The 117330-nt window shown below is 50.5% G+C and overlaps 7 protein-coding genes, 1 long non-coding RNA gene and 1 gene segment (V, D, J or C); 5 read left to right on the plus strand and 4 right to left on the minus strand.

Annotated features, from left to right (window-relative positions):
• The first annotated feature begins 6856 nt into the window (after positions 1-6856).
• LOC112870509 (immunoglobulin lambda constant 1-like) lies at positions 6857-10717 on the plus strand. The segment is given in 3 exon segments: positions 6857-7052; positions 8815-8933; positions 10258-10717. Coding segments are annotated over 3 exon segments (588 nt in total).
• A 7623-nt stretch (positions 10718-18340) lies between these two features.
• LOC147575465 (uncharacterized) lies at positions 18341-19525 on the plus strand. Its single transcript, XR_015242716.1, has 2 exons — positions 18341-18551; positions 19112-19525. It is a non-coding gene; the product is annotated as an uncharacterized LOC147575465 (long non-coding RNA).
• Positions 19526-34375: 14850 nt separating this feature from the next.
• Positions 34376-42590, minus strand: ZNF70 (zinc finger protein 70). Of its 2 annotated transcripts, none has more exons than XM_086682373.1 (2): positions 42442-42590; positions 34376-39090 (listed from the first exon to the last, which is right to left on the minus strand). In XM_086682373.1, exon 2 carries the CDS (start codon positions 39009-39011, stop codon positions 37665-37667), a length of 1347 nt encoding a protein of 448 aa, XP_086538499.1. In that variant the 5' UTR covers positions 39012-39090; positions 42442-42590; the 3' UTR covers positions 34376-37664. The 2 variants fall into 2 exon arrangements, with proteins under 2 accessions (XP_086538499.1, XP_086538500.1); XM_086682374.1 differs by lacking the exon at positions 42442-42590 and adding an exon at positions 42186-42423.
• A 1229-nt stretch (positions 42591-43819) lies between these two features.
• On the minus strand, positions 43820-45120 carry VPREB3 (V-set pre-B cell surrogate light chain 3). Of its 2 annotated transcripts, none has more exons than XM_025933264.2 (2): positions 44989-45120; positions 43820-44260 (listed from the first exon to the last, which is right to left on the minus strand). In XM_025933264.2, exons 1-2 carry the CDS (start codon positions 45035-45037, stop codon positions 43956-43958), a joined length of 354 nt encoding a protein of 117 aa, XP_025789049.1. In that variant the 5' UTR covers positions 45038-45120; the 3' UTR covers positions 43820-43955. The 2 variants fall into 2 exon arrangements, with proteins under 2 accessions (XP_025789049.1, XP_086538502.1); XM_086682376.1 differs by having other exon boundaries at positions 43820-44224; positions 44989-45118.
• Positions 45121-48669: 3549 nt separating this feature from the next.
• Positions 48670-50797, plus strand: CD3H22orf15 (chromosome D3 C22orf15 homolog). The gene is given in 5 exon segments (XM_086682849.1): positions 48670-48694; positions 49340-49426; positions 49521-49688; positions 49877-49951; positions 50032-50797. Coding segments are annotated over 5 exon segments (495 nt in total). The 3' UTR covers positions 50172-50797.
• Positions 50798-51042: 245 nt separating this feature from the next.
• On the minus strand, positions 51043-53005 carry CHCHD10 (coiled-coil-helix-coiled-coil-helix domain containing 10). Its single transcript, XM_025933262.2, has 4 exons — positions 52846-53005; positions 52363-52582; positions 51348-51495; positions 51043-51251 (listed from the first exon to the last, which is right to left on the minus strand). Exons 1-4 carry the CDS (start codon positions 52884-52886, stop codon positions 51232-51234), a joined length of 429 nt encoding a protein of 142 aa, XP_025789047.1. The 5' UTR covers positions 52887-53005; the 3' UTR covers positions 51043-51231.
• Positions 53006-55079: 2074 nt separating this feature from the next.
• On the plus strand, positions 55080-65435 carry MMP11 (matrix metallopeptidase 11). 2 transcript variants are annotated; one of them, XM_025933449.2, is made up of 8 exons: positions 55080-55224; positions 60371-60597; positions 61523-61666; positions 61745-61878; positions 62018-62259; positions 62346-62562; positions 63345-63602; positions 64565-65435. In XM_025933449.2, the coding sequence occupies exons 1-8, from the start codon at positions 55114-55116 to the stop codon at positions 64696-64698; spliced, it is 1467 nt and encodes a 488-aa protein (XP_025789234.1). In that variant the 5' UTR covers positions 55080-55113; the 3' UTR covers positions 64699-65435. The 2 variants fall into 2 exon arrangements, with proteins under 2 accessions (XP_025789234.1, XP_086538503.1); XM_086682377.1 differs by lacking the exon at positions 61523-61666.
• A 1168-nt stretch (positions 65436-66603) lies between these two features.
• SMARCB1 (SWI/SNF related BAF chromatin remodeling complex subunit B1) lies at positions 66604-100698 on the plus strand. 2 transcript variants are annotated; one of them, XM_025933670.2, is made up of 9 exons: positions 66604-66884; positions 70148-70286; positions 71975-72104; positions 76238-76375; positions 78478-78605; positions 85519-85685; positions 92518-92708; positions 99798-99929; positions 100365-100698. In XM_025933670.2, the coding sequence occupies exons 1-9, from the start codon at positions 66792-66794 to the stop codon at positions 100402-100404; spliced, it is 1158 nt and encodes a 385-aa protein (XP_025789455.1). In that variant the 5' UTR covers positions 66604-66791; the 3' UTR covers positions 100405-100698. The 2 variants fall into 2 exon arrangements, with proteins under 2 accessions (XP_025789455.1, XP_025789456.1); XM_025933671.2 differs by having other exon boundaries at positions 70148-70259.
• On the minus strand, positions 97027-105269 carry DERL3 (derlin 3). Of its 5 annotated transcripts, XM_086682379.1 has the most exons (9): positions 105117-105269; positions 104938-105003; positions 104781-104854; positions 104538-104631; positions 103852-104047; positions 103212-103302; positions 100348-103105; positions 99812-100081; positions 98718-98915 (listed from the first exon to the last, which is right to left on the minus strand). In XM_086682379.1, the coding sequence occupies exons 1-7, from the start codon at positions 105207-105209 to the stop codon at positions 103024-103026; spliced, it is 696 nt and encodes a 231-aa protein (XP_086538505.1). In that variant the 5' UTR covers positions 105210-105269; the 3' UTR covers positions 98718-98915; positions 99812-100081; positions 100348-103023. The 5 variants fall into 5 exon arrangements, with proteins under 5 accessions (XP_086538504.1, XP_086538507.1, XP_086538505.1 ...); XM_086682378.1 differs by lacking the exons at positions 99812-100081; positions 100348-103105 and adding an exon at positions 97027-97237 and having other exon boundaries at positions 98781-98915; XM_086682380.1 differs by lacking the exon at positions 99812-100081.
• Between the last annotated feature and the right edge of the window lie 12061 nt (positions 105270-117330).

Below are 117330 nucleotides of genomic sequence, written 5' to 3' on the forward strand. Positions count from 1 at the left end.
ACAGGCTCCAGGCTCTGAGCCATCAGCCCAGAGCCTGACGCGGGGCTCGAACTCCCGGACCGCGAGATCGTGACCTGGCTGAAGTCGGACGCTTAACCGACTGCGCCACCCAGGCGCCCCTAAATTTTAATAAAATCATAGAATCATGTAACTATCAACACAATCAAGATAGAGAACATTTCCACCCTCACTGAAACTTCCCTGTGTCCCTTCTGTCCTCAGTCTCTTTCTCCGCCCAACCATGGCAACCACTGATCTCTCTGTGATCCTATAGTTTTGCCTTTTCCAGAATATCTTACAAATGGAATTTTGGAGTATGTAACCTTTTTGTAAATTAAACTTTTAATTTCAAGATCATTTTAGATTCACATACAGTTATAAGAAACAATACAGAGGGGTCCCATGTTCCTTTCACCCAGTTTCCCCTAGTGGTAATGTCTTGTAAAACCATAGTAAAATACAACCAGGATATTGACATCGATACAGTTAAGGTACAGAACATTTCCCTCTCCACGGATTCCTCACCTTGCTCTTCTATTGCCACTCCCACTTCCCTCCCTTCCAAGCTCCTTCCTTTCCTCCTGGAAACTACTAATTTGGCCTTCATTTCCAATTTTGTCATTTCAAGATTGTTGTATAAATGGAATCATATACTGTGTAACATTTGGCGATTAGCTTTTTCACCCAGCATAATTTTCTGGATGTCCATTCAGATTTTGGGGTGGATCATAGTTCGATGCTTTTCATAACTGAATAATAATATTCCAAATACAGAACCTTTTGAGTCTGGCTTCTTTAATTCAGTATAGTGCCTTTGCAGTTGACTCAGGTTATCCCATTTATCAATAGCCTGTTCCTTTCTATTGCTGAGAAGGATTCCACTTTAAGTGTATTACATTTTGTTTGGCCATTCACCAGTACAGTGATGAATGAAAGGAGCAAAAATAAGCATCTTTGTCTGGTTCCTAAACTTGAGGGGAAAGCATTCAGTCTAGCACCAGTGAATATGATGTTCAATGTGGATTTTTCATAGATGGTCTTTATAAAGTTGAGGAAGTTCCCTTCCATTCCAAGTTTTTAAAGTGTTTTGGCATGAAATTTTGTTGAATTTGTCAAATATATTTCTGCATCATTTGAGATGATCATGTGGCTATCATCCTTAATTCCATCATTATGATATGTTCTATTGATTGATTTTCTTAAGCTGAACCACTCTTGCATTCCTGGGATAAACCCCAGTTGCTGTATGATTCTTTTTAATATGCTATTGGATTCACTTTTCTAGTACTTTGTTGAGCATTTTTGCATTGTATTCATCAGAGATATTAGTTTGCAGGTTTTTTGTGATGTCTTCATTCAGCTTTGGTATCAGGGTAATTCTGGCCTCATAGAATGAGTTAGGAAGTTTTCGTTTCTGTTTTATTTTTCAGAAGAGTTTGTGAAGGATTGGTGCCACCTTCTTTAAATATTTGTACACAAAAATTAAAAATTAAAATAAATTTTAAATAAAGTAGGACTTTCTGGTAAAACCATCTGGTCCTGGGCTTTTCTTTGTGGGAATGTTATTTTGATTACCATTTTAATCTCTTCAGTTGTTATAGGCCTGTTCAGGTTTTCTATTTCTTCTTGAGTCAGTTTTGGAAGTTTGTGTCTTTCTAGGAATTTGTTCATTTCATCTAGGTTATCTGATTTGTTGGTATTCAGTTGTTCATATTATTTCCTTATAATCCTTTTCACTTTTTCATGGTGTGTAGTGATGTCCCAACTTTCAGTTCTGACTTTGATAATTGGAACCTTCTCTCTTTTGTATTTGTCAGTCTAGTAAATGTTTCTCAAAGCTGTTAAACTTTGAAGAAGCAGCTTTTGGTTTTACTGATTCTCCCTATTGTTTTATATTCTCTAATTCATTTATTCTACTCTACTCATTATTATTTCCTCCCTTCTGTCAGCTTTGGAATTAACTTGCTCTTCTTTTTCTATTTCCTTAAGGTAAAGTTAAGTTATTGGTTTGAAATATTACTTCTTTTTTTAAAAATGTTTACTTATTTTGAGAGAGAGAGAAAGAGAGAGACAGAGAGAGAGAAAGAGAGAGAGAATCCCAAGCAGGATCTGTGCTGTCAGGGCAGAGCCCCATGTTGGGCTCCATGCTGTGGGGAGCTTGCTTGAGATTCTCTCTCTCTCTCTCTCTCTCTCTCTTTCCTGCTCATGGTCTCTGTCTCTCAAAATAAGTACATAAGCTTAAAAAATAAAATAGATATAGGTGAGCTTTAAATGTTTGTGTCTTTTAAGGAATTGGTCCATTTCATTTAAGTGGTGAGATTTATTAGCATAAGGTTTTTTCTAGTATTCCCTTCCTAGCACTTTAGTGACTACAGGATCTGTAGTAATACCCCTCTTTTATTTCTGATATGGACAATTTGTCTTATCTCATTTACTTGCTCAGTATGGTTAGAGATTTATCAATTGTATTGATTTTTCAAAAATCAGATTTTTATCTTATTAGTTTTCTCTATGTTTCTCTGTTTCAGTTTCATTGATTTCTGCTCTTCACTGTTTCTTCTACTTGGGGTTGATTTTCTTGATTTTCTAAATTATTTTTTTATGTAAGGACTTAAGATTTATTGAAACTATATATCACAATAGAATCTTTAACCAGGAAAGCAAATTTACAGTGACAAAGTATGGAAGTAGATTCACAACCACAGGCTCTACTTACAGCCGTATTAAGATCATACTCCCCAGAAACTGCCAGCCTGATAGAAAGAGTTGAATTAACAAGATACAAACTCAGTGGATCCAGATGACCTGCTTTATCTTGCTTGGGAGAGAATCAGAGTGTGTAAATGTTTGTTTTAGGCAGCATCTGCCTTGTATGTTAGGAAGCAATCTGATCATACATATGGTGAATTCCCCTTAATTTCTATTTTAAAATGTTCTTTTTTTTAGCCCCCCAAAATTTTAAACAAAGTTAACAAACAGTGTATTATAGGTTTCAGGAGTAGAATTTAGTGATTCATCACTTACATATAACACCTGGTGCTCATCTCAACAAGTGCCCCCTTAATGCCCATCACCCATTTTGCCCATCCTCCTACCCACCTCCCCTCCAGCAACCCTCAATTTGTTCTCTGTATTTAAGAGTCTCTTATGTTTTGTCTCCCTCTCTGTTTTTATCTTATTTTTCTAAATTCTTAAGGGTGTAAGTTTAGAGAACTGAAGTGGATGAAAAAGAAAATACAAAATATCAATATTTATGGGACATAGATGAAGCAGTGCTTAGAGGGGAAAGCTTATATAAGAAAATAAGGGGGAGCACTCAAATATGTAAATTAATTAATCACAAGCATAAAGAAACTCATTGATAATAATACCATAACAGTAGGGGACTTCAACGCCCCACTTACAACAATGGACAGATCATCTAAACAGAAAATCAACAAGGAAACAATGGCTTTGAATGACACACTGGACTGGATGGACTTATCAGATATATTCAGAACATTTCATCCTGAAGCAGCAGAATACACATTCTCCTCCAGTGTACATGGAACATTCTCCAGAATAGATCACACACTGGGACACAAATCAACCCCCAATAAGCACAAAAAAATTGAAATCAGACTGTGCATATTTTCAGACCACAACGCTATGAAACTTGAAATCAACCACAAGAAAAAATGTGGAAAGATAACAATATTTGGAGACTAAAGAAAAGAAGAAAAGTATCACGTAAATTTTGTTTTAAAATATGAATAATACACTTATTTATTTTAAGTAAACCCTACCCTCAATGTGGGACTCAAACTCACAACCCCAAGATCAAGAGTTCCATGTTCTACCAACTGAGCCAGCCAGGTGCCCCAATAATATACTTTTTTAAAAGCCTAGAAGAAAATATACTAAAACTATTAATAATGTTTATCCATAGTGGACTTACAAATAATTTTAACTTTAAGTTTCTTCTTTGATTTTCTTTATTTCCCAATATTTCCTTAAGATCATGTGTGTCTTATTTTGTCTTTATTATTTTTTTGTTTTATTTTATATTAGAGAGAGACAGAGACAGAGCACGAGCAAGGGAGGGGCAGAAGGGTGAAAACAGAATCTGAAGCAGGCTCCAAGCTCTGAGCTGTCAGCACAAAGCCTGATGCGGGGCTTGAACTCACGAGCCGTGAGCTCATGACTTGAGCTGAAGTCGGACACCCAACCGACTGAGCCACCCGGGTATCCCTTATTTTGTCTTTAAATATAATTTTTTATCGTGTTAAAACACACATAACATAAAGTATATCAGCCTAATTACTTTTAAGTGTAGAGTTTGGTGGTATTAAATACATTCACTTTGGTGTGCAGCCATCACCACTGCGCATTGCCAGAACTCTTTGCATCTTGTGAATCTGAAACTCTATACTTTTTTAAAAAATTATTTATTTTGAGAGAGAGAATGGGGGAAGGGTAGGGATAGAAGAAGAGAGAGAATCCCAAGCAGACTCTGCACTCTCAGTGCAGAGCCTGATGAGGGGCTCAAACCCATGAACCATGAGATCATGACCTAAGACAAAATCAAGAGTCAGACACTTAACTGACTGAGCCACTCAGGTGCCCTGAAACTCTATACCTTTTAAACTCTATATCTTTTAACCCCCTGGAAACCATCATTCTACTTCCTGCTTTTATGATCTTGACTACTCTGAATACCTCACATAAGTGGAATCATGCAGTATTTGAGCACTAACAGTGCAGAAATGTTCCAATTTCTCTACATCCTTACCAACACTTGTTTTCTAGTTTGTAATTTTAACAGTAGCCATCCCAATGAGTGTGAAGTTGTATCTCATTGTAGTTTTAATTTGCATTTACTAATTATTGGTAATATTGAGCATCTCTCATGTGTTTATTGGCCATTTGTGTATCTTCTTTGGAAAAATGTCTGTTCAAGTCTGTTGCCCATTTTTGAATGGGTTGTTTGGTTTTTTCCCTTGAGTTTCAGGAGTTCCTTATATATTATGATATTAATCTTTTATTACATATATGATTTGCAAATATTTTCTCCCATTCTGTGGGTTGCCTTTTCACCCTGTGGATAGTGTCTTCTGTTGTACAAAAATTTGAAATTTTCATTTCAAAAGTCAAAGTTGTCTAGTTTTTCTTTTGTTGTCTGTGATTTCAGTGTCATATCTAAGAAATCATTGTCAATCTGATGTTATAAAGCTTTTGTCCTCTAGCTTTTTTCCTAAGAGTTTTATTGTTTTAGCTCTTATATTTATTCCTTTCATCCATTTTTAGTTAATTTTGTATATGGTGTTAGGTAAGAGTCCAACTTCATTCTTCTGCCTGTGAATATCCATGTTTCCCAGCACCATTTGTTGAAAAGACTGCCCTTTCCCCATTGAATGGCCTTGACATCCTTGTCAAAAATCATTTGGTTGTATGTGTGAGAGTTTATTTCTGGGCTCTCTGTTCTATTCCACTGGTCTGTATTTATGTCAATACTACACTGTCTTGATTACTGTAGTTTTATAGTGATTCTCAAAACCTTATAATGTCTGCCATCCTTCCAAGTTTGTTCTTTCCCTTCACTATTGTATTAGCTATTCTGAGTCCTTTGCCCCTCTATATAAACCTTAGAATCAGTTTGCCAATATCCACAAAATCTTTCTGGGAAAGCAATATTGCTGTGAATTTGATTGGGGATTGCATTTAATCTATAGATCAAGTTGAAAATAACTGACATCTTGATAATATGGAGTCTTTCTATCCATGAACATGGAATATTCTTCCATTTACTTAGGTTTTCTTTGATTTCTTTCATTAGAATTTGTAGTTCTCCTCATATAGATTTTGTATATATTCTGTTAGATTTATACCTAAGTAGTTCCTTTTGAAGGGGATGATAATGTAAATGGTACTGTTTTTAATTTCAAATTCTACTTGTCATTGTCAGTATATAGAAAAGTAATTGACTTGTATATTAATCTTGTATCTGTAACCTTGTTATAATTGCTTACTAGTTCCAGAAGTTTTTTGGTCAATTCTTTTGATTTTCTTCATAATCACATACTTACAGAGACAGTTTTATTTCTTCTCTCCCAATCTGTATACCTTTTGTTTCCTTTTCTTGTCTTATTGCATTAGCTAGGACTTCCAATATGATATTGAAAAGTGGTGGTGAGAAGGGACATCCTTACCATGTTCTGACCTTATTAGGAAAGCTTCAAGTTTTTCACCATTAAATATGATGTTAGCTGTAGGGGTTTTTGTGGATATTTTTTAGCAACTTGAGGAAATTCCCTTCTAGCCCTAGTTTACTGAGTTTTGTTTTTTTTTTTTTTTTTTGTCATAAATGGTGTTGGGTTACGTCAGATGCTTTTTCTGCATCTATTGATATGATCATGTGATTTTGTTCTTCTTTAGCTTGTTGACATGATAGATTACATTAACTGACTTTTAACAATTTTTTTTAACGTTTATTTATTTTTGGGACAGGGAGAGACAGAGCATGAACGGGGGAGGGGCAGAGAGAGAGGGAGACACAGAATCGGAAACAGGCTCCAGGCTCTGAGCCATCCCAGAGCCTGACGCGGGGCTCGAACTCACGGACCGCGAGATCGCGACCTGGCTGAAGTCGGACGCTTAACCGACTGCGCCACCCAGGCGCCCCCATTAACTGACTTTTAAATGCTGAACCAGCCTTGTATGCCTGGGATAAATCCCACTTGGTTGTGGTGTATAATTCTTTTAATACATTCTTGTATTCAATTGGCAAATATTTTGTTGAAGATTTTTGCATCTATATTAATAAGAGATATTGTTCTGTAGTTTTCTTTTCTTATAATGTCATTGTCTGGTGTTGGTATTAGGGTAATGCTAGCCTCATAGAATGACTGAGATTGGTAAAATTTTATGCTATGTATGTTTTACCACACATACACAGAAAGAAAGAAAGAAAGAAAGAAAGAAAGAAAGAAAGAAAGAAAGAAAAAGAAAAAAAGAGGAAAATGGCACTACACACAACAGGACAGATGGAGAGATAAATATTACACTTTAAAAAGGTATTTAAATGTATTTTATTGCTTAATTGTGTTATATATGTAATATTATCATAATTTTAAAACAAAAATCATATTGCAGCACAAAACCAACAACATCTGACTGGACTAGCTTCTAAGGTGGAAATGCACTGGTCCAATCCTCTGGCGGAGATGTTTGCATGCAATAAGCCCCAACTTAATGTCACATCCTTGTATCAGTTAGGAGTTAACATCAGCAAAGGCAAAACCTGGGGCTTCTTGTGGTTTTGGAGTATCAGAGGGTGATTCTATTGCTTCTCAATTATTCTGAGTCTTGTTTTAATTTTATTTATTTATTTATTAAAAAAATTTTTTTAAATGTTTTATTATTTATTTTTGAGACAGAGACAGAGCATGAATGGGGGAGGGTCAGAGAGAGAGGGAGACACAGAATCTGAAGCAGGCTTCAGGCTCCAAGCTGTCAGCACAGAGCCCGACACGGGGCTCGAACTCACAGACCATGAGATCATGACCTGAGCTGAAGTCGGACGCTCAACCAACTGAGCCACCCAGGTGCCCCTTGTTTTAACTTTAAAAGGGAATATTTAGATGCACGATCTAAGAAGACAGGTTTTGGGTCTGAGAGTTGGGTAGTGAGAGCACTCGTGGTCACGTGTGACAAGGTGAAGACAGACAAAGGGCTGGGTTAGGGGGAAAGGGTGGTCAGTCTCATTTGGACACGGAGAGTTTGAGATTCTTATTGGACATCCAGCTGGAGATGGTCAGTAGGTAATTTAAGGAGAGCCAAGGAGAGGGTTTGGGGCTGGAATAGACTCGAGCATTACAAAATGGGCAGTAGTGGGAATCCACAATGTAGGAAGATGGCAAAGAAGGAGGAGGACCCAGGGTGCCAGTCTGGGAGTCAGCTGCCATGCATTGACTGGGGTGAAAGAGAAGTCAGGGGAGAAGAATGTGGGATCTCAGGTGCCAACAAGAAGAGAGTCACTGAAAAAAGAGGCTGACTCTCTGTTGAATCCTGTAGAGCCATAATGTACAATAGGAACTAGGGAATTGACCAGGAAGAGGACATTGTTGGTTCTGACCTGAGAGCTTTCAGGGAGAGATGGAGATGAAAGCCAGGGGAGCCTGCCATGTCCAAGCATGTGAAACAGTGCCTGGAGCTACTGTTGGATGGATGGGTGGGTGGATGGATGAATGGATGGATATGTGGATGATGGGTGGATGGATGGACACATGGATAGATGGACAGACAGGTGTCTCAGAAAGACAGTGGTCTGAGAGATCAGAGAAAGCTTCATAAAAGAGGTGGAATTGAATTGTGTCTTTGATGTGTAGAGAAAAAGTGTGTGTGTGGGTCTTCACATGGGAGCACCATGAGTCAGGAATGACCCAGTCCCAGACCAGTAGGCTCAGGGAGGAAGCCACCTGGCTAGACCATGAGAAATTGTAGGAGAGGAACCCTCAGAAGCCCTAAATGAGGCCAGAGAGGTCAGACAGGTCTGAGCCAGTTTAGGACTCACTCTGCCACACCATGTGAAAGAACGAGGCACTCAAGGATTTATTGAACACCTACTGTATGCAGTGTCACTGTCAGCACTGAGGATCAGGAGATGACCAAGACAGCCTTGGAAAGGGGTAATACACAAGACCATGGGTGGAGTTGGCCTCAAACAGAGGGCTAGGCACAGGGACACCTCAGGGCTGTGGGCTCATCCAGGTATGCCACAGCTTCTGGGAGGCTGGCTGCCCAGCCCCACCTGCTACAGCCCTGTGCCCATCACAGGTTCCTGTTCTGGCCTGGCCCCCACGGGGCAGGCCCCAGGTGCTGGCCCGGTGGGTTTTGGTCCGAAACTCAATCACCCTGGCTTGTTTTCAGTGAAGGAACCCAGCTCACCGTCCTAGGTAAGTGGCTTTCACCATATTTCCCAACATGTCCCAGCCCTCTGTTGTCTGAGGAAAGTTACTTTTCTCTGGAGGCCGTTTCCTATCTGCTTCCCAGCCTTAAGGGAAGATTTGCCCTTAGCAAATCTGTGGGATCTGGGGGAGGTGGGTTGGTCTCAGGGAAACCAGAAGGAAGAACTTCAATGGTACAAGCATTTACCTTTAGAGTCTGACAATTGAATGTGGTCAGGTCCTAGGGCCTGGGTTAGGGGCGTTGGTCCAAAACTGGGGACTCCTTCCCTTCTTCCAGAGCAGACACCTGTGTGGGGTCCAGAGACTGGTTCTGACTAGGGGCACTGGGGCAGCCTTGGAGAGAGTCGTTTGGGGTCTTGGCTAAGGGCTTGATGCCCATCCACGAGGTTGGGGACATGGCTGGGGCTGTGACCTCAGCCTTCAGGAACATAGAGGAGCAACCCGAGAGGAGGTCCATGGGAGGAGGACAGAGCAGTCTGGTTTGGTCCAGGCTGAAGCGCTCGGGGCCTCTATGAGGCTATGAGGATGCAGGGACACAGAGACATGAGTGATGCAGGACAAGGTGACCAGAAGCACGGCCCTCCCAGGACATTGATCAGAAAGGAGTGGGTCCTGGGGCACCTGGGTGGCTCAGTCGGTTACGCGTCCAACTTTGGCTCAGGTCATGATCTCACAGTTAGTGGGTTCTAGCCCCATGTTGGGCTCTGTGCGGACAACTCAGAGCCTGGAGCCTGCTTCAGATTCTGTGTCTCCCTCTCCCTCTGTCCCTCCCCCATTCTCTCTCTCTCTCAAAAATAAGTAAACACTTTTTAAAAAAGGAAAAGAAAGGAGCAGGTCCCATGGGAAGAGTTTTTTTCTGTCCCTGGAGCCCCATGATCCCAGGGCCCCAGGTGTCTCACCTGTCTAAGGTGAGAGTGACCAAGGGGAGAGTGAGTGGAGGCTCAGAGCTACACAGCTGCCCCTTAAAGTCAGCAGTCATCAGGATTGTGTTGGCAGGCTAGGTGGTAGACTGCAGTTCACAGGGGAAGTACCCGGATCCAGAAGAATGAAGTGATATGGGGGCCAGATGCTGGGCTGAGGGGGAAACCGAGGCTGCAGATGCACCTTTCATCTACCTGGGAGAGGTGACATGGAAGGGCTATTGGGAGCATGGGGAACTGCCTGCTGTCCAGGGCTGAAGTGGAAAGGAGGATCCCCTGGGTGAACCAGCATGGCCACCATGGGAAAAGTCACAGAGGCTATAGATGGGGAAAGGGCTGCCCAAAGCCTGGACTCTCCCTGTGTTTCTCCCCCCTCTCCTCTGTCCACACAGGTCAGCCCAAGTCCGCACCCTTGGTCATGCTCTTCCTGCCCTTCTCTGAGGAGCTCAGAGCCAACAAGGCCATCCTGGTGTGCCTCATCAGTGACTTCTACCCTGGCAACTTGACGGTGACCTGGAAGGCAGAAGGGACCCCTGTCACCCAGGGCGTGGAGACCACCAAGCCTTTCAAACAGAGCAACAACAAGTATGTGGCCAGCAGCTACCTGAGTCTGTCACCTGACAAGTGGAAATCTTATAGCAATTTTACCTGCCAGGTCACACACGAGGGGAGCACCGTGGAGAAGAGGGTGGTGCCCTCAGAGTGCTCTTAGGTGCCTGAGACCCCCACTCACCCAAGAGGATGTGCAGCCAATGGACCTCCAGGAAGGTCTCTCCTCCCACCAGGATCATCCCAGCCCTTCTCCCTGCACCCAATCAATGCTCAATAAAAAGTCCTTCATTCAATCAGAAATCGTGTTCTCATTGGGGTTCATCACTTTGTGCCCTAAACTCAACCATCTTCAAACATGAACACCATTCTTTTCATCCTGTGGGAAAGGAGTTGGCAGAAGGCATCCTCATGTTTTTTGAGGGGTAGTTTTACTCTCATCCAGAATTGCCAGAGAATATTCCAGAATAGGAGATACAAATCGAACCAAGATAGACTATCCTCCACCATGTCTGTATGCTTGCTTTTCTTGCATGGACCACATCAGTCACCAGCAGTACTGAAGCCCATGGACTCCTGGATAATGTCTGAGCTCCTCCCTGGACCTGGGGCCTCACTGTCTGCTATTAGACCCCCTCCTGAGATGTCCACTTTCCTTCCTTGAATGCCCCCACTGATGCCACCATGCAGAGAAGGGACGTGCTGAGGATGCTGGGAGGCAGGCCAGGGCAGGGTCCCAGGGGCAAGAGTTCTCGAGGGTGGAGGAGTGCTCAGTGCCACAGGCAGGGGATAGGCAGGACAAGGGCATGAACGCACATGCTGAGCCCTGCTAGTTGACTGGAATGTCCAGAGCCCAGGAGAGGGACAGGGATGGGGCTCAGAGGAAGCAAGCCCAGGGGTAGAGCTCCTGAAGGCCTTGGCCCTGACCAGATCTGTGGTTCCAAAAGGCAACTGTACCCTAAGATATTATAGAGTGGCCTTATTGTGCCCATACTATTTATAAAACATGGGGACACATGTTATTCAGCTGAGCCATTCAAAGATTCTGTGAGGTTGACAGCCAGGATTATGGCCCCATTTCACAGGTAGGAAAACTGAGGCCCAAAATTATTAACAAGACAGACTCAACTCCTACATGTCCCAACTCCTAGTCTGGGGCCTCCCATCTGATAGACAGGGAAACTGAGTCCAGCAGAGGATGGGGCCTACCTGAGCTCACATAGAACTGCTCCTGTATGGAGAGCTGCCCTCTGCCAAGCACCAGGCATGCTCACATGGGGTGACCTCCCTCTGTCATTCTGTGGCCCCAACTCCCTTTCAGAAGCGCAGAAAGGAAGCCCAAGAGTGGATGGCAGGCTGAGCCGGGGCTGCAGACCCCAGTGACGGTCCCTCTACCCATGGGTGACTAGAGGGAGGGCCAGCAGGCAAAGGTCCTGGGGGAAACTCTGTGGTAGGAGCCCATACCCCAGATTTGGGCAGGCTGGGATCCTCACTCACATGCAGCCTTTCTCAGCCCTTGACCTTGGGTGACATGCAAACCCTCTGTGGGCCTCAGTTTCCTCAGCTGTACAAGGGGGAGATAACTAGTCTCTACCCCACAGGGTAAGTGTGGGGGTTCAAGACAATGTCTGTGATGTACCTGATCCACAATGACCCTCACTAACCCCCCCCCCCCCCCCAGCTATTGCTGTCATCTCCTGGGCTCTTGCCCAGGGGATGCCTCTGACATGCTATGTGACTGTGAGCAAGTTGCTTCCCCTTTCTGGGCTCCAACGTTTCCCTCTGCCCAAGGACTGCTGGGTGAGAGGCTTCAAGGGCCAGCCTGCCAGGAAATAGGAGGATAACTACATAAAGGAATTTGGCATGGAGGCCCTGGGCCTGCAGGGGCAGTGAGGCATAAAGCTAAAGGGGGTTAGAGTAAGTTGCCTCCCCCAATTCTAGTGGCCTTGCTGGCCACCCATGGGAACCCCCAAGCTAAAGTTAATCTTAACTTTGATCTAAACCAGAACTCAGGATGATAAAAGGGGAGAAATAAGGGGAAGAGAAACTGACCCTATGGTCAGTGGGGCGTGGGACAGGTGACAAACAGAGCCAGGTGTGGCCCAGGAAAGGGACAAGCAGATTCAAGGCTATAGCTGGAGGTTTGTGTAGCTCACAAGAGAGGGTAGCAGAGTCCTCACCCTACACTCAGCCCTCTCCCCACCCCAGCCTGGGTCTGGTGCTGGCCCCTGGCTGCCTCCCTGAGCTCTGCTCAGAATCCTGGAATCCTAGAGGGCATACCTCTGGGTCTCTCACCTCCTTCTTCCAGGACCTTCACTGAGTGCAGTCTCTTCCTAGGACTGCAGACTCTTTATCTCATCTTCCATTCAGTACCTGGTAACTGCAAGGCTACCAAGAAAGTTTGAAGGAAGGAAGGAAGGGAAGGAAGGAAGGAAGGAAGGAAGGAAGGAAGGAAGGAAGGAGTGAATAGATAGATATGTGCATGGGTGAATGATTGATGGATGTGTGGGTGGATGGATGGATGGATGGATGGGTAGTTGGGTGGGTGGGTGGGTGCATGAACAGAGATAGGTGGACGATTGATAGATGTGTGGGTAGATGGGTGGACGTGTAGATAGATGGATGGATGATTGATGGATAGGTGATGAGTAAATGTATTGATGAGTTCATGGGTAGGTTAGTAATTGGATGGGTAAATGGGTGGATAGATAGTTGGGTGGGTGGATAGATCCTAACCATGAGAAACACAGAAACCTTGGTGCCTGGCAGTTCTGTGCAAAGTGACTGAACCCGACACTTGGGTTCTGATGCTGATGCTGACTTGAGTGTGACCTTGGGGCCATCACCACCTGAATGCACTAGCAATGAGCAATCCCAAAAAGGAAATTAAGACAATCCCACTGACAATAACATCAGAAAGAATACAGTTCCTAGGAACACATTTAACCAAGCTGGTGTGAGGTTTGTGCACTGAAAGATGGAAATGCAAGCACCCTAAAGAGCCAAAAATATCTTGAGGGGCGCCTGCATGGCTCAGTCAGTTGAATGTCCAACTCTTAATTTCGGGTCAGGTCATGCTCCCAGGGTCATGGGATAGAGCCCCATGTTGGGCTCCATGCTGAACCCATGGGGCCTGCATGGGATTCTCTCTCTCCCTCTGCCTCTCTTCCCCACTCACGCTCTCTCTCTCTCTCTCGTTCTCTCTCCTTCTCAAATAAAATTTTAAAAAGTATCTTGAAAATGAAGAACAAAGTTGGAGAACTCACACTTTCCAATTTCAATGCTTAGTAAAAGCGACAGTAACCAAAATGCAGTCCTGGCATAAGAATAAGGATCGATGCAATGGAATTGAGAGTCCAGAAACGAAACTATACACCTGAGCCAACTGATTTTTTTAAACAATTTTTTTAGAGAAGTTTTAAGCTCACAGCAAAATTAAGAGGAAGGTGCGGGAATTTTCTGTTTACTGCCTGCCGCCACACATGCACAGCCTCCCTATTATCAATCTGCCCCTCCAGAGGGTGCTTGTGTCACAACTGACGGACCTACATTGACCAGTCATTATTGTCCAAAGCCTAGAGTTTACATTATGGTTCACTTTTGGTATTGTGCCTTCAAAGGTTTGGAGTCAGCCAAAGGACCTGGAGGGGCTAATCTTGGGAGGAAAGATCCAGGTCTGGGAGATATTTCTCTCCTATCTTGGGACCATCCTGATGGAAAGTAGTCTCTGGGGCCCCTAAACTTCAGGCTCAGGTGGAAGCAATAGAGTGTGGACGAGCTCAGCTCAACATAAGGGAAAATCGCCTTATTTGTATTCTGAGTTCTTGTTAAAATACAATTCATTCATCTTGGTCTTTAGTTTAAAAATAACAACGGCTCACTCCAAATAATGTAGAAAGTACAGAAACGCGAACAGGAGAGAAAATCCCCCCCTCATACTTTGCCCAGAAGAGCCACTGCTGATATTTTGATGTACTTCCTCTACTTTAACCGTAAACTAGAACAACCATAAAAAGTATACATAAAATGTATTTGTAAAGTTTAAAAAGTAATAATAAAATAGGTCATGTACCACCTTAGAATCTGAACGTGACCAGGACCTCAGGAGCCCTTGCGTTAACCATCTCTATACTTTTTCCCATAGTTTTATGTCCTCTGGGTGCCATTGAAACAACTGTTTTTCAGCTTCATCTGTTTTTGAACTTCATATAGATTCAGTGAGACTGCATGTGTTTTCTCTCTCTCAAGACTGTGTCTTTCATATCCATCCATGATGAGGCTCCTCTTCACTGCTGGTGGAGGAGCCACCACCTGGCTGTGTGCCCAGTCCTCGGTGACACTAGGCAGGTCTGCCTGAGGAGCCGGCCCGCCACCACCTCTGGAGCCCCAAGTGAGGGTTTCTTCGGGGCTCTATCATCATGCAACCCATTGTTTTGATTTGTTTTGTCTTTAAAAATGGAGACAGCTTAGTTTTTTTCCTGTTACAAAGAGGAATACAAAGATTTTTTTAAAATAAAACAGAAGAAAAGTATAAAGAAATTGCTAGCACAGCCTGGAGACTGTGCTGGTTGTATCTGGTGTATGTCCTTCCAGACTTGACCTTGCATTTCACATAGACAACAAATAGATGATAGATGATAGGTAGATAGATAGACGATAGATAGATAGAGAGCTTTCTTTTGTCACTGAACAGCACACCCACCCAGGGGCAGGTAAACCTGGGCGTGCATCACACTTGTGAACCTGAGGTTCTAACAACACTCAGGCAGCCTGTTCTGGGTCCCACTAGCGCCACCATTCCATACAAGATGCAGCCAACACCCCTAGCCTCCATCCCTATGCACTTGTCCCACCACTGACTTTGAGTTGACCATTGCCACACTGATCAAAGGTCATGCCTGTCTAAGGCTCTGGAAGCATGTTACAGACTGACTTCCAGAAAGGCAGCACCCCACTCCTCAGAGCCCAGAAGGCCCCCCTGGAACCTAAGGAAGGGACAGCACGGACATGGATAGACAGGCACCCAAGGACATTGCCGTTCTATCTGTCCCACCCTGACTCTTGCTCTGCTCTGAGGCAGGAGGCAGAGAGGGGCTCTGAGGTTTCTTCCCAGTTCCTGGGGGCATCCACCACAGAGTGGTCCCTCCTCAGGAGGTCTCAGAGGAGGCAACCTCTCCCCAATGGTTGCCTCTCCCCAATGGTGTTTCCTTGGCAGCACCGAGCCCCAGGTGGAAGGAGAAGGCTTGGGACTGTGAGCTCTGGGGGGTGCTGGGAGGGTGTGAGGGCTGCGAGTGGGGGGCTGTGGACCGGGGTCTGTGGGGTCTGCACATGTTGGGCTGTGGGAAGGCGCAAGAGGCCTGCTGCTGGTCCCCACAGTCAGGGCCCCAGGAGGTATTTGGTCTTCTCTGCCCAAGATAACACATGGCTGCTCAGTTTCTGAGGCCAGAGGCCCAAGTCTGGCCTTCCTGGGGCACCTGCCCTTGATGTGGAGGTTGGAGGGAGGAGCTCCAGCCCCAGCACCTCCAGCAGCAGGGCCTGGGGCTCCCACTCTGGGAATGGGTCTGAAAGCCTTGGCTGTCAGGCCCAGCAGGGGCCCCAGTTGCCCCAGGAGACAGAGGGGAGCTTGAAGGGGGTGGGGTCACTGGGACCTTAGAGACTGGGCTCCACCCACTCAGCTTTCACAGCAGAAACTGAGGCCCACAGGGGGCAAAGGACTTGCCTAGATTACACTGTGAGCCTGGCTACCAGCTTCTAGGCCCAGTGCTCTCCATCACATGGCACTCACATGTCCTTGGCCCTGAGGGGCCCCCTCTCTGCTGGGCCTCAGCCCTGTAACCTGCACCCTGAGACACAGCATCGCTTCTGGGCTGTGGAGCTGAAGCACATTCAAGCACATCCTGACTCAGTTGGCACTTGTCACTGTGCAAATCAATAAAGGGAAACCACACTAAAGTGGACCCTGGAGGATAGAAGGCGAGGCCAGAAAAGAGAGCTGTACCACTCAATGTCAATTATAGAGAGAACAGTCAGTTACAGACCTCAAATGAAGAATCATCAACAGAAAAGAATGACCACAATTACAGGCCCAAAGGGACAAGACGTACCTTGAAACTTCTGTAATAAACCCACCCCGTCTGCAACTCAGCCAATGAGAAACTATCCTCACCCTCCCCTCCAGCCACCTCTCCTTCAAGGCCTGGGGGAGCCGAGTGAGCCCACTACCCCACACCCACATTCCAGGTTCCCTCTGATGGGCCAGGCCCACCCTCCTAGCACTGCCCTAGCCCAAACACCTCAGGTCCACGCCTGAGGAGAGGAGCTTGGGTCTGTCAGGAGCTGATGGCCAAGTGGTCAGGAGCCCAGCCAGGAAGTCACCATGCATGGTGCAGAGGTATCACCCACACAAGGATGTCACCATCTTATCCAGCTGTCCTCCATGGGCCACATGGTGTCCTGGCTACATTCCTGGCCAAGACATCCCTGTACAATGCTCTGTCTCTCTCTGTCTCTGTCTCTGTCTCTCTCTCTCTCTCTCTCTCACACACACACACACACACACATTCGGGTTCCCAGGATCCTCCCAGAGCCCCAATGCTGGGCCTTCTCCCAGGGGAGGGGTGGGACAGAGGAGCTTAGGGTCTTGAACCTCCAGGTCCCCCCAACACAGGGTGCACAGACTGCCCCCCCGCCATGAGGGAAGAAAGCATCATGGGGAAAAGGAATTTCCAGACCAGAGGGTCCCTGAGAGGGGTCTCCTCCATGCTAGATGCGGGGGAAACACAAAAATACCAAGAACACTGACATGGTTGTGGCACACTCACCACACATAAGCAACAAATCCTAACCTGTGGTCAACCAGCTCCCAGCTTTCCGTAAGAGAAGAAAAACAGCTGGCCAAGCTGGACTCCCTTGTTCCGCTCTTGTCTCCTAGTTCTATGTACTCCCTATTCTTGGAAAGAAACCCAGCGTCATTCATTACACACGTAGCTACTGATCTGCTCTGAAGCCTGGCATTGCTTTAGGCCCTGGGGACATGACTGTGCTGAGACCAAGTCCTGAAGCAAAGTTCCAGTGGGTGGCAGAGGTCAGAACAAAGACATGTTATGTTGTAGTATGTGGTGTGATGAGTTCTTTAGGAAAAGGGAGAGGTTAAGGGAAGAGTGTGGCAACTGTTAGCTTAGATGAATGGTCAGGAGAGGCTACTCCTGAAGGAAGTGAGAGGATCAGCCAGGGAAGGTGCTTGGGGAAGAGTGCTCCCTTGCAGAAGGAACAGCAAGTGCAAAGGTCCTGGGGAGGGATGTGCCTGACAAATTGCAGGAACAGCAAGGAGGCCAGTGTGGCATGATTACAAGGAAGGCTGGGAGGCGGCAGAGGGAGCCAGAGTGTCCTTGGGGCCTTGCAATTTGTGCAGAGCATCTTGAATTTTGTTCCAAGTTTTCAAATGTACCCGAACATCATGTCGACATATCTTGTTCCTTCTAACTTTCTACGTATAATCAACCAGGCTCTAACCACTGAGCTCATGGCTCCGTGTGTGAATAGACAGCATGGTACTGGCCATCCGGGTAGATGGATGAACATTTGGGCAGGTCCCATTCCTCCTTCACAAACACTGGCCCAGGGAACCCCTGCGCATCTCTGGTGCACACAGCAGACCTAGAACTGCAGGGACACAGGGAGTCTCTATTCCTGCAACCGCGGGGACATGGGATGTCTATGTTCACTTTTGCTATGAGCTGCAGCCAGCTCTTAGGAGCAGCCGGACTAATTTACTGCCTGGAGACAGGTCATGGCCCCACTCTCCACGTTCGTGCGCTTCCTTGGATTTTTTACGTTCCCAGGTTGCTGCCCCCGCGGTGTGCATCACCCCCTCCCCCTCCTCGGGCCCCGCCGCAGCACTGGGAACCCGGGTAAAGCCCACTGGCGTCAATCGGCAGTCACTAAGTCCCGCCGTCCTTGTCCTCATTCTACCCTGCCTAATATGACCCTGGATTCTGGAACTTCAGTTTCCCGTGGCCTCACTCGGAATTCCCTGAGCCCTCCCCGCGATCCTGGTCTCCGCTCCTTCGTGTCCGCGCCCTGGAGCCCCCACCTGAGCATCTAGCGAGGGGACAGAGACCCCTGGCGACCGAAAAGGGTAAGGTGGGTCCAGGAGCCCGGGTGGGGCTGCCAGGGGCTAGAGAGGGATGGCGTGGGGCGACCCTCGGAGAGCACAGAGAACCCCGGACCACCTCCCTGGGACTCACGCTGTGGACAGAAGCTGGGCTAGCGGTGTGCCCAGAGGGGGGCCCTCTCCGGATCGCCCCCCAGTGTGGGCAGGGCAGCCCGGCTTCTGGGGTTGAAGGCAGGAGGGTCCTGGAGCTCAAGGAACACCTCTTCCTCTCAAGCTGCAGACCGTCGCCGGCCCCGCCCACTCTCCCACCAGGTTCCCATCCTGCCTGGGGTTCTCTTTCTTAGCCCGAGGTTCTTCCGTGTATAGTAAGGGTCCTCCCTTGGCTCCAGCGGACCAGTGAATGAGAGTGAAACAGTGTGAGGCTTGGACAGGAGGGTGAGGAGTCAAGAAAGTGCTTGTGTGAGGGATTGTGTGTGGGGTGAGTGTTTGTAGGCGTCTGGGTGTAAGCAAGTGTGAATGTATGTAGGTGATGTTCATTCCTCTCCCAGCTGATTCACATATACCTCTTTCTCTTCCCCTCAAAGAAAAACCAGAGCCGCAGAGAAGTTTGTGAAAATTAATAAAGGCAAACTTTCCTGAAATGGAGTGGCAGCAGCTCTCAAGACTTACCACTAGACTCAAGGGTTGTCAGTTACTGATCCTCAACAGAAGCATCAACAGGAAAGAATCATCAATTATAGGCCTCAACAGAGAAAGCTGGGCATTGTATCTCCTACAAGAAACTGACCACCCAGCTACTCCGACAATGAGAAGCCTTCATCACCCTGAACACTTGTCTTTCTCCAATGATCTCCTTCAAAACAACCCCTCCCAACTTCCTCCTTCTCCATATGATAATGTTTCTCTCCTTTGTTGGACTAGCCTATGGTTGTTTCCCCAGCTTGAATTGCAGTATTCTGGTATTCCCTAATAAACCCATTTTTGCTGGGAACATGAAATGCTTTTTTAAGGTCAACATTACTTGGAGATCAGAAGTAGGATCCAGAGAAGACCCCCCCCCCCCCACCAACAATTCCGAGGCTGGTGAGCAAACAGGTGATGGTACCCGCAGAGCTCACTGCTTTCTTGTTGAGTTTGAGGATAAGTCTCTCCTGGATTTGGAGCTCCACTTTCTGCATTTTGAGCTTTCTAGGATTCATTTGGGATTGATTTTAGAGCTTTCTTTGTTCTTTCTGAGAGTACTCATTTGGACTTTGGTCCAATTTCCTATTTATGTTATTTTATTATTATTATTTTAAACGTTTATTTATTTTTGAGACAGAGAGAGACAGAGCATGAACAGGGGAGGGGCAGAGAGAGAGGGAGACACAGAATCTGAAACAGGCTCCAGGCTCTGAGCTGTCAGCACAGAGCCTGATGCGGGGCTCCAACTCACGGACTGTGAGATCATGACCTGAGCTGAAGTCGGACGCTTAACCGACCAAGCCACCCAGGTGCCCCTATTTATTTATTTTAGAGAGAGAGGGCAAGTGAGGGAGAAGGGCAGAGAGAGAGAAAATCCTTTTTTTTTAAATTTTAAATTTATTTTGGGAAAGAGAGAGTGCGCATATGTACACAACCAGGGGGAGGGGCAGAGAGAGAAGAGAAAGAATATCCTAAGCAGGCTCTGGGGCTTGAACTCACCAACGGTAAGATAATGACCTGAACTGAAATCAAGAGTTGGATACTTAACTAAGTCACCAGGTGCCCTGAGAGGGGGGTGGGGGAGAAAGAAGGAGGAAAAGAGAATCTTAAGCAGACTACACCCTCAGTGCGGAGCCTGATGTGGGGCTGAATCCCAAGGCCCTGGGATCACAACTTGAGCCAAAATCAAGAGTTGTAGGCTCAACCGCCTTAGCCACCCAGGTGCCCCTGTCCAGCTCCTTTTTAGAACCAGCTATTTCTATTGAAACTGTCCTAGCCCTTGGTCTGATTTCTTTTGGAACCAGACTGTGCCTATTAAAACTGTGTTGTTTATGAATTTTTCTGCTCTAGATAAAAACCTCTAAGAAATGGGGTCCCAGCCCTCAAAATGCTTTAAGAGGGCCCTCCCCTTCTGGGACCCTGGCCAGTTTTATCTTTAAAAACTGTGCACATTTCTCATGCACATTTCTAACTAAATGGACTGACTTGATCAAAAGTAATTTAAGGACACCCATGGCCATTATGGAGAATTTGAGGCCACTCTGGCCATCATGGGGATTTTTCAGTCTCTCCATACGTCCTTTTCTCAAAACTGAATTGGGCAGCCATGCTTCTAAAATTGTCAAAACTGAATGGGATGGTGTTCAGTTCTATTTGGATTGGTTTTTAAGCTTTCAAATATTATCAGGAATCTAAAATTATCTCTGCAAAATACAGTTTCTAGGCTGCGACAAAGACAAAAAGGCATCTGAGGCCTGTTTTCCCCTCCCTGTTTTCTTTGTCTCCAAATACACAGCAGCCATTTCATCAGGCCCCACTTCGGGTGCTATCTTCTTCCCCTCTGCACCACCTCCATCTCCTCTATTTCCTCAGTTTCCCCATCCAATTATCCTGCCCAAATGTCCTGAACCTCTCCTTGCTCCATCCTACTTTGAACCTATCAGAACCTGCCCCTTTATTTTATTTTTTTAGTGTTTTACTTACTTTTGAGAGAAAGAAAGAGAGAGAGGCCAAGCACAAGCTGGAGATGGGCAGAGAGAAAGGGAGACACCGAATCAGAAGCAGGCTCTAGGCTCCAAGCCGTCAGCACAGAGCCCAATGTGGGGCTTGAACTCATGAACCGTGAGATCATGATCTGAGCTGAAGTCGGACGCTTAACCTACTGAGCTACCCAGGCACCCCAGAACCTGTCCCTTTAAAGTCAAACCTTCTGAGGATCCAAATTAATGCCAAATATCTTCCGTTCCCGGGACTAAGGCCAAATTTGGAGCCATAATCAACGTGTTTCCTAAAGTGACTGAGGATCCCCATAAGTTTGCTGAGGATTTTAATAGAGTTGTTAAAACTTACCAACCTCATCTCTCAGATTTGGACCAGTTAATCCAGTGTTTGTTGGTGAGGGGCAGGCCAAACATTGGGGGATGAAACTTGCCCAATGGGAACATCCTGAAAGAGAAAAGCAAAACCTAACTTTTGACAAAAATGTTAGAACACTAGCTGAAAACCTCCACTGAGCTTGTACAATAGCTTTGCGTAAGCTTGTTGATTGGAATGAAATTCAGACTTGCTCACAAAAATTTGATGGATCTGTTTGTGACTATTGTAATCAACATTTGTTTGTTTTCAAAGAATATTCTGGTCTTCCTTTAGATGTTGAAAACACTCGGGTCACCTTAATGCCATGTTTATTAAGGGGCTGAACTGGGATCTTTCTCTTTTAGTTAAAACAACCAGGATGCAATGGAAGACTATGTCCTCTCCAGATATAATCAGTTTGACAAACCAGCTTTCACACCCCAGATGAGACACCTAGAAGAAACACTTCTAAAATTCTTAATTTTCACCTCTCACCAGTGGAGGCCCCCGGACAAAACCAAAGGCCTCATGGTCTGTGCTGTTACTGCAGAGACCCAGGACATGGGGGAAAAGATTGTTACAAAGTGAAGTGTTCCAGATGCCTTCAGCCCTCTAGTCAGCTTCTCCAATGTCCTAATTCCCAAGGATAGGGCTCTGCCCAATCCTCCTTCTTAATTGTCTCAGAGAAACAATGCTCCAGATTGGCAATAAATCTCTCTGTTGTTATTTTAATTTAAGGTTATTTATTTTGAGAGAGAGAGGCAGAGAGGGGCAGAGAGAGAGGATCCCAAGCATGCTCCGCACTGTCAGCACAGAGCCCGATGCAGGGCTCGATCTCATGAACCATAAGGTCATGACCTGAGCCAAAACCAAGAGTTGGACGCTTAACCGACTGGGCCACCCAAGTGCCCCTCTCTGTCATTGTTGACCCTGGAGCTACACTCTTGGTACTCAACCCCACTGCTGTAAAGCAGCCTCTCCCTCAGAGTACTAAAGCAGCTCAAATACTAGGGGGCTCTAATAAATCTCTAAAGGTTCCTGTCTCAAAACCTATCCCCTTTTGCTAAGGTGCTTTGAGAGATACCCATTCTTTTCTTCTTAGTTCCTCTGCTCGTAATCATTTTGGGGGCTGAGATTTCTTTTTTAGGGAATGGGGGGGGGGGACAAGATTTATTAGGAAATATCAAAGGGGAGAACTAGTTCTAGAATTTGACAATGGTAATAAAAAAAGCCAACCAGGGGCGCCTGGGTGGCGCAGTCGGTTGAGCGTCCGACTTCAGCCAGGTCACGATCTCGCGGTCCGTGAGTTCGAGCCCCGCGTCGGGCTCTGGGCTGACGGCTCAGAGCCTGGAGCCTGTTTCCGATTCTGTGTCTCCCTCTCTCTCTGCCCCTCCCCCGTTCATGCTCTGTCTCTCTCTGTCCCAAAAAGAAATAAACGTTGAAAAAAAAAAATTAAAAAAAAAAAAAAAAAAAAAAAAAGCCAACCAGGTCAATTAAATGACACTTTGACATCCTTCATTTTCTCTATCTTGGATGGGAGGATAGCAGAGTCTGGGGACACTGAAAATGTGTCCCTATTGAATCACTTACCATCCCCTTTAAGGGCAAAATCTCCACAGTGAACTTCTTTCAACATTCAAATAGATCCCTGAAACCTCTCCCCCAAATTAGTCAATACCCTATAAATAAAGAACCCTTCAAGGCATCAAGCCCATAACAGAAGATTGTAAGGCTCAGGACCTCATTATCCCCTGTTCTAGTCCCTGAAATACACTTATTTTACCTGTGAGGAAGCCCGTTGGTGGAGACAGAGGTTTGTCCAGGGCATCTGAGCAATGAATAACATTGTTATCCCTTAGCACCCTGTCTTCCTAACCCCCACCTGCTAACTGGCATCTGTTCGCCCCGAAAGCCAATTTTTTCACTGTAATTGATCTGTGTAGTGTGTTTTCAGTAATCCAGTTGATAGAAATAGCCAATATCTTTTTGCTTTCACTTGGGAAGAACGGTAATACACCCAGACAGTGATGCCCCAGGGTTTCACAGAGAATCCTTACTTTTCACAAATCTCAAAAGCTGATTTGGATGACAGAATGTTTTCTGCAGGTTCTACTTTGTTGTAACACACAGATGATTTGCTTCTCTGCTCCCTTTCCCAAACCTCTTCACAGGAAAACAATATCTACCTGTTAAAACTTTTGGTCCTAGAGGGCCATAAAGTCCTCAAAGAAAAATTGCAGTTCACTCCAACTCAGATTTGATACCTAGAGCACCTGATCTTGGAACAAGGACTACATTTGGATCTAGGTAGGCTTTGTGGCAGCCTGAAATCTGAAATTCCCCAAACCTAACACTAAGTGCCAGTTATGAGGTTTTCTTGGACTGCCTGTCTACTGTTGAAATTGGACTCGAAACTTCTCTTTTCTGGCTCAACCTCTAAATGCTTTACTAAGAAATGACAAACCTGGCCTTCTTATTTAGAAAAATTGGGACAACATAGTTTGGGAGACAAAAACCCCCATTCTTGGGCACCCTAATTATTGCCTTCCCTTTTTTTCCTTTTATGTGAGAGGGAAGGGAATACCTTTGGAGTACTTGCCTAAAAACATGGAGACAATCATTAGCCCATAAGGTACCCTAGCCAACAACTGGACCCTGTGGCATGGGGATATCCCCCATTGCCCCAGAGCCGTTCCTGCCACTGCCCTTTCGGCTAAGACTACTGAAGAGGTAATTGTGAGGTCCCCTTTAATCATTCCTGTGCCCCATGCAGTAGAAGCCCTCCTAAATTCTCATCAGTCAATACTCTTCAGCCAGCTGCCTCACTTTCTAGGGGATCCTCTTGCAGCCTGCTCCCCCTAGAACTCCTTCTTGCTGCAGTAACCTTAACCTGGCTATTGTTCCTCCTTCATGGACAAGACCCCTTGTAACAGCTTAACACTGACAGATCACCTTTTGACTCCCCATGACAGTTTTTAGCAATTCCTTTAAATTTTTGTTTACGTTTTTATTTATTTTTGAGACAGAGAGAGACATAGCATGAACAGGGGAGGGTCAGAGAGAGGGAGACACAGAATCCGAAACAGGCTCCAGGCTCTGAGCTGTCAGCACAGAGCCGGAAGTGGGGCTCGAACTCACGGACTGTGAGATCATGACCTGAGCCGAAGTCGGACGCCCAACCGACTGAGCCACCCAGGCGCCCCTGTATGCAATTCCTTTAACCACTGCGTATTTTCCAGGGTTTACCGATGGGTTTCATAGAAGTATGAAAGTATTAATTAATTAATTAATTAATATAAATAAATAAAATAAAGTATGAAAATAGTAAATATTGTGCTGGGTATGCTATTGCAACTCCTTCTGAACTTGAGACCACACCTTTACCTTTAGCTACTTCCTCAACAGGCTGAGATTTACCCCCTTACTCAAGCTTGTATCTTACCAATGGTGAACTGCAAATGTTTATACCCATATTTCGTATGCCTTTTGGGTCACTCATGACTTTGGAATGTTATGGAAACAGCAACGTTATGTAAGGTTTCCTTACCTCTAATGGGGATAAAATCTAAAGTGGCTCCTGTGTCAAAAATTTATTAGATGCCATACACATGGCTGGTAGTTCTCGTTATTGTTAACGTACCTGGGCATTCCAGACTGGACTCCCTGGAAGCCAAAGGAAATCACCTTGCTGATATTTCTGGCAAAAATGATGCTGTTAAAAAAACAATGACTAAACCTTTCTCATGGTCCAAAGAGATGTTCTCCCAAATGATCATTTGGAAAAATTGACACCCAACAATTGGCCCCAGAAAAGGAAAACCAATATTGGAAATCTAATAGTTGTTGGTTTGGGGGGCCTGGGTGGCTCAATTGGTTAAGTGTCCAGCTCTTGATTTTGGCTCAGGTCATGTTACCAGGGTAGTGGGACTGAGCCCTGCAACAGGCTCCACGCTGAGCATGGAGGTTACTTAAGATTCTCTCTCTCTGGGCCCCTGGGTGGCTCAGTCAGTTAAGCGTCTGACTTTGGCTCAGGTCATGATCTTATGGTTCAGGAGTTTGAGCCCCACATCAGGGTCTCTGCTAGCAGCATAGAGCCTGCCTCAGATCTTCTGTCTCCCACTCTCTCTGCCCCTCCTGCATGCACATGCACGGTCTCTCTCTCTCAAAAATATATAAACATTAAAAAAAAAAGATTCTCTCCCTTTGCCCCTCTACCCCACTCATGTATTCTCTCCCTCTCTCTAAAATAATTAATTAATTAATTAATTGTTGTTGGTTTGATAAAAAGAGAGAACTCTGATTTATCAGGATGATAAATAACAATTTGGCCTGTTCAGAAATTCTAGATTTCCCACTACCTACCACTGCACATGCATTAAAACATTGGTGCACTGACAAAATTATGGCATTCGTGAACCAATATTGGTGGGGAAATATTAATAAGGCTGCAAAAAATGTCTACCTCACTTGTCCCAACTGTCCAAAGTACAGTCCAGGGAACCTTGTTTAAACTGTTCCCAGACACTTTAAACTGCCCACTGGATCATTTGAAGTTTGGCACATAGATTTCATACAGCTTCTCTGGTCTCATGGATATAAATGTGTTTTAGTCATGGTTTGTAGGATTTCTCACCAGGCCAAAGTTTCCCATTGTAGACAGACCATTGCTGCTTCTACAGCTAGAATTCTGTTAGAAAATATTATCCCTACCTGTGGAACCCCTTTAGAATTTCATAATAATCAGGGAACCCGTTTTGCTGATTGATTTGCTTCAGCAAGTGTATTTGGCCAATTATACAACACTTCCATTGTACATATCAACCTCAATCCTCAGGATAGTTGAACATACTAATGGCACTATTAAGACACGACTGGCAAAAGTTGTAGAGACCCTACAAATATATGGCTGAAAGCATTGCAATCAGTCCTTCTACATCTCAGATCTATCCTCTTTGGAATTTGGAGACTCTCACCCTTTGAGAGGGTCACAAGACCTCAAATGCACTTGGCCCCTCCCTCCTTTGACCCACAATTGAAGGAGATATATTTCAATATTGTAAAGGTTTAGTTGCTTCTATTAAAAATAACCACGCTTCAGTAGAGCAGTCTTTTCACCGTGTACTCCCAGGAGATTAAGACCTTAAGCATCATGCCTTGCAATCTGGAGATATTGTCTATTGGAAAAGATACCTTCAGAAAGACTCCCTTCAACCTTGCTGGAAAGGTCCTTAAAAGGGGCTGCTAACCAACCCTTGTGCTGCCAAACTCCAGGGAACAGACTCTTGGATTCACGTAACACGTGTAAAGAAAGTACCAAAATCTCACTGGACCTGTACAGCATCTGGTGACCTGGAACTGAAGCAGACGACATCTGACACTTTCCCTTTCCCAAGATGTCCAGACAAGGCCTGTTAGAAGGCTCAAGATTAACAGAAGATTGTGCTTTTCATCTGGACCATTGAATAACTCTGGATTCTTACCCAAGTTCATGGTTTCTGAATTTATTAGACTGTATCATGGATAATACATTCAGTTCCATTTTGAGATAACAGTGCTGTTTTAAAATGTCTTTAAGGTTTTGCTGTTTTGCAAAAAGTTCATCAGCTATTGCTTCATGTTTAGACCTGCACTACATTGTCCCCAATGCACTTGGTTAATTCTGTAAGTGTGCTTTTGCAGTATTCATTATTCTGTTTTCATGACTGCTTTAAAGTGGGGAATTCCAGGAGGCATACATGACTCCGGGTTTGCCTCCACAAGGAGAACTTTTCTCCCCTAAGTTAGAATAAGTGCCAAGAAATATTTTCAGTTGGCTGTCTTCATACCTAGGGTTCTGAAACCCTAGGATCATCATGCAATTTGGAATTATCATGGAATTTATTTTACCATGGAATTATCACATTATCATATGATGTTTCATTTTGTACTTGTTGGCTGTCCAACCTTTATAAAAAGGATGTGTCCAAGAAGGAGATGATCTCCAGTGTTTACGATCTTGATAAATACAGACTATAGTTGGGAAGTGCCTGAGAGTTTTCCTGCTCCACCTCCTTGTTACTTGAACATGACCTCAGTAGATTTCCAATTTGTACAACTTCTCTACATTGTGACACATGACACCCAGGAAAGGTCCTGGCACTGAGGAACAAAAGACCACTGAAAACCTGACTCTCAGGGCACCTGGGTGGCTCAGTCAGTTGAGCATCTGACTTCAGCTCAGGTCACTATCTCAGGGCTCTTGGGTTCGAGCCTCATGTTGGGCTTTGCTCTGATGGCATGTAGACTGCTTCAGATTCTCTGTCTCCATCTCTCTCTGCCCCTTCCCTGCTCATGCTCTATCAAAAATAAACATTTTTTAAAAATTAAAAGAAGACATGGCTCTTGATCAGCAATGCTTTCAGAGAAAGATCTTCATCAAAAAGACAAAATGTGAAAATTAATAAAGGGCAAACCTCACTGAGTTGGAGTCGGGAAGCCAGAAGAGGGAAGCTCTCATGCCATACCAAGACTCAAAAGTTATCGATTACTTTTGAGTAATTCTTCTACAAAAGAAGAATCCTCAATAGGAAAGAATCAATTACAGGCTCACAGGAAAAGAGGAACATTGCATCTCCTACAAAAAATTGACTACCCCAGCAACTCAGGCAGTGAGAAATGGCCATCACCCAGAACTCTTGCCTTTCTCCAATGGACTTTCATTTATCTTTTTTTAATAGAAGTTCTATTTCTTTAAAAGTTTATTTATTTTGAGAGGGAGAGACCGGGGAGGGTCAGAGAGATAAGGAGAGAGAGAATCCCAAGCAGGCTCTGCACCATCAGCACAGAGCCCAACACGGGGCTCGAACTCATGAACCGTGAGATCATGACCTGAGCCAAAGTCAAGAGTCAGACACTCAACTGACAGAGCCACCAGGTGCCCCTCCAATGGACTTTCATTTAAAATAGTCCCTCCCAACTTCCTCTCTTTCTTTTCAATAATATAATGTTCCTCTGCTTTGTTTGCTGGACCAGCCAACGATTTTTGCCGTAGCTTACTTGTCACAGATTGCAATTCCCTGCTATGAGTAATCCTATCTTTTGCTGGTAAAATAACGGTGGCTGCCTCTTTTTAAGGTCAACAAATTAAAGTAGTAAAAACAGGTTTTATTCAGGGACTATTGGAATAGGAGGAAAGAGACCTCAGTATAGAACCAGGCTCATTTCAAATACAGCATGGGCAGGTGGGGATTTGTTGCCAAGGCAAAAGGCAAGGGGGCAGTGGATAGAAGATTACTAAGAGGGGACACCATGGTAAGGGGGATTCTGGCTAACCCGACCTAACAGGATTCTTTACTGAAGACAGGCCACGGTGATCAGACCTTACCTGGGGGATGGCAGAGGAAGAGGAACCCAATCAGAATTGAGTGTGGGGGGATTCTGGTTAGATGGACTTCAGAGAGTTCTTGCTAAAATCAGATAATAGAAGGAAGTGCACAGATGAGCCTAGGAGAAGGTTCAGGAGCCTGACTGCAGTTCCATCCAGCAAAGAGTCTTTGTCAAGATTCACACACCCATTTGATATCCTATAACTTAGATACTGAAATAGAAGATTACCCACTATTAATACATCTAGTGTTAGATTGTATGGAAATGGGGGGGCTGTTATTATAAATGCATGTAGATGTAGGGGTGCCTGTCTGGCTCAGTTGGTGGAGCATGTGACTCCTGATCTCAGGGTTGTGGGTTTAAGCCCCATATTGGGTGTAGAGAGAACTTAAAAATAAAATTCTAGGGGTATCTGGGTGGCTCAGTTGGTTAAGTGTCTTGATTTCGGCTCAGGTCATGATCTCACAGTTGGGAGATTGAGCCCTGAGTCGGGTTCTGCACTGAACAATGAGTCTGTTTAAGATTATCTCTCTCCCTCTCCTTCATCCCCGTCCCCACTTGCACCCGTGTTGGGTTCTGTGCTAACAGTGTGAAGCCTGCTTGGGATACTTTCACTCCCTCTCTCTCTGCCCCTCCCTTGCTCGTGCTCTCTTAATTTCAAATTAAATATTAAAAAAATTGTTTTTAATCTTAAAATAGATATTCATATAGAAACAAGAAAGACATGCCAGTAAGTACTAACCTACTTACTTGGTTAGAGCTGGTGTTTATTGTTCCCACTGCCCATTCTGTATTCCCTTTGCCCTCAGCAAGCACCTCAGCTGGTCAGGGTTACTTGTCCAGTGGGGTAACCCAAATCTCCATTCTTGAGGGTCTAGGACACGAGCACTCCTGCTTGAAGGAGTCGGGAGTAGTTGGCATTAACTGTCATCATGGGATGAAGGTACCCTGAGGTCCTCAGAGTTCCAGACACATTCCTTCCAGCCCCCAATACCTGACAGTCAGACCAATCACCCGTGCCCAATTGTTCACTGGTATGAGATGCCCACAGTGGCCAAGGGGGTGGCCTCTTGTGTGCTTGGAAGAAGCCTGCTTCTCTTGGGAACGAAAACTGCTAAACTAGTAGAGCCCAAAGTTGGGCTGACATTCTTGCTGGTGGTGTCCCAGGCTGGTGAACCTTGGTGAGGGGGGGTAAGCAGCACCTCAAACTGGTTTTCTGGTTACATGTTTCTGGTTACTAGCATCATTGTGTTGTATTCCAAGAACATAATTTACACTTCAGCCCTTTGACATCTGCCGATTCTGTTCTTTATAGCCCAGCATGTATGCACTTTTTGTTTTGTGTGCCTTGGAAAGAATGTGTGTTCTGCACTCAGCATGTGCTGCTCCATGGATGACTAGGAGGTTAACTGTCTTGTTCAAGTCTTCTCTAGCCTTTTCCATTCACAGCACACTTGTTCTGTTAGTTCCTGGCAGGGATGTGTAAAAATCTGGTAGCACCCATGCATCCGGTAGGAGTCCCCAAGCTTGGTTTCCTGTGGAGATGGAGGTTGGATGCCCAGCAGCTGCCTCCCCTCTGGCTTCAGACCCGCAGAATGGCTGAAGCAAAGGTGAGAAGGAGATGCTGGATCTGCTCCTGTGGAGAGGCCAGAGGGGAGGCAGCTGCTGGGCATCCCATAGGCTGGTGTGCACCCCACAGGTAGGTGGGGTCCTGTTTCTCTGATCTCTGCCAGGCAGACTCCCAGCACCCCCTGCTTCATGTCAGATACTTAGCCCTGGAATGCACTGAGGTCTCAGACAAGGAGACCTTGTCCGCTGCTGCCCTGGACAGTTCTCCTCTGTCTCTATGGATTGGCTGGTCTCTTTGTCTCCCTCCCTGTCACTCTCCTGCTGCAGGTACTATGGGGAAACAGGCTCCTGCCAGCATTCTCCCCTTCAGTGCCTGAGAACACAAAATGCCAAGGACTTCTGTTGTCATCTTGGAACTGATTCCGGGCTCTCCCTGCTTCACTCTTCTATGAACTAGCCTTCCCTTGAAATTCCGGCTGGGCCCTGGCTCCATCATAGTGGGAAGAAACCAAGGACCAGGTGAGATTCAGTCACTGTGAGAGTCTGAGATTTGGTTGTCCTGGTCAGGGGCTAGGCTGTGGAGGGTGAGGGCTCAGTCAAAACTATAGTTAGGGTGCTTGCAAAGTCATTTTTAGGAGGACTGTAAATATGCCAGGTGTTGAGATGATGTGAAAGTGTCATAGTGTGACATAAAGGAGAATAGTCACCCTATCTTGGACCCACTCTATCTTCTCATTCTCCACTAACCAGAGTGCTGGCCCTGACCCTAAACTTGGTCTTCCTCCCTGGTTCAGCTGCACCTGACACCTAGAATACAGCACAGGGCTGGGGAAGGTTGTGTGGGGGAGGGGAGCCTGGCCTTCTCAGAATAGCTAATCCTGGAGAAGGATGCCCCATCTTCAGCCCATGCTCTTTCCATGGGTGGGAGATGGGTGTACCCTTAGGGACACCCTTCCACCAGAGGAAGGCATGTTCCAGAACATAGGGGTTCAGTGTGGCTGGAGCATGGAGGGCCTGGGTGAGGAGGAGGGTGTCACATCAGGAAGGGCCTACAGGCTGGCCTCAAAACTTAGGCTGACAGAAACCAACAAGGGTGTTTGAGGAAGGTAGTGACCCCATCAGAGAGTAGAATGCTTACTCTGACTGCCAAGGGGAGAAAGCCAGGAGGGGAAGTCTGGCCAGTGGTAGGAGGCCAGAGGGGGTGGTGCAGCAGGCCAGCAGTGGATGGCAGCAGCCCAAGGTGGGAGCAAATGACAGGAAGAGGTGGCATCAAGAGATACTAAGGGCAAGACTTGGGGGTGGGGGGGCGGTGGTGGAAATCAGTGAATGAGAAGGCACAGCAGGAAGTGGTTTCTAGCTCTTGGCTTGAAATCAGTCTGGAGAAAAGAACAGGTGATAGAGAGAGGGTTGAAAAGCATTCTTGACATGCAAAACAGGCAGGAGTAAGTCTCTTGTGCACATAGCACTTGCTCCACAGCGCAGTGTGGGACCCGGTGGCAGGTTCCTCCCCTACAGGGCTGTCAGATAGAAAGGAAGATGGGCAGAGAGGCCCCTGTTGGAGACCTCCAGGATGGGCTATCAGAAAGGAAAGACCTTGGGCTTTATTTATAAGACCAGATAAAACCTCACTAAGCTCCAAGAAGGCAACTAACTCTACACCCGTTTCACTCCCACCATGAACCCAGGATAGCTCTTCACTTTTGGGGGTGCCTGTGGTCCTGGGAGACCTATCCAGAACCACACAAGGTGCCACTTCCTTTTTCTTGAAGATGAGGCAACATGAAGGCTACATAAGGAGCACATTGTTACTTGGCTGCTTGTGACTCCTTCTCTCATTTCTGGTGTGGACCTGGAAGACCTAAGTGAGGTGCAGGGAGCAGAAAGAGTAGTGCATCCAGTTATCTCTGGGGAAGAGAAGAGTTAGCCTGGCTAAGGGTGGTGGCAAAAGGAAGACACTTCACTTGGGGAGCTCTTGTAAGAGCCTTTCACAGGTTTGCAGGTTGTCACCAGGTGCTCTGGACCTCAGAGGGAGGACACCCCCCAGGGGGGAGGCCACAGACACTGGAGGTCTTCAGCATGTGCCCCCAACCAGCATTCGGAGGACTGTGCAATTGTATGGCCTGTACTACAGGAGGGATGGTCCATGTCCTGACACCCCAATTCCACACTCACCAGGCAACCTTCTGATGCAGTTTCCTGGGCTATTAGATACTGAAGATGGGGTTCTCCATCCAAAAAGGGCTTCTCTTTTCCTACCCCCAGTAAATCTGTGCATCAACATTCTGGCAAATATATATATTCACCTTGTGTAATGTTGGCAAATGTCAACTTGCCCCTCAAGGGCTGAGCAACTCAGCAACTTGCCCCTCAAAGGCTGAGCAACTCAGCACACTGAGAGTATATGGTTTTCACTTCGGCTGGTGGTGACTAAACCACTCTTCACCTTGGAGAAGTCCTGGCAACAAGTAACCAAGGCTCCAGCATAACATCCGGAATTGTTCTTCCCTATGGCTGCCAGGTAGATCTAACACTAATTCGCCACACCTTTGGTAAGTCATTGGCGTCAGTTTCCCCATCTGCCATTCTTGATCCTTTGCAATTATGACAGTGCTTTTCTCCCACCATGGAGAGGGGGAAAGGGAAGGCTGACAGGGAACCCACCTGGGACAGACGGGTGATGGGGATGGAGATTATGAGATCAAATTACCATACAGGTTCACTCAGGGAGCATGGGACGGATCTGTGATGTCTAATTCTCGCTATATCTGGCAATATTTTCTAAAAAGCAAAGCACCTAGGTTATGTTGAAAGAACGCTGGGAGTAAGAACAGAAAATTAAAGAAATCTTTCAAAACACTAATAGTATAAGAATCTTCTATGTCCCCAGTTTGCCATGAAGGTTTGTATTTCTTACTCCTCTGAGCTCCACAAGGCTGTGAGGTGGCCTCATTCCTCCATGTTACAGCCAAAAACACTGAAGCCAGAGGTAGTTAGAGTGGGTTCAGGACAGAGCCTGGCACTGACGAAGACAGGGAGGAGCAGGTGTGCCCAATGGTGGAGCCTCTAGCCTACCCAGAGATGATACTCCACACATGGTTAATAACTCCTAGAGATAAGAGATTAAAAGACATGGCCTTTCTGGGTTAAATATGTTAATATATATTAAAATATAAATATGAAGATAATTTATACCTTACTCTAAATGATAATGATATGAGAACTTCTTACATAAAAAGAATTATAGAAAGAATCAGAAAACAAAATCCAACACTTTGCTGTTTATAAGCTATACAGCAAAGCACATACACAAATTTTAAAAATAAAATGCTGAGCTAAATAAACTCATGCAAATGCAAAGTGAAAAAAGCCAGGGTCTTCAATTATGATATCTGAAAAAGAGAAATTTCAGCTAGAAGCCTTAAGAAAGGCAAGGAGGGTACTAAAAGGCACAATTTTTCAATATATTACTGTTCAATATATATGTTCCAAATATCATGGTACTTACTCAGTGATACCCTGCCTACTTCTCAAAAAGGATTGGAGAGAACTGTACATCTAATATTACAAGGACATACATAAAATAGAAACAAAGTGAAACAGAAATAGGTAGGGTAAGAAACACATCAGACCATGATTTGACCAGGCCAATGAGTGTTCTTAACTATTTTGGGGTCACAGAGCCTTTCCAAAATGTCGTGAATGCTACAGATACCCCACCCCACGCCCAGCCCCAAGCAATTCATTCATGGACATAACCACACAGCTTTGTTTGATCCCTCTACACAACCTCCAAAATAGATCTGCATGCTCATGGACTCCTAGGCAATCTGCAGACCCCAGGTTAAGAACTTGTAAAGTAAGCAACAGAGAAGGTGTGAATTTGAATACAGTAATTTAAAAACTGAGTTCACAAATAGAAGTGATAGAGTAAAAATACATTTCTTGAGAGTACACAAATGCTTTATAAAAATGGATCATATATTCAGGCCCAGAGAAGTTCTATGGACACTTAGAAATGTTGACACCACAGTACAGTAAGATGACAGCAATGACCTATGCATTCATTACGTGGAAATATAAAAAATAACACTTGGGCCAAAAGGAGATTCCTAATAACAAAAAATAGCACATGTCAAAGTGACAGAGGACAGAAAAAGCTCTGAGAAAAAAGTCGTAGACCGAAGTAACTACTTTTACTAGAAACATTAAAAATACAATTAACTGTATCTAAATAATTAATCTTAGAAATGTGAAGTATTAAGTCAAAAAAAAAGAGAAAGAGAGAGAGATGGAATACATACAGTTGGACAAAACAATTCAATTAGTAAACAAAACCAAGAGTTGGAGCTTTACAAGACTCAACGTCTGTCATAAGAAGAAAAAAAGTAAGACAACCAAACAAAAATGACAAGTAAATTCAAGGGCGATTAAAATATTACCAGGATGTTCTATTACACTGTTCAAGAACCTAAATAAAATGAAGGATTTGAAAACACATAAAACAGTGAAGAAATGTGAAAAGAAAGGACTAGGTTCTGCTCACGCTTTGAAAAGTACCTGGTCTTACCATAGTTCTGTGAGGACCCGTCAACTATTCAGAAAGGGGGTCTCATTCCCCACGTTCCATAAATTGTTGAAAGGAGGGAGGAGAGGGTGGGGGGAGGAGGAGGACAAAGTGCATATTCCAAAATGCAAGAACCGCATAAAAACAGTGGAGAGAAGCTGGGAGTGGAGAGAGCATCTGGGCGGGTGGCCAGGAACTCCCTGTGGTTTGTTCAGAAGGGGCAAACCAGGTTGGCTGAAATGGGGGCTTATGTGCAGAAAAGCCCCTGCAGGTTGGTTTTAAGGAGAGTGGTGACATGTGCAAAGAGATGCTTTAAGAAAATCGATTTGGCTGGGGTGTGCAGAGGCACACGGAAAGAGACAGCAAAGGTAGGACCCAGATGACTGCCCAATAAGGAGAGGCTGAGGCCGAGCCCAGGTAAGGCCAAATAGGGGATGGCCGAGGAGGTAGATCTAGGGGAGGGGTCTGCTGCCCCACCCACGCTGAACAGGCGTCTTGATTCTCTCTGCACTCATGGTAAATGACTGAAGACCCTCAGCACAGGCCACCTGCAGGAGACAGCCAGGGGCCACCCAGTCAGGCCAGTCTAGCTAGTGGTACAGCAGGTTCTAGGGGACCTGACCAACTGGCGGTGCTATGTTTCACACACTCCTTCAAGGAGAAGCTGGACGGGAGCAACTGCTGTTCTCCAGGCTGGGACTCCCACTGTGATCCCCTAGCTGGAGACCAGTCCTCTGAAAATTCCTAGCCTGCCAAGTCCCACTTACTAACAACTATGACTTGCTCATTTTTATTCATCAAAACTATACATAACTGCCAAGCCAACCCCTTGATTAGCTGAAATAGCCAGCATTACCACGATGGGGTTATGGGATTCCAGCCATCAACTTTTGGAAAACTTCAAAATAGCTCAGACTGCCTCTGAGGAGCCTGGGGGAAAGTAGCACCAAAGAGATCCCAGTGGCCAAATGAAGGCCTGAGCACCTGGGACACTTACCAACTAGCCAGACACAGCACTGCCTGAGCCCATTCCTGGGGGATGGGAGGCATGGGGACTGAGACAGAACTGCCACCTTCAAGCTCTGCTCATGGCAAGCAGGCCTGACATTTGGGTGATGCTAGGGTTGCACGGATGCCCAGCAGAGGGTTCACACCCTGGCCGGAATGCCCTAATCATCTGGGGAGCTTTAAAAACACACCCCTGTCTGAGCCCCTCCTCTGGGGATGCCGACTGAGTTGGTCTTGGCAGGACACAGGCGATGGTACTTCTGGAACAATACCCAGGGAGAGGACAGCCCGAAGCATGGGACACAGGCCACACAGACCATGCTGCTGCTAGGGGGAGGTTCAGGATGGCATCTGGGAAGGGTCCCTGTCTGGGACAACGCCCAGGGTGCAGGCTGGAGGGAGTGAAGGAAAGCCTAAGCTCTGGTTTAATGGGAGGGCCTGCTGTGAGCCCGGCCACCTGGAAAACAGACAGGGTTGCCTTTCAGATCTCTGAGTGGGACAAGGGTCACACTGGGTCTCCACCCACCTTCAACTGCCAGTTACCAAAGCACTTTCATGGGTGGTTTCATGGTGAACAGGAGCCTTGGACCCTCAGAGGTACGTGGCCAGGTCCCACCATCCGCATCTCACAGATAGGGAAACCGAGCCTTGGAGCCTCCTCAAGGCCACTGGAATAGGAGGGGCAGAACTGGGACCTCTGACTGAATCGCCCTGCTTCCTATGTCCCCCAGCACTGGATGCCAGACCAGACACGGGCCCTGCTGACAACCAAGGCATACCATGGTCTTGGGGGCCCTGGGTCTTATAGAGGGCTTATCACTGGAGGGCACTAATTCCTTGTGCCAGGCTAAGTCCAAGGCAGTGTCAAACATCCTCTGGCCCATGGAATGAAACCTCAACCCTCTTGTGAAAGAGCCACCTGCCAAAGACCAACCTCACTCTAATCCAGAACAGAGATTAAAACACCACACCAGGGACTTGCCACCCTCTCCCTCAACCCCAGAACGAATGCTTCCAGACCCTCCCTTTCTTCTGTAGCCTGTTTCGGTTGTCCCCACCAATGCCCAAGCCAGGTGAAAGATTCCATTTTGCTGCTAATGTATCTACTTTTGGATTCATCTTCCTTCAGCTGATTTGGACTATGAGCAGAGTTCTGTCTTCTAAAAGTGCCAAACTGCAACCTGATGTTAAGAGTTCACCTGACATTCTTGTGTGTTTAACTCAACTTTCTCCCTCTGGCGTTCATTCTTCTGAATTTTGGCAAAGGTGAAGAGACGGCAAAATTCAGTCTCCTGGGCTTGGGAGTCAAACATGAACAATCGAAGGCCAGCTCTCTTTTTTGGGCAGGCCTCCATTTTAGCAGCTTTCCTGTTAGTTTACCCTCCCTTCCACTCCGTAAACCTGCTGAGTGTGGGGCACCCAGCTGGCCAAGAGGGGGCCTTGCTGCTAGTGTGGATGGCCAGGAGCACCTAGGTTGACACATTTCTTTTTGGCCCTGGGATCAGGGGGGTGGGTGGGGTCTCAGAGACAAAGCTATGGGGTGTGGGCTCCATCTGGGAAAGGGTTTCGAGCTTTGGTGTGAGCTCTTCTTTCTAGAGCTTCTCCCCAGCATGGATTTTCTGGTGCCGAATAAGGTGTGAGCTTCCCCTGAAGGACTTGCCGCATTTGTTACACTCATAGGGCTTCTCTCTGGTGTGGGTTTTATAGTGCTCGATCAGGGCTGACCTGTGCCGGAAGGCCTTGCCGCACTCGTTGCACGTGTAGGGTTTCTTCCCTGTGTGGATTCTCTGGTGCTGAATCAGTGCCGAGCTGTGGCAGAAGGCCTTCCCACACTGGCCGCACTCATAGGGCTTCTCCCCGGTGTGGATGCGCTGGTGCTCGATGAGGGATGAGCTCTGGCTGAAGGCCTTACCACACTTATGGCATTTGTAGGGTTTCTCGCCAGTGTGCGTCTTCCGATGCTCAATGAGGTTGGAGCTCTGGCTGAAGGCCTTCCCGCACTCTTCACATTTGTAAGGTTTCTTCCCCGTGTGAATCCGCTGGTGCCGAATCAGGTGGGACCTGTGACAGAAGGCTTTCCCGCAGAGCTCACACTCGTGAGGCTTCTTCAGGGTGTGGATTTTGCGGTGCTGGCTCAGGCCGGAACTCTGGTTGAAGGATTTCCCGCATTCCTTACACTGATAAGGTTTCTCACCCGTGTGAATGCGCTCGTGTTTTCGGAGACTTGAGCTCCGGCTGAAATCTTTCCCACATTCCCTACACTCGTATGGTCTCTTCCCAGTGTGGGTTTTCTGGTGTTGCGTGAGGGCTGAACTCTGGCGAAAGGCTTTTCCGCATTCCCGGCATTCGTAGGGCTTCTCCCCCGTGTGGATTATCTGATGTCTGAGAAGGTGTGAGCTCTGGCTGAAGGCCTTCCCGCACTCACAACACTCGTAGGGCTTCTCCCCGGTGTGAATCACCAGGTGCCGGAGAAGGTGGGAGCTCTGGCTGAAGGCCTTCCCACATTCCCGACACGCGTAGGGTTTTGCTGGCGGCGCAGTTCTGTGAGGTTCGTTAGGTCCTGCGTGCACCCTGCTCACCTGTTCACAGTCACGTCTACTGGGTTCTTCTCCACTGTGGATTATCTGACACATACTAAGGTCTGATTTCTGGAGGAAGGTTTGGCCGAAAAGGTCATCGTCCTGGGGTCTGTGTACCAGGGGGGTACTCTGATGCTGAACAGGGCTTGAGCACAGACTAAAATTGCCCTCATAATCGTCATGTTCCTCGTCCTGCTCCCCAAGAGGGATCTCCTTATAAATAACAGCCATTTGCTCTAAGCCTCTTTCCTGAAGAAAAGGGTCCCCCAGGTCCTCCTCTGGGAAAAGTTCTTGCTGCATCTCTAACCCATCCTCAAACACAAAGGTCTCACCAAGCTTGGCTGCTGGGGGAACCTCCATTGTGAATCTAGTATCACCCCCAATGACTGTATTTCTTAAAAGATGGTCTTCTTAAGGACACGCTTACTGTTCTCGTCACCTGGGAAGAAACCAAGGGACACTGTCAAGTCTGCAAATCTGAAAAGAAACCAAGGGACATTGTCAAGTCTGCAAATCAAGTACCTAGTAAGTGCCTCCTTCCTGTGTCATATTCTATCGTGGACATGACAAAATAAGCAGAAGATACAATTTTGCCCTGGAGATGATCCCCACTGAATTAGCAAACAGTTTGATTTCTCAGAAACAACTACAGGGGTGCCTGAGTGGCTCAGTTGTTGAGCGTCCAACTTCGGCTCAGATCATGATCTCACAGTTTGTGAGTTAGAGCCCCGCATCGGGCTTGCTGCTGTCAGTATAGAGCCCACTTTGGATCCTCTGTCCCTGTCTCTCTCTCTCTCTGCCCCTCCCCCACTCACAATCTCTCTCTCTCTCTCTCTCTCTCTCTCTCTCAAAAAAAAAAATACAAAATTAAAAAAAAACTACAAAAGACAGAATCAAGTGCCACATTGTAGTGCCTAGAATCGAAAGGCTGAGGTTGTTCTGAAAGGTGGACTAGAATAGGAAGTAGAGCCATTGTGGAAAAGGGGCAAGATTCTAGCTACTGGAGGATGTTGGGGGTAGGGGGTTCTGAGGAAGGGCACAGACTTCCCTCCTACACTAGGTTGGCGGCACCCCCTCCAGCTAGGAGCCTAAGCCACAACACTGGGAGTCAGCCTAGACTTCTCCCTCTCTCACCCCATATGTCTAGTCTGTCCATTTCCTGAAGCTTTATTAAGAAGTCTCTGCCTGTCTGTCAGGTCACAGCTCAGGCCTCAATGCAACTCCCCAGGAGTATTTCACTACTGACCACCTACCTCCAGCTTCTACTCCCTCTCTCTGGTAGTTCTCTACACTGACACCAGTGTCAAATCCCCAAACACAGGCCTGATCGTCTGTCTTGGGATCTTATAGCAGCTCAAATCCTTCACAAAGCCCTTCACACCTGGCCCTTCCAGCACCATCTGTAGCCTCTCCTTCCACATACTCCTAGTTGCTGTTTTCTCCTCCTCCTCTTCTTTTTTTTTTTTAAATGTTTATTTATCTTTGAGAGACACAGAGAGAGAAACAGAGCGTGAGCAGGGAGGAACAGAGAGAAAGGGAGACACAGAATCTGAAACAGGCTCCAGGCTCTGAGCTGTCAGCACAGAGCCTGATGCGGGGCTCGAACTCATGAGCTGCGAGAACATGACCTGAGCCGAAGTCAGACACTCAACTGACTGAGCCACCCAGGCTCCTGCTGCTTCCTCCTCCTAACTGATCCTGCTCCCTTCTCACACTGCCACTGGCTCATCTTCCCAGACTCAGTCCAAATGTCTTTACTCACCCTACAACTCTCACAATCTCAGCACATCCCCTGAGTGGCCCATGGAGCTCAGTGCACATGTCTCTCACAACACCCATGGCCGTGGATGGCAAACATCTGCCATCAGGACTCTCGCCACCACTGCCTGAGAGCTCCCTGAGGGCAAGGTACTGTGCTCTTTCATTTTGGAATCGCCAGCGCCCCCAGCACAACAGGACAAGCTCCACACACATTTGTTGAATACATGACTGAATGGAGGGAAAGCCATCTGTTTTTGTGCTAGAACTGATGGTCACACTTTTTGGGGGGAAGGGAGCAAAGAACTCTTTATTTAAATAAATTGTATGGGAGATACCAATAAAGAAAGAAAAACAATGATTCCGATCAACAGGGGTTGTTTCCATAGGGACTGCCCATTCGGCACCCCACATCCCACTATGGTGGCCTCTGAGGGAGCCCCTCAGGATCCCCTTCCGAAATTGCTGTGCAAGCTGAAGGGAATCTCCCCAGGTACCAGGATAATGATAACAGCTCATGTTTACTGAGCATCTACTATGTGCTAGGCACCACTAGATCTTCTACAGGCACATTTGCATTTAACCCTCACCAACTCTATACCCAGGTATTATTAACGGTACACTGAAGCGTGGAGAATGAGCTGCTCAAAAGACATGCCATGCTAAATTAATCAGCATAGTCACGATGGAACTCATTTCTATTTGGAAACTTTTGTTTTGTTTTGTTTTAAATGAATTTCCAGGGGGTAAAAAAGCCCGGTGTAAAAAGAAGCATAGAACTGAAGGATTCTCAAAAATTCTTTGACCACTTAACTCCCCTCCCCCTCCTCTTCAGGAACCATAATCTCCAGTACTTCAGGCTCTCTAAATCCACCTCATCAGGTCAAACAACCCAACAATTTCACCCAGGTTCTCCTCTTTTAGTCCACCCTTCCCTGTCTAGCTTAGACTCTATCGTGGATCTAACAGCTATGGACTCTGACCAGCATCACGTTCCTCACCTCTTTGCCCTGCTGTAACCAGCTGCCAACTACCAACCTCCTCCATCAATTCCTCCTAAGATGTTAAATGTTGCCAAAGAAAATCATACGACTGTGTACTGCACTGAGACAGATTTCAAGTTTCCAGTTTCAGCAGGGTCTTCAGCTGTCGCATCCAATGACCTCCTTATGGCCAATCCCTCTCTTCTCAGACTTCACTTTCCCACCCCTTTTGGCAATGCTCACCAATAGCTCCCTTCTCAAAACCCTTCATTTCAGAAGTTGCAAATTGGCAGCCTGGGGATCCTGCCACAGACGCGTTTTGCTTGGCTCGCAAAGAGTTGAACTTTTCCTTTTTGTTTGACTTAGCTGCCAATACTGAAAACTCAGTAAGTTTCAGTCTTTCTCTTGAAAACCTGGGAGATGTGATAATACAGGTCCACCCCTTCATTAAACCCACCTTGCCTACTACCTGAACACCTCAAGGTTTTGAACCACCCACCCCACTCCCACCCCCTGCTTTATTCCCTTCGTTTCTGAAAGTTTCCCCCCTAGTTTTAATGCTTTCTGGTTATTTTTTTCTTGGGTATCTGTGATTGCAACTCTTCCTCCACCCACCTGTTAAATCCTGGTGTTTCTAAAGTTCCCTCCTTAGGGGTTTTCCATTCCCATTACGGACCACCTATACGCTGACGTTCCCACTGTTTAGAAAGTTGGCAATCCTTTAACTGTCCTCAACAATGTTTTAAATATTTTTGGGCCGAAGATCCAAAGGTCTGGGACCCCATCTTCCCACCTCTCTCAGGGTCTTCTTCGGCTCCTCTTTCATCTGTCACCCTATGCTTCAGGGAGCCCCCAGGGCCTGGGCACTGGGGATACCCTAGGACCGGTCAGGGTTTCCTTGTTGGAGGCCCTCGAGCGGCCGCGGACACGCACACGCCACGCAAGCGGCGACGCTGGAACCCCTACATGCTTCCAGCCGATGGGGGACGCCCACACCCGGGGCCACCGGAGGGGCAGGTGGTCACACTGGCTGACGCGGAGCCACTCACCTGGGTCGGGGCGGGGCCGCTCACCTGGGCCGGGGCGGGGCCGCGGGCGGGCGGGGCGGGGCCGTACCTGAGCTGCTCCAACCCGCGGCCGACCCGGCCTCACTCCGTGGCGGCTGCTGACGCGGAGCCCGCGGCGGCCCGAGCGCCCGGAGCCCCGCCCCCGCCCGCGGGCACTTCCGGGACCGCTCTAGGCCGCGCGGAGGTCCTCGCGTCTCGGTGGTCCCGTCGTGCCTGTAGTCCTCCGCTTAGCCGCTCTGGCTCGGGGCACAAGGTCTGGGAATGGTCCCGGGTCCGTTCTCAAAGCGCTTCCTGGTCGTGGGGGAAACAGCTGGGCAGGCGTTGGCGGGAGTGAAGAAGAGGAAACTGAGACCGGGAGGGGCAGGCCGGCCTAAAGCCACAGGCCGAGGGTCGAGTTCCGGCTGCACTTGCCCTGGGGGTGGGGGCAAGCCAGAGGACACTGGGGCGGCTGGGGTTTTCGGGAGAAGGGAAGGTGTTCCCAAAGCTGTGGAGCCCGTCACCCCGCACAGGCCCAGGGGGCCTGTTTGATTCACCCTCCCTAAGTAGCCTTGGTCTTGATTGCCCAGCCGGTACCAATAGAGACTGAGATATGGAGAAGTGGCCCAGTGAGGACCCAGGAGGCTGGGAGTGTGGGCGGGACTCTCTCTGTTCCCTGGAGACCCCCAACTCCAGTACATCTGAGGGATGAATGACCTCCGGACATAAGGCGCCTGTTGGGGGAACCAGGATGGAAGAGGAGTATGTGCCTGAACCCCACCCGCCCAACCCATACCCAGACGCTCAGCTCCGCTTCTGATAAGAATTGCCCCTCTACCCAGTGCTCCCTGTTGGGCTCAGTTGCTCAGGTAAGGCCTTCCCTGCCTGTGGGAGAGCCTGGAGTGGGGAGAGGGGCATAGCCCCTATCACTGGAGACCAGTGGAACACATGTTCCTGACAGGAGAGATGCTGCCCACCTGTGTTCAGTACCGTCTGACCTGGTCCACAGGTGCCTCTGAGTACCACCCCCCCACACACACACACCCCTGCCTCCCTGCCCGGTCAGGGAGTAGGCAGGAGCTCCCCTCCGCCCTCCAAGCTAACAGCCTGGGCTCCATGAGAACCCAGTCCAGTCACCCCTTGAGTGTTGGACCACAACCTGCCATGCGGAACTAGTAGCAGCAAGGGCTGGTTCCTTTTTCTCTTTCTCCAGTTCCTCAGGTAACAGGAAGCCCAGGCCACCAGGCTGAGTCCCCTGGGGGCCAGTGGAGAGGCTGGGCCCGCCTCAAGGGTCTCAGGTGCTTCCTCTTCTGTAACAATCCCCTGTATCCCTACCCCCACACTCCCAGTCACTCTTTCAGCAGGGATCTCATGGTTCTCAGAATAGTTAATTGTTCACGTTTAATATTACTAACCCATCTTACAGAGGAGGAAAATCAAGATTCAGAGAAAGTTAGGGGCCCAAGGTCAGGGTGCAGATGTGAGAGGCAGTCAAGAGGCGCTCATCCCACAGTCCATTCCTAGGATATGTAACCCACAGAGCAGTAATAATCTGCATCATCCTCAGGCTGCACAGGGCTGATGGTCAGAATGCAGGTGTTGTGGGCGGCGTCCGTGGCTGCTGAGAAGCGGTCAGGGATGTCAGGGGGCCGGTGGTAGTCCTCCTCTGAGCGGTAGTAGAGGAGGTGTCGGGGGGCACTGCCTGCCCGTTGCTGATACCAAGACACGCCGTACTCCCCAATGATGGCATGGCGGGGGCTGAGAATGCAGGAGAGTTGGGCCACTTGACCTGGGAAGACAAGCAGTGCATCCGGCTGGGCCAAGCCTGGTTGAAAGACAGAGAGAGAGAGAGAGACACCCATGGGCCCAGGCCTGACATGGGCTCCTTTTTTTCCTGCCCCAACCTTGTGAAGGCTCCACGGAGACTGACTCCCAAAAGGCCCATAGCCCAGTGCCATGGATTCGAGGTTGGATGGGGCACAGAGTTGGTGACTGTTAAATCCTCATTGGTGGTATGTTCCCAAGGATCTGTGTTCAGTTGAGCGCCTAGAGTTCAGAGGGTGGGACTGGTGGCCTCTGGGTCCTTCTGCTGCCCACCCCCATTCCTTGCCCTGCAGACCCCTACCCCTCAGTCACACTGGCTCTTCCAAACCCTGGCTATGGATTAACCACCACCAGGAAGGCTCCTGGGCTGTCCCACCCATCAACTCAACCTCAGACAACTGGCTGCTGGGAATCTTCTCAAGGATAGGTTGTCCCTGAGGCTCTGTAGGGTAGCTTCCCCTGTGAAAAACTAAAAAGACCCCAAAGAATCCGAATCCAAAGGGATCCTAACAATCTCGTCATTCACAAATGGGGAAACTGAGGCCCATACAGATATGTGACTTGCCCCAGGTCTAGGGCAGAGCCATCTATAGCCAGTTCTCCCCTCCACCTTAATGCCTTTTCTAGAACCCTCCCACTGCCCACATTGACTTGTTTCCTTGCAGGGGCCTTCTGGAGCCAGTTCCACCCCACCCCACCCCAGGTGAGCTAGGCCTAGGGAGAGCTCACCTGACAGGAGGGCCCCAGTCAGAAGAAGGGCCAGATGCCAGCAGGCCATGGCCAGAGGCAAGGAGGCAGACAGGAGTTGTTCTGTTGGGAGTGTTCCAGGTGCTTCAGAGCACAGGCAGGGGAAGCCCCTGGACCATGACAAGGCATGCAAATCAGCCCATTAACTGGGGGTGGGGACTTGGGGGTATAGTAGCTGGAGCCCAACAGCTGGCCCTATCTTCCCAGATGTCTTTGGGGTCCTGGCCCACAGGGACTTCCGAGGAGCCTGGAAATCTACACATATGCCCGTTTGTGTGTTATAGCAGGTAGATCCTTTTTTATTGAGGTGTAACTCACATGAGGTAAAGTTCACAGATTTTAAGTGTATGGCTTGATGACTATACCATTCTCCTGTTATTAGACATTTGGGTGCTTTCCAGTCTTTAGCTATTACAACTAAAACCGCTGTGAACATCCCTGTCAATGTGTTTGGTGCACCTGTGCTCTCATTTCTTCTGGTAGACACCTGGGGCTGGAGTTGCCTGGTGATAGGGAACATGTACATTTCGCTTTAGTAGATTACATAAGTGTTCCCAACATGGTTGTACCAATCTGCACTGCCACCAGCAGGTAGGAGAGTTCCAGGGACATCCTTGCCAGCACTTGACATGGTCAATCCCTTTAATTTGCCAGACAGAGGGGAGCTGACTTCCCAAATTGGTATTCAAACTTGAATCTCAGAACCTCCTCATCTTCATGAATTCAGGCAAGTTCCTTGCCCTCTCTGTGGCTCAGTTTCCTCATTAGGAAAATGAAGATGAGTATAGTGCGAGCCCAAAGGTTGGGAAGAAGCAGACGGGATTTATTTGCTCAGTGCCGGGGACGGTGTGTCTATTAATCATGCCTTGCATTTTCTGTGTTCTGATGCTTTGACATTTGGGGCCTTGCTGACCTTGGAGGGACTCACTGACCCTCTCAGAGCTAGCCAGTTCCTGAAATAATGCAGGCACTTATCAGATGCAAACCAATCCAGAGCCCACACCCGGAACCACCTCCTCTATGGCTCTCATACCGTGGGGCAATATCATCCTGCCTTAGTCACCCAGGGCCAGGTACCTGACATCCAGGGAAAGTCCCTATGCCCCAGAGCCCTGAAATTATTCAAACTAGCCAATCTGGAGCCTGCTTACCCTTCCTCCTCTGTTCTTAGCCTCAGAAACCACCAGTAAAGACTTCCCCTCTCCCTCTGCCTGCTGACTTACTGGGTGTTTCCCCATGTGTTCCCCTCTGGTGCGGCATGCCCCCTCCTTTAGAGATCTGCAGGGAACAAACTATCTTCTCAATGGCAACCTCCTGGTCTGCTGGCCTTGCCATACCTAAATAATAAAAGTAATTAGAACAGTGCACTCTTATTAACTCAAAGACTAGAGAGTTCCCTTGGGAGAACTTTACCTCCAATGGGCCCCATCCCATTCCTAACAACTCCTCAGGGCATCTCTAAGACACTCAACATCTGATTCCTCCTTGGTCGCACTGAAGATGAACTCTTGGGACAACCATGATGGTTGTTGGAATTGAGGCTCCCGGGCTCGGAGTGGCCATTCTTCTGGAATCTGGTTGCAGCCACTCCTGAGCTGTGTTCTGCAGGACACAAGTCCCAGAGATAGTGCTGTCCCGAGAAGAAAGTGTCCTGTGTTTAAATAGTTTCGGGGGAAACACTACCTGTTTCTACAGTACTGAATGTGTACTTTGTGCATGCTGAGACCAAGGTAATATTTTTTTTGTTTTAATTTTTTTTTAACGTTTTTATTTATTTTTGAGACAGGCAGAGACAGAGCATGAACAGGGAGGGTCAGAGAGAGGGAGACACAGAATCTGAAACAGGCTCCAGGCTCTGAGCTGTCAGCACAGAGCCTGACGCGGGTCTCGAACTCACGGACCGCAAGATCATGACCTGAGCCGAAGTTGGCCGCCTAACCGACTGAGCCACCCAGGCGCCCCTCAAGGTAATATGTTTTAAAGGGTGCCTGGCTGGCTCAGTTGGTAGAACATGCAACTCTTGACCTCAGGGTTGTGACTTCAAGCCCTGCATTGGACGTGGAGCCTACTAAATAAACAAAGTGTTACCACATTTAATCCTCACAAGGACTTTGCTGAGTCATGTTCTTAACCCCCTTTCTACAGGTGGAAGCACTGAGCTGAGTGCTGAAACAGAGGCAGAGTGTGGTGCTGGGGGAGCCGCATGGAGGATCCAGTCCTCCTCTTGCCTCAGTGGCCCAGAGGGCAGGACAAACAGCCTAATTACTGTGGGGGAAGGGGGGAGAAGGCATTTCTAAAACCTTGGGGAAAAGGGAGCTGGCACAGGATGGGAGCCTGCTCCAGACACCTACCTGGCATCCTGGCTGAAGGGGTCTGGTAGAGGCTCATGGAGAAGGGGCAGGAGACAGAAACGAAGAGGTAGAGACAGAGGGAAAGGCGCTAGGGGGAAGAAGGAAAGAAGATGATAGAGAAAATGAGAGAAAAAGTTAAAGGATGGGCACGGATTGGCGCAGAAACACAAAAACCTACCTGCACAAAAATGTCTGTACTGGCTTTAATCCTAATGGCAAAAAACTGGAAACAATCCAAACAATAGGTGAGTGGATCAACAAACTGTGGCACATCTAGACAATGGGACCTTTCTCAGCAATAAGAAGGAATGAGCCATTGATACACACAACAACCTGAGTGAATCTCGTGCTAAGTGAAAGAAGCCAGACTCAAAAGGCTCCATGCTCTATGATTTGTTGTATACAATTCTGGAAAAGGCAGGGGCGGAACACAGAGCAGTGGCTGCCAGGGGCCGGCATTGACTACAACGGGGCATAAAGGAATTTTGGGGGTGAGGGAAATGATCTGCCTCCCCAGTGTGGTGGTGGCTCTATGCGATTTGTCAGATTTTTGTCACTTTAAGTGAATTTTACTGTAAATCATATCTCAATAAACTTGATGGAACAAGGAGAGAAGGAAAGAGAGAGGAGGCTGAAGGTGTGGAGGAAAGCAGAGAGGGAAAGGAGAGCAAAGACAGCACAGGGAAGAGGGCCTTGAGAAGGTAGGGGAGAGCAAGGTTGGTGAGGATGCCAGGCTTTGGCCATGGCCGCAGCTCATAGTTGGGAGTTTTCCCAGGGACAGGGTCCTCTCCCACTTTCAGCCTGCGAGCTCTGTCTGTACTGGTGGGGAGATGTGGTCTTGGGCCATCCGTGGACTACAAGGCTTGAGCCCGCACTCTAGCCCTGCCTTAGGGAGTGCCCATACTCCAGCCCCAGATCCTGTTACCAGGATACTGTGGGGAAGGCATTTGCTGCCTAGACGACTTGGCAGCTCCCACTGCCATGGAGACCAGATTGGAAGCTGGGAGGGCCTCAGTCTGCTTTCCCGCTGCTCTGACCCAGAAAGCTGCTCTGACCCAGCAAGCAGGAGGAAGAGGAGGCCAGGCGTCCTGAACTAGCTGCAGGGACCCCTCTAGGCTGGTGGAGCCCAGCTCCAACGGTGGCCAAGCAAGAACCTAAGCCTGGATCCACCCACCCATTCCCAAACACGTATGCACGTTTCCTGGCAGGGCCCCACCCAGAATAGATCTCAGCCCCAGATCCTTCCTTAGTCAGGAAGTTGGAGGTTAGGGGATCGAAGCCCACACATCTGTCTACTCTCCCCTGCAGAGGCATGTTTATCACAGTGATGTTTGGAGGTAAGCGGGATCCCCTGTCCTGAGACAGGTAGGGGGAGAGTACATTCAGAGGCTTGCTTTCCTCCGCCCTAGGGGAGGGTGGGGAGGCAGTGTGAGGAAGGGGGGTGCACTTGGGTAAGGGGATGGGGGGTTTAGGGAAACAGCTCTATGAGAAGACAGAGCAAATGCTTGGAGTCCCTTGAGGGGAAACACTGGTGACTGGGTTGTGGGAAATTCCAGTGGGCTCCTCTAGGAGAACACCCACCACACCACCACAGGGCATGTTGTTAAATTACACAGTCTCTAATTCAGTCAGTTGTCTTCAAGCTTCAGGGCACATTAGGCACCTAAAGCTCTAGCCACACTTAAAGATTTCCGGACTTCTGGTGGCAGGTGGGGCTGGGGTAGGAGAATGGGGGGGTCTGGTGCTGGAGAGAAGTCCTGTGTAGAGGCGGTGCTGGAGTGGGAGGGGGGAACCCAATGCAGGAGGCATGAGCTATGTGCCCTGGTCACTGACATCTCAGAAGATGGGTGGAGGAGGGTACAGTCTTAATCTTGGAGACCTGTTCCCTCCTCAGGTTACAGAAGAGATGAAAGTGAGACAGATGGTCCCAGACTGGGAGAAGCAGAGGGTCCCATTCACTCACCTCTGCCCTGTCCCTACAGCTGGCTGCTGGGAGCTGGTGAACACTTGGTGCAGCCTGGTGACACTCACTGCCCACTTGAGGCAGAGGGGGCAGGTGCCCCCAGATGGTGAGAGGGCATGGAGGGGTGCTGGGGAGGAGGGGCCAAGGGTCCCCAGGCAGAGGTACCAGCCCCTGCCTTGCCTTCCTCCCTGCCCTCCCAGCGACCATTGCCCTCCTGGCTGAGGATGGGCACCTGGTGAGCCTGGATGAGGGGGCTTCCCAGGCCCCTTCCATGGGCAGCCCCCTGCTGCAGGAGCGTGGGACCTATGTCCTTGTGCAGATCATCAGTAAGTGGGGCCCAAGATTTCCCCTTGGAGTTATGTTGGGATGTGAGAGGGGGACAGCAGTCCGAGACCACCCAAGGCCCAGGCCAGCCCCCCACTTTGGCCAGGACCTAGCCTTGACCCTTCCCATCCAATGCCTTGTTGACCCCAGCCAGGGCCAGCAAATAAGTCGAGTGAGAGGTGAAGGTGGGAACCACCAGGCCAGTCAGGAATCGGTCTTACTCCCTCCACAGAGGGGGAGGATGGGGCACCCACCCGCTACGAGTCCTTACTGGAGAACCTGGATGACCAGTGTCCAGAGCTCGCAGGTGAGTCTCACGCTACAGCCCCAGGGGGAGGGTGCGCCTTCTCCCCAGCTCCCATAGGTAGGGCTTCTTGGGCCTTCCAGAGGAGCTTCGCTGCCTGTCAGGCCTACAACCCACAAGTGATGGCCGGAGGAGGCGCACGAGCACTCGGCGTGACCACCAGGAGCAAGGCCCCCTTTCAAAGCCACGAAGGAAGGGCTCCCTGCCATCCAGGACCCGTTAGCTGGGGCCAGGAGCCAGGTAAGGAGGAGACATAGACACCTGGAGGAATGGTCACACCCAGAAGTCCCAGGGAACAGACTTATGTGTGCTGAGAGGTAGACCCCAAACCCCCCTCCCCCAGAAAACCCACACGCAGAAGTACATACAAGCTAGAACACAGTGCACCAAGAGACATTCCCACCACTCCACTGGGATATAAACGCCCAAGGGCAGGAACATCCTCAGTGCCCCCAGATATATCGAATAGGGCCTGGCACACAGTAGGTGCTCAACACAGAGCTGGTGAACTCAAGGAAGGCAGTAGCACAGAGCACATGATAGTGAGGTCTGCCCTGGGATCGAAGGGCCTGCTTCTCTGTTTCAGCAGGCCCTGTGACCTGGCACATCACAGCCAAGTGGCTGAGCTGGACTCAGATCCAAGGGGGTTGGCCATGACCTCTGCCATGTGTGATCAGGCCCAAACAGATAGCAGCCCAGTGGCATTCTTCTTGCAGAATCTGGAATTACTGAGAAGCTGCCATCAGCAAGAGGGGCAAGGTCACAGACCGGACGTGAGGCCACCAAGGGGGGGCCCCTAAGACGTGGGTGCAGAGAAGGGGATCCAAAGGTGTGGGGGCAAGCAACCCTGACAGGGGGAGACAACAGGTTTATCCAGGGATTCCAGCACCTAGAGTCAGGTGCCCTTGGGGTCCCTGCTAACGACTCATCCCTATTTGGATTGTCAAGGTCATCAAATTACAACAGGGCTCCTCCCCCTCCCACACCCAGGATGCTGGCATAAAGTGAAACATTCCACCCCTCCGTTGGACATCCATCCATGCCCCCTGACCCCACCCCAGCAGATAAACTAAATGAGAGGGCACACAGCAGGCTATGGTCTAAAATAAACTCTTTTAATTGCACATTTGCGTCTCCGGTCATCTGCGGGGTGAGAAACCCCCTCCTCACTTCCAACCCCAGCTACATGGGTACAATCTGACATAGTGGTCTGGCTGTTGGTGAAGGGGTGAAGGTGGGTGCAGGGTTGGCTCATGGATCTGCACCGGTCTACACCAGTCTCTTCAGGGCAGCGAGCTCAGACCTGTGGAGGGAGGGGTGGCACAGGCTAAGGGTCAGCCTGCAGGTTCAGGAAGAGGGACTGCCCCTCCCAATCCTGCCCCAGTCAGGAGCTGCTCACCGTGGTTGTACTTGCACTGCTTCAGGGCCTCACTGAAGCCCTCACACAGGGACAGGTCACTCTGAGTGGTGGAGCAGTCCAGGAACTGCTTGATCTCGTAGGCGCAGGGCCCCATCTGCAGGGGCTGGGGGCCAGTGCGGATGGGGGCCTAGGGTATGGCACAGGAGGCAGCAATGTCAGCTCCAGGTTGCCACCCAGAAGTGGGTTCCAAAGCTGGGGGCTGCCTGACCCTCCCCACACCCCCAGCCCAGGTGCCCCTGGGATCCCTGGCAGCCTACCCTGTCTACACTCAGCTGTTCCCTCTGTGAAACAGAAGGAGCCCACAGCCCTGTCAAACCCGCTCAGCCGATGCTAGTGCTGGTATAGACGGCATTTCCCAATTGCCTCATAATGGGCTCACTGGGCATGTAGGGCCTGAGAGGTGGGAGAAGGCTCTGGAAAAGCATGGCGTTGTGCTTGTACTCTTGGAGTATAAGCCCCACCTGCACAAGTACCAGTAGCTTCCAGCCTCAGCCATACTGATCTTCATGACCCCTGACGCTGCCACTAAGCCGCATGTGGCTCAGGACTGGTGGGGCACCCAGTAGGGGATAAGCCAATAGGAAACAGGCCCAGAGTCGCTGGCTACCCCTTGCCCTTGGGATGCAAGGTCTACAGGGCAGAACCTGGGAACAGGGAGAGCAGGGACTCAGAACTTCAACATCCCCCCCCCTCCACTAGGTTGGGTTACCTTGGGCCAGTCTCTGAACCGCTAAGGACTTTGGCTTTTCCATTTTTAAAGTGCTGGTGTATCCCTGGGAGTCTAGGGACCTTGGCCTCAGGGAAGGGACTAGGAGAGCCTGCCTGTGAGTGACAGGAGGCCAACAGCAGAGGAATAAGACCCTTCTTGGGAAAAGTCCTGGGCCTGAGGCAGCTCTGAACACGCCACAGCACTCCTTCATGGACATTCCAGCAGCTCCTTACTATGTGGCCTTGAGAGAAGCGGGCCTCAGTTTCTCCTGAGCCCGCAGCTCACCTGCTGAGTGGCAGGCTGGGCAGGCTCTGAGCTCCCTCCGCTGAAGGCTCCGGTCAGGGCGCTACCCACGACGTGTCCCACAGCCGAGCCCACAGCCACGCCAGCGGCAGTGGACGCCATTTGCGCCATCAGGCCGGGCTGGCCTGACTGGGTGGGGGCCGGTGCAGCAGCAGACGGCGGCGGGTGCGCTGGCGGGTGAACTGAGGGCGCGGCGGTGCGGCTGCGTGTGGGGGGAGACGTAGAGTCAATCCCAGCCGGACCCCGGAACTGGGACCCCAAGGGCCTTCGACTCCCGGGCACGAACCCTCCCCTCCTCCCCCCAGAGGGTGGGCGACCACAGTCTTAGACACGTGGTTGCAGCACCCCGCCCCTCCCCCCACCAAGATGGCGTAGCAGTCGCCAAGGTCACACTATTACGCCCTGGTGGGGGAGTGCCCCCGCTTTCCTAGCCCTCTCCCCACCCGGCCCCTGTCCTGCTCACACCTGGCTGGCCGGGCGGCCGCGCTGCGGCTTCCCCGGGGCATGGTGATGACGGTGGGACTCGGCCAAGCGCAGTCAGAGACGACAGTGGCAGCGGTTCTGTCTCGGGACGAATGTGACGCCGCTAAACTCAGCTGGCGCCAGGGGGCGGGGCCTAGGGGACACGCCCCCAAAGGGAGTAGCCAGGCCTGGGGCCTCTCTCACCTTCGCGCGGGTCTCCGAGACCTGTCCCTTCAAGCATCACCTCGTTTCAGCGTCCTTCTTAGCTGGAAATGTTACCCTGCTTCCTCCTTGCGCCTGGCCCGAGCTGTGTGGGCCCTGGGGACACGGACCAACGCTGCAAAGTGACAAGGGCTTACGCCGGGGCGACGGGCAAAGTCCCGTCAGAAACTATCGCGGAGCGCTGGGAGTGGAGTTGGTTCGTGTTCGAGCGCCAGGGGAGAACTTGACAGGGGGGCGACCGGTTGAAACCAGCAAGGTGGGGGGCACGGGGCGCCAGGCCAGGCTCTGGTCCCCCTCCTACGGACTGGGTTTACTGACTACGACTTGATGTCAGGGTCGCGGGGAAGAAATTCCCGAAGGAAAGCCCAGCGCGACCCATCCCCAGAACCTCCGCCAGGGGGCGTCCGGAGCCCTTCTTCGACTCCATCCTGCCCTAAATGAGCCACAACCCTGGCCAGTCTTGGGCAGCACCATCTTGGGGTGGGATGAAACCCCCCATGCGGCCAAGCACCCTGCCTGACACCCTACCCTGCATCACGGATGCAGCGCTGGACACTGACAGTGTTTAGCGACATACTAGCAGCATGCCCATTCCAAAGGCCCTCTGGGTGCCCAGAGGCGTTGGCCGCGGATTTGAATACTGTGGCCTCGCGATTCTACCACCTTGGTTCCAGGCCAAGGGAAGGGCCGAGGCGCGGATTTAGGACGCTTCCCAGCCCTTCAGGAGCTTGAGGTTTATAGGTTTTTTTTCTGAGTGATTTTGCAGTAATCACATATGACCCTTGGGCGGGAAGGAGCTCTAATTTCTTTACCCTCCCCTATCACTGTCCCGTGTGCCAGTGGGGGGCCCTGTAGCACCGGGATTGTAGGGAAGATGAAATCACCCCAAGTAAAAGTGAGTCACTTTAAAGGAACAGATTGCTCACACTCCAGGTAGTAAAGATAGCTGATGCCTTGTTTCTCCTCTCCTGGCCCTCTAGGAGTCTCTGTGGAGCCCTCCTGGAGAGGCCAGAGGGCTCCCTGGACCCGAACCTGGAGGGAGGGGTTGAGTCAGCCTGATCGCCCTCTTCTCCCTGTTGGCCTCCTTCCCTTCTTACGCCCTGGCTGGGTGCCCACAGCCTCACCTTGCAGCCTCTCAGGACCCTGCCTGATAGGATGGGAGCCACTGCTTGGGTTTTGGCTCTGCGGGGTTGCCCATGATGGAGCAGATTGCCTTCCTGAAGTGGTGAGGCACCTGGTTACAAGTGGAGGATCCCTTCCAGCATATGGACATCACCCTCTCCTTTGATTTTCACCTCCTCTCTCTCAGGTCTCAGAAACCTGGCCCCTAGGGCCCTTGTGGAGTGTGTTAGTCTCTTGAGCCACAAGTGTCCCCACTCAGAGACTGGCTCCCTGCCTGCCTCAGTCTACCGATAGCATCCTCCTTCCTGACCCCTCCACTTGCCTGCTGGTATGGGAAAGCCTTATCTTGGGCCCTCAGTTTTCCCATTTATAAATTGTCTACATGTTCTAAGCTGGGGACTGGCTAGCCACCTCCTTATGCCTCAGTTTCCCCTGAGACACATCCCTTGTTTCACAGGGGCTGCTATGCCATCTTCCAGACCTATCAGCTAAGGCTCTAAGGAGAACTTGCCCTGGGAACAACCACCTGTCATAGGCTAGCAGTAGGTCAGAGGTTAGGCCACGAGGGAGATCAGCTAGGAAAACCCTTCCAAAGGTGGGGTAGGGACCAGGAGGAGTCAAATTCGGCTCCTGTCAGACTCCCCACAGCACAGCAGGGAAAGTGAGGCCTGGAGTAGCACCAGCTGGCCTGGGCGCCCAACACCAGGCCTCTTAGACCTCAGGCTCTCCCGATCCTAGGAAGGACTGGGTCTCCGAGCCTCCAGCCCTAGCGGGACCAGCCCTTCCCCTCCACCTCCCCCACCTTGGCCGCGGCCTCCGCGGGGAGAGTTTAGAACAAAAGGCGTGTGGGGCGGGGCCGGGGCGGGGCGAAGGCTATAAGGGGCGGTGGCCCGGCGCGGCCCAGCAGGCTCAGCAGCCCCGGGGCGGATGGCTCGGGCCGCCCGGCTCCGTGGCGCGGCCCCGCGCGCTCTCCTGCTCCCGCTGCTGCTGTTGTTGCTCCCGCCGCCGCAGCTGCTGGCCCGGGCCCCGCGGCCCCTGGTGAGTGCCTGGAGCTGGTCGGCCGCTCCTCGCCGAGGGGGTGCCGGGCACGCGGGCTGGGCCCAATGACCGAGCTGGACCCGGACCCACGGGGGCGCCCGGGTGGCCTGGAGCGGCACGTTACCCGAAACGCTTTCTGGGTCCCTATGGACGTGAAAGATAGTGAATTTCCCGTCCCTGGAGGTGTGCAAGTGGAGCCTGCGCCGGGATTGCTCAGGCTGGTGAGGCGGGACTCTGCGCTAGACGCACGCCCCCTCCCAGCGTGGGGACCTGCTCCTCGGCTCCCCAGCTGCAGAAGCTGGGTTGTTTCCTGGACCAGGTAGCAGAGGGAGTGGTTACAGGGCCTCCTATTCTTCGCGCGGACAAAGCCTCAGGCTGGTGTCAGCCTCCTGGTGTGTGGCCTCGGTGAGCACACCTCCAGGGGTGCAGTGAGCTGGAGGATTAAAGAAGAGCTGGGAGGACAGCACTGCCCTGGGGCAAATGGGGTCTGAGCCCAGAAGAGGTGGCTCCAACTGGGCACCTACAAGTGGCAAGTTTGGGAGGTGTGAAGCCAGGACAGCACGAGTGTGAGAGCTGTGGTGTGTGTGTGTGTGTGTGCGCACACACGCGTGTGTTTATGACAGAGAAAGAAAGAACCGAAAGTGGGCGGCTGAGACCCTCAGAAAGGAAGGGGCTGGGAAGAGAAAGGGAAGAGAGAAGATGGTCCATGTGAGAAGGCAGCAGAGTGAGTAGAGGAAGGACAATCGTGGGGTGTTGTGTGACAGCCTGTGTGTGCCCAGTACCCTCCCCTCCAGCTGGGGCCTTGAGGGACCAATCACAAGGGTGGCCAGGCAAAACCTGGGCAGCTGCAAGCCCACAAGCCCCCTGGATCTCAGCTGAAGCATACACACCACCCAGGTAGGGATGGGAGCATTAGGAGGTGTGCCAGGCAGGAGTCGTGAGACCATCTGGAGGAGGGAGATCTGACCAGCCTGGGCCCCTCTCTCCAGTCACACCAGCTCTACCCTGGCCAGCTTGCCCCATCCTGGCTATGGGAGCAAAAGAGGACAGGATGGGTAGGTTAGGGAAAGGAGGTACCTCAGTCCCAAGGCTCTGCCTCTTCCCCAACTCTTCTCACTCCCTTTGAACTTGGGAGAGTCAGAAATCACCCTGGGTAGCCAGTTGACCTCACTGGTTCAGGAATTAGAGAGATCTGGGCTTAAACCTGGTGCCCTAGGTGAGCCCTCTTGTGTCATAGGATCCCACCCCTCAGTCTTGGCGGGTGGGTGGGGGATAACAGGGCACTGAGGATTAAATGAGGTAATGGGAGGAGAGGGCACAACCAGTCATTCTGGAGACACAATGTCACCTCTGACTGCCACTTTGACGCTTGTGCAGCGTCAGTTGGGGCTGGGTTTGAGCTGGGCTGTTGTCTGTCACTCTGCAGATATGCAGGGAGCATTTGGGGTCGCCTTCAACGTGTTTATCCCCAGGCTGCCATCACAGGGGCCAGGAAAGCTCTGTAAATATTTATCCATCCCAGTTCACAGCTTTCAGGGTTGATGAAAGCCCTGCAGTCCTGTAGGACAGAGGCTGCATTTGTTCCTGGAGCCAGCAGGGACCGGGGTGGGGAGAAGATTAGGTTCAATGTGGGGCAGTTGGTGGACCTGCCTATTGCCTGGCTGCACAACTTGGGCAGGTTGCTTGACTTCTCTGAGCCTCAGAGGGGCATGGTGCTGCATAGAATGGTGTAGTGATGCTCCCCATTCTTTCTCACAGCCTAACAAAGTGCCCTCCCATCAGGGTTGCCTCCTACCAACAGAGGAAGGCAGAGCCGTCTTTATTAATTATCCCCGTTGGACCAATAGCAAACTGAGGCTCAGAGAGGGGCAAAACTAACCTGGCCTTACCCAGCAGTTTCCTGGCTTGGGGTCCTTTATCTCCCCTCTACGGGGTGCCTCCCGTTTTCTGGATTGGAAGTTGACCCAGGCACTGACCCCAAGCCTCTAGCTCAGCCAGGAGACTGAGTCAGCTGAGAAGTTCCTTGTACGTTTGAGGCTGTGATATGGTGCCCCGCAAGAGGAAGGCAGGGTGAGTGAGCTCAGTGCCCACCACAGGGCAGGCCAAGGAAGGCTCCTGGCCTAGGAGGAGGAGGAAGAGAGAAGGCATCGAAAAAAGAAACACTTCTCAGGAACGTGGGTTTTGGAGACAGGCCAATAGCTGAGGAGGTAGGGGGAGGGGGGCCTTGTGGGTGGAAGAAGCATGGGCCCCAGGTCTAGGTCCAGCTCTCTTCTGACTTACTGTGTGACCCTGGGCAAAGTCCTTGACCTCTCTGGGCTCTCTTTCTTCCTCTGAGAAATGTGGTGGTGTCTGCTACCCAACCCTCCCATAGATGAGACCAGGCATGGTCTGTGCCCACCACCCCACCTCACAGAATCCCAGCAGCCTTGGGAGAACCAAGCACACCGGTCTTAGGGATCTGAAAGGGGCTCTGGGCCAGGACTTTCAGTTAGGGTGTCTGACCCCAGGCCAGAAAAGGCTCATAAAGATGAAGTGTAGGATATCAGCAGGGCAGGGAGTAGTAATGGGGAAACTGAGGCCAAGAGCCGTTAAATGATGGCTCCAGAAAACAATTACTGGAAAGTACCACTGGCTGGAGACCTTGATTCTAGGGCCTCCTGCTCACTCACTCTCCAAGACCAGTGAATGTGACATGGACAGTGAGCATGAGCCTCTGGCTTTCTGAGAGACCCTGCACAAGTCAGTCTTCTCTGGGCCTGCAAGCTACCTTTGCTAGCTGCAATTCCTGTTTATGATGTAGTCTGGGAACTTTGGGGGAGCAGGACACCAGGTGGGTGGTGGGAGCTGTAGCATGTGTGGTGAGAGCAGATTTCCAGGTGTGGGAGGGGAGGGCCCACAGGGGCAAGGGGGTGGGCCAGGCAAGGGGCTCTTCTCTGTGCCAGATGCTGCAGTGGGCACCAGAGAGGGAGGTTATTCAGCCCGCTGCTGTAGTACCTTCCCCCTTTGACAGAGAAGTCAAAGCTAAAAGAGGGCAGGGACTTGGCCAGGGTCACTCTACCCAGGGTGAGCATGGCCTAGAACTGGCCCTTCTGAATCTCAGACTGTGACTCTTGTTGTTGGACTGAGAGTGCCATGATCCAGCGGTCTGGGCAAGGACCTGTCATGCCTCATGGGGGCAGGAGAGGAAGGTATGGTGTGTGTCCATTACCTACCCTCCCTCCATGGCTGGCTGGTCCAGGCCTCACTGCAGGGCAGAGGAGATAAGGGATTTCTGCTTACAGGCGTAAATAGAGCTGGTCAGCTGGGCTCTGGGCTACTTGGGGCTCCCAGGGGACAACCCAGTCTTACCCTTTCCAGGATTGGGGGAAGGAATCTGTTTATCTAGGAAGTCAAGGGGGCAGTGTAGGGAGGAGAAAGGGCAGGCTCTCATGGCTAGGCACACAGACCTGGGGTCTATATCCTCAATGGGAGACCTCACATATATATCATCCCCACCTTATTGGGGGTGTGGGGGTGGAGGTTCAAAGAGCTGACAGAGTGCCCAGGAAAGTAGCAGGTGCTTAATAATTTTCAATTCCTTCTCTTCTGTCATCAAAGTGAGGGCAGCCTGGATCCCTCCTCCAGGGGAAGGGTGGCTCCAGCCTGAAGAGCACAGCAGAGGTAGCAGGTAGGGAGTGGGTTGTGAGCACAGACAGCCTACCACCAGCCAGCTGTTACCTGGGCTAGTTGCTTAACTTCTCTGGGTTCTGTTTTCTCATCTGATAAATGGGGGATAATGACAGTAGAGTTAGTGAGAGGTCCCATCAGGGGCTAAGAGCTTGTCTGTGGAACTGTTGGTAGGGTCCTGGATACAGGTGAACTGCAAGAGTGAAAAGTACTTAACTAGCAGTAAGTCCAATATCAACAGGAACCCACAACCCAGTGAGGCTGGGCTCTGCCAGGTAACTAACCATTCAATAAGCAAGTTCTGAAATTAGAAAGCTGGTCCAGGGTTTTTTCTCATATCTCAGGTAGCTGTGCCCCTGGGTGTTCAGAAGACCCCTTTCTAGTGGGGTGTTTTTAGGGTTGAGTCTGGGTGACTCTGAGAGGTTGAGTTATTAGTGGCCCTGGAATTGAGAGACTAGGGGCACTGGGACAAGGATCAGAGCCCTGGGACGCCTACCGCCTGGGAGAGCTGCCAGAGGCTAAGGGCGAGGGTGGGGCCTGGGTGACCTGGCTCCCACCCCAAATATGGCTGTGGGGGAGGCCCCAACCACCCAGACCAGTCAGCCCCAGACCAAGCAGGCACTTAGTCTCTAGCCAATGGTACAGCTCCATGCCTCTCCAGCTTTGCAAAGTATCCCGAAACAGGTTACCTTCTGATTCCTGCCTGGACACCAGATTCCTCACCTGGCTCTGCCATGCCTTTGCTGCGTGATCTTGAAGGGTCTCCCTACCTCTCTGAGCTTGTGCTTTTTTCAAGTGTGAAAACTGTAACCTCTGCCCTGGATGTTGCAGGGGGTGGGAGCTCTGTGTTAGAATCCCCATCTGCGGTGCTGGGGCTCCAGTCTGGCAGGGCTGGGTGGGGCTGGGCATCTGGGAATTGTCTGTCTCCCCCTGCCCAAGCATGGCCCAGCACTGGGGAGGTATCATCCCCATTTGTCAGGTGAGCAAACCAAGGCTGTGCCACAGGGCTGCAAACCCACACTGGGGTGTGGCAGTGTTGGGGGCCCTGGGCAGGAGCCTGCTTAGGTAATTGGAGAGGGTAGAGTTGGGGGGTGGGGTGGAGGAAGGAAGAAAAGGAGGCAAAAAAGCTTTGCTGGGGTGGGAGGGGTGGGGACCAGTAGGGGGAGCAGGAGGAGCTTGCTTGGCCTTTCCTTGAAAGCTTTGTGGGATCCATTCCTGGGTGTGTGTGGAGTCAGGGGCTGCATCCCCACCCAGACCTTACTGGCCCAAGTGGCTGGACAGACATCCCAGGCCCTCCAGGAAGACACAGGAAATCTGAGCCAGTCCATGACAAAGGGCCCTGTTGTGTGATGGCTGGCACACCCCTTCTCTTGCCCTCAGTTTGCCCATCTGCAAGGTGGGCCAGGTTGAGCATGAGTATGCTGATGGGCCATGAGGTCCCAAGGCCTGATCAGGCCTTCACATCCTCTCTCCTGCCCAGGATGCACCCCGCCGCCACGTGAGGAGGGGGCCACAGTCCTGGCATGAAGCTGCTCCCAGCAGCCTGGCACCTGCCTCTACCGTCCAGGAGACTCTCCAGCCAGCAAGCAGCCCCAGACCTCCCCGCTGCGGTGTGCCTGACCCACCCGATGGGTTGAGTGCCCGCAACCGACAAAAGCGGTTTGTGCTGTCAGGCGGGCGCTGGGAGAAAACAGACCTCACCTACAGGTAGGGGCCAGTGGCTGTGGGAGCAGGCTCTAGACCTACCTGTGTGTCTGTGTGTGAACTGCCACCCTCACACTTGCTTCTTGAGACACGTGCTAGAGCCAGATCTCTGTGGTTAATAGACCTGTGTGTCCACCGACCCCTGAGCCATCCATGGACCAACTCACTAAACCCCAACTTAGATGCACACACAGACAACACCCCACCATAGCCATGCCTTCCCACATCAGAGGGGCAGTAGCTCTGTCAACACACAAAAAGTCTCAGCACACACCTGGTGGCTCCATTGACATGTGGGGCAGGGGGCCTTCAGTCAGTCACCCAGGCAGCCCCTACTGGGGACATAGTAAGCACCAGGCCTGCCCTGGGCCTCTGTGGTAAACGAGGGAAACATGGCCGGTCCTCTCGGCATTAACCACATCATTGTTCAGACCTACCATCATAGCTTGGGGTCCATGCCGATGGGAATAGTGGTGAGTGAGCAAGTAATAATGGGAGTGATGTGGAAGGTCAGACTTGTCCTGCAGGTGGAGAGCTGGCCTGGGACGGATGGCATGTGACAGATGATATGGTGTCACACAGATTGGAGCTCAGAAATATCCTGGGTGGGGAACTGAAAACCAAGACTGGGGTGAAAGGGCAAGGTCTCCCCACAGTGAGTGGCACCATCAGGTCTAGAAGGTGGGTCTTGGGGCTCCTGGTCCTGCATTCTTTCCACCAAATGCAGACACCTGTGTGCACCAAAGGCCATACAAACCCACACAGAGATGGTCCCATGTGGACGAGGGACCATAGCTGAGGCCCAGAGCACACTTGGCACGTGTCCCATATGCATGCATCCCCACTGAGCATCCAGGGGCAACTCCGGGTCCAACAGCCATCAGGGGGCTGTCCCAAGTGAGGCCCAGACCCCTCCTCCTCCCCCCAGGATCCTCCGGTTCCCCTGGCAGCTGGTACGGGAGCAGGTGCGGCAGACGGTGGCAGAGGCCCTACAAGTGTGGAGCGAGGTGACGCCACTTACCTTCACCGAGGTCCATGAGGGCCATGCTGACATCATGATTGATTTTACCAGGTGAACCAGTTACCTAAGACCCCTCCGGGAACTAGCCCCACCTGTCAGTAGCCACTGACTCTGCCCACCCACCCATAGGTACTGGCATGGAGACAACCTGCCATTTGATGGACCTGGGGGCATCCTGGCTCATGCCTTTTTCCCCAAGACTCACCGAGAAGGAGATGTCCACTTTGACTATGACGAGACCTGGACTATTGGGAACAACCAGGGTATGGGCTGGGGACCCATTTTCCAGATGGGGCAACTACGGATAGTAGAGAATGGGGATAAGTCCTTGACCTGGGCTCTGGAGTTTGAGTGTTTTCTGGTGGGAGGTTTGGGGATTGCTGGGCTATCTCCCTTTTTCAGGCACAGACCTTCTGCAGGTGGCAGCCCATGAATTTGGCCATGTGCTGGGGCTGCAGCACACGACGGCTGCTAAGGCACTTATGTCCCCTTTCTACACATTCCGCTACCCATTGAGTCTTAGCCCGGATGACCGCAGGGGCATCCAGCACCTCTACGGCCAACCCCGGCCAGCCCCCACCTCTAGGCCCCCGGCTGTGGGCCCTCAGGCTGGGGTGGATGACAACGAGATTGCCCCGCTGGAGGTGAGGCCCTGCTCCCAGCTTCCTTCACTCTTTGGCCTCTGTGGCTCCAATGTGGGCTCTTGCTCAGCCTTTCTCTCCCACACCAGCCGGAAGTGCCACCAGATGCCTGCGAGATCACCTTTGATGCAGTCTCCACCATCCGTGGTGAGCTCTTCTTCTTCAAAGTGGGCTTTGTGTGGCGGCTGCGTGGGGGCCGGCTGCAGCCTGGCTACCCTGCACTGGCTTCTCGTCACTGGCAGGGACTGCCCAGCCCTGTGGATGCAGCCTTTGAAGATGCCCAGGGCCACATCTGGTTCTTCCAAGGTGAGGGGGACTGGGTTCATGCCCAGGAGACTTCAGGAGCCAGGAATATCATGGCCCAGGGTAGGGACAGCCAGGCAGACATGATGGGCAGTGCCAAGGGAGAGTATGACTCACTTCTCTGGGCACAGCTGGGAGGCTCCCAGAGGAGGTGGCTCTCAAGATGGGATCAGGATAGAAGGCATTGCACAGTGGACTGTGCATCCATTCATTCAACCCTCAAAGCCATCCTAGGGGGTATGTGTGATCAGTACGCCTGCTCTAGAGATGAGATCTCTGGGAAGTACAGGTGGTACAGTGACTCATTAACGGCACAGTTTGGAAAAGGTAGAGCAGGGATATGATCTCATTCTGGCAACCCCAGAGCCCGTGCTGTTAACTTTCAACGGGGAGAGACAAGAGCCTGAAGCATTCTAGGTGGCAGGGACTTCATCAACAGAGGCCCAAGCCTGCTATGGCAAGGATGGGGCCCAGGGAATGGTCTGAAGCACTTGTCACAAGGAACCAAATGCCAGGGGAAGAATCGAGAGCTCAGGAGGTTTCCTTCCTGTTTAGAATAACCTTCCACATGCAGTAGCTCCCAGAGCATGTATCACCCAAACTTGTCCTCACTGGCGCTAACTTCCCTCTGGGGATAAGGGTGCTGAGTGGGATTTCTGGCCTGAGTGTTTTATGGACAAGGAAACTGACACCGGGAAAGTTTGGCGGTGGTGTTGGCCAGGTAGGTCCATGGTGGCCGGGTACAGTGGTTGGGCAGCTCCATTGCAGCCTTCCCTCTCTGGCAGGCACTCAGTACTGGGTATACAATGGTGAGAAGCCAGTCCTGGGCCCTTCACCCCTCTCTGAGCTGGGGCTGCTGGGGCCCCCCATCCAGGCTGCCTTGGCCTGGGGCCCTGAGAAGAACAAGATCTACTTCTTCCGAGATGGAGACTACTGGCGCTTCCACCTTAGCACCCGCCGTGTGGACAACCCCGTGCCCCGCCGGGTGACTGACTGGCGAGGAGTGCCCTCTGAGATTGACGCCGCCTTCCAGGATGCTGATGGTGCGTTGAGGGGGGGAGAGGAGTGGCTGGTACAAGTGGTATAAGAGCCACATCTCCTACCTGGTGGTAGCTGGGCATTAGCTCCTCATCACGGGTCCTTTGTCCACCCTCCTCCTTGTGCCAGGGCAATGCCATGCCCCCATACTGCAGATGGGAAGACTGAGGGGTAGAGAGGTGCCAGGACTTGCCCAGGTCTCTCAGTATAGCTGGTAAAATAATAGCTGCTGCACACTGAGGACCGATGATGTTCTAGGCACAGTGCTAAGCCCCTTATGTCTCATGCAGTTCTCAGAACAGCCCTCTGACATAACACTTGCTGTGAACCCAGTTTCCAGAGGGGCAAACAGAAGTTCACGTAATGAGGTCCCTAACTGGGCCACTTAGATGGACAGTGGGGAGCCAGGCCTCCCAACCAGGCAGTCCCTGCTCCTAACCACTGAACTGGCCTACTATCTTGAAGGACTAGAGTGGGACTTGCAGTCCAGTACTTTTTCCCCCATACCCTGAAGCTTGCTTCTGTGTTCTCCCCCATCAGGACCTACTGGGAGAGCAGTCCTGTGGTAGCTCTGGGGCTCTGGGTCACTTGCATGGCCCACCTTGCCTCAGGATGCCGGTCTATAGTCTGGCTGGCAGGTACAGGAATAGAACTGACATGGGGGTAGGGTGGGGTGGGGTGAGGGGAGGGAGACTTGCTTTCCTGAGAGGTAGGAGTTGAGTTTCCGAGGCTCCAGGCATCTGTCAAGCTGGAATGATAGCCCAGATCAGATCTTGGGACTGGTAGTACTCCAAGGGATTGAAGGTTCCAGAAAGGCCACCCTGGGGCCTGCAGGTTTCAAGAAACACAACAGTGGTCAAGCCCTGAGAATCTGACTTCCTCCTGTGCCTGTCCCTGGGCACATCCTGACTGGCAGGTGCAGGGCCCAGTGTCCACTCACCCAGGTCTGACCCTCCTTTCTCCTCAGGCTATGCCTACTTTCTGCGAGGTCGCCTCTATTGGAAGTTCGACCCTGTGAAGGTGAAGGCCCTGGAGGGCTTTCCCCGCCTCGTGGGCCCTGACTTCTTCGGCTGTACCGAGCCTGCCAACACTTTCCGCTAACTGACTTGGATGCCCTCAGCGCTCCTGACTCCTGCCAGGCCACTGATATTGGATAGAGACCAGTGTCCATCCTTGTGGCTGTGGGTACCAGGCACAGGATGGAGCCTGTGTTTCCTCAGGAGGGTGGGGAGGGGCTGCTGTCACCTTGACAACTGCAGGGAGGGCCACGCAGGTCGTGGTCACCTGCCAGCGACTGCTTTGGACTAGGCGAGGAGACTCTGGCATTACTTGAGGGTGAGGGTGGTCTCAGGCCAGCCCTACCCAACCTGTGCAGGTCACAGTCAAAGCCTCCTGCCCTCAGTTTCTATACTTATCCCTCAGGGTAGCACCTCAGCAGGATTGGGGGAGCTGAAGCCCTCATTCCCTCCCTGCTGTGAGGTTCCTGCAGGGTGCTGGCATAGGGGGGCCAGGGGCACCACTGCCTTCTACCTTTTCTTGAGAGGTCAGCTCTGGGCAGGTGCTTGGATCTGGCTGCTTTCTAGTTGGTGATCCTAGGGATATGTTCCCCAGGATCCAGGCCAAAAGGTCCAGAGTCAGCTGGGGATGGGAGTGCTTCCTGCTGGAGACCCGGGCCCTTGAAGCCTCAACATACCTCAATCCTGTCTTGGGCTAGATCCTTCCCAGCCCTCATCCCAGCACTGGGATCCTCCAAAATCATGTAAATGTGTGTACAGTGTGTACAAAGCCTTTTTTTTTTTTTTCTACTGAGTACTGTCATTAAATATGGTTATTTTCTACTTGACTGCCTGGGTTCTTTCTGTAACTATGAGGCCTGAAGGGGGGAAGAGCTGGGGACCTGGGAGCCAACTCAGCACCTGCTGTGTCCTGGTCAAGCCTACTCCCACCCACCCAAGCTTCTGGTCCTTGGGGCTGGATGCAGTGCCATGGCTCCTCTTGCTCCATTCCTCCATCTAGCCTGGTGGGACTGGAGTGGCTTTGTAATTGATTCCCTGCTTCCCCGCTGGCCCCTCAACATCCTCCAGCAAGTGGTGGCCACTTTATCTGGTCATGCCACACCGCAGTTTTGATCCTAAAATACTTTGTTTCTCACTGCTGTCAGGACAGGAACAAAACTTATGGTCACCACAGCTGACCCCACCTAACCCTCAAGGGTCTCCCTGCCCTGCCCCCCAGCCCCATGTGTATCTTCTTGATAGTAGCACCTATCACAGCTGCAATTTTATTAGACTGAACCATATGAAACTGTCAGCAGCGGGCCGTTTTTGATCTGCTGCATTGTGCAACCAAACACGGATGCTTTGATGCTTTCATTATTGTTAGCCCCAGTCCTGGCTGTAAGCTCTGCAGGGCAGGGCTATCTAGTTTCGCTCAGCACCCCACGGCTGCACTTGCTGTAGACACAGAGTGCAGAGTTAAGGAAGAGTGCAGAGAAATGGAGAAGTTTCCCTCCCCTCTAGCTCACCGATGCCCCAGCCAAACCAAATACCACCTGGGCCTTGGAATCCTGCCAAGCCTGGGGAGCCTTTGCCCATGCCAACCCCTCACCCAGTGTTGCCATTCTGCCCATCTCCACAGCCGCAGGAACACCTGTGGGCCTGGAACTGGGGTATCTGTTCCTAGGATCCCTCTTATCTACTCAACTACACTGCGTGTTTCGGGTGGTGAAACTGAGGCACAGGTAGCTCTGGCCTCCTCTTGGTCTCAGGCCTCGTTTTGCTCCTCCTCCACTGGGCTGAGTTCTAGTCCCAGCTGTGAGGCTGGAAAAATCACTGCTTGAGTCAGGGCCTCTGTTGCTATTTCTGTCCGTGAGAAATTCTTCGGAGTACCTCCACTTGGGAAGCAGTCTGGAAGAAACGGGTCGCGGTTCCTTTAAGCGGCCCGAAGGGGCGCTCTCCAGCCTTTTGTTAGGGAGGCGGTGGCGCGCGCGTCAGCGTCAACGCCCGCGCTTGCGCACTGAGGGCGGCCTGGTCCTTTGCGGCGGCGGCTGAAGAGCCCGGAGGCGGCTCTAGCACCTGATCTGTCCGCCCTTCGCCGCCCGGTCTCGGCTGTTCTCGGCTCGGCAAGGCTCGGCTCCTCCTCAGTCCTCCCGATCCCTTGCAGCTCGGCCTCCGCCGCCCGCCTCCGCCGCCGAAATGATGATGATGGCGCTGAGCAAGACCTTCGGGCAGAAGCCCGTCAAGTTCCAGCTAGAAGACGACGGAGAATTCTACATGATCGGCTCTGAGGTAGCCCGCCGCGCGTCCTCACCCTCCCCAGCCTCGGCCCCGCGGAAGCCTCGGGGCGGGTCTGCTTGCCGGGAGCGCGCGTCTCCATTCATCGCGGCGGGCGGGCGCGTGCGCGCGTTGCGTCAGGGCGGGTGGGGCCTGTCTGGCTCCGCCCCGCGCACGTCGGCTGTCTGGGATTACTTATTTCGTCTTGGTGGGCGTCGCCCACTGCTGCCAGGGCTTAGGGCACTCCGAGGAGCCACTGGTTCCATCCTGAGTTGGTACAGCTCCAGCCAGCCGCAAAGAAACGGGATGTTTCGGTTAGCCCCTGGGGCGCCTGGAGGAGAGATTTCGGAAGCTTCGCTTGTATCCCTCCTCCATTGCTGCGTTTGGGATCGTGAAATCTCAGATTGAAAACATGGGGTTTACTGATGTCTCATCTCGCAAAGTGTTGGTTGCTGTTACTTACCAATGAGGAAATAGGGAGGAGGATGGATATCCTGTGTTGGGTGGATAAGGCCCCAGTCCCTGAGCTAGATCAGTTCAGAACCAGTTGACGCTTTGGCTGTCTTGAATTTAACTCAGAATTATGAGGAAAGGATTCTAAATATCTTTGATTCTTGACCAGAAGTGACAGCATTTTTATGAGTCAGCTGAACAGCTGATTTTAGGAAAACCCTACACCTCGTCCTTCAATGGGGAGTTTGTACTAAGTCTACTGTTTTTCCAGGTTGCTTCAAACTACCCCTTTTTGATCCAAAAGCAATCCCCAGCTAGTGTATATTCCTTTTTTTTTTTTTTTAATTGTGGTATATGCAGTTCAGATGTGCAAATACCAAGCTGTAGAGTCTTTCCTGTATAATGAGGTAAGTGCCAATCCTGGAGAGCTAAAGCAGTTTCAGAATGCCCAGGGTTGTCTTTCCTTGTAGTGGTGTTCAGTATCCTATGCCAACGTTTCATTCTTTTTTTTTTTTAATAGTTTTTTTTCTCCCCTTCACAACTGAACATAGCATGAATGAATGACCCCCTGTGATTCCTGACTTGTTTTAGTTGGATCAGGTTAGGATACCACTGTTGTCAGTAGTATCAGGACTTTAGTGTTTCCATTTTTCACCAAGTTTTGTAAAACAAAAAGGGCAGGATGCAATACGTTTTTCATGTTATGACATAAATGCTGCTCTTCAGATATTACTGGGGAAGTGGAGTCAGTGGCTATCCATGTGCCACAGCTCGGAATCGTCCTCATTGACCAGTAGGAAGCTGCCTAAATGTAGGATAGAAGGCACTTGAGGAGTTCCCAAATGATACTGGGCAGATTGTTTAAAGAAGCCTTTAACCGATGTAATGGACAGGAAAAGCAGTCAGTTTGGCTTTGACTTTCAGTGGGTGCTAGTTTTGAGAAGGAAGCTTTCATTTATTAGGTGGAGTATATTGAGAGGGAGCATGTAGCCAGATGGGAAGAAGGGCTGTTTCCTGGTAACTTTTTTCATGTGTGGGAGATGCTTAGACTTGATGGCCTCAAGATCTTCCCCGTAACATGCCTTCGTTTCTAGAAGGCTAACTGCAGTCTTCTCTTTCAGCCCTGTTGAGTAAGAACAATTGTCCTGAGACCCAGTCTGTAGAGTCCCACATGGGAGAGGGGAGAGACATCTACTCTCTTGGGCCAGGCTGAACATCTGAGAAGGGTTCAAGATCAGGAGGCTGACTCTTGATAACCAGAAGCTCCTGTGACAGCGTTGGGTGGTGGATGGCCTGCAGGTCCCTTCCCCTTGGAAAACAGGCACCATATTCAGAGAGGTGGGTCGGCCATAGCAACACATCCAGTGCCCCCATGCCACATCTGTGGAGCAGCTTTGGGAAGGCATGTGTGATTGCAGCAAGTGCGTGTGTCACTCTTCTCCCCCCATCTGCAGGCAGCTGTGTTCACTAAGCCAGAGTCACAGAGCTGAGAGGACCCTAAGAAATCCCCAGGTTCACACCTTCATTTTACATCTGGGAAACAGGTCCAGAGAGGGCACAGGCTGGTTTGGGGAAAACCCAGGAAGGCAAGCTCCAGTCTCCAAAGTTCAGGGGTCTTGGGAAGGATCTAGGTGTCCTGGAGCACTATAGGACCTGCGATAAGTTTATTTATTTGAGAGACAGAGTATGTGTGAGCAGGGGAGGGGCAGAGAGAGAGAGAGAAGGAGAGAGAGAATCCCAAGCCTGATGTGGGCTTGAACTCAGCAAAGCCTGAGATCGTGACCTGAGCCAAAATCAATAGTTGGACAGTTAACCCACTGAGCCACCCAGGCGCCCCTGTGGCCATTCTTAGGCTGTTCAGCAGCTCTGGTTGTCGATCATAAAAATCTTTGATTCATGAAAAATGGAGAAACACATTTAATAAACATACTGTGCTGGGTAGGTAAATGGGAAAAATAATAGAAATGGTGCTTCGTGGGGCAAAGTTCAGAATTGCTCAGCATTTGACAGGTGAGTAAGGAGACCCAGAAAAGGGAGGTGATTCCCAGTCACAGGTGGAACCAGCACGTGGCACCCAATCCACTGGCTGTCCTTTGCCATGTGGTCATTTTGACTCGAGTGGTCATTTCTGCAATGTCAGTGAAATAATTGAGTTTCTTTATAAAAACTTTGAGACTAGGTTTCTTTTCATTAAAGAAGTTATACTTTGAGTATCTGTTATAGATAAACTGAAGCTATTGTTTGAGGCAATAGTGATTTATATAGCAATCTGGTGATTGCCAGTAAGTGTTTTTTAAACTCTCGGAAAATTCTTTTGGTGTTCCTGGTTTGAGTTTGTTACTAAACAAAGCAACAGGGGCCATGGGGGAAATTATCCTACATCTGTCCGAAATTAAAAGACCTTTTTGGTGTTTATGGCATCATAAAAATATCAAAGTCTTGTTCTTAAGATAAAAGAAAGTCAAAGGGGCCTTACATTTCTGGAAAGTGTTCGGGATCCTTAGTTTAAAGTCAGAATCACTTCGAGCGTCTCAGTGAGCTCTGGGGGTCTGCCCCAGAAGCGCCTGGTCAGGCCTTTTGGAACTTAGCCCTGTCGTTAGGACGCAGATGGTACTGCCCCCGCTTAGAGAGGCAGATGTGGGCCAGATGTGCACTGCTATTGAACTCTTGATGTCAGCAGAATGTGTTTTTATGGCTGCAGAAAGCCTGGTGCCTGGAGGCCAGCTTGTGCTCTGTTACTCGGTCGGCAGAGCCTCTGCACCAGGACCCTCCCTTTCTGCATCAAGATGTGACCCTCATAATGAGCCTTCTTGCTTTACCCATAGGTGGGAAACTACCTCCGTATGTTCCGAGGTTCTCTGTACAAGAGATACCCCTCACTCTGGAGGCGACTAGCCACTGTGGAAGAGAGGAAGAAAATAGTTGCATCGTCACATGGTAAAAAAACAAAACCTAACACTAAGGGTGCGTCTTCACGAGGGTTTGTAAACCTGTTTCAAAACCACTCGCTTATGTCATGAAGTTAAAACGTTTTCACTCCAGAGTGTCTTCACTGCAGCCCTGACCTTAGCGTGGCAGGAGCACGTGAGGGGCAGAGTCGCTGCAGAGCACGCTATGCAACTCAGGCGACAAAGCAGCTTCAGGTAGCCAGGGGTCCTTTGTCAGGTATTTTCAGCAGGGCCAGTGGGGGGGGGAGGGGAGCGTGAGGGGGGCAAGTCTGGGACAGTAATGGGTGCTGTGAAGACATGTTGGTCTCAAAACGTTTTAGGAATGCTGTGATGCTCTGCCATCTGCCGTGGGCGTGTCGCCATAGTCACCCTCCATGCAGCCCGAGTGGCGGGTGGTGGCCCCAGCTCCCACTCCCCTCTGGGGCTTTCACCGCTTTGCTTCCCAGAGCACCTCCATCCCGTAGCACTTCGTTCTGGCAGCCAGTGTGCTAGAGCTCATGTGCATGTCCCTGCGTGGTGTGCCTGAGGTGTGTGCCTGGGGCTTGGCGGGTGAGCTGCCTGATGCTAGAGAGCCAAGTGTGCTTTGGCTCTTCAGAAGATGCTCTTCAGATGCTCTGAGGGCTCCATCAGGGGAGTCTCACTGTACGTTTTGGTTCGGATGCTATGCGATGTTTGGCAGGTGGCGAAACTGCTTTGACTCGGCTGTGGCCCCTTACAGAGAGCTGCCCTGGGCCTGGGTGAAGACTCTGCCTGAAGCCGTGTGTGTGTGTGTGTGTGTGTGTGTGTGTGTGTGTGTGTGTGTGTACGTACACTTCACAGTCTGTCCTGTTTGGTTGTGTCTGTAGGTATTGCTGTGGTCCTGTCTACTGTGGGCAAAGTAGTGGTTCTTTTAATGCAGGAGCCGGGGCTTCTTTTTTTATCTGCTGCTATGACATTGCCACTCACTCGCTTTAAAAAGTCTCCTTTTTATCCTCCCTCTGCCCCCCAGTGGAGCACCAGTCACTAACGCAGTGAGTTCCTAGCTTTGCTTTCCCCTCCGCAAGCCTCAGGTGAAGTCTCAGTGACTCTTCTGCCTTGTGCTTTGGAGATACCTTCCCCATAACCGGTTTGTTTCTCCAGGAGAAGCCAGTCTGGACCTGCAGACAGGTAGCAGCTCTTGACCGAGGTTCCCTAAGAAGAGCTGTGGGTCGAGTTGCCTAGAATCTGTCCTGCTTCCCAGATAGCACGTGTTGACTGCACGGTGCTGGGAATTCATGTTGGGTGTGAGGCAGCTCTTTGTAACTCTCTGGGCTCTTGTTTTAAAAGAAAAGTATTTTTCATCTTTCATTCCATCTCTTCACTTTGCTTCGTGTCATGGATTGCAGTTGGTGTCAGACCTCTTCCCACTGATGGTATCACTCTGGAGCCCCACCCCCCCTTTTCCCCGTTGGCCATGCTGCACTGTAGCTGCTGCTGCCCTGTGCCCAAAGCCAGTGCTCCTGGGACAAATTAGTGCAAGTAAATCCCATGGGAGCGTTTTCTCAGTAGGACCTCTAAAGCACTCGGTCCAGATTGCCCTTTTGGAAGAGGCCAGCATTCAGCAGTAGTAAGGTTGACACTCGCTTTTCCCTCCTGCATGTGAGGACCTCGATGTGCTGCATCTGCTGGCTGCTGCTTCTTGCTGCCCCACCAGCAGGGTGACCGCAGTGGTGTCTCTGGTTACAGATCATGGATACACAACCCTGGCCACCAGCGTGACACTGTTAAAAGCTTCAGAGGTGGAAGAGATTCTGGACGGCAATGATGAGAAGTACAAGGCCGTCTCCATCAGCACGGAACCCCCCACCTACCTCAGGTAATGTGCTCCCAGCCAGGACGTGCTCTCAGGATAACACCCACAGATATTTTTCTCATACCCTAGAACTGGTTGGGGTTAAATTGAACCAAAATACCTTTAAACACTTCACCTGTTGTGCTTACAAATTGTCTTAGCCAGATTGCCAAGTTTCTTGTGTGTCTGTGGAATTTCTAAGACATGAAAGCCAAGTCTTGGGTTCTGGAAAGTCATTAGAAGTGGTTTGAAAGTGGGACTAATCTATCAGAAAAATGAGTGGCCCAGATAAACTCCCAAAAGAAACGAGCAATAGATCTTAGTGTGTGAGCTTAGAACCTTTAAAAAAGAGTATTTACAGTAATAATTAGACAAGTAATTGAGAGGTGATTATGTTGTAGAGTCTGTTCATTCATATTTATTTTAAAAATTTTTTTCATTTTTTTAAAGTTTATTTATTCTGAGAGAGAGCGAGGGCACACGTTTGAGCAGGGGAGGGGCAGAAAGAGGAAGAGAGAAAGAATCTCAAGCAGGCGCTGCACTGTCAGCATGGAGCCTGATGTGGGACTCGAACCTATGAACTGTGAGATCATGACCTGAGCTGAAACCCAAGAGTCAGACGCTCAACTGACTGAGTCACCCATGTGCCCCTTTTCTTCATTTTCATAGGTATTTTTCTTTGGTTTTGATTCATTCAGATTTATAAGAAAAACCTGGGTACCCCAATAGCTAAATAGGTAAAGGGTGGGCCATCCTGGAAGCATAAGGAGTAAACAAATAAGGAGATGATGTTTGTCCTCGTGTAACATTAAGAATTCAAAGTAAAACAGATAAGCAACTATTGACATAAAGAGTTGGGGAAGATACAATAAAGCTGGCACATGCAAGCACCCTGCACAGGCTTTGGTACACGGGCATGGTCATGACATCAAACCTGTTTTCATTGTCTGACCCATTAATTTCACCCCTAAGAATCTGTCCCAGACAAATAACTTCAAAGAACACCGCCACCGACGGAAACTATTATATGGAAGGAGGTAGCATTGTGAGTAATAATGGCAGTGAGTACCACTGCCCAGTAATAATGGAGCCACTTGAGTGTTCAGCCTTAGGGAGAGGCTGACTGAGTGAAGATACAGCCAGCTGAATAGACTAAGGTATTACAGACTAGGATATAGACCAGGATAGACTAGATCTTGGAAGCAGGTAGACTGGATAGATAGGTAACTGTTTATGTCATAACTAAGTAGACCCTGCGGCAGCCAGAAATGTGGTTTGCCTGAGTGATGTGCAGAATATCTAGAATGAGTGCATTTACGTGCACAAAACCCCGGGGGGCACTGAGGAGGAGGGAGAGGAGGGTTATTGTTTCTAGTGATGTGGTTATGGAAAAATCATTTCTTTCCAGATTTTCTTTCAACTTTACTATTGAATCGTTTTCATAATCCTCCCCACAACCCCCATGTAAAAGTGGCCCACATCCAACTTGGCCAGTGTTATAGATGTGTGCTCTGCAGATTCCTCTTTCCCCAAGGGATGCGGTAAGACCATAAGGATGGCTAGACTTTCCTAGGGAAGTGGCAGAAGGAAGTGATGTACATATGGCTGGGGCTTTCAAGTCTGCACATGTCAGCCAGGAACCTTTTATGGGGCAATAAACACTTCTTGATGATCGTGTCATATGAGGAACAGCTGACGGAGGAGAGTACTGTTACCCCAGAGGTCAAAACTACAGAGACGGTTGGGCATTGAGGTTCGCGAGAAGCTGCTTTCATGGGCTCTGTGCTCAGGAAGCGCCTTCCCACTGCCCAGTCAGCCCCACAGGAGGACCAGCACCTCCCCTCCTCATCACTGGACAGGCTAGGCAGAGGCTGGATGTCCCCCTCCCTTGGGCAGACCTACTTGTAGCAGAAGAAAGGTTGAATTATGTGACCCAGATTCTCGGATTTGGTGTATGATGTACTCACTGTGTCTGACAGAACTTGCACTCTACTTTAGATAGTTACCTGACAGAGGTTTGGCAGAATAGCCCAGGCCTGGTTATGAACTAGATCACTACAGAGATAGGGCAGGAGTTTTTAGGGTGGAGGGGGAGCCTCAGTGCCAGCTTTAGGAGGCTCAGAAAAGAGGTGGCAGTCTAGACCTTAGGTTCCCAGATACGGGCCCAGCTACATTGGCATCACACATGGAAGTTGTAAAGAACCCATATTCCTGGGCTCAGAAAAGAGGTGGTGGTCTAGACCTGAGGTTCCCAAATACGGGCCCAGCTACATTGGTATCACACATGGAAGTTATAAAGAACCCATATTCCTGGGTCCTCTCCAGAGACAGGAGTCCCTTGGTCTAGGTGGAGCTCAGAGCTTTCCTACTTGAAATTTCGCACTCTGAGGGAGTCTGCAGCCAGGATTCAAAACCACTGGTCCAGTAGCTCTAAGCCCTGCCCAGATTAGTTCCAAGTTCCTCCTTTTCCCAGGCCTCTGGTATTGGTAAGGCTGGTCATAAGATCTGAACAAGACTTGGGTACAGGAGACTTGATTGAGTCCCAGCAGAGTTTGATACTGTAAATCTCTCCCTGCCCCCACCCTCAGTCAAGGGGTGCTCTGGGACCACAGCATCTGAGGTGCAAGTGGTCACAGCTTTAATTTTTCTTTTAATGTTTATTTATCTTAGAGAGCGAGTGAGTGGGGGAGGGCAAAGAGAGAAGGAGACACAGGATCTGAAGCAGGCTCCAGGCTCTGAGCTGTCAGTACAGACACAGGGCTTGAACTCATGGACTGCGAGATCATGACCTGAGCCGAAGTTGGACACTCAACTGACAGCCACCCAGGCACCCCAGTGGTTCCAGCTTTAGAAGAGAAAAGAGTCAAAGAGCCTGGGACCTGGGCAGGTCATGGCCACTGCTTCTGGTCCTCACCACCACATGGAGAGAATGACTGCAAGCCACATCTCCTCATCCCTCCTGTGAGGACAGTGAGGGAAGGGAAATTGAGTGGTTGCCGTCACATCCTTTAAACTGTAGCAAACAGTTATGGAAGGATATGTGGTACAGGTGTTGGGGATGTAAAAGTGAATGACACACAGCTGCTGCCCTTACAATGCTCAGACTTGTTAGGGAAGGCAGCGTCCGAGGATGATAAAATGATGTGCAGAGCATAGTGGGAACCTGAGCGCTTGCCTTTCAAAGCCAGCACTGGAGCTTCAGATTAAAAAAGCCTTTTGGGGGGGTGCCTGGGTGGCTTGGTGAGGAGAGCATGTGACTCTTGATCTCAGGTTTGTAAGTTCGAGCCCCATGTTGGGTGCAGAGTTTACTCAAAAATAGAAATCTTTAAAATAAAAAAGCCTTTTGGTATTTTCCTAGTAGTAAAAGCAACCTGTAATTTGGACAGAAGAGTGAACCCTTGATGGTACGTGGGTTACTTCAACTACTTTGAGCCTCACTTTCTAGAAAGTTTTTACTAACCCAGCTTCTCATACCCTACTGGTCTGGACCGTTGCAAGGCAGAAGCATTATTGAAGTGTTATACTCTGGCTGGCCCATATATCTAAAAGAACGGTCTGATCTTGTCTCTCCCTTCTTCAAAGTCCTCGGGGACTCCCAGCTGCCTGCTGAGTACAGTCATTTCTCATGGAGCACACCTGCCCCTAATTGGGACCCTCTCCATGTCCGCCTCTCCAGCCCTAGTTGAGGCAACAATCTATCCGTGCATCCTCTCTTCTGCCGGCCTTGCACTTCCTGAAACGCCCTCCCCATTCCGGTTGTTCCCCTACCCCCATCCCTAGTGAGCCCCAACTCCATGCTTAAGGCTCTACTCCAGGGTCTGCTCCTCTGGGAAGCTGCTTCCTTGTGCACATTCTCCGCAAGAAGGGAGAGTGCTTTCATGGAGTCATGCCTGGCACATAGCATGTTACACTGTGACTTGTGCACTGGGCTGGGGGCTGCTCTGCTGTGTTGGGGTTCCCTCTGTACCCTTCCCCTAGCCTGGGTGCCTGTGAATGGGTGCCAGTGGGCGCCTGAGGAGTAGACACGTACAGAGTCTAGGGTGCGTAGTGCTCACCACCGGCGGGGGTGCAGTGGGCATCCATTGACCATGACTTAGAGCCTGATGGCCAGTATCGGGCTCCTAGACTGAGCAGGGGCATTTCTCACGTCTCTCCAGGGAACAGAAAGCCAAGAGGAACAGCCAATGGGTGCCCACCCTGCCCAATAGCTCCCACCATCTGGATGCTGTGCCCTGCTCCACGACCATCAACAGGAACCGCATGGGCCGGGACAAGAAGAGAACCTTCCCTCTGTGGTGAGCACGCCTCACCCTCCACTGATTCTGCCTCAGTCCTCAAACATGTTTTAGCCTCTTCCTCTCCTCTGCCTTGACCTTGTGTTTCCTAAAACACGCTGTCTTCTTGAAACTGTTCCCCCTTGGCTTCTAGGACAGCTGGTTTCTGGCTTGCTTCAGTTCCGAGCTCTGCCTGCTTTAGTGTCCCTGCTGTCTCCTGTTTCCCAGTGTCTCCAGTGCTCCTGGAAAGCACAGCCCTTGGATCTTATCTTGTGGTTTCAAACGCCATCCCACTGAGACCCCACCATTAGTTCCCTGTGGCTGCTGGAGCAGATCACCACAAAAGGGGGGCTTAAAACCACACAAATCTATTTCTCACCGTTCTGGGACCAGGAGTTTCCATGCAGCAAAATCAAGGTGTTGGCCAGACCCCACTCCCTCTGGAGGCTCTCGTGGTGGGGCGGCGGGACAAGCTGTTCCCACCTCTTCTGGCTTCTGGTGGCTGCCGGCATTCCGTGGCTTGTGGCTGCATTACCAGCATGTGCCTCAGTGGCCACACGGGCTCCTCCTGTGTGTGTGAAACTGCCCTTCTCTTAAAGGACGCTTGTGTTGTGGTTTAGGGCTACTTGCATAATCTCCTCCTAAGATCCCTAATTATATCTGCAAAGTTCCCTCCCTCCCTTTTGCCATATAATGGTCACAGGCTCCAGGGATTAGGATTAGATATCTTTTGGGGGGCATTTTTCAAGTTCCCACCCCACTATCATCTCTGCAGCCTAGCCTCACCCCTACACGCTGTCCTCCGGTATCTCACACACTGCTTACAGATTCCTCCATCCTGGGACATAGTAATCCCACCCTTCCTGCACTCAGGCCAAAACCCCACGACTCTTCCTCCTTCTCCAACCACAGAACTAGTCTCAGCAAATTCCTGCCTTCTCAGCCTTCCACGTGTCCAGAGTTGGACCACCCTTGGCCAGCTCCTCCTAAGATGTGGGCCCCCTCACCCAGGGCAGATGGCTCCTCTCCTGGACGCAGGTCTTCCAGATACCCCGTCACATGCCCACCAGGGCTGGAGTCCGTGTAGTGGCCCCTCTCTCTGGCCTCATCCCCTGCCACTGTCACTCTGCATCAGTCATGTGAACCTCTTCACTGCTTTCAGAGCCACCCAGAACACCCAGAAGCTTCTGCCTTTATAGTTCCCTCTGCCGAGAGCTCACTTCTTACCAACATCTGCATGACCCTCCCCTTTTCGCTCTTCCCTCCCTTTCTTCCCTTCCTTCCCTTCCTTCCCATCACTGGCTGACTGTCACTTCTCAGAGCTGCCTCCCCTTTGGTAGAATGGCTGCTCCTGTCTCTGGCACTCCTGTCCCTTTCCCTGTCCATGTTTCCTAGAGCATTGGTGTCTGGCATGCAGTGTGCTTTCCTTGTTTGTCATCTGTGTCCCTCCCAAGAGTAATTCTCAGCCTGCTTTATTCCACTGACACCTTTAGGGTCCCCTTGCTTTCCATCGTTCCCTCCATCTCTTCCCCGGCGTCTTCCCTCTTTGTCTTCCTAAAATACAGATATGACCACGGGACTGCCTTGCCCTGGGTTCTCCTGGGGCTCCCTCATGGGAGAGGCTGGATCCCGTAGCCCAAGATGGAGAAGCGTGGGCACTGGGACACCCATGCTACTCCCCGCCCCCGCAGTCTGCACCCCATCTTCTGTGCTCTTGCTGTGCTTCCTCAATAGTTCCTCACCTCTCCTGCACCCCTTGGCTTTTGCTCAAGTATTTCCTCTTCTGGAGATACCTTTTCTTTCCTAGTTACCAGTGAAAGTTCTGCCTGCTTTGGGGCTTAAATCTCCCTCTTAGGGTATGTCTAGGTCATATCCCACTGCCTAAGGCTGCAACTCCCTCTCCCTTCCCTGTGTGTCCTTGAAGTATGGAGCACTGCCTCTGTGACCCCAGGACCCCTGCTTGCCTCATCTCTGCTGGCTCAGCCCTTAGCTGACAAGTCCCCATAAGAAGTGGGCTTTTCCCCTCCGGCCAGGTTTGCAGTGACAGGCGGTGCAGGGAGGGAAGCCCTGAGCATGGAGACCCATGGCACTCCTGGCTGACTGTGCTTCCTCTTCACTTCCAGCTTTGATGACCACGACCCAGCTGTGATCCATGAGAATGCCTCCCAGCCTGAAGTGCTGGTCCCTATCCGGCTGGACATGGAGATCGACGGGCAGAAGCTGCGAGATGCCTTTACTTGGAACATGAATGGTACGTGGGAAGCTGGGCTCTGCATGGCCCAGGCCCGGCTGCTGTGTGAACAGACCTTTTTCTTGCCTGTTGCCTACTGTGCTGGATCCTGGACTCTGGGTTCAAATCCTGCTTCTGCCACCGTTTCCTATGGGCTGAGCCCGTGAACCTCAGGTTCCTCCCTCCCCCAGTGAGATTGGGGTGTCAGGGGTCAGCCATGATGCAGGCTGTTGGTCCACAGAGCTCTATAATGACCTTGATGCTGCTCAGACCGGTTCTGCTGCCTGACCGCCTGCACACCACCCTTCAGCCCTGCCCACCCCTCTGGCCTCTCACGGTACCGTGTGTGCAGGCTTGTCCCTCTGTCATCCCCATGAGGTCTGCCCTCACTCTCTGTTCTTCCTCTTTTTGTCCTCGCTCTGTAAGTCCCAGGTCAGATGGTTGCTCTTCCCTGGTTCCCAGAGTCCAAGCGTGACTCTGCAAATGAACCAGAGAAAGCACAGGAGACGTTCACCATAACACTTAGTCCTTATCCCATCTAGGAAAGAGGACTGTATGAGTGTTTATTGTTTCTTTATTGTTTTCTTGAATCTTTCAGGCTTTTTACAACACATTACTTATATTAAGACCGAAACCAAATAACAACACCCCAAAGAGTATCATTTTTAAGTGAAGAAAAGTTTAGAATTCCCAGAACCTCACTGCTCCTAATAGTTTTTTTGCCAGTCACTTCCACATGCAGATGTATTTAACAGAGTTGTAATTGTAGTGCAAATACAATTTTTCTTCACTTGTAAGTGTCTTCCTGTTTTCCTTGGTCTTCATAATTGGTGCACAATTTTCTGTTGAGTTGTGGTGCCTTAGTTTACTAGAACTCCTTCTGCTATTAGATGTTTCCATGGCAGAAAACATAACGACTTACAGCTTGTTTCTCCCACAGGGGATTTCCTCAGGGAGGAACGTGTGTGGTTGTTGATACGTGGTTGCCTTAAGCTTTCTGGAAGGATTAGGCTACTTCCTTTGGTCATCTCCTGGCACTTGGTGTGCCAGGCCTGAGTCCAAGGGCCTCTGCCGAGCCCTGGGAACAGGGCCTGAGAGCCGAGTGTCTGTCCTCCAGGGTTGACAGGTTAGCTGGCGAGAGAGGATGTGGCCAAAGGGAGATGTGGTGAGGGGTTTCCAGGAGGTTGTATTGAGTGTAGATAGGGCAGGTTTGGTGGTGATACTCCCAACTCGGGCACAGGACAGCTCATGAGTGCCAGGCCATGGCCAGTGCTGTACATCCCCTATTATACCACTCCGTGCTTAATCTCAGCAGGCCTGTGTTATAGTTAATTCATCTCTCTCTCTCTCTCTGTCTCTCTCTCTCTCTCTCTCTCTCTCTCTCTCTGTCTCTCTCTCTCTCTGTCTCTCTCCATTTCAACCCCTTAGGTCAGGGATCTTGTTTTTTATTGCTGCTTTTCTTACAGCATTTGGCACAGAACCTGGCCATAGATCATAACATAGGAATTTAGTTGTTCAGATTGACTCAGTATGTGTATTACCTTGTTACTTTCCTTTCAATAACACATAAAAAGCCCCAACTATTTATTTAAACTTCCACCCTATTCCAGAAGGAGTAAGGCATCTTACATGAGAACTCTTAGTACAAAAGAATAAAGCTAATGCAAAAGGTGTGGTTAGGAAGAATTGGGTGAAGGGGAAAATGGAATAAGAAGATACAAAATGAAGTGAGTGCTCTGGTTCATACTCACAGTTCAGTGGGCATACGTTGCTAGGGGAGGGCATGATGCTCGGACCTTTAGAACCAGGCAGAGACAGGATGATCAGTTCTGCAGTTCTCAGCGTGGTCAAGGTGAGCAGCCGCTGGTGGCTCAGAAGCAGCAGAATCACACATAGCATTTGAATTAGAGAGAAGCTTTCCTCCTGACCCTCAAGAAGTGGACACAGTATAATGCAGTGAAGACCTGCATCTGTCCAGGAACTCTGCCATGAGCTTCTCCAAGCTGTTCCCCAAAGGAGCCCTTACATAACATTCCATATCCCAGTAAGTGTAATTTGGTCCAGACACTTGGAGAACCAAAATAATTTTGTTCTGTGAACTCTTCCTTAGTGGTATTTATGTGATTCTTGGGGTGCCTGGGTGGCTCAGTTGGCTAAGCGTCCAGCTCTTGATTTTGGCTCAGGTCATGATCTCATGGGTTCATGCATTTGAGCCCCACATTGGGCTCCACGCTGACAGTGTGGAGCCAGCTTGAGATTCTCTCTCTCCCTCTCTCTCTGTCCCTCCCATGCTTGTGCGTGCTCTCTTTCTCTCTCTCTCTCTCAAAATAAATAAACTTTACGGGCTGTGATTCTTAACTGGTGGTTAGGAAGCCACACCCCTGGCATGGTAGTTAAAAGCACATGTTCAAAATTGCTGGTGATTTTCATAGTCCTACCTAATTTACTTTGAAATTTCAAGTAACCTTAAAGGTGAGTGTGAGACTCTTTATCACAAAGGGTCCTAAAAATGTTGAGTAGCATGAACGAACTACATGTCCTTCAGAACCAGGACATTCTTCATAACCAAGATTTGTCTCCAACCAGCTTTTGGTAGGTATCAGTTAACAGTGAGTTCAAGGTTATCTTCTCTTAGAAGGACATGAAAGAGAGTTTATCTGAATTGCTGGTGAATTATAGCATCATTTGTCTCAATAGCTAGCCTCCTTGGGGTGTGTTAAAATTCTCCAAGAAGAACGAGCTGCTGAACAAGGACACATCGATGCCAGCTTGGCCCCACTGGGGGCAAGGGAATCCTAGAGCAGGGCCAGGAACTGCATCAGGAAAAGGGGTGGAATCTGCTCCTGCACACAGGCCAAGGGTGATCAGGGCCCTGCTGGTTAACACTACAGGGCATGGCTACAGGAAGCAGGTTCTAGAGATATATATCCACATGTTCACTTTGGATGCTTAAAAACCCCAAATGACAGATTCAACAAGCTGAGTAGATCTCAGCAGTATAAACCCAAAGAAGTCCATGCCAAGATGCATCCTAGTTAAACTTCCAAAAACTAACACAAAAGATCTTGAGAGCTGAGAAAAATAACACCTGACTTCTAATGAAAGACCGCTGATTTCTCATCCGAAACCATGGAGGCTGGAGGACATGGCACATGGTTTTTCAAGCACTGAAAAAAAAGAACTGCCAATCTTGAATCTTACACCCAGTAAAAATATCCTTCAGAAATGAAGGGGAAATCCTCAGATGATGGAATACTGTCACCTGTAGACCTAACCTAAAAGAAGGGAGATGATAAAAGAAGAAACTTTGGAACATCAGGAAGAAAGAATATGATAAACAAAACTATATGGGTAAATACAATAAGCTTTCTTTCTCCTCTTAAGTTTTCTAAATTATGCTCAGCAGTTGAAGCAAACCTGATAATGCTGTCTGATGTGGTTTTAAATGTATGCAGAGGAAATATCTTTCTTTGAGAAGAAAGCTTTCTGTACTTAACTTGAATTGGTGAAAATATATACATGGACCTGAATGAAAGTATCACATACCAAAAATTTTAAGATATAGTTAAAGTAGTGTAGTTTGTAGTATCAATTTGTAAAGTAGGGTAATTTGTAGCATCAGTGTTTATATTAGAAAAGTAGAAAAGTCTCAAGTCTGTAATCTAAGCTCCCACCTCAAGAATTGAGAAAAAAAGCAAAATGAAGCCAAGCAGAAGGCAGGACATAATAGAGCAGAAGTCAGTGAAATTGAAACTAGAAAATGATGGAGAAAATTAATGAAAACACAGCTGATACTTTGAAAAGATCAGTAAGGGGGTCCCTGGCTGGCTCAGTTGGTGGAGCATGTGACTCTTGATATCAGGGTTGTGGATTTGAGCTCCATGTTGGGTGTAGAGATTACTTAAAAGTAAAAAAGAAAGATCAGTAAAATTGATAAACCTACCAAGATTGACAACAAAAGACAGAAACAAAAATGATCAAATTCAGCAACGAAATGGGCTATCAGTACAGACCCTGCAGATATTGAAAGGGAGTATTACAAAAGCTCTACCCACATAAATTTGAGAATTTAGACAAAGTGGATCAATTTCTTGTAAAAAACAAGCTACCACAATTCACTCAATATCAAATAGATAGTTTGAGTTGTCCTATCACTACTAAGAAATAGGATTCATAGTTTAAAACCTCCCCAAAAGGAAATCTCCAGGCACAGATGGTGTCTCTGGAGAATTTTACCAAACATTTAAAGAAGAATTAATATAAATTCTCTTGCAGTCTTCTCCAGCAAATAAAAGAGGGAACACTTCCCAGTAACATTTTACAAAGCTAGAATTACCTTGATCTCAAAACTAAAGACAGTACAGAAAAAGTAAACTATAGACCAATATCCCAAATGATTATGGACACAAAAGTCCTTAATAAAACATTAGCAAACAGAACTAGATATAAAAAGAATTATACACCATGACCCAAGTGGGGTTTGTTGTTCCAGGGATGGATATCTAGTTCAATATTTGAAGATTGATCAATGTAATCCACTATATTAACAGACTAAAGAAGACAAGCCAGATATCAGTTGATGCAGAAAAAGCATTTAACAGAGGCACCTGGCTGGCTCAATCATTAGAGCATACAACTCTTTTTTGTTTGTTTTTTAATTTTTTTTTAATCTTTATTTGCTTTTGAGAGAGTGTGAGCAGGGGAGGAACAGAGAGACAGGGAGACACAGAATCTGAAGCAGGCTCCAGGCTCTGAGCTGTCCGCACAAAGCCCGATGTGGGGCTCGAACTCATGAACCGTGAGATCATGACCTGAGCTGAAGTTGGACGCTTAACTGACTTAGCCACCCAGGTGCCCCTAGAGAATACAACTCTTGATGTCAGGGTTGTGAGTTCAAGTGCCGCATTGGGTAGAGAGCCTACCTAATTAAAAAAAAAAAAAAAAAGCACTTAAAACATTTATTCTTGGTTAAAAACTCTTAAGAAAAATGGGAATAGAGGAAAACTGCTTCAACTTAATAAAGAGCATCTGCAAAATATCCTATGTCTAACATTTATTTAATGGTGAGAGACTGAATGTTTTCTGCCTATGATAAGGCAAAGATACCTGCTCTTATCACTCTTGTTCAGCTTAGTGTTGGAAATATTAGCCAGAGCAGTAGGGCAAGAAAATTAAATAAAAAACGTACAGATCAGAAAGAAATTAAATTGTCCCTATTTGTAGATGACATGACTGTCTGCATAGAAAATCTCAAGAGATCTACAAAAAACCCTGCTAGCACTAAGAGTTCAGCAGGGTCACAGGATACAAGGTAAACATGCAAAAATCAATTGTATTTCTATGTACTGTTGGTGAACACATGGACATTCAGAAATACATTACCATTTACAATCAATAAGAAAAGGAATACTTTGGTGTAAATCTGACAAACATGTTCAGGACTTATATGTCCAAAACTACAAAATACCAATAAAAGTAATTAAAGATCTCAATGCCATGTTCATGGATTAGAATACTCAAGATGTCAATTGATATACAAGTTTAATGCAATTCCTGTGAATATTTCAGCAAGGCTTTTTGTACATATAGACAAAATTACCTAAAATTTATATGGAGGGGCACCTGGGTGCCTTAGTCAGTTAAGCATCAGACTCTTGATTTTGGCTCAGGTCCTGATCTCACAGTTGGTGCATTCAACCCCGCATCAGGTTCTGCATGGACAGTGCAGAGCCTGCTTGGGATTCTCTCTCCTTCCCTGCCCCTCCCCTACTTGTGCTCTTGCTCTCAAAATAAACTTAAAAAATATTTTAAAAAATAACATTTATACAGAAAGGCAAAGGAACTAGAATAACTAAAGCAATTTTGAAAAAGAAGGACAAAGGAGGAATCACCCTTCCCAATCTTGTCTTCATACATAGCTACAGTAATCAAGGCTGCATATTAATATATAGTTCTCTCAAAATAAAAAGTTTAATATAAGAAAATGCTTTGCACAGTGTACTCGTAGGGTGCTTCATAGGACACTTCAGCTTCATGCTGCGCTCTCCAAAATTATACTTGGCTTGCTGTATGAGTTATTGATCATAGGCTGGTTGAGTGTTCTGGGTCTGTCCTGATGGTATTGTTAGGATGGCTGGTCTCTAGCCCTCCTGGGCCAGTGAGGAAATACGGGGTCAGTTGTTGAGCAGACCTGGTTCTTGATGACAGAATCATGCTATGTGCTAATGAAGTGATTCATCCTTGGCCACTGCCTTGTCTGGCTCATCCCAGAAGTGGTGCATGGTCATTAGAGTTTGGGTTACAACAACAGGGCAGAACAGAGAGAAAACATTTGACCACATGGGCCCTTCTTGTAATCTGGCCAGTTGCAGATGGTCCCTACAAGTTCACACCTGGTGTAGCTACATTTCCAGGAGGCAGGGTCCATTACACACCTGCATGTCTGTTACGTGTGTGTTGCCTGGAGAGTCAGAAACAGAGGAAGGGTCTGTGAAAAGCCACAGAGCAGCCTAATATCTCTGAGGGATTTTTTTATTGGTGAGGAAGTGGCAGATGGTTGTGTGCCCGTGGGACACTGACTTTAAAGTGATTTATCTGGAAGGAAGCTGTTATTTTTCTCGGGCTTCCATAACAAAGTACCAGACTGATGGCTTAACAGAAATCCATTTCCTCTTAGTTCTGGTGTCTAGAAGTCCCAGATCAAGGTGTCAGAGGATGTGTTTGTGGATGAGGGCCAGGAGGGGGTGGTGCTCATCCTGTGCTTCCTCCCGCAACCCCATGTTGGGAAGGGCCACCCTCAGTTGTCATTCTCTTCATCCTCAACTTTGTCAGGGAGGTCTAGCAGAGGAAGAAGGGGATGGGAGGTTGGGGCCAAACATGGTGAGGTCAGGTCCTGCAATCAGTTAGCAATTTCTGTCCTTTCTCCTGATTTCAGAGAAGCTGATGACTCCTGAGATGTTTTCAGAAATCCTCTGTGATGACCTGGATTTGAACCCTCTGACATTTGTGCCAGCCATCGCCTCTGCCATCAGGCAGCAGATAGAGTCCTACCCCACAGACAGCATCTTGGAGGACCAGTCAGACCAGCGTGTCATCATCAAGGTAGGCAGCTCCTGGGTGGGCCATAGGGTGCTGAGAGTACACTGAGGCCTTAGTCAAAGCCTGTCTTTGGGGTCCATGCTGTGGGATCAGACTTCTGGAAAACCATCTTTTGGGTAGCTCGTGGCTCTTTACCCCAGGAAAAGTATGGGCTGATTTCTTGGAGGAAGGTCTCATATTCTGCATGTCTTCAGGGCACCACCAGGCATTGAGCAGAGCCCAGGTGGTGCTCCAGAGGAGATTATGCCAGCTGCCAGGCAGAGCAGGGAAGCCCATAGTGAGAGGAACAGTGGTGCCACACTCTTCCTGTGGACTGGCTGGGCCAAGCACACCTCATACCATGTAGTAACCTGCCTCAGGGCTGGGGGGAGATGCTGCCTTGCCTGTTGTGTTACAGGTGAAGAGGTTGCCACATGGAGAGGTGAGGTCACGTGCCCCAGACTGCCCAGCTGAGAAGTGAGTGCTGAGATTTGGGCCCAGGCCTGCCTGCCTCAGAGCCTGCTTGGTGTGAAGTGGTATCTCATTGTGGGTTTGATTTGCATTTCCCTGTTGATTAGTGACGTTGATTAGTATCTTTCAGGTGCCTGTTGGTCAGTTGTAGATCTTTGGAGAAATGTGTGTTCAAGTTCTTTGCCTTTTTTCAATCAGATTTTTTGTTCTTTTGTTGTTGAGTTTTATGAGTTCTTTGTATATTCTAGTTATCAATCCCTTATTATACAGGTGATTTGCAAATATTTTCTCCCATTCTTTGCGTTTTTACTCATTTGATAGTGTCCTTTGCTGCATAAAAGTTTTCATTTTGATAAAGTCTGCTTTGTCTTTTTGTTTGTGTCCTTGGTCTCCTATGTAAGAACTCATTGCCAAATCCAATGGCATGAAGCTTTTTTCCTGTTTTAATAGTTTTATAGTTTTATCTCATATACTTGGGTCATTCATCCATTTTGAGTTAGGCAAGGGTCCAACTTCATTCTTCTGTGTGTGTGGATAGCCTGTTTTCTAGCACCATCTGTGGAAATGACTATCCTTTCTACATTGAATGGTCTTAGCACCCTTGTCGAAAATTATATGCCTGTGGGGCGCCTGGGTGGCGCAGTCGGTTAAGCGTCCGACTTCAGCCAGGTCACGATCTCGCGGTCCGTGGGTTCGAGCCCCGCGTCAGGCTCTGGGCTGATGGCTCAGAGCCTGGAGCCTGTTTCCGATTCTGTGTCTCCCTCTCTCTCTGCCCCTCCCCCGTTCATGCTCTGTCTCTCTCTGTCCCAAAAATAAATAAACGTTGAAAAAAAAATTAAAAAAAAAAAAAGAAAATTATATGCCTGTATTTTTGAGAGTTTATTTCTGAGCTTTCTATTCTATTGGTCTATATGTCTTTTTATGTCAGTACCACACTGTGTTGATTACTGTAGCTTTGCAAAAAGTTCTGAAATGGTTCGAACCCACGAACCACGAGTCAAGTCAGACACTTAACTGACTGAGCCACCCAGGCACCCCTTTCAAGATTGTTTTGACTGTTCAGATTCTATTTAAGTTTAGGATAGATTTTTATTCTATTTCTGCAAGAAACATTGTTGAGATTTTGATAAGGATTACAATGAATTTGTAAATTTTTTTGGATAGTCTTGGTATCTAAATAATACTTAGTCTTGGGGCACCTGGGTGGCTCAGTCAGTTAAGTGTCTGACTCTTGATTTCAGCTCAGTCATGATCTCATAGTTGGTGAGTTTGAGCCACATCTTGGGCTTCATGCTAACAGTGTAGACAGAGCCTGCTTGGGATTCTCTCTCTCTTTCCCTCTCTCTCTTTCCCTCTCTCTCTGCCCCTCCCCCGTGCTCTCGCTCTCTTCTCTCAAAATAAATAAACTTAAAAAGGTAATACTACATAATAATAATAATACAATATAATAATAATATTTTGTAGTATTATTTCTTTAATTTCTTTGAGCAGTGTTTTATAGTTTTTATTGTACAAATTTTTCACCTCTTTGGTTAATTTGTAAGTATTTTATATTTTTTAATGCTATTATAAATTAAATTTTTAAAAAACTAAAAAATATATTTTTTTAATCTTTATTTATTTTTGAGAGAGAGAGACAGAGTGTGAGCAGGGGAGGAGCAGAGAGAGAGGGAGACACAGCATCCAAAGCAGGCTCCGGGCCCTGAGCTGTTAGCACAGAGCCCGATGCAGGGCTTGAACTCATGAACCGTGATATCATGACCTGAGCTGAAGTCAGACACTGAACCGACTGAGCCACCCAGGCGCCCCTTAAAAATTATTTTGTTTATTTATCTTGGTTTATTTTGAGAGAGAGAGAGCATGTGCACACATGCACAAGCCCAGGAGGGGCAGGGAGAAGGAGAGACACAATCCCAAGCAGGCTCTGCACTGTCAGTGCAGAGCCCGATTTGGGGCTTGAACTCAGGAACCATGAGATCATGACCTAAGCCAAGATCAAGGGCCGGACGCTTAACCGACTGTACCACCCAGGCGCCCCAAATGAAATTGTTTTCTTAAATTTTTTTTCACATTTTTTATTGTTAGTGTATAGAAACGCAGCTGATTGTGTGTTGACTTTGTATCTTGCTGCTTTGCTGAACTTATTCGTTCTAACAGTTTTTTTGTGTAATCTTCAGGGTTTTCTATGTATAAGGTTATATCATCTGTGAGTAGAGATAACTTTACTTCTTCTTTTCCAATTTGGATACCTTTTATTTCTTTTTCTTACCTAATTTCTCTGGCTAGAAATTCCAGTACTGTGTTGAATAGAAGTGGCAAGAGCAGGCATCCTTGGCTAGTTCCTGATTTTAGAGGAAAATGTTTCAGCTTTCACTATTGAGTATAATGTTCACTGTTGGTTTTTTATATATGGATTTATTAGGTTGAAGTAGTTTCTTTCTTTTTGTCGTTGTTGACTGTTTTTATCACAAAAGGATGTTGAATTTTGCCAAATGCTTTTTCTGCATTGAGATGATGATGTGGTTTTTGTTTTTCAATCTGTTAATATGGTTTATTACATTGATAAATTTTTGTATTGAACTATTTTTGCATTGCTAAAATAAATCCCACTTGGTCATGGTATATAATTCTTTTAATATGCCACTGAATTCAGTTTGCTAGTGTTTTGCAGATTTTTAGATCAGTGTTCATAAGGAATATTGGTCTATAGTTTTCCTTTTTTTGTAGTATTTGGCTTTGATACCAGGGCGGTGAATTATGAAGTGTTCCCTCCTCTTCAGTTTTTTGGCAGAGTTCGAAAAGGATTGGTGTTAGTTCTTCTCTTGGTGCTTGGTAGAATTCACCAGTGAAGCCATCAGGTCCAGGACTTTTCTTTGTGGGGAAGATTTTGTTTATTCATTCAGTCTCCTTACTAGTTAATTTCCTTCCTTCCTTCCTTCCTTCCTTCCTTCCTTCCTTCCTTCCTTCCTTCCTTCCTTCTTCTCTCTTCCTTCCTTCCTTTCCCTTCCTTCCTTTTCCTTCCTTCCTTCCTCCCTCCCTCCCTTCCTGCCTTCCTCCCTTCCTTTTCCTTCTTTCCTTCCTTTGTTCCGTGGAGCTTGAACTTGTGACCTGAAGATCAAGAGTCTCATGCTGTACTGACTGAGCCAGCCAGTGCCCCACTAGTTAATTTGAGAGAAATACAAATCTGTTTTTCTTAACCCATTTTAGTTTCATATTATGGCCAACTAACAGGAAAAGGGCATGGGGCATCTGGGTGGCTCAGTCAGCTGAATTTCTGACTTTAGCTCCGGTCATGATCTTGGTGTTTGTGAGTTCGAGCCCTGCATAGGGCTCGATGCTGTCAGCTTGGAGCCAATTTCAGATCCTCAGTCCACCCGCCCCCTGCGCTCTGCCCCTTCCCTGCTTGCATGCCTATGCTCTCTCTCTCTCTCAAAAATAAACATTAAAAAACAAAAAAAGATAAAAGGCATAATTGAGAAAGAAGGGGAACTTCATAGGAGACAAGTGGAGGGCAATGGGAGCCTTACCTGCTTTCTCATGCATAGTCTGTCCCCTCTAAAGGATGGCCCTGAGAACTCTGCTCTGTGCTGTGTCTTTGTCCTGTTAACCGTGGTGGGGATGTGGCCTTATGGGGTTAGCCACACCCACCAACGTGCTTCCAAATGGATGGGGTTGGCCACAGGCAGGGTCCTCATGAGACTGACCAGTTAGCATCCCTGACATTTTTCTCAGAATTTTTCTTTTTCTTTCTTTTCCTTTCCTTTCCTTTCCTTTCCTTTCCTTTCCTTTCCTTTCCTTTCCTTTCCTTTCCTTTCCTTTCCTTTCCTTTCCTTTCCTTTCCTTTTTCCTTTCCTTTTTCCTTTCCTTTTTCCTTTCCTTTCCTTTCCTTTCTTTTCTTTTCTTTCTTTTTTTTAATTCTGACAGGGCTTCCGAGCAGCCATACAGAAAGTGGTCAGGCAGTTGAAAACCTGTCTGGGGTTGCCACCATCTCTCCTGACCAGAGGCTTTCTTGGTGACTAGACACTTGTCAGCTGTTGGCCCCTTTAAGCCCTCCATCCCACCTGTAATCCCCACCATGGGATGGTGTCAGCTGGTAGGTAGGCTTTGGGAGACCACCCCCAGGTTGGGTTCCCTGCCTGGTTCTGGCGTGAGGTCTTGCTGGCACCAAAGTCTGACACGGCTGGCCCAGGGAAGCTTTGCTGCCGTGGGACAGTGCTGTGTTTATCAGGTCAGAGCCCTCATGGGCATTGTGACCTAGGGGACAGCACCCATCTTGTAAGTGAGGAAACTGAAGGTCACACCCAAGGTTTTGGTCAAGAGGACTCAAGGAGAGCTGGGTACTTCTTTGAGGATATTCTTCCTTGTATGGCTCCTGGGACATGGTGGAGGACAGGAATCTTTGCCATGATGGCATCTGAGGAGTGTCTCTCTTCACAGAGCTGTGCCTTAGCATGGAGTGGCCACTTAATAGATGTTCTTGGGGTCTCTGGGACTATAGCTCAGACCTGGCTGCCTTTATGGGGGCACCTGGCCCAGGTTGGCTCTCTTCAGCTTCAAGGGTTTGGGGGGGACTCAGTGCTTCTCCTAAGTCTAGCTGTCAGGCTCTACAGGGCTGGCAGACTTCTGTGAAGGTGTGTGTGGTGATATGGGTTGCGTCTGGGGAGCCTGGCCCCTGTGCTGCATGCCTACTCAGGAGTCCTGGCCCTGTCTCACCTCTGCACCTCCTCAGGGTCCAGCCGCTCCTGTCCTCACCACCCCACCATCCCTACAGCTAGATGGCTACCTCCAGTAAGGGTCTCAGTGGCAGCCAGTGTCTCTTCTGTGCTCCAAACAGGGCTTCCAGATCCCTCTTAGAAGCTGGAGGCCTTAGGACGGCCTCAGGCCCAACTTTGCTCAGGACCCTTCTCTCCGAGGAGCCACATGGCCTGCTCTCTCTGCCCATGCAGTTCTTCTTAAAATGCTGCCTCCCCCAGGAGGCCTTCTTGGGCCTCCTGGCTAACGTGGCCACCTCTGTACTTTCTGTTCCTCCCTTCATTTTCTTCTTAGGACTTGGTGATGTGTGACATATACCATGCATTCACATATTTAACTTGCTTAGGTGTCTCTCCCCAGCTGGAACATCCTCCACAAAGATGGTTTTTTGTCTGTCATACCCACCATTGCATTCCCTGTGCCTCTCCGTGATAAGCACACAATCTGTATTTTTTTAATAGACGCAAGCATTAATGACCAGTTGACAGGGGACAGGCAACCCAGTCCACACGGTGGCTAAGATATGGCACCAGGCATGCCAGGTATGGCACCTGGGGCAGGGCTTGCCGGGCCTGGTGTGGATGGCTAAACCTGTTGGTCCTGTTTGTTTCTTTTTGATGTTTTTCTGTGGGCTGACTGCTGCATCATGTCTCTCTGGTCCTAGCGTGCCCTTGGGGCTCAGTGGGCATTCGTTTCCTGTGAGGGGAAGGGATAGCTCTTCCAGCTCCATTCTGTAAACCATCATTCATTGCCCAGCATGAGCAGAACACAGAAATGGGAAAGGACCCAGGCTCATTGGCAGTGAGTGGAAGGTGGTATACAGGGCCCAGAGGTGCAGAGCTTCATGAATGGGGACAGGGAGTGGGGTCCCATGCTTCTTTGAAGGCAGTGGAAAGGCCCCAGTGGCTGTGGGCCCTGAGCAGTGGCCACCCTGATCTTTGTCTTGAAGAGCTGAGCACTCAGGGACAGTAGGGTGAATGAGCAGTACTGTGGCCTGGAGAGCAGTGAGGGGTGGTCCCAGTAGGAGGAGTCTCGTGGATACAGTGCCCCAGGACACAGCCAGACCCTCAAGAGTCCTTCCTGTGTGTCTCAGTGATGCCCTGTTTCAGAGCAGGCCTGCTCATCTGTGGGGTGAGGAGTAAAGATGGTGATTCTGAGTGCAGGTGTAAGTGGGGAGCCCTGGGTCACAGGCTAGGTTCTGTCTTGGTCTGGGTGCTGCACAGGCGGGGCCTGGACCCTCTTCTGGCTGTAGTTTACATGTCAGCAGGATATCTGCTGGGTGCGTGGTGGGCAGAGTTGGCTGTGGGCCTCTGCTGCCCACCCAGGCTTTGCCTGCACCTTGTGGGCTATTCAGGTGGGGTGTGCATCTAATGTGAGATGGGTAGCTGTGCCAGGCCTTGAGCCAGAGCCCCTTGTGGCAGCCCCAGGAGGTGCGTGGTGTCATCTCCAATTTCTGGATGGGGACCTGCGGCCAGAAGGACAAGGGCCAGCCCCAGTTCTCAGCTAGTAAGTTGTGGGCAGGGTCCAGCCCGGCCTGGTGGCTCCCTAGTGGGCTGTCTCATCTCCTTGAGGCCTCTCCAGGTAGGGTACGGTTCTGACTCCTTTAACTTGTGTTCTTTGGTTCTTGTCCCAGCTGAATATCCACGTGGGAAACATTTCGCTGGTGGACCAGTTTGAGTGGGACATGTCAGAGAAGGAGAACTCACCAGAGAAATTTGCCCTGAAGCTGTGCTCAGAGCTGGGGCTGGGCGGGGAGTTTGTCACCACCATCGCGTACAGCATTCGGGGACAGCTGAGCTGGCATCAGAAGACCTATGCCTTCAGGTAGGATCCCAGACAAGCCCCTCCCTCCTTTGTAAACCTGTTTTGGGGAAAAGACGTCTCCCTGTGTGTGGGACATGACAGCCTTCGGGTCTGTCTGGAGCCCAGAAAAACGGTCTGGCCATGGGCAGCCGCAGCCAGCTCAGCAGCAACTTGTTGGCTTGTTCCTCCCGCCTCCTGTGTCTCAGTGGTAGGGCTCCCCACCCTTATCATGGTGGGGGTGACTCTGAGGAGGTGGTTTATCTGCCCCCTCCATCCTCCAGCACCCCCACCCCCTGCCTGGGACCATCCTCTGTTGCCAAAAGCCCCTCTACACCTCCACCCTGCCGCCACCTCTGTATTCTCCCAGACTTTTCCCTCTCTCAGGGTTGGGTCACCCACCCCAGGGTTTGTCATCTGATGGACTTGCCTTCTGTCTCAAACAAGAGCTGCTCCAAACAGCCCTCCCCAGCTTGTAAGAGTCAGGAGACCTCCAGCAGTTTTCTTTTTTACTGTTGCATCTTGCCAGTCAGAGACTTGTTGGTGAGCACCCATTTGGACTGGACCCCTATATAGGGTGCCGCGGAAGATAAAGAGCCACATCCAGGCTGCCTGTGAAGGTGGGAGTATAAACAGAACATTCCAGACCGGTATCCTGTGGGTGGACCAGGGGACAGGGGCTCCCAGAGAGGCAGACATGGCCTTCCTATTGGTGGTGGCCCCACAGTGCAAAGTGTGGGCCTAGTAGGAGGTGGGGGGCGGTGGACGTGAAATGATAGTAGAGCTTGTCCACCTCAGGACTGTTCCACCATAACTGGCCCTGTTCCCTGTGCTCCTTTTCCTCTTGGGAAAGTACAGTCTGGGGGTGGCGCTGAGTATCCCTGCATCAAAACAGGATGTTAGGATTTATTCCGCTCATCAAACTGTCATCGTCTACATTTGGCGATCATTACTCAAGGACCGCAGCTTAAAATGGCACATGAGGAGCAAGTACGAAGGTCTTTTTGCAAAGATAGGACAGTTAATGGAGCTCGTGCGTATGTTTGTGTCTCAGCTGGTTTTCCCAGAAATCCCAGGAGACTGCTTTCTTGCTGCTTCCTGTAAATCTGAGCAAGAGAGAAGGAATGACCGTACACCCTCAGGGCTTGAGGTCCCGGCCCTGGGAAACCACTGGGTTCTGTGGGGATCCAAGCACTGCCCATGCTCCAGGCATCTGGTCTGAGATGTCACATATGTCACCTTCCCGGAACCTCCCAGTGGCCCTACCAACCAGGTAGTCCTGCTTCACAGACAGAGCCCAGGCCCTGGGAGGAGGTGTCAGTGAGACGTGATGTAGTGTCTGGGTCCTTGAGAGCCCTGCTGGAGGTGTGGCCGTGCATGTCCGTTCATGTTGTATTTGAGCCAAGGCCGACAGGCCTGAAGACCTGCCTGGGGTGGCCCCGCTCCCTGGAATGCTCCTGGAGGTGGGAAATGGTGATGTTGTACAGGTCATGAGAGTGAGTACCCCAGGTACCTGAGCCCTCAGATGCTGGTTGAGCCTGAATCCATGTTCTGACTGGCAGATGGTGTGTGTGGAGTAGGGAGTATTCCTGCTGCAGGACCCTGAGGGTGTTGGCACATGTGGCAGCATCCCTCCTGCTCTGACCCCTGGGTGACCCGAGTGTCCTCCTAAAACTCTTGTCAAGCTTCAGGCTGTCAGCAGTGTGCCGGATAGCTCCAGAGTAGTACCCCCTGGGAACTCTGGTGGTGGTAGATCAGGACTTACAGCAGATCCCCCCCACCCCATCTCAGGAGCCAATTAATGAATTCCATTTGGTGGACAGGGAGCATCACAGACCTCTATCCTGCTGCAGTCTGTAGTGCTGAGTGTGCAGGTTTCACGTCCTTGGGATTGAAGGCAGGGAGGCTTACTGGGGACCAGGGTGAGCACACATCCCCTCCACAGCAGCCCAGGCCAGCCAGGTTGGAGGGGCACAGCCTGCCTGGGATCTGGGAGGCAGCCCAGTGCCTCTTTTGCATCAGGACAGCTGTTTGTGTTTTCCCAGCTGACCAGGCCTCGAGCTCCTCAGGCTAGGTCTGGCCCATTGTGTGTGCTGTGTGTGGTCTGGGGAGGTTAGGGTCAGAGGCTGGCTTATTGTGGACTCCATCATCCAGGGGACAGAACTATGGCCTTCTAAGGCAAGCAGGGGAGGGGATTGGAACTTATGTCTCCTGACCCTGACCCACATTCTTACCACAGCACCACACCATCCCTTGGGAACTCTCTTAACTTTCCCTGGGGAGACCAGTGTCAGCCCTTCTCTCTGGGTTACTGCCTGGGGGAGGTAGAGTGGGCTGCCATGTCCCCATGGCCAGGGGCCACTTGGTCCATGGAGAGCCAGACCAGGAGCCCCCACCTGATCTCTACTGCACACAAGACTTGACACCTGCTGAGTCACATGACTCCTTAAAAGGGACTTTAAATTTTGGGCCTCTGTCATCCCATGTTGTAGATGCTCTGAATCCCTGCAGGCCAGTCCTGTCTGTCTCCCCCTCATCAGACCTAGCCCAGTGTCTGGCTGCAGTGCTTGGTGATGGTGGTGTTGTGTCCATGGTGGAGCAGGGCGTGCTGCTGGTCACAGGACATTTGTGGGGGGTGGGGGTGGGGGCAGAATGCCCACAAACTAGTCAGGGGAGTGAAGGCAGGCTGCTTCCTTTCAGCAGTGGGACAGGCGGGCCTGATGTGGGCAAGCCTGGGGGGACACGCATGTGACAAACAGATTGGGGGCCCCGAGCTTCTAGAGGACAGAGCTGACCCAGAGTGACAGTGAGTGACAGGAGGGGGACAGAGCTCTGCCAGGGGAAAGGCCTGGGCTGAGCAAAACATGTGGGAGTGTCAGACATTGACCCAAACCTGTGAGTTGCTACCTGGTTGGAAAGTTGCATCAGTAGACTTACTGGCACCTCCTGCAGGCCAGCCCTGTGCCTGAGGCTGGGGACACAGAGAAGAAACAGTACTTTGTCTAGCAGAGTGCACTGGAGGCTGCAGGCGCGAGGAGGGGAGCCACGGGTAGGCGGCATAGAACCTGGGGTGAGGTGGCCGGGCAGGGTGCTGACTGGGAGGAAGCTGGAGATGGGCAGAGGGTCAGAGAGCCTGGTGGCTGGGATAGGTGGGGGACAGGGAGACAGTGTCACTGGCACATATCAGGGTCGGGAGACACCAGGGTCATTTTGGACTGGTTGACCATGAGCCACACAGGTTACTCCTGGAACTCTGCCCTCTTGACGGCAGCAGGGTTTGCTTGCTTGCTTGTCTGTTTTTATAACAGCTGCATTGAGCTATAATGCAAGTACTGTACAGTTCACCCATCTAGAGTGTGCCGTTCCTTGGTTTTCAGCATCCACAGAGTGGTGCCATCACACCATGACAATTTTACAACATTTCCATCACCCCAAAGGAAGCCTCACACCCTTTAGCAGCTGCTGCTGTGCCCCTCCAGTCTCCCAGCCCTGGGCAACCACTAATCTACTTGCTATCAACTTGCCTGTTGTGGATACTCTGTATAAATCGAATCATGTAATACATGCTCTTTTGTGGCTCATTTCTTAGTATCATTATTTCTGTATGGCAGCCTGTATGGGAGCTTCATTCCTGTTTATGGCGGAGTACAGTGCCGTCATACACATGTGCCATATTGTGTTTACCCAGTCATGGGTTGACGGACAGTCGGGTGGTTGACACTTCTGGGCTGTGGAGAGTGGCACTGCTGTGAGCATTCATGTCCAAGTGTTTGTTTAAACATCCATTTTCAGTTTTCTTAGGTAGATCGTAGGAGAGGAATTGCTGGATCATGTGGTAGCTGTGTGTAGCATTTTGAGTTCCTGCCAGACTGCTTTCCAAAGCAGCCCACCATTTTACTTTTGCACCAGTAGAGTTAGGCTTCTTTCTCATTTCTCCACATCCTCGCCAACATTTGTTACCTTTTTTTTTTTAATTTTTTTAAATGTTTATTTAGTTTTGAGAGAGAGAGAGCGCGTGCGCAAGCAGGGGAGGGGCAGAGAGAGAGGGAGACACAGAATCCAAAGCAGAGCTGTCAGCACAGAGCCTGACGTGGGGCTCAAACCCATGAAGCATGAGATCATGACCTGAGCTGAAGTTGGACGCTTAACCGACTGAACCACCCAGGCACCCCTGTTAACCTGACTTTTTGATTCTCGCCATCCTAGTGGGGGAGGGGGAGGGAGTGGCATCTCGTTGGGATCGTGATTTGCATTTCCCCACTGACAAATGATGATGGAGCATCTTCTCAGGTGCCTTTGGGCATTTGTATATCATCTTTAGAAAAACAGCTGCTCAGGTCCCTCAGTTTTTAATTGGGCTATTTGTATTTTTATTATTGAGTTGTAAGTGTTCTTTACATATTGTAGGTATAAGTTCCTTATCAGAGGTACGGTTTACAAATATTTTCTACCACGTTGTAGCTTGTCTTTTCACTTTCATGACAGTGTCCCTTGAAGCACAGAAGCTTTAAATTTTGGTGTAGTCCACTTTATTTTTTCTTCGGTTGCCTGTGCTTTTAAAAATTTTTTTTTTAATATTTTATTTTTAAGTCATCTCTACACCCAGGGTGGGGCTCGAACTCAACAACCCTGACATCAAGAGTCCTATGCTGTCCCGACTGAGCCAGCCAGGCACCCCCTGCCTGTGCTTTTTAATATGATACCTACAGAACCTCTGCCTAATCCAAGGTCATCTTGTCCCAGTGCTCATTTATTGGAAAGACTGGTCTTTCCCCATTGTATGGATTTTGGTACCCTTGTCAAAAGCCAGTTGGCCATAAAGAGGAGGGTGCTGTTGAGTTCTCTCTCCCCCTCCTCCCAGTGGAGTGGCCATGGGCAGGTAGGTCATTTCCCTTGAAGGCTCTGTCCTTCTCATTTGTAAAGTGAGTAGAGCAGTGGTTCTTGGCTGGCATTTTGTATCATGTGAGGGCATAAAAGTGAGCCCATACTGAGATACCCTACAAGCTACGGCCCTGGGCCCTCTGACATCTCCGCCACAGCCCTCCCATTCCTGGGCTCTGTGTCCCCACCTGGACTCTGCAGGGTGGTAGGAACATCTGGGATCACAGGGAGCCTTGAAGTCCATGATGCAGAATCCCCTCAAAGGAGGGGGAGGCAAGGTGACCCCTGCCTGTGTGTTTGTCTCAAACCCGAGAGCCTGCTGGCTCTCGGCCCATTCTTACATGGTTGGATTGAGCAGTTCTTATTTTAGAACAAACCCACTGGAGTGGAATCTTCCCAGAGCCAAGGGAAGGTAAACAAAGGGGCCTCCAGGACCTACTCACAAGCCCTTGTTTAAATTAAGAGGAAAACATGTTTTGCTTCCCTCAGCGTGGGCTTGGCGCCTTTCATGTCTGCCCTCCCAAGGAAGGTGGCTGGGAGCCCTTGAGGTGAGGAATGGTTTGGGTCTGTGGCTGGGTGGTTCAGGATTGCCAAACCACCACACTGGCTGGAGAAGAGCTCTCAGGAGCTGCTGAGGAGGGTTGGCCCCAGGGTACCACGGGTGGGGGCTGGTGCTGCTCTTGTCACTAGCCTCTGAGTCACCAGCACAAGCTTGGGCTTTGGGGACCTAGCTCAGCAGGAAGAAGTGAGCCCTGCTTCTGCAGGGGAGCCAGGGGCAGTTCTGGGTTGTGGTGACAGCCTTAGTGCATGCACCAGGCTGGGCCCTGTCTGCTCCCGGTCCTTGAGAATCAGGATGAGAACACTAGCACACAAGGGAAGCCAGAACAGGCCCTCAGCTGCTGTGTGCCAGCTGGCAGTGTGAGGGGCACAGCCTCCTGTCAGGCCTGGGTGGACATCCCTCTCTAGCTGGCCACTCACACAACCTTGGGCACAAGTTCCAGGGAGACTGCGTGACAAGGCTCCTGGCACCTAGGGAGCCCCCTCAGTGGACATATGTTGGCTGTTTTAAATAATAGTAATCCTCTGAAGAGCCCTCACAGCCCTGTAATTGTTCCTCTTTTCCAAATGAGGTACCAGAAGCAAGGCCACAGATCAGGGGTCCATCCTCTTTTATTCTGTCAGTGTCCTCCCCTGCCTCCCCTGGGCCCTGCCTGCCTTCACTCTTCTCAGAGGGAACTGTGCTGTGCAGGGCTCCAGGCTGAGGTGGGCAGACACTTGATAGGGCTGCAGTGGAGCAGGGTCAGCCTTCTGGGGGTGCTGGGCCTCAAGAGATAGGTGCAGGCCGCCTGGCTGGAAGAGAAAGGGCCTGGTGAGGAAAGGGAAGGGGGTGGAAGAGATTCACTGTTAGGGCCACAGTCTGAGACTTATCTCCTGGGCCAGGAGTTTGAGCGGTCAGCTCTGAAGTATCCTTGCCTCTTCAGCCTCCTGTCACACAGGCTTGGAAATCAAGGCCCAGAGAGGCAGCACCTCAGCTGTGTCCTCCCTTCTCTTGTGCTTCTGCGTGTGTCTCCCTCACCCCTACTGCTGTGTGTCCTTGGCAAGAGGGTGCATAGATGCATAGATGGCCTTTGGGGTGGTCACTGAGGGGCCATGGAGTGTAGTGGTCAGGGGACAAGGGTTCCAGGCCCAGCTATCTGGATTTAGTTGGGTCAGTAAAGTGCACTGAGGGGCAAATGTATGGAATATTCAGGAGCAGGCTGGCCCAGTGGCCTTCATTGATGAGGCATCAAGGCCGGTGGATCCAAGCCCCAGGCACTGAGCGGGGCAGACTGCCCTCCCCTACCTTCCCAGCAATACTGTCATGCAGAACCACCTCTGCAGGGAACCCCCACTCCTTTACAGACCAGAGACACCTAGGCGACAGCAAAGGGCCTGTTTGAGTGTGCTTTGAAGAGAAGCTATTGTTATGGGGGACCTGGCGTCTCCAGTGATTCTGCCTTGAGGTTCAGATGGTGGGTGTTGACCACACCACTCTTGTTCTGAGGAGCTGGGCATGGAAATGGCCCAGCAGGGAGGAGACAGAAGAGGAAGCAGGAAAGCCTTGGGCCTTCCTTGCTATGCCCTGGCCCCGGTGTTCTGGCAGGGGGGTGGACACTGGTCTCTGGGGGCCTTTCTGGTTGCTGCTCTGTGAACTAACAGTTACAACCCCCATTCCTCACCCCTGGCCCACAGTGAGAACCCCCTACCCACGGTGGAAATTGCCATCCGGAACACAGGCGATGCTGACCAATGGTGCCCACTGCTGGAGACTCTGACAGACGCTGAGATGGAAAAGAAGATCCGAGACCAGGACAGGAACACAAGGTACCCCTCCCCCTTCAGGCCCCTTGCAGCTTGCTCTGCACACAGCCACTGTCTTGCAGGCAGGGGAGGGACCCTGGTTCTGGGAAGGTACCTGCATGGCCAGAGGCAGGCCCTGGGTGATGAGTCCCAATCTAGACCCCAGGTGGGTTTTCCTTCAGGGAACAAAAGTTAAGCCCTCAGGTTGGATCTGACCACAGCCCAGACCTATGTGTCTAGAACCCTGGAGACACAGGCAAGACATGAGCAGGCAGGAGAGAGGGCATTGTCAGGGCGTCAAGCAGGGGACAGGCTCTGGCCGAGGGAGGGGCTGGGGATCCCACCTTTTGTATCCTGTTTCCGTCCCCGCTCCCTTGGCTGTGCTAGAGATCCCTAGGGGAGGGCAGCCACCCAGGGCTGGAAGCTGGCTCCGGGTCATCACCTCCTCTCCTCCTGCAGGCGTATGAGGCGTCTTGCCAACACTGCCCCAGCTTGGTAACCAGCCCGTCTGCGCATGGCTCCCACGGAGCATTGAGAAGATCGGACCGCCTCTCCTTCATCTTCTGGCAAGGAGGGAGGCAAAGGGGCAGGCCGGGGCCATCCTGAGGAACATGGGGTGTGGGGAGGGCTTCTGGTCACCCTCCCCTGGGCACATTCCATTTGTTGAGCCCAGTCCCCATCCAAGTCTCTGGTCAGAAAGAGGCCTCGTTTTGGGTTATGTTTTGTTTTTGTATAGGAGCCCCAGGCAGGGCTAGCAACACTTTTTAAATAAAAGACAACAGGTCATGTTCCATTTTTTTAAAGTGGTAGCATAAAAATAAGAAAGGGGACGAGGAGAAGGACTTGGCTGGGGTGGTGTGGGACCAAGGCTGGCATGCCAGGCCTCTCAGCCTTCTCTGCCTCAGAGTCCCAGGTGGGCAGGTTGGGGCTAAGTTTCTATCCAAGGCCAACCATAGCACAGTCTTGCTTTTCCTCAGGCCCTCCAGCTGATGGACATGACAAGTGAGGTCATGAGGCTCAGGGTAGGGGGGCCCACTTACCTTTCAGTGACGGCCCCACCCCACCCCCTTTGCTTGGCCTTGTGAAGGAGCTACAGGCTTTCCTGCCATCCTTGGGCTCTGCACGTCTGGGCTATTGTGCCACCCCTGGCCAGGAGCATTGCTTCTCTGGAGTCCCTTACAGCAGCCCATCCTTTGTGGTTGCTGCAGGGGCATTACCAGCTTGGGTGCCCAAGGGCCCATGCCTGGCTGTTCAGGCTCCAGCGGGCGTGCACCGCTCTTGCCACACCTTGCAGCGGTGCATGTGCAACAGGTGGTTGGGGCCCAGCTCTGCCCCCAGCTGGTGACTCCACCCAGGCCAGCTCCTCTCTCCCAGGTCGGTTATGAGAAGTAAGGCACACGGAGCAGCATGCCTGCCCAGTGCTGGCCGGGGGTGCTATGTGTTGAGAAGGAGGCAAGCTCTGGGCCTCTTCTCAGATCCGCCTCCAGTGAGCTGTGTGTCCCCTCTGCATTCTTGTCTAATGTGGAAGTGTCCTCACTCTACAGAAGGGACGTGGGCTCCATGAGGGTGGCATATGTGGGTCTCCTCACTGAGTGAGTGCTGCTTGATGACTTGGGCGCACAGCTACATTCTTAACGAAGGTAATGGACCCAGATCTAAGCACTGGGCTGCCTCCTTCACTTGCTGGCAGGTCTTCCCTGCCATGTCAGGGCTACTCTGCCCTCCAGCAGCATGGCAGGAGTGTGATGGCACCTGGCTCCCAACTTGAACCCCACCCTGGGCAAGGGCAGAGCTCTGAGTAGGAATTGAGGTCTTGACTGCCAGGATGTAGGGGTAGACGCGCCTAGCCCTCTGGGCTTGGGGTCCTGTGATCATGTCCTGGGACGTGACGGCTCCTGGCTCCCGGGGAGTTTGTACTCAAGCCCCCTGCCCTTCATCCAGGAGTGGAACTTGCTGGAGCCCCACAGCAAGGGGACACCTGGGCTTCACTGGAAGGCCTTGAACAAAGAGCAGGATTCCAGGCCCAGGCTCCACTGGCCTTGGAAATAAGTGGGCTCCATTGCTAAAGGGTTTGCTTGGTCCATGAGGCCCTACAACTAGAGGGCAGCCTAGGGGCTGAGCCCTCACTCTGAGCATTGCCAGCCCACGCTGCTACACTGCTACTCCGCAAGATTTCATTACTAAATTAAGGTTAGACTCCCATGGTGAATACTTGTGTCACCCACGAACATGACGACCTATGGCTGGAGGAGCCCCTATTGCTGCCAATCATCCAGGAATAAATTGTAATTTGGACTGGTCTAGGGTGATGAGGAAAGTTGGCCAGGTTGCCTGATGGCTGCTTTACCAAAGAGAAAAGTGAGCTGTGCTATCAGATAAGGTTTCCATGGTCCTTAGCTAAAAACATCAGGGAGAGAACTTTGCAAGGCTCTGCTATGGTGAAAATTTCTCAAAGCTTTGGGGTTGCAGAAAGGGTAGAGGACCCAGTCCTGGCCCTCCTCTGCACCTGACCTCATGGAGCCTTGGCCAAGTCCATTAACTGCTCAGCTGGAAAGTGGGCAAAGGTCCACTTGGTTGCTGATGAGGGACAGTGAGGCATCAGCCTGAGGGCACCATGGGAAGGAGCCCCTACAGACTGGGCTTGGCACAAGAGGGACATCCCAGTCCTGGCCTCAGCCAGTGAGATCTGACCAGCTCCCTTGCTGCATGGCAGGGAGCAGAGATCTGGTTCAGGTGGGATTTGCCCAAGGCTCTAGCAAGGCACTGGCAAAGCTAGAGTGAAAACCCGGAGTGTGCCATCTGCTAGTTCACTCCTGCTAGGCAACTATGGGCAGGTTCTTGACCCACTCTGGGCCTCCCTTCTGGTCTGAGAGGGCAGGCCAGGCTTAGTGGCTCTACGTCAGGGCCAGCAGCATGGAAAGGTGTGGCCAGCTGAGGCAGGGAGCCAGTGCTGTGGACGAAGAGGTGCAGGTCATCCTGTTTATTTGGGTGGGCCCTGGGCACAGGCCCAGTCTGCAGGACAGGTTGCTCTCCTGAAAGCGGGAGTTAGGGGTGGGAGGGAGGTCTGTCAGAAACCAGGAAAACGGGCTTCTTGGGCTGGCCCTGGCCCTGGGTAAGGTCATTGCTGCAGGGGTCCTGGCTGCTCCTCCGGGAGGGGCAGGTAATTGGGGTCCTCCTCTCGGGCATCCAGTAGCAGCTTCCTGTAGGGAGGGGCCCACACTGAGCTGAGGCCAGCAGGGGTCCCCAGTGGGGTCAGGAGCCATCTTGAGGGAGTGTAGGGGGATAACTGTCATCTCTAGCACTTACAGGAAACTGGGGGTCAGCAGCAACCTCTTGCCTCCAGGCTGGTTGGGGAAAACATCCTCTAGGAAGTAGTAAACGTGGCCCACAGCAATCCCTGTAGGAGAGCAAAGGACTGCCGAGGCCACCCTCCACAGTCCCGAGTCTGGAGCCAGCACAACCTGCTCCCTGACTCCACGCACAGCTCTGGAGGCCAGCCAGGCCAAGTAACCTGAGGCCCCAGAGTACACAACATCTTGCACAGACTGCCAGCCCAGGGTGGGGCCAGGGTTGACCCTGAAGGATTGGCTTACCTGGCCCAGAAGTGGGCAGGACTTGGAGAGGGGATGGGCTGAGAACATGGGAGGAACAGGAGCGAAGGTTGGAATCTTGACTTACCCAACCCCACCCTGGTCAGGACCCCCACAAGCATCAGTACATCAGGCCTAAAGATGTGAAGCAGGTATCTGGCTGGCTTATGCAAGGGGCCAGAAGAACAGAGGAGCTGGCAGAGCAGGAAGTGGGGGTGGGAAGACAGGTGAGAGGTCCATTCCAGGTGGGTGCTGTGCTCTGGCACAGCAACCAGCCTGGGAGCCCTCCCAAAGGTCATCAGGTACCAGACAGCCTGTTTCTGGGGGGTCGGGGCTGGATGCGCAGGCAGGCTCACCCAGCAGGTCGACAAGGATTGAGTTGCCCAGCAGCAGTGAGAAACCCATGAGTGCCCAGGGCAGGAATGGTGCCTGGAAGGTGAGGAGGCCAAAGAAGTTGACCCTCACTCGGGGGTTGCGGCGACTCCAGACATACACCAGCATGACAGTGAGGGCCTGGCCCAAGAAGAACAGGCTGCCCAGGAGCCCTAGCAGCTGAGCCAGAGTCAAGGTGCTGGGAGGACTTCTCCTTGTGCAGGCCTCAGAGCCCCTGCCCAGGACCCCTCTGACTGCCTAAACCCCTGGACTCCTCCCCAGTTTTCCTTCCCTCCTCACTTCTAGTGATGGACCCTTCAATCAAAGCCACACTGTGGCCTTCAGGCCAACGTGATCTGCTCTGCTTCTCCACCTGGCCCCAGCCTCCAAACACTGCCCTTCATTGCCCCAGTTTCTTCTGGCTACTGGCATTCGGGGCTCAGCCTGCAAGCACCCTACCTGGCTCTCCACATCACCCTGTGATACTTTGCATACAGCACTGAAGAGCTAGTAGCCCGGGGCTGAGCAGATGACGTATGCTAGATTCACCCTAAACTAGAGTGAACGACTCTGTCCCCCTCGGGCCCAGGCGCTCATGTCGGGCCCCAGGGCCTACAGAGGCTGGACCCAGAGGCGCAGCGCCTAAGGTTTCAGAGCCTGGGAAGGATACGGTCATGAGGACGCCCCCGAAGAGAAACATGAAGACGAAGTCGGCCGTGCGGCCACGGAAGGAGCCCTCCTCCAGCATGCGGCAGTAGCGAAACCTGCAGCGTCCGTAAAGGAAATGCCACCGGGAGGAGCCTTGGTTTCCCTGCTCCTGGCCATTCCGGGCCTCCCCCAGCCCCGCTGGGCCGCTCCCCAGCCTGGCGGGCCGCCCACCACCCTACGCCTACGTCCGCTCGGCGCAGGATACACGAAGAGCATGTTGAAGAAGAAGCTGAATCCCAGGGGCCCAAAGAAGAGGAAGTTGGTGACGAGCCTCCAGACCTACGGGGATAGGGGGTAGGTGGGCGGTCAGGCGCGGGGCAGGCAGGGCCCGGCTGTCAGGTGCAAGGGGCGGGTGGCCTCACCTGAAACTTCCGGAACACGAGGTGCGGGTTGAAATAGAGCTGGAAGGGGCTGAGGAGCTCCAGTTGCTGCGGAACCAGGGGCGCGTCAGGTGCGACCCCGGGGAATCTAGCGGTAACCATGGCTACACCCCTCCCGGGCTGCAGCCAGGGAACCGATCCCACCCGCCCGGCCAGCTTACCACAGCTGCGGTGGTAAGGACACAGGCCGCGGTGTAGGTCCGCGTCACCGCTGGCACCTGCAGGAACTCGGCCGCCAGTCCCTGCCACGCCATTGAACCTTCTTTGACACTCGTGGCCCAACCTGCTGCGCGCTCTTTAACCCGCCTCCCAATCCCGCCTCACTCCCCGACTTCGGCCAATCCATGTCGGGGAGCGCAGTGCGCCCAGAGTAGGGGGCGGGTCCCTGGGCCCAGTAACCAATAGGAGGAGGAAGCTGGAAGACGAGGGCGGGACAGGAGAGAGTGGGCGGGTCGGAACTCGAGACCAATGAGCAGGCCCCACGGTTGAGCACGTGGCGGTTGTTGTGGTGGCTGTAGTGGCGGCGCGGGAGAACGTGTAGCCAATGAGGAACTGGTCGCTTGGCGTCAATCTAAGGAGAACCAATAGCAACGACGTGTTGGGGGCGGGACTGAAATTACTCCGCGAGTGGAAAAAAGACAGGACCGAGGAACAGCGAGACCGGAAGGGGCGGGGTCACGCTGGAGCGTGGGCAAGCCGGGATTAATACGTGTCTGGTCCCCGGGCTCTGTGAGTACACCTAGTGCTGGGGGAGACTCGGTCCTATCTCCCCCATTGAGAGCCAGAGACAGTGCCACCTAGCCTACAACAAAGGAGGTGCTCAGCACCACGTCCACTCTCCGACCCCGCCTCAGTCCATTGGACCCCACGCCGACTCCTGTGGGAGGTCTCCCCCAGGGACGCCAGGGTGCCCACACGGGCCAGAACGAGTGGACAAGCTGGAGACGGCCTCATCATTTTGATGGAAAAGAGGAACTCCATTTATGCACTCATTAAGTCAACTGTTTACTGAACACGGACTATGTGCCAGGTGCTTTTCTGAATTCAGGAGATACAGCAGTCAATAAAGGATGCTATCCCTTATGGTGTAGCCGAGAAGACAGGCAGGCATAGACCTGTGCGAATATGAGAGCTAGTGTTCACAGGACCAGGAAATGACGCAAATAACGCCAAGAGTAGAGGGTCGGGCAGTAAGCCGGGGAAGTGTCTGTGAGGAAGTGACACTTGATTGTCACTTTAAAAAGGTCCCTGTGGCTTCTGCAAGCACAACAGACTGTCAGAGGAATCTGTGAGCAGAGGGAGGCTGCAAGGCACAGTAGTGACGTAGGCAGTATGGAGCCTGGAGTGTGAGGCTGGGGTGAGAGGTGGTTTTGTCCACGGATTGGACAGAGCTGTGAGGGAGGAATCAACGGTGATTTAGAGGTCTGTGCCACCGGGAAGATGGATGGTGGTGGCCTTTACAGATATGAAGAACACTTGGGGAAAAGGCGGGCAGATGGAGTACTGTTCTGGCCTTGTTGAGTTTAGGGTATTTGTGTGATATCTGCCTGGAGAAATCCAAGTATGGTGTTCAGGGAGAGGTTGGGCAGGCAGTCCAATTGTGGATGTCAGTCAACCGTAGACCTGTGGCATTTGTAGCTTTGGGCCTGCGTGAAGCGTCCAAGGGGCAAGGCTAAATGGAGAAGAGAAGAGGTGAAGCCTGGGCAGCTCAGCCTTCAACAATCAGAGAAGGCAGACCTGGTCAGGGAGGCCAGGGAAGGCTGGGAGGGGTCTTCCAGGAGTTGAGCCAGGAAAGGGCATCAGGAGCAAGACAGAAGCTCACAGAGACATGGCCTGGGAACAGAGGGTTGCAGCCCTGCCAGTGTCTCTGTAATCAGGATAATAGAAGGTAAGAGGGAGAGGAAGGTGCCCAGACAGATGTGCCCTTACCAATATGGGAGCTCAGGTGTGGACGTAAGTGTGGAAGATGAGGAATGCCTTGGACAGGGCCCTGAGGTCCCCCAGAGGAGACTGGAAAGGGGGATAACCAGTTGATAAAGTTATTTCAGGTGGATCCCAAGAAAATGAGGGCGCTCAGAGGGATTCCCTAGTGAGTAGCTCATGGAGCTGCTGGGAGGGGAGGGAGAGGCTGGGAGCACCGAAGGGGGATGTGCATTTGGCTTAGGGGTGAGAATAGGTCTGGCCTGATACAGCAGGAATTGGACCAAGGTGCTGAGAGGTTGGTGGTGGGAATAGTCCCCCTTGGGCAGCCTCCATTTTCCAGCAAAACAAGCCAAGGTCACGTCTGCGGTGGGCCCAGCAGAGTAGATTCCATCCTGGTGGAGGGTTAGGGGGGAGGTGTGGCAGCTGGTGGGAATGCAGGACCTCAAATGCCAGGGCTGGTGCCTACCAGGCACAAAAGAGCCATCCAGGGAGGTCAGGTTTCTTGTCAGCATGGGGAAGGGGAGGTGTTCCTGCCTCCAGGCACTTAGCAGGGGCCCTCCACTCAGGGTCAGGCCGAGGCTAGTAGGAGGGGCTATCAATTGTGGAGCGGAGGGTGGAGGAGGGGAGGGGTGTCTGTCTCCCCTCTGATTGGGGCTGATAAGGCAGGAGCCTGGTTTGGGGACCAGAAGCACATTCCCGGGAGGCTGGGAGCCCAGGGTAGGTGGGGGTTGCCAGCTGGAGGGACAGTCACAGGAACAGTGGCTGGACTTTACTGCAGATGCTCCCTCCTCAGAACCCTGGGGAAACTGAGGCCTAGTAGGAGGCACAGCAGGGCCTGGGGCAGACCTCCATCACCAGTCCAGGCTTTTCCTGTCCAGTCTCAGGTCCAGGGCAGGCCCATTTCTCCTCTGACTCAGGTACCTGCAGACAGTTATTTTTGGAGAGAAGTCCTGGGCATCACATGGTCCCAGGGGCCTAAAGATGTAGGCAGGCTGTGTGCTGGATGCCAACGTCTATTTAGCTTCCTGTCCCAAGCAGTAGGGCCAGCTGGGCCCACCCTCTCTTCTGGGCAAAGGATGTAGCTGAAGGAGGGCCTGTGGTCCCTGGGCAAGGTGACAGTGAACGCTGCTCCTCAAGTTGTCTCTCTGGCCTTGCAACCCTGCCTGCTGCAGAGCAAGGAACTCCAGCATCCCCAGATCTGGGGGCACCCAGAGGACCCCAGAATCTCCTGTCTAGGCTCTTAGTGCCCACAAACAGGACAGTATCCCCTTCATGCCCACCAAGCCTGCCTTCCTCCTTACAGGCCTCACATGCTAGGAGGCCCCATCATCAGCCCCAGTGACGATCCAGAAACCTGGGGTCATCCAAGCCCCACCTTCCCCAGCCCACTTGGAACTTGAGGCTCCCATGGAATTCTCCAGTCCCCCCGCCTTTTTTAAATGTTTATTTCTGGAGAGGGGACAAAGAGGGGTGGGACAGAGGATCTGAAGCAGGCTCTGTGCTGATAGCAGCAAGCGTGATGTGGGGCTCGAACTGACAAACCGTGAGATTGTGACCTGAGCTGGTTGGACACTCAATGGACTGAGCCACCCAGACATCCCATCCAGTCCCTTTTCATCTCTGCAACACACCTCACCACCACTGCTGCTGCCACCTCTTATTTGGGCTTCGGCTTCTCTCTTCCAAGGACTGCCTCAGATCTCTGGTTCATCCATTCATTCATTTTCCTCCCTACCAGCTTAGATGAAAGTGGTAGAAATGCTCCCTACTCCAGGAAGCCCTCCCTGAGGGGACCAGAGCTCACCTACCTAGGCTCACCTAAGGCCCCCATATACCTAATTTTTAAATGTAGTTTATTCCAAAGCCAACACTTGCCTGTGGTAACAAACCCAAAGAATGAGAAACAAGGTGTTTGTGTACATGTTGGAGGCAGCTGTGTTTTCCTTTTGACAATACAAGGCCACTCCATAGTGACCCTGAGCCTCCTTTGTTGGGGGCTTTTGCTCGGGGTCTGTGAGCTCAGGTCCCACCGGCTTCCAGAACATGGACCCCAAACTGCAGTGGGAAGGCCTCTACCACAGCCCCAGCCAGCCCTTCCCAGGAACAGCTGTGTCCCCGATGGCCCTTCCTGTCTGGGTCATGGAGTATTTTTAGCACTGAGTCTAGAACCTACTTGGCAGCAGCTGCTCATGGCTGGAGTGCAAGAATGACAGACTGTCCAGGTGGGCTGTGTCAGGCTTGGGCCTGGTCCTCTGAGCTTGATAGCAGATTCCAGGCTCTCCAGGAATTAGCAGGTCTCTGGGGTGGGGAGGGGGGATAGGGAAGGACAAGGAGGTCTGGGACAGAGGATGAGTAGCATTAGCCATGCCCCAAGGGGAAACAGCCTGTATAAAGGTCCTGAGGTGCCATGGTGGGGGTGCAGAGAGAAGCAGAAAGCATGGCAAGGAGGAGCTGTGTGCAGTTGGAGGCTTAGCAGGGCTGTGTAGGCTGTGGTCTTTGTCCCAAGGCAATGAGGAGCCCTCAGAGAGTTTTCAGCATGGTGGTGAGGTTACAATCGGATGACAGCTCTCTGGAGGAAGGAGACAGGAATAGAAGCAGTCATCTGAGTGGAGGAGGATGGCAGTGGCGGGGATGTGACAGAGTGAGTGGGTCAAGGAGGTAGAAGCCACAAGCCTTAGCGATTGGGAGAAGGGTGAGATGCAGGGGAGAGCCAGGTTTCTGAGGGAGACTGCCCGCTGGTTTGGGACAGGTTGAATTTGGGGTGCTGTGAGCCATGACCGCCTCAGGGAAGCCCTGCCCTGGCCACCCAACTTGGTGCTCCCAGCACTTTGCCACCTATGGTGCTCCTCATGCCCACAGACATGCTGCACCACACTCTCTGTCCCTGGTGTCTGCTCTGGCACCAGTCACCAGAAGTCCTTGGTGATCTTTGAGCCTCAAGAAGGTGGAAACCTTCTCTCCAGGGCTGGATCTGCAGCCTTGGGGCTGGCACTGAGACCTGACCCTGCCCGGCCCGCCCCGGGCCTCTGCATCCCTGTCTGTGAAATGGGCTGGTCTCCCATACCTGAGAAATATATTTTGGTCATCTGAATAACCAAATCTATTTCCTATAAACCACAATATCACAGGTGTCTGGGTGGCTCAGCTGGTTAAGCATTCAACTCTTGATTTAGGCTCAGGTCCTGATCTCACTATCGTGAGATGGAGCCCTGCATTGGGCTCTGCACAAAGCCTGCTTGGGATTCTCTCTCTCCCTTTATCTCTCTTTCTAACCCTCCCCTGCTCATGCTATCTCTGTTTCTCTCTCTGTCTGTCTCTCTCAATAAATAAATAAACATTAAAAATATTGGGGCACCAGGGTGGCTCAGTCAGTTAAGTGTCTGACTTTGGCTCAGGTCATGATCTCACGGTTCGTGAGTTCGAGTCCTGCATGGGGCTCTCTGCTGTCAGCAGAAAGCCTGCTTCGGATCCTCTGTCCCACCCCTCGCCTCTCTGCTCCTCCCCTGCTTATTCTCTCTCTCTCTCTCTCTCTCTCTCTCTCTCTCTCTCTCTCTCAAAATAGATAAACTATTTTTAAAAAATTCAAAGATTAGATTTAAAAAATCACAATATTGCACCTCCACCTTGCAAACTAGATTACTATTACAGAGTGAAGTGACTCACTCAGAGATGCTCAGAGAGATTGAGTAACCTACTTGAGGGCACTCAGCTAGAGAGGTACCAAGACACTAAGGTACTGGTGCTGGCCTGGCCACCAGGAAGGGTGATGGAAGGGGCTGTTGGGGAAGCGGTGAGCTGCCCCCAGCCTATTGTTGGGGCACGGGGGGCTGTCACTACAAGGAGTGAGGGGCATCACCTGCAGGTGCCTGTGGCGGGGGCCACCAACCAGCCAGTGTCATGCAGCCTCAGACACTTCTCCAGCCATAGTTTGGAGGCAAAAGCTCTTTGCTGCCTCTGGGCTTCTGGAAGTGTCTCCATAATGAGACTCTCCTCCTTCAGTGATGCCCCCCCAGGCAGCTTGGGTGCCTGGCTCTTTGCCTGGGCCTCAGTTTCACTGTCTCTGACCCTCAATGGCTGAATGAGCTGGGCCCTTCCCAGCCTCAGCTGCCAGGCCAGCCTGAGCTTGTGCCCAGCTGTCTTGATCCTCAGCAATTGCCCTTAATTCCCACTTCCTTCTGTGGCCACTACAGGAATGTCAAAGCTACCTCCGGCCAGCCATTCAGAGTCCCAGAGCGTCTGGCCGGGCCTCCCTTTCCCCCGGCCTCAGCTATTTTCAGGCTCAGCGCTGTGGGCAGTGTTTTGGGGGAAGCAGATTATCTGCTTGGCAGAGTCAGCCACATGGCAGGGCCAGGGATGCCAGGTCACAGAGACAGGAGAACCTCAAGACATGGTAAAAAACAAAAACAAAAACAAAAAACACCCCGACTCTACAGCCACTGTGGGAGCCCCTGCCCAGGACCAGTGGCTCAGAGCTCTGGGCAGGTGGAAGTAGAGGCTCGAAGGGCTACGGTTTGGCCACGTCCCACCTGGCTTGCCCCCACTGACATCCCTGCCAAACATCCCTGCTCACACACATCCAGGGCAGGTGCTCCCCATGACAGGTGCTGGCCCAGCCTCAGGGAGGGAATGCTCATAACAGCAGGCAGGGACAAGAGCCACGTGTCTGTCCCCCCCTGTCTACGCCACCAGAACTCCCTGCCTCCTTGCCCTTTGCTTACAAGAGCTATGGGGGTGGTGGGGGGGGGGGGGGCTTTAACAAAACAAATACAAAGCTAAAATTGCAAGATTCAGTACAAAAGGGCACATTTACTTAGAGAACTCAAACAATAAATTCATAAAACTGACAAATAGCACCCAACATCATGAACTCCAGACAGAAAATCCTCCCCTCCCCGCCCCGGGTCGGAAGCCTGTGGCTAGGTGATGTGTTGGGCCCAGGTCAGGCAGGGGTGGGTAAAGAAGCATTAGCCAGGCCCCTGCAAGTCCCCTCTGCACAGCTGAGGTTGGGGGAGGGCTCAGGTGAAGGGGTAAGGGTGGACCCAGGAAGGGATGAGCTGCCTGTTCAGTTCCCACATCCCCACACTGTGGCAGGTGGCCAGGCCACAGGGGATTGGAGCACTTTGGCGCCCTCCCCTCTCCCTCTTCCATGGACCCTAATGGGAGGGGTCATCTCTTCACCAAGAAATTCAGGCATGGGTTCTTCAGACTCTAGCCTGACCACCACCCCCACCCCCACCCCCCACCTCCCATCCCTCCCCTCCAGATGTGGGCACAGCTATATTTTTAGAACAGCCAGCCACAAGGACATTCTTTCCTTCTAACTAAGATGGATTCAGATTTCCTAGCCGCAATCAGTCTCATTGTTCAGTCCTCAAATATCAAAGGGTGGCCATGAGAGACAGCTGGCTGTAGCCTTTCCTTCCTTATTTCCTTCCTAAGTTCGCTCGTTTGTTCCTTCCTTCCTTCCTTCCTTCCTTCCTTCCTTCCTTCCTTCCTTTCATTCTTCCCTTCCTTCCTTCCTTCCTTCTTTCTCTTTCTTTTCTTTCTTTCCTTTTCTTTCTTTCTTTCTTTCTTTCTTTCTTTCTTTCTTTCTTTCTTTCTTTCTTTCTTTCTTTCCTTCCTTCCTTCTTTCTCTTTTTCTCTTTCTTTCTTCTTCCTTTTCTTTCTTCCTTTCATTCTTTTTCTCTCTCTCCTCCTTCCCTCCCTTCCCTCTTTCCTTCCTTCCTTCCTTTTTTTGAACCATTAAATGAGAAATAAGACCTAGAACTGGAGGGAATGCCAGCTCTGAGGAGGAGGGTGAAGCAGGATTTGGGGTAGGGCCTGCAGGAGCTACCCCAGAACCTTGCCCCTGCTGGGGATGCCTGAGGAGGCTGCAGCCCCCTGTGTTCAAACACCCAAGTGTAGGTCTGTCTGGGACAAGTGTAGAGATCAAGAGAGGGCCCTTAGGATGCCCAGTGCAGGGAGGGTCAACATACACACATGAGGGCCTGAGGATACAATGCCTATGAGGTGGGCAGGTCAGTTGTTATGATGTCCCCATTTTTTAGGTAAGCAAACAGAGGCTCATAGCAGCATGCTGTGCTTGGTGGTGGCTCACTGTCACCCTAGCAGCCTGGTGTCCAAGGTCAAGAGGCCTCCTGACCTCTGCTGCCTTGGGAGGCTTCTGGTGTGGGGCAGAGATGTCAGTCCAAGTGGGAAGAACAGGAGGAAAGACTGTAAGGAGGAGGGACCTTTGAGTGGCCTGAACCAAGGGGGCCTACAGGCTGCTCCCACTCGGCAGCACTTCCTAGAAACCTGACAAAGGAGGAAATGGAGGCTCAGAGAGGCTAAGAGGCAGGCCCAGAGAGGGTCAGCCCTAAGTCAGGTGCTAGGTACCTCAGCCTGATGGAGTTGTCCACTCACCACACACCCCCAGTGATGGACTGGCCTTCTGGCCTGAGCCCTGGAGGAGAGGCCCAGGAGACCTGGGGTCCAGCTTGAGCCCTGGTCCCCGGGGAAAGGCACTAGCTGAGACCACTGTCCTGCCCCTCATGGAGCAGGGAGGGGAGGCTCACCACCAGGCAAGAGTTTCCCCCTGGCCCACCTGGTGTGCCACAGTCTGAGTCTGGGTGAGCAGGACAGGGGCAGTGAAATCACCCTGGGGTGGGTGGAGGAGGGAGGCGTCTGGCCTGGGAGGGCCAGGGTTTGTCGGGGCAGCTGCCTCCCCTGAAGTGCCACCGCACCAGGGAGAGCACTGACACAGGCCTCTTTGTTTCCCAGCCACATGGGAGTGCTCCGCGATGGCCGAGCTCCGCAGTGCAGGCTCCTGCACAGCCTGGGCTTTGTCGCCCTCTCGTGGCCGGAGCGGGTCTCGGCGGCGTCGTCGGGGAAATCTCGGAAACCCAGCGGGACCGGGTAGACTGAATGGGTCCCCGGAGGGTGTGGAGGCTGAATCCCTGGGATGCCCCTCGCTCCATTGCTGGGACCCCAGGTCCGGATAACAGGCAGAGGCATTTTCTGGGGCGGCCCGGGTCGGAGGGGCGCCTGTGCCGCTCCTGCAGGGGTAAAGAGCAGCAGAGCCAGCTGGCTTGGGTTGGGGCGCGGACCCCCATGGGAGTCGTCGCCAGCTGGCTTTTCTGTATTGATTACTTTTAGTGTGAGCAGCACTCCTCCATGCTTCCTGCTGAGTACCAGGGGCAGATCCCCTCCCGCTCTGGGCCTCAGTTTCCCTATCTGCAGCATGAAAGGCCCTAGCTTGTAGGAGGGGCCGTGGGGGTGTGGACTCGCACCACGGGGGAGGAAGAGTCACCGGCTACTAGTCACTACTAGTCATTGGCTGCTGTGTTCTCCTGCAGCTGGTCGCTGTGGGCAGGTCACCCCTCCTTCCCTGTCCCTCACTTCTACCTTCTCGGGAAACAGACTAGGTGAGAATCAAATGCAGAAAGCCAAGGGCTGGAAGAGTCCAGGGGTGTTCTTTCCACACTCCCCTCAATTCATCTGAGTTTGGGGGCGCTGCGGGGGTTGGGCTGGGGCGGGGCGGTATGAGGGGGGGGGGCGCATCTGTCAGGAGATCTGAGGAAGACCAGCTCCAACTTTTACTTCCCACGGGGTGGTTGCAGTCCCATGCTTGACCTTGTGGACTCTCAGGGACTCCTCTGTAAGGAAGGCTGAAGCCACTCACAATGGGTTGCTGAGAGGATTAGTAATTAGCACGGGGCCACCAACTATTCAAAACTTCACCTTGATACTCAAGGTTAAACTCCCAGGTAATGTTTGCTGAGGAGAAATTTCAAGCTTCCTGGCTTGAGGACAATAATTAATGGCTGGGGAACCCAGGCACCTGGGGGCTGAGTGAAGTGAAGTGTCCAGGTGTCATTTCAGGGAGGAAGAGGGGCACCCGAGTGTGATCACAGCAGTGGCCCTGGACATAGAATGATAAACCTAGTTCTGAATTTGGTATTTAGCCCCTGCACACCCTTGAGCTTTTACTACATAAGCATGCATCCCTATGTAAGACATAAGGTATGTTTTTGTTTATTCCCAAACTTAAAATAAAGGCTTTATAGTCTAGGGGTGCCTGGCTCAGTTGGTTGAGCATCAGGACTATTGAGTTTGGCTCGGTCATGATTACAGGGTCGTGGAATTGAGCCCCGTGACGGGCTCAGTGCTGAGTGTGGAGCCTGCTTGGGATTCTTTCTCTCTTTCTCTCCCCCTGTCCCTTGCTGATGGGCTCTCTCTCTGAAATAAAACTATAAGAAAGGGAGGAAGGAAGGAAGGAAGGAAGGAAGGAAGGAAGGAAGGAAGGAAAAGAAAGAAAAAACAGAGGAAGAAAGAAAAAGAAAGAAAGAGAAAGGAAAAAAGAAAGAAAAAGGAAGAAAGGAAGAAAGAAAGAAAGGCTTTATAGTCTATGCAATTTTCTGCAACTTTGTTCAGGCGGTGTTAGACACTCACCGAACTTTATGTTAATGCTGTTCCTCTAGTTTGTCACTTTCCACTGATGAAGGCATTCTGGTGTAAACCACAATTTATTTCTCTGTTTTCCTGATGATTGACATTGGGTTGTTCAGTTTTCCATTATTAAAAACAATGCTGTATTTGTGAACAGATGTTCTTTTTTTTTTTTTTTTTTTTTTTTTTTAGTGTTTATTCATTTTAGAGAGAGAGAGAGAGAGTGTGCAGGGGAGGGGCAGAGAGAGGGAGACAGAGAAACCAAAGCAGGATCCAAGTTCTGAGCTGTCAGTGCAGAGCCTGATGCAGCGCTCAAACTCACCAACTGTGTGACCATGACCTGAGCTGAAGTTGGACCTTAACTGACTGAGCCACCCAGGTGCCCCCAGAAGTTCTTGAGCATGGGATTAAGGGTTCCTCTGAGGCAAGCCCAGGAGTAGAACTGCAGGAATTGCTGTGTTGCTGGGTATTTGCAACTCCCATTTGGATATGCCCAAATTGTTCTCCTCATTTACATTTCCATCAGCAGTGAGCGGTCCAGCAGATTCTTGCCACTTTGGTATTGTCAGAATTTAGTTGCCAGTCTGTTGTGTGAAACAATACTCTTTTGTGGATCCAGCTTGCGTTTCCTGATCGCTGACACAGGCCAGCATCTTTTCATGTTTGTTTGTGTTTTTTTTGCCACTTCAGTTTCCTATTCTATAAATTCCCTGTTCATAGACGTTGCCATTTTCTTGCTTTTATTGATATATAGGACTTTAGATATTCTGAATACTATTACTTTTTTGGTCATATTCTTGTGGACCCCTTCTCCAACTTGGTAGCTTTTAGTCTCACCTTTTTATGGTATCTTTTAACATAGATTTTTGATCTTAAAATTTCATTATTTATTTTTTTTTTTAAAGTAGGCTCCATGCCCAATGGGAGGCTTGAACTCATGAAATCAAGAGTCGCATGCTCTGACACTGAGCCCTCTAGGTGCCACTAGATTTTTTATTTTTTATTTTTATTTATTTAAATTTTTTTTTCAACGTTTATTTATTTTTGGGACAGAGACAGACAGAGCATGAACGGGGGAGGGGCAGAGAGAGAGGGAGACACAGATTCGGAAACAGGCTCCAGGCTCTGAGCCATCAGCCCAGAGCCTGACGCGGGGCTCGAACTCACAGACCGCGAGATCGTGACCTGGCTAAAGTCGGACGCTTAACCGACTGCGCCACCCAGGCGCCCCTAGATTTTTTATTTTTTTATTTATTTATTTTTTTAATTTTTTTTTTCAACATTTATTTATTTTGGGGACAGAGAGAGACAGAGCATGAACGGGGGAGGGGCAGAGAGAGAGGGAGACACAGAATCGGAAACAGGCTCCAGGCTCCGAGCCATCAGCCCAGAGCCTGACGCGGGGCTCGAACTCATGGACCGTGAGATCGTGACCTGGCTGAAGTCGGACGCTTAACCGACTGCGCCACCCAGGCGCCCCTAGATTTTTTATTTTTAATGATGTTAAATCCTCCTAAGAAACCTGTATGTTTTATCCTTATTTATCCTAAGGTTATTGTAGAGGCCACTTTTAGGCAACCAACTTGAGCAGGGGAAGGAAACCTGAGTAAGGTAGAAGGTTCCACAGTGACCTCCTACCCGCTGCTGAATACAAACAGGCCCATTAAGTGACCCACATCAAAATATCCGTAAGTCCTAGCTGAACAATGGGTTACTTAAACCCAGGCATAGGTACCAAAAATTGAGAATTCCATAGTTTCCATACCTCCCCCCCCCCAACCCCTGCGCCCTTAACTACAGCCCTACCCTGTGTACCCCACCTCTTGGCAGACAGCCTCTCCTTTGCTAAAGGCCTGTGGTCCCTTGCAGCATATTAGGTAAACTTCTATTCCTTTGTTCTGCCTTGGGTGAATTCTTTCACCACCTGGGCCCCTGGCCTCCACCCGACTGGGTCACTGCACAATTACAAAAATATTCACTTTCTTCTAAAATGGTTAAAGTTTGCTTTCAAATTAGGTTTGTAAG

Source organism: Puma concolor, chromosome D3 (assembly GCF_028749965.1).
Source record: "Puma concolor isolate L17-30 chromosome D3, mPumCon1.1.hap2, whole genome shotgun sequence".
In the NCBI taxonomy this organism is placed as follows: Eukaryota; Metazoa; Chordata; class Mammalia; order Carnivora; family Felidae; genus Puma; species Puma concolor.

Coding starts and splice junctions, on each gene's coding strand:
- ZNF70 (XM_086682373.1), bottom strand. CDS start 39,011: ATGGAGGTTCCCCCAGCAGCCAAGCTTGGTGAGACCTTTGTGTTTGAG.
- CHCHD10 (XM_025933262.2), bottom strand. CDS start 52,886: ATGCCCCGGGGAAGCCGCAGCGCGGCCGCCCGGCCAGCCAG. Junction 52,583..52,845: donor GCGGCCGCCCGGCCAGCCAG/GTGTGAGCAGGA, acceptor CCCCACACGCAG/CCGCACCGCCGCGCCCTCAG. Junction 51,252..51,347: donor GCAGTGCAAGTACAACCACG/GTGAGCAGCTCC, acceptor CTCCCTCCACAG/GTCTGAGCTCGCTGCCCTGA.
- VPREB3 (XM_025933264.2), bottom strand. CDS start 45,037: ATGGCCTGCTGGCATCTGGCCCTTCTTCTGACTGGGGCCCTCCTGTCA. Junction 44,261..44,988: donor GACTGGGGCCCTCCTGTCAG/GTGAGCTCTCCC, acceptor TCTTTCAACCAG/GCTTGGCCCAGCCGGATGCA.
- MMP11 (XM_025933449.2), top strand. CDS start 55,114: ATGGCTCGGGCCGCCCGGCTCCGTGGCGCGGCCCCGCGCGCTCTCCTG. Junction 61,667..61,744: donor ATCATGATTGATTTTACCAG/GTGAACCAGTTA, acceptor ACCCACCCATAG/GTACTGGCATGGAGACAACC. Junction 62,260..62,345: donor ACGAGATTGCCCCGCTGGAG/GTGAGGCCCTGC, acceptor CTCCCACACCAG/CCGGAAGTGCCACCAGATGC.
- SMARCB1 (XM_025933670.2), top strand. CDS start 66,792: ATGATGATGATGGCGCTGAGCAAGACCTTCGGGCAGAAGCCCGTCAAG. Junction 72,105..76,237: donor GAACCCCCCACCTACCTCAG/GTAATGTGCTCC, acceptor ACGTCTCTCCAG/GGAACAGAAAGCCAAGAGGA. Junction 78,606..85,518: donor CTTTACTTGGAACATGAATG/GTACGTGGGAAG, acceptor TCCTGATTTCAG/AGAAGCTGATGACTCCTGAG.
- DERL3 (XM_086682378.1), bottom strand. CDS start 105,209: ATGGCGTGGCAGGGACTGGCGGCCGAGTTCCTGCAGGTGCCAGCGGTG. Junction 104,855..104,937: donor TCGTGTTCCGGAAGTTTCAG/GTGAGGCCACCC, acceptor CTATCCCCGTAG/GTCTGGAGGCTCGTCACCAA. Junction 104,632..104,780: donor TTCTTCAACATGCTCTTCGT/GTATCCTGCGCC, acceptor CGGACGCTGCAG/GTTTCGCTACTGCCGCATGC.